The following is a 144,179-nucleotide window of genomic DNA, read 5'->3' on the forward strand; positions in this document are numbered from 1 at the left end:
GGCAACTGGACATGTGCAGGCCATTAGCGCATCAGTGGTGTTTAATGCACAACGCTGACTATACCTGGCTTAGGAGCTGGGAGGTCATCGGGAGGGCCGAATATATTGGATGCCATCCTGTGCTTTCTTACTGGTTGATCAGTCTGCTCGCCGAAGCCAAGGGAGAAGTTGGAAGCCCCTCCAGGTGGCCGCAAAACCCTAAGCAAAGAAAAACCCAGCCACATTTAGTACATTCGGATCGTTTACACGCCTAAACTGTACATACCAACAAAACGCTACAAGACAAACTCAAATGTCTTGTTACCCCAAGCGGTCATATACTGCTGAACGTCGAAGCGTGTATGATAGACATATTACACACACACACACACCTACACACAAACGTTCAGTGTCGAGTTACACGTCGAATTACATCTCAAGCTTTAATTCCTAAATAAATGTACATCGGGCGCAGTTAAAAGGGGTGTTCATACTATAACTTTAGACGCAAAGGTAGCCAGATTTGATACTTTTTTGGGAAAGGGGAGTTTATAGAGTCACGCGTGCTGACAGCTGTAAGAAGTCGCAGACCACTGTGCAGACGCCACCCTGCAATTCTAGATTGGTGCTGTCGAAGCAGTGTTATCTGGGCCTCGCCAAGAAACTAGCACAGCTATTATGTGAGAGGCCCTCTGCAGACCGTCAAGGGGGCGCTGCTCCTCCAGCAGCTGCACCGGATTTCACAACGAAGAGGCGGAAACCACACCCAGCACATGACGGGGACACTGCTCAGAACCCAGGGAGGATGTGATCATAACTATGCCCCAAAGGCCATGGTGATTAAGAAAAGGGGGGCGGAGGGTCATCTTTCTACTGCCATGCAGGCAGCGAGTGAGCTCACCGCCCGGATAAACCCGGAAATATGAGTGCATCAAGCCAACTGACGCAGCTAGAACGGGTACACTTCTGCTTCCTGGCGCACAGGAACTATAGACGTTTGTCACTGCCTGAAAAAGATTAAAGTCCTCGCTAGACTCGAAAAAAAAAATTCTAGGCACCGTTTATAAATCCTGGCAAATTCTTGTGTCACGCAGTCATCCGGGAATCATCAGAAACTGACCCCACTGCTAGTTCGGGCAATAACCCAATAACCATAAGTAAGCTTGCAACATCTTTAGCCTGAAAATAAAAGGATTTCACACGCGCATTGATGAAGTAAGCAGGCAAAGTCCAAAGACTGCCAAATCACCATGTAGAACCAGTGGCTTGACGCCTAAGGGCAATTGTTCGCGCTCAATCAAATTAATAAATAAACCGGGCAGAAGCTGAGAAAAACAATATACAACACAGCGACAATACACGGACCCCAAAGAGGCGCCGAGTGACAGAACATGTAGCGACCCTGCCAACCGGGACAAAGAACGTACAAGATCGCTCAAGCGACAGTAGTCTATTCATACGACTAGGGACGGTCAGCTAAAGCTATCCCATGGTACACATTGGTAAGGGGGTGCAATCATGATGGTAATCAGTTCACACTGACGGGGTAGACACGACGTAGATGGAACGATCACATATATAATTCTTTATTCGTATAAACCGTGTGCAATGCGACAAAGCTTGGTTGTAGCAAGGGCCACTTTAATACGATCAGTTTAAATACAACCCGTATAGAAGGGCATAGGTGGCGCAGTGACTATTGTATGGACGAGCATCGGCCAGGTTTTACGGCTAGTGACAGCACTAGGACCACTCTTTTTCGGCTGGGAAAGACGGCAAGTAGACCTCTAATGCCTCGTGGAATTGGAAAACATCAAACGAGAAACTGCCCAAAAAATTGCTAGACAGCAGGGAACAACGGGACACAAACAGCATTACACAAAGAACCACGCCCAAGAAACCCCATATGCCACCGGAGGCCAAGGAATCCATACCCCAAAAGGACCGTCAAAAGAGGGCGAACATTAAAAAACAAAAACTCAACCCGGGCTCCTGCTAGGCCATCCCATAGCAAGCACCCCCAACCACCCCCTGCCAAGCACCCTACATGCACAGTCACCTAGAACTGCTCCTGCCGCTGGGGTCCACGCCGGAGAAGGTGGTGGTGGTTGTCATGGCGTTGGTGCAGGCGAAAGTAGTAATCTGCAAATAATTACACGATACAAGCCGTAAAAGCCGATGCCGAGCAGAGGCACTATAATGCGTCCAACCTCAGAATAAACCGGCAGACAGCGGTTGCGGAACTGTATATCTGCCTTCGCCCACTCTTACATAGCTTATCCCGAGCGTCCCACCCCTCTGCTACACTCCCATTGGTCGTTTCAAACCGGCATCTGAGCTCATTCGGTAATGTCCTCGCGGCATCTTTCGATCTCCTCAGTCGTTGGCAGTTGACTTGTCAGTACAAAAAAAACTGCCAGGAATCCCGCCCCTCTGCCGCGCCTCGTGGCAACAGTCTGAAAATGATTGGATGGCTCCTCGTCTTCTGCACCAAGTGGTGGTTGCAGTTAGGTTCAACAGAGAAGATTGTCTCGCATGTACTCGCATTGATGATTGGAATGCCTAGCTGCCGCTCGCAGAGTTCCAGTATTTTGATTGGTAGCACTTGTTTCTTTTGTGTGGAAAGGAAAGGAAGGAAAGTATTGAAAGAAGCGGACGCCGTCTGATAAACGGTGGAACTTCGTGGAAGTTCTTTTCTCATTAGACAGCAATATGTTTTTAGTTCTGGCTTGCGTTACGTGGATTCTCATAGATTACTAATATAGGCAAGGGATGTAGCATTGATTATCTATCTGAAAAAAAATGTATGTGTGACATTTTCATAATTTCAATGTAATTAGGAGTGGCATTTCAACGACTATGAATTACACTTTCTCACGAGCAAAATCAAGCAATGAAGATAAGAGAAACAAATATCAAAAATTACACCCATTTGAGTTGATTACTGCCTGACTTCCGTCTCCTGCTTCAGAGTGAGGCGGGTAGGCAGCCTGGGACAGACAGCCCAGAATTAAGTACATCGATTTGTTTAGAGATACGATCGTATCTCTAAATAAATAGATCTATTTATTATTTGTACAGGAATGTGAACGAATACCAGGGATGCAGCCCTTAAGCCCTAATGGAGAATCTGCCCCTGGTGAAAAAGAACCTCTGTGTTTATATTATATATATATATATATATATATATATATATATATATATATATATATATATATATATATACAACACGAACAGATGGCGTGCTTCTGCCGCTTGCACGGCGGGCGCTCGACAGGATCGCCGATCCTTCAAATAAGTTTAGAAAACTGGTATGGTCCTATATGTAGAAACCAGAGTCGAGGCCCAAATTGAGTTTTAAGTGCTCAAGGTTTAATTGGCAAATTAAACCTTGAGCACTTAAAACTCAATTTGGGCCTCGACTCTGGTTTCTACATATAGGACCATACCAGTTTTCTAAACATATATATATATATATATATATATATATATATCGACAGAAAACAAAGTAGAGCCCACAGCTTCGGCATCCTTGCACACTGCCACTTTATTTGGTCTAGTCATGTGGCAGCTTTTTAACAACTCTTGTCTCCCTACGCGTTTCGGCGCCATGCGCCTTGATCACAGGTGAGTTAGTTTGGTGATTAAAAGTCCCAGTGGTCACATGGTCCTGGTTGCGGACCACCATACCCAGAATGCACCATATTTCATATTTGGCAGCATGGCTCGTGATTTGTAATGTTATTGCTAAAATAGCTATCCACATTCGCCAATGTCCATGTTCCACCTTGATGCAGAGTGGAAAAATCAATAGCAAGTGCACTTAGCTGCCACAGTCCCGAAAATCCGTGTGTGCAGGTAAAAACACGAAGTCTGCCAGAAGGAGGGAACCCCTCCTTCATCTCCCTTTCTCTGCGCTCACGCCAAATATTCATGGAAGTCCTGTGACTGGCGTGGTTCGAGCGCGTCATGCCCCCTCCATAAACATTCCTCGCATTGTTCCATTTTACCGGGGGCCACCAACGCTGCAGGGCGGGCTCACAAACAGGAATGGAAATCCTGGAAATAATTTCGACAGAAAACAAAGTAGAGCCCACAGCTTCGGCATCCTTGCACACTGACACTTTATTTGGTCTAGTCATAGCTATCCACATTCGCGATTTAGCAATAACATTACAAATCACGAGCCATGCTGCCAAATATGAAATATGGTGCATGTGGCCCAGATTGCAGTGAGCAGAGTCCAGGAAGTGGTAAGGAGACAGACTAGTGCTGTCTCTTCCCAAGACAAAAAGCTGTTTAAAAAACGATTTTCACTTTCTGTGCTTACTGTCTATGCCTGTGGTTGTTACAGTTTAAAATTTGTAGTTTTAGCCTGCCTGTAATTGCATATTTTATCACCTGTGTTGTGTTTTAAATGTGTGGTTTTCCCTGCCCATGATTGCCTTCATTTAGTGTGTTGAATTGTGGGATTTGCAGTCCAACCTCTGTAGTTTGCCCCTCTAATTCCTTGGTGACAAATCAGTTTTCCCTCCAAATTTCTCCTTTGCTCTGTGCTTAGGCCTGTGTGCTCAAACAGTGCACCCCCAGCCTCCATTTTGTGTTCACAAGCCAGTGAGGCCAGCCCCCCTGCCTCCCCCCTCCCCCCCTCCCAGCAACAGGGATTTTCTACATCAGAGGGTGCTTCTGTGAGCTGTTGAAACTGTATTTACTGGGGCCTGTGCACTTCGTTTTTTGGCCAGCAGGGGGAGTAAAGCTTTATTCAATCAGTATTGTTAGATTTCGAGTTAGTGAAGCCTTTACCTGCTGAAGTCCAAATTTGTGGATTGAGCCTGTCTGTCTCCTAGGAGATTCTGAACAGGAGCAAACAGCTTCCAACTCCCTGGCCAGCAAACCTTGTCTGAGGTTGCTGGGACCTTATATGGTGTGCTAGTGGTTGGCACATGTGTACACTGATTGGTGGTTGTACCAGGTATTTCTATTGGGTTAGGGTTAATGTCCTCATTGGTTGGGTATTTGAGGGTTCTGATTGGTTTCTCGGTCTGTGATTCTATCATTGCAGGGTTGGGACTAGGGCTAGGGTTAGAGCTTTAATTGGAAGTAGTGATTAGGGTTTCTGGTGTGATTGGTTGTTGGACCAGTTGTGGGACTAAGAGTAGGGTTAGGCTTTCTATTGGAAGTAGGGACTAGGGCTACGTGTACCAGTGGCTGTTTTGACTTGGGTTGGGACTACTGATGGGGCTAGGGCCTTTATTGGACGTAGAGATCAGGGTTTTTGAAATGAATGGATACTTGGACTAGGGTTAAGATTGGCTGCAAGGTCCTGGTCTCCTATTGGTTCTAGATGCTAGGGCTAGTGTTGTGATTGGATAGTGTTAGGGCTAGGGTTCCCATTGGCTGAAGGGGTCACCTGATTACTAGGGCTACAAAAAAGGCCAGGCTTAGGGCGTCTCAGCCCGGGCGTCGAGGCTAAGGGTGTAGAGGACAAGGGTAGTTGCCCGTTTGGGCCTGTTCGAGCCTGGTCGGGACTAGGGCCAGAAATGCTGCCCTTATTCTCATTTAACAATACCCAGCCCATACCATCCACAACGACAAATACAGCAATACACTCTCCCCTCTGACTCCTTCCCTCCAAAACTCCTTTTTACTCATCCAAAAGCCTCTTCCTACTACTAATATATATATAAAAAAAATCTTTTACTCTTTTATCCCTCCACTATCCTTTTTTCAATAAAAATTAACAGACTAACATGTTTCACTTCTCAAATTCCATATTCAACTATACTAATATACTGCCTAAATAACTGAATAACATATCTACTACTCAAATTACTTCATATTTATACTATACTAATTTTCAACACTAATCCTTTATGGGTTCCGGAGTGGCGTGCTACTCGCCAGAAAAGCGCTTCAACGCCCATCAGGGGTAACAAGTGCTATATGAATGCAAATCTTTCTTCCCCTTTTATCCATCCGCTATCCTTCTCACTCCAAGTAACAGACTAATATCCACCACTGAAATTACCTCATATTTCACCATATTAATTCACCACTAATCCTCTATAGGCTCCCTGAATAGCATGCGTCAACAAGCGAGCGATAGATAAATACGAACCTTTGTCCTACTCTATCCTTCTGCTATCATTCCAAATCCAAATAACTGATTAACTTATCCACCACTTAAAATGTACTTGCATGTTTCACTATACTAATTCAACACTAATCCTCTGTGGGTCCCGGAGTAGCGTGCTACCCGCCGAAAAAGCGCTTCGACGCCTCGTATGGGGTAGTAAGCGCTATATAAATGCAATTACAATACAATACAATACAATAAACATGAAGAAATTGTGATGGATCGGAAACATTCTAAATTCCTCAGAGACACGAACGACTATGCGGAGGGCCGTATCTTCTCTTTTGCAAGAAAATTGGATGGTTTGAAGGAACAAATGGCTTGGGCAAGTATGTCTAGCATGTCTAGCTCGGCATCCTCAACGGTATCTAATGAACAAGTATCAAGCAAGGAAATGGATGCAAACAAAAGGATTCCTTTTTTAGGGGATATGCGCCTCGTGTTGCAACAGCGATATTGGGAGCAGAATCGCCCAACCCCACAATTCCAACCACGAAGAGGAAGAGGAAGGGGAAGGCAATGGGCAGGAAAAAATACAACAGAAGAGGAAAAAGGAGCAAGTGGTGGAACAGAGAGAACAGGGGTGGAAACGAGGAATATGCGACAGAGACGGAAGTAACATCTGATGAGTTACAAGTAATAAATTTATCAAGCAGACAGCTAACAGCTACAGAAACATCTCTATTAAAAAGAGGTATAAACTTTTGTCCCAAAACTCATATGAATTTGGCCCAGGTCAGAATTGATCTATACCTGTATATCAGGAAAATCAAATTGGCAAAAGTTTTTAAGGAAAAGATACTAAAGGAGAAAATGCCTAATCAAGTGGAAACAAATGATGAATTGTTGCAAATAAATGACGCAGAAGGATTTTTGACCTTAATGAACATTGACCAAGGTCCAACGGAGGAATTTACTTTATCACAAGTGGTAAATCAACGTGGGGCAGGTTTGAGTGGAAAAAAACCAAAATCAAGATTTTACCCACAATTGAATCCAGGAAACAAAGTGGATTTATTCCAAGAAGCGGTGATTCAAGACCTCTATAAATTAAAATGGAATTTTGAACAGGATAATCTAACAAAGGAGGAACGGATGGCATTGAAAAATCTATCTGAGGATGACAAGATAGAAATAAAAGTCGCCGACAAGGGCGGAAACGTGATAATAATGGATCGAAGTGTATACATGATAGAAGCTCATCGTCAATTAAGAAACAACAATCATTATGAAAAACTGAAACATAATCCAGGAATGGAAATCAAAAACAAAATCGATGAAAAATTAAGTGTATGGACATCTGAAGGACTCATTGATGAAACAGAGAGGAAATTCCTCACAGTGACACATCCCACATTGGCAACCATATATTTTCTGCCAAAGATACACAAAGACCAAAAGAAACCTCCGGGAAGACCGATAATATCCGCCAAAGGCTCATTATTGGAACCAATGGCGGAATACATAGATCACTTCTTACGACCGTTTGTTGCAAAACTAAACTCATACATTCAGGACACGAGTGACCTATTGCGAACACTATTAGATACACCTTGGCAAGAGTCATATTACTTGATTTCAATGGATGTAATTGGGTTATACACCAATATTGACAATGACATGGGAACAAAGGCATGTAATTTTTTCCTCAAGGAGAGAAATCTAGAATTCAGTAGTCATAACAAAATGCTACTGGAAATGATCACAATTTGTCTGGAAGAGAATTTTTTCACGTTTGGAGGAGAAATCTTCAAACAACGGAACGGGACAGCAATGGGATTTTCTTTTAGTCCCTCCTACGCATGTCTCACTATGGGATGGTGGGAGCAAGAAATAGCTTGGGATGCAAAACATGAAACATCAGTTGATAAAATCGTGAGCTGGAAAAGGTTTATCGACGATTTGTTAATAATCTGGGATGGTACAGAAGCGGAATTCCAGGAATATTTTCAAATACTAAACAACAGTGTAACAAACTTGAAATTTACTTATAATATGAGTAAAGAAAGAATCATCTTCCTGGACACTGAAATCTACATTAAGGATCAGCAGGTTCACACAACTCTGCATAGGAAATCAACCTCTACCAATGCTACCCTTGAAGCTACGAGTTTCCACCAGAAAACATTACTAAATAGCATACCGTACGGAGAATTTCTGAGAGTCCGGCGGATATGCAGTGAACAAGATCAGTGGGAAACAAACAGCAAAAAGACCATGGAGAGATTCATAAAGAGAAAATACCCGCAAAAAATTGTACAAAAAAGTTTGAATAGAACAAGGATGAAGACAAGAGAGGAATGTCTAGAGAGAAAAAACTTGGAAGAGGACACTGAAAAAGGAAAAATTCGTTTGATCATGGATTACTCTCAAGAAAGTGAAAATATTGGGAAAATCCTAAGAAAGAATTGGAAACTGCTACAGTTGGATGACACAGTGAAGGAAATTGTGGGAAACCATCCAACGATAACATATAGACGTGCTAGAAATTTGAAAGATCATTTGATTCACAGTCATTTTCAGAAGAAACGACAAGATGATTGGCTCAAAACCAAAGGGTTCGTGAAATGCTACGGATGCAAAATGTGCCAAATAGCTAAACCTACAAAAGAGCTAACCTTAGCAAACAACAAGAAGTGGCAAATTAGACCGTGCATTACCTGTAAAACTCCATTTACTGTGTATGTAGTTGAATGTCCATGCCCAATGAAATATGTTGGCAGCACAACAGTGGAATTGAAAAATCGAATATTGCAACATATGCGGGCAACAATCCACAAGGACCGCTCGAATGCCATAGCCAAACACATGGAACAATGCCATCAGGCAGACTGGCAAAAATTGAGATTTTATGGCATACAAACAATTCCAAAAGGAGAACGTGGAGGTGATCGTGAGAGAAAACTGAGACAAGCAGAATCGAAATTTATCATTAACCTGAGGAGCTTGCACCCAAACGGATTAAATCAATCAGAGGAATTATATGTGCACTTATAAAAATGAAACAGAGCCAAAGAACTTTATAATGAACAATGTCAGAACTGTGCTGAAGTGGCCATAAAAAAAGTCAGCCTATTGGAAGGCATAAAAATATAATATGGACAGCCTATTGGAAGGCAGTATGCACAGGAGGATTAAAAACATAACAAAGACCATGAATGAAAAAAACTTTGGGTTAAAAAATACCACTAGGTGCACTATGTGGGCTTATTTTTTGTTTAAAACAATGTTAAAACTACAAGGACCAGAATCCTTGGGAAACATGTGACAGGAAATGAGAGTAACGAAAAAAATGTAATCTTTTAAAACACAAAGGGGTGGGGCAAACCCATTGATCGTGAGCAAGGTGGTGAGACACCGAAACGCGTAGATCATTGCGCTATTGCCCTGTGAAACTTTGAGCAATAAAAAGAGATTGCTGTAAAAATCAAAACTGGTTGTGCGACCCATCTTTCCCCTTCGGGGAAAAGTTATTGTTATAATTGAGCGGCGTGAGTTCAGCCGCAGGATAACGCACATGCGTGAGCGCTGCACAAATCCCGAGTGGTGAACCAACGTGGAGGTGATATATATATATATATATATATATACCACACAAATATATATATTTGGTGTACTGTTGTGCGGTGTACGACAGATATTGTACACAAACTTAAATGGACCATTGTGCATGGCACAGCTATTCAATCAACGAGATTACAGCCATTTTGCTGCTCGGATTGCCTGATATAATGTGACAAAGACTAATTCAACCTTCGGTTCAACCATAGACAAAAATGAGCAAAGGTAATGGAGGCCTCCATTTTCTTAAAAAAAACAGGAGATGCCTCCTAATCCTATCACTAGTTTCATTCCCATGCTGGTCTGCCAGTGACTACGCAAAATACTGCACTGCTTATGTGTATCGTATATCACTTCCATGGGAAAGAGAGACCGAGTTAAATGAAAACCACACTTGAAAGAGGTAACTTGCACCAAATTATCATTATTCATGTGATGTCTAGGAAGATTTTTACAGGTAAACTAAACTTGATATATAATGTTAGGGTGATCATTCTGGACCAGTGCTTCCATATGTCACTGGAATTGGTAATTTACTTGACTGTCCTTTTATTAACTTAAGTCCATCATCTCTAGGTTTTTATCAAACCAATCTGTTGACCTCGACTAGACTAAGGTTCGGTTTCTTTCCATTGTCTTGTTCAAATTGGCTGTAGTTTTGTAGATTATATAAAATCTACACGTTTCGTTGAGAACAGCAGTAAGAAGAAGGGCTAAAACACACCACTTCTAAGGGGAAACAAGCAGACTCAACAAGGCCTACCCCTGTGGAATGGAGAGAGGGTTAGTGATTATGATAATGCAGACTAATGGCTTATGAGGCAAACTCAAAATTTATTTATTTTACATTTTATTTCTTTTCCATTTGTTTATTGGCATTTTTAAGAACATTACAAACATGTCTGCTAGTGTAGTTCCCCACTGCCTGCAATACAGGGATTTCTTAACATATATTACAGAGTTTGACACTCATCCGGTAATAAAGCACTCCAGACTGGATGGCTGCACGTAACCAAGTCTCCTAAGAAGCACTCTCCATGGAAAACATACAATGCACATAATTAAATGAAAAGGAGACGTGGCGGCAAACATTATAAAACATTTTGGAGCAATTGTGGACCCCCCCCCCCTTCTATGGAATATGGGGAATTAACCATGCAGAACATATGCTTTATATTAAGACCAACATCAACTATGTATTCAGCCTATGGCAGTCTAGCATCATCTTTTGCCTCCTCCACTTTCACCGGTTAAAATCTCAAGTGAGTCCCTGCTCATCCCCCCTCCCTCGTCGGATATCGAAAAGCACCACCGCCTTGGCCTTTGCCCAGTGCAGCAAGTTGTGGAGCCAAGTGGAAACATCTGACGGAGCATGTGTCTTCTGTGGATACATTTGTCCCCTTTGGCTCCAGGGTGGATACCCAGTAAACAGGACTCTGGGAAGTATGAGGGCACAATATCAACCAAGGCAGAGGTGCTGCATGTTACCTCTACCCACATACAGTGCACTCCCATACAATCCCATACCACATAAAAAAATCCTGCATCTAGGATCCGCATCATGGGCAACTGGGTCAGCGCAGGAAACATTAGCGATAAGCAGTGAGATGTAAGATACGTGTGGTGCAAGAAATTAATTTGGGAGAAGCAGAAACGGGAACTCCATGAACCATTCCTAATCATGTTTAAGGCCTGGGTCCACTGTTTGTCAGGGGGAGGTGAAGATCCACTGTCCAGCAGTCTCTGGATTGGGCAAATGGCTTCTGCCCTGTACTATAAGACTCAAGATGGACAATGCCTGAAGAAAGCAGATGCACTGTCCATGTGTATGTAGTATCACTTTTCTTTTATTATCAATATTTTTTAACTGTGCGGTCCGCCTTAGTTTGCATTTTTCCAGCCTGGATAACAATTAGCTAAGTTGCAGTGTGGGGACTGCGAAATAGAAAGACTGTTGGACTTTTGATAAGTGAACTGTCATCTTCCTTCCATGACAGATGCAACGTGCTCATGAACATGATGAATGCTGTATTTGTCTATCAATTACGCTTCCTTAATTCCCTCACCTATCAATTCATGAAATCTCCAACACTCTTCCACATTGTGCAGTCTGAATTTTCACCAGTATCACAATCAAACAGGCAGACAAGGGCGCGGCCACAGTTATTATGTACACATTGGAGTACGACGTGGAATGTCGGAGGCAATTAAGCAACCGCAGATACTACACTCTCTTGAGAGAGGACCCCACTCCCCGACTTAGCGGGACGATTTCTTCCATGGTTTTCTCAGCTGAGACCGAGGGCTGGGTCACCAGAAAGGAGACGGAATTCCTCATCACAAAAGAGCCTAAGACTCCATACTTTTACACCTTGCCCAAAATCCATAAGGGGTTACCCATGTCCCTGTACGGCCCATTGTCTCGGGGATCGGGTCCATCTTGGAACCCCTTTCCAGGTTCTGCAACCATTTCCTTCAACCGTTGGTGAGAGCGACTCCATCCTTTATTAAGGACACCACTGATGTCCTACGGTTACTTGAGGGGGTCCAACATCCAGAAGAAGTAGACCTACTGATTACCCTGGATGTTGAGGCCCTCTATACAAACATCCCACAAAGGGCGACCCTGGAAGTTATAGAGGATGCTCTAAGGCATGGTTTCTGTACTTCTCCTACTCCAGTGGCCTTCAGATTAGAGTGTGCCACCATAGCCCTAACAGAAAACTTCTTTGAGTATAACACACAACTCTACCACCAGACGCAGGGCACCTCAATGGGCAGTACGTTTGCGCCAAGCCTGGCATGTATGTACATGTCGGCATTTCAAGAAAGGGAGATCCTCAGCTCCAAGAACCCATACAAGGCAAATGTGCTTATGTGGAAGAGGTTCATTGATGATATTCTGGTCCTATGAAAGGAGAACGCACGAAATGTGAAGAATTCTGTACCTGGATCAATACATTGAACTATTTTTTGAAATTTACAAATACTGTCGCAGAAACTGAGATCCCCTTTCTTGACCTACTGATAAAACTGAAGAATGGTGTAATCACTACCACACTCTATCGCAAACCAACAAATAGAAATAGTTTATTGCTATTTAGTAGTCACCATCCCAGGGCCCTGAAACAGAATCTCCCCTTTGAACAGTTCCTCCGTATTAGAAGGAACTGTAGTTCACTGAGAGACTACCAGAAAGAGTCTAACACTTTGGCAAAAGACCTTTGTCAGAGAGAGTACCCTAAACACACTGTCGCACTTGCATGCAAAAGAGCTAAGAATAATAACCAGGAGAGCCTATTAGAGAGCAAACCTAAAGAACCTGATAATGCCATCACTTGTGTGACTACCTATACCCCTGACTCCAATCATATGAGAAACAACATTAGGAAACATTGGAGCATTCTTAACACAGGAAGTTTGAACCTACCTATACCAAGGTTCACATTTAAACACACAAGCAATTAAAAGGACATGCTCATACACACAAGACCCAGAACTCACCAGAGCAAGGTGCAAAGAACATTTTGGGATTTACCCCTATAATGGGACATTATCCATGTGGGTCCTGCTCAGTGTGTCCTCTCACTAAAATCACAAAAGTGTTGACTTTTCCAAACGGTGTCAAATGGAAGATCAACAAACATACAAATTGCAATACCTCAATCTGTATATTGAGCTGTCTGTGTGGACTCCTATATAGGGAGAGGTGTGGCCCCACGGCCAGGGCAACTGACGCTGGAATCTGGGGATCACGGTTCGATCCCCGGCGCCGGTGGCAGATTAGCCCAGCACCATGTGACTCTGGGCAACAGCTTGCTTAATCTTCCCGATGGCCCCCAGCGCCAGGAGACCCCTACGGATGATTGTTCGCGCTTTACAAATGTGGATTATTATTATATATAGGAATGACTACGAGACCGGTGAAAGTCCGGATAACGGAACACAGAAGCAATTTCAGATGTCATAAGACCAATACCAAAATGACAGTATATTTTGATCAACAAAAACAGTCCCCTGACTCTTTCATTTGTGGCGTACTTGAAGCCCACCCAATGATGACTGAAAATTCCCTGTTCCGCATTGAACAATAGGTTTTGAGGTTAGCCACTGACAAAGAAGGATTGAATGAGGATGTACCTTGGCGCTTACTGACCTAATTGACTCCAAGAGGGCTTTCCTCAAGTAATACCTGCGCTGCAGCGACCATTATCATGACATTCGCAACCATGATTATAGGAGATGCCTTGTCAACATTTATACACCGTATTTAACCTTCACCCGTGCCATATTGGTTATATACATAGCAATACCCAGTGAAGAGTCATTAACATTACTACACCAGAGACACGCTTCATAAATAACATCCTTAATACAGCTCTCTGTAGCAGCTTAAAACAAGGTATTGAACTGACATTAGAGGTAATACCTCGACACTCCAGACACATGGAATGACTGAGCTCTGTCATCACCATACTGCATATGACTTGCACGGTTTTTTCAGCAATCCCGCCAGTAGTGAGAATTTAAATACAGCGCCCGTAGTCACAGCTGACTTACTCGGCTTGTTCTAGGAGATTGCCAGTGTCAAAATTCCAATATGGCGCCCGATACCATGGGTAGCGCTTCAGTCTCTTGTCCCAACGGACAGACCGGAAGTCCCGCCCCTCGCGTACTGCCGACCGGAGGTATAACAACCCAGGTCATAAGGTAATCGGCACCACCCGGGCCGGCAGAGTGAGGGGTAGGATGACTGTTGTTCCACAGGAGTTCACAATGTGAGTATTGACCGGGAATGCAGCATGTCTACGGGGATGGGACTTGTGCAGGACACCTACAGATGGATAGGAACATTGGTCATCCTGTACATGCAACACAAACCTATTGAGTGAGTGAGTGAGCGAGGGAAGACTTATACCGTGCAACTTAGCCCAAGGGCATCAAGGCGCCCAACAAAACAAAATCAAAATAACAAGTCTCAGATCACCGGATCCATGGCTACGAGTAGGCCTCTAGAAAGAGCCTGGTTTTCAGTTCTTTGCCGAAACGTGCCAAAGAGGGTTGTCCTACCAGATCAGAGGGGACAGAGTTCCAGAGCTTAGGTACTAAGGTGGAAAAGGCCTTACCTCCCCATCTTGCTTTTGCAAATCTAGGGACTAAGAGGAGATTTTTGGTGGAAGACCGGAGAGCTCTACTAGGAAGATAGGGAACCAGGAGAGACCTAATGCCCTCTGATCCAGAGCCATAAGTAGCCCCATGAGCAAGGCAAAGAAGCTTAAAGGAGATCCTGGTCTGGACGGGCAGCCAGTGAAGGTTTTTCCGAAGAAAGCCTAGGGAGATTGAGGACCAACCTGGCTGCGGTGTTCTGGACCATCTGTAGGCGATGAACAAGACTCTTGTTCATGCCCACATGCAGTGCGTTGCAATAGTCCAGTCTCGAGGAGACAAGAGCCATTGTGGCCTGCTTCCTAGCATCAGGGGAGAGATAAGATGCAATCTTTCCGAGGATCCTGATGATACCCCAACAGGTGGACACGGTCCTACTGACCTGCCGGTCAAAGGAAAGGGAGGTATCTATCAGGACCCCAAGGTTCCTAGCAGAATGGGAGGGGAGAGGGCAGTCCCCGAGGGAGTCCGGCCACCAATCTTTTGACCAAATGTCATGACCACCCCCGAAGATCAAGACCTCGGTCTTTTCTCCGTTAATTTTTAAGAAGTTCTGTGTCATCCAGCCAGATACTGCCTCCATGCAAGTTCTAAAATTGAGGGCAGAGTCATTCACAGACTGAGTAAGGGAGACCATGATTTGTGTGTCGTCGGCATACGACAACACCTCAAATCCATAAGATCTCACTACCCTGGCAAGTGGGGCCACGTAGATATTAAAAAGGGTGGGACTTAAAGAAGATCCCTGGTGGACCCCACACTGCACTGGTTTGGAAGGGGACAAAAAATCACCCAGCTTCACTCTCTGTTCCCTTTGATGGAGTAAGGAAGCTAGGAGACTAAGGGCTGGGCCTCCAACACCTATCTCCCTGAGCCTGGAAACCAGGACCGAGGGAAACAGGGTGTCGAAGGCTGCCGTAAGGTCGAGTAGGACCAGGAGAGTGGTATGGCCCTTGTCGACCTTCGAGCGGATGTTATTAATCACCACAGTAAGGGCAGATTCAGTGCTGTGGGCTCTTCGAAAGCCATGTTGCGAGATGTCCAGCAAATTCTAGTCCTTCAAAAAGGTGGTAAGATGGTGGTTGAGATGAGCCTCCAGTATTTTGGCGGGGGCCAGTAACAAAGAAATTGGTCGAAAATTTTTCAGGACCCCGGGGTTCAGTGAGGCTTTCTTCAGGAGAGGTTTAACGACCGCCACTTTCCAAGAAAGAGGAAAAACCCCCTCTGTAATTGTACGGTTCATCACCTCTAAAAGGGGGGGCAAAACCACCTCCCTACAGGTCTTCAGGATTTTCAACGGACAAGGGTCCAGAGGGGAGCCAGATTTGATGTAATCAAGGAGGCGGTTAGTCTCATCTAGAGTGAGCGGAGGAAAAGTGAGAAAGCTAAGTCCGGGTACAACGAAATGATACCGTGCTATGGCCGGGGAAGGAGGAGGAAAAGGATCTAGCTCCCGGTTGAGGAGTTCCAAAGAACTGTAAATATCGGCAATTTTAGAGTAGAAAAAATGTGACATTTTATTGCAGAGCTCCTGAGATTCCACTATGGGATCCACCATCTGGGGAGCAGAGAGGGAATCAATGATCTTAAAAAGATCCCTGAAGATTTCAAAGAAGCGGTCACGAGAACGAGAACATGAGCCCCCGAGCGTGTACACGTTTCCCCAGGAGGGACCCCGTTGGCTTAAGATATACGATGAAGTGATTGACGGTGGGTTTATGTTACTTGAGCAACCTGTGTTCGATTGACGGCACATCTACACGCGACGAATTAGAATTGTGAGCACCTTTTTGTTGTTTTGAGGGCATGCCTCTGGTTCCCTTTGCAGCGCTTGCTTGTGGCCAGCCAGACAACAACCATTGGTTGGCTTCTGGGGAGCCATCGGTTCGTGCTGCGGGGGTTGCCTGTGACTTGTCCCCCTTTCGGCAGATCAGTGAACACAAGGTCTCCCTTTCTAGGCGTGGGGGTCTCTGCGTGATGACCTACCCTGGAGGGTCAATCATTGTCATTGTTGTTGATTCAACCACTGACCATACAACTGCCTACAGGAAACTGTGCCCGTATGTACATATTTCAACTCTCCTGAATTCCTCCATCCACTAGGACACTGCACCTATAGTGTCTACACCTGCCGATAACGCTGACATGCATAGTTGACCCAAATATGGTGAGTTTCACATCTGTGCCTGACGCACAAGGTACTTTTCATCACTGCTGCTGTTTTTATAAGCTGTTTTACATCTGACGCATGATCACGGTTACCTGAGTGTGAAGCATGCGTGTGCTGCACCCTGGATTTGAGTGATGCACAATCATTAGTGTATAAAATACTGTTGTATTATGACAAACTAACTTGTATGAATCTCTCTTGTTGCAGGCTATTTTGGAGATCTACAGGTACCACTTTTTAGGGTGCTGTATGGGTGGTCACGACTTTCTTTCACGTAGTTCGGACCACCACCAAAAAGTGTAGGTAAATCTCACTTTGGTCTTGAGGAATTGCCATCAAATTGATAAAAACATGTTGACCCCAATCACAAGCGTATAATCCCACAACCTTAGAGCGTGTGTGCGCGCTTTTTCATTTTTACCATTAGTGGCCACATTTCATTAAAATTGTTTTGAGTGGACCATGTCTTCCTGTTTTAATCTCACACACTTTCACAATCATTACGTCTACACTGACGAAGGGCCCTCACATGCACTACACCATTCGGCATACAGGAATAAAGATCTCCACCAAGAAGGCCCCATCCCAGGTGCCAATCGGGTACTGCAGCGCCGACCCGATAAGGAGCAGACCCGATGATAGCAAGACACCTAGCAGACTGGGTGTGTGAGAGTCTTTTTCCAAAAAGAGGAAATCATTCTCCTGGTTTTTGATTGAACATCTCCACGTGTTCTCTCAAACATATACAACTACCTGCTACTCACAATAGGAACTGCATATAACTTTGGTTTATAATTCTCACCATCAACAGATCTCCCATTTGGTGAGGCATATGTGGTTAAAGCTATGACAACTGTTACAGAAAGAAGTTACCAAAAATAGCAAATAGGCCCAAGCCACCCCTCTTACCCATGGAAGAAAGGGACATCATAGTACAGAGAAGGAATTACAACAATGATTGTCCAAGTATAGATAGTGTGTAACTTTTTCCATAACCTAGGCCCCATGGATTCCACTAAAGTAACGTTTTTCTGAGTCCTGAGAGCTGTAAATAATTTAACACTATGGGCCCGATTCCGATCTCGTTCGGAAACGACTCGTGTCCGTAATGCTTTCCATGTGACCCGTGTAAGGGTAGTCTGACCGAACAAGTAGGATGCATATAAATGCATCCGGATACGATTCGGTCAGACTCCCATTGACTTCAATGGGAGCCTTTCTACCGAACACATACACAGGCTCCCATTGATAAAAGGGGTAGTTAAAGATCATCGTACACCCTGTGGCGGGCACCCTGTTAGACCTGGAATCCTTGGCGTGGTTTCCCCCTATCTTTTTGCCTCTACTTCCTGTATTTTTGATGCTGTGCTGGATTTCGTTTTTGCTGGTTTAGATGCTTTGGGCACTTTGCCACTGCTGATCAGTGTCAAAGTGCAAGTGCTCCCTGTGTAAATTGTTATTGTGATTGGTTATCCATGGTTGGCATATTTGTGTCACCCAGAAGTCCCTAGTAAAGTGCACTGAGTGTGCCAGGGCTGGTGATAACAAATGCTACTCGTGGGCCTGCAGCACTGATTGTGCCACCCATATGAGTAGCCCTAAAATTGTGTCTCAGCCCTGCCACCGCAGTGCCTGTGTGCAGTCTGTGAACTGCCATGTCCTCCTGGTCAGTGTCCACACTGACCAGGCCTAACCCTTCCCTTTCTGTACACATTGGTCACCCCAATGGGAGGCCCAAGGTACCCCCTTGGGCAGGGTGCAGTGTAGGTGAAAGGTATAGCATGTACTAGTGCAGGTGACATGCTCTGGTAGTGAATTACAGCTATTTTCGTTTTTCACTTTTGTAAGGCTATCTTGCCCCATAGGCTATCATGGGGAATGCTGGCTACAGTGGCTACCGGCATATCTTCTCATAGGAGCAAGATAGGACATAAAAGTCTGGTATCCCTGAACTCAGACTTTAACCACTTGGCTGCTAAGGCTTTTCCCCTCCTGCGTTGACATTTATTGAATCCCATTATACATGACGAGTTCACCTTGTCATGAGCACAGCTCCAGTGTGCCTCATGACGAGTTCACCTTGTCATTAGCACTGAACAGGTTAATAACACATCTTTTAGGAAAGGTTTTTTTTAAAATCCTGTGTTTGAGAACAGCACTTTTAGAAAGTTGCTGTTCTCTTGTCTGACCTTTCTGTGTGTCTTGGCCTGTTTGTGAATTGACTGTCTGGTTTGTGAGTGACAGGGGCTGGGTGGCTTCCCGAGGCTGAGTGGGCCATCCCTGGGCTGAATAGCTCCATCTGCATCTAGAGTGGTGGGAGGGGGTAGCACCTGGGCCTGAATAGGGCTGTGACTGCCTTCCACAATGCTGGCTCCACCTCCTGCTGGGCGGCTGACGCCCCTGCCCCTCTCTCTGAAAGGAAAGGAGAGGCCAGGAAAACAGAGTGCTCAAGGAACACCTAGAACTGGTTCAGACCGGGCTCAGAGCCCTCCTGCACAGAGAGAATAAAGACTTTTTGGGGTATAAGTACAGGACCCCAGACTACAGAAAATTAGATTATCCTGGAATCAAGAAGGAACCTCTGCCAAGGAGAAAGCTGAAACTGAAGAAGGAAGACTGTCCTGCTGTTGCTCTGCTGGACTGACCTGCTGTTGCTTTGCTGCCAAGGAGAGAGGAATGGCTTTGCTTTGTGCTGTGTCCCCTTGCTTGAAGGAATCTCCAAGGGCCTGAGAAGTGCTGGCTCCCTGTTAAGAAGTCCCAGGAACAAAAGGACTTCACCCCCAGCTTCCCTGAACTCTGCTGAGAGAGTTTTGTCCTTCCTAGAGTGCTTGGGCCAGTTGTGGTGCCTCTGGAAGTTGTACCTGTCCTGGGAAGCTGGAAACCTAGATTTTAAAGACTTTCTGCACGTTTTATAGCATCGCTCGCTTGCGGAGCGCATCCCCGTCAGTGCGAGGATATTCCCGCCGCTACGAAGGCCGAGCTCGTCGCATCGTTCGTTTGCGGGACGCACCAGCCCGGTGCGGGAAGATTACCATCGCTGCGAACATCGTCGCAGAGCCTGTTGTCACTGGGTGAGATCGCCGCACTGCTTGCTTGCGGACCGCATCACGTCACTGCGAGAATCGTCGCCGAGCCATCGCATCGAGGAGCTGCGAGAGGAAGATCGCCACTGGACCGCGCATCGTCGCCCCGGAGATCGTCGCAGCCCCCAAAGATCATCGCATCGTGCCTTTGCGAGCTTTTTTACTGCGGAACCTCCGCACCAGAATCCATACAAGGTATCGCCACCCTCCCCATACAGACCGGATTCATCGCAATATGCCCGCTACATCCAGCGGGGTTGTCGCATCGCCTCCCCAAGGTCTCAGGAGTGACGCATCGCTTGTTTTCCACCGCACCAGCTTCTGTTTCGGAACTTTGTCGCATTTAAAGGTACTGTTGGCTAAACGTGACGCAACTGTGAACTTTTCACGCAACTGTGGATTATTTTATCGCAAGTTTAAGAACTCTTTTGAAACCATATTCTTGAACTGTGTATGTTGGATTTTTTGTTGTTTTGGTCTTGTGTAGTTTAGATTAAATACCTTTATTTTTCTAAACTGTTGTGGAGTCAGTTTGTGGTGTTTTCACTGTGTTACTGTGAGTGTTGGTACAAATACTTTACACATTGCCTTTGATAAGTCTGACTGCCCCAGCCAACCTACCAAGGGGGTGAGCAGGGGTTATCCAAAGAGTGGTTCCTCATTACCCTGACTAGAAGCAAGGGACCCTATTTGGCCAGTGGTACCTACCTCTGCCAACTAGAGACCCCCAGTTCTAACACACCCCATGGTGCCTGCCACACTGTGCATGGTCTGAAAGGGGAGACCTCTCGGTACCCCTACGGGCACGATTCGAGGGTTCCAGGTGAAGGCGGGCCTGCTACAGGCCACCAAAGACCAATTCCGGCAGCCTTTTCGTTCCTGGAAAAATGAATTCTAAAGGCTGTCCACATCTTTCATTGTACTTGCTCGCTTGGAAAACCTACTCCATAGAGCTGTGCGATTCGGCTCCGGAGGGCTCTATCTCTCCGTATGCCTTCCGGAACCGATTCGGTCAGCGCTCAGGCATCGTACTTGGTTGTTCGTAATTGGGAACGATTCGGTCTGAAACAAAGGCTACGAATCGGTTCAGGTAAAACCAAATCCGATTCGGAGGCCTTCTGACCGAGATTGGAATTGGGCCCAATGTTGTTACAGTTTTAGGAAGATAGTCTCTGTTTTAGATTAAAAATTCACTATGTGTTTTCTTTTAATCAAGTTGCCTGTGATGCAAAATGAGAATCCTTTGGCTGGTTCACCAGCAACAGTGATGTCTTCCCAGTTAGTGGTTGGTCACCACCACCATAACGTGTCTTTAAGGTATTGGGCAGACTGTGGGAGGTAGCAGGCATCACCTTTCAGCTTAAGTAAGAGAAAAATGCTAAGAACAGGGAGGAGAGATTGCTTGGCTCAGTGTTGGCAGACACCATTATGGGTCAATAGTTACAGATGATCGGGCAAGGGAAGTAAATATACAACTATAACTGATAGGAGGGTGGGTGTTGCTAAGCCTAATCAAGCCATTAAGGGGTGGTTTCGAATGACCGTGGTCAGTTAAAAAAACACCGATTGCAGGAAGTTGGACTGGAGTGTAGGAGAGTGTGGTCTGCAATCCTATGGTCACCCCAGATTTTTGCTTTTTGCTTCACTGGTTTACGACTTTCCCTGGCTGTGGGCCTGCTAATCAGACCCACAGCCTAGCTGTTCTCTCTCTAAATTGACATCCATGTACTTTAGGTGCATTTACCAATTGGTACTGGGCCACCTTATCAGTCCCTGTACAGTGTACCTTAGGTACCCAGGGAATAGGTGTACCCAAGACCTACCAGGGGCTGAAGCATGTATTATGCTACCCCTGGCTGGCCATCTAAACAGACACAACTGGCTGGTAAGACAGCTGGGGCAAGGTGGTGTAATCACCCTTTGCTGCAGATATAGTTACATATATCTAACCCCAAAATGGACACATATATTCCTATCAGTCACTCCTATGGCAGGCCTTATCAATCCTGAAGGCAGAGTGCTTGGAATTATGTGAGATGGTGCTCTAGCATGAGCTGAGCCTGTCTGCAGCTTGCGGAAACAAGTCCTTATAGCTGTTCCATGATAACGCTATACCATATACTCTTAAGTGCATTATAATCCTCGCGGTTGAATGCTAACTCTGGTATAACATTATCAAAACATGTCGAGTAAGGTGTCATACGAATTGGAATACTACCCCCTCGCCAATTCTGGCGACGGGGGTAGCATTCCACCCTTCTAGAGGGACACTACATGTATGTAACTGTGAACCCCGGTTAAAGTTAACTCGAGCCTCAGCATCACAAAAGGGATGCTGCCACCACAGACACAAGTCTGACCTCCTGCTGCTGGGAGTCCTTCCAGCAAGGGAGGCCTGGACAAAGGGTTTCCTGCCTTGGGAGGTGCTATCACCACCCCAGACAGGATGTTGTGTATTGAGGTAGGGAGGCCTGAAAGGAATGAGACATGCCTGGGGCACACAAGGTGCCCTTTGCATACACCGGTTCAAACCAGTTGCTGGGGCACTCCAGCCCCAGTTCTGGCGCGAAACCGGACAAAGGATAGGGGGGTGTAACCACCCCCCTTCCTGGTCCCACCCAGGGGAGGGACCTAGTCACCAGTACAGCCCCCTTTAGGAGAATAAATGTAGGAGCTGGTCCCATTCCAAATTAGATTTATCTGACAAGTTTACAAGAAGAAACTCTGGACTTCGACGTTCTGCTCCACAGAAGACTGAAGAATCTCCCTTGTGGGCAAGGAGTGTCCACCCTGCAACTGCAGGCACCATCAAGCGTCCTAGCGGTCCACTTTGTCTTCCTTCCTGACGGATCCAGACTTCAGAGCCCGACGAGACCCGGACTCCCAGACCTCTCCGACCTCTACCTACATCTGCAGCACAGCTGAGACCCGTGGGTGCGAGGAGACACGTGGGACCGGCCATCTTGAAGAGACTGCACTTCGCTTCCAGCACGACTTCTGAGGCATCCTCGAGAAAGTGCTTTGGGGATTGAAAAGCCCCAGCCCCGAGCAGCTCCTGCATCAAAGATCAGCCCTCCAGCATCCACGAGATATGCGTGGGGCTCTTTTGCTTGATTGCTGCTCGACGCGTTGTCTGGTCACTTGCCGGCTGGCTAGTGACCTCCTAGACGACGATCCCAGAAATCTACACTGCTGGTCTGGTTGCTCCAGACTGGCCCTTGCTCCCTTCCAAAAAAGGAGCACCCTGGACCCTCCTGGTCCACTCCAGACGCCGTTTCCACTCGCTGCGTGGGTTGCCTTTGCCAAGGCCTGTTGACTCCAAATCTGGATCCGACACCGCCGACAGCGAGAGTCTGCGTGGGACAGCTCGTGCCTCCATCCTGGTCGTCGAAGACACCTCCTGGTCCACGTGGCTGCAGAGACAAGCGTCCACTCTTCACCTGATCGCGACGACAGCATCTGGTTCCCTCCTGGTTCCACACCGGTCACTGGCTAGTGACTTTGAACACTGTCCGCTCTGCTTTCAGGTCCTCTTCTTCCTCGATCCACCCGTGGATCGCACCGGACATCTTCCTCCTGGTCGCCTGCAGCATCTTTCTTCAAGGCTCCATAGACTTCGACGCGGAAACCCGACACACTTTGACACCTATGCACCCGCAGCCCGTGGTTGAGGTAACAAGAGCATTTCGGTGCTCAAGGGTAGATTAACTCTCATAGTGTCCAGATTTCCAGTCGTTTTAGTCCTAGATAGTAAAGACTGTCAGTACTCACCTTTTTCGTAAACTGTACTGTCCATTGACTTTGTTCCGCATCTCGCGTGTGAGTTCACACTCTGCACCCGCGTCCCGTGGGCCTCCTATTACTTACCTATGGTTAGGATAGTGTAGCCCCAGCGATCCTACAGCCTCTGGACAGCTCCATTCCTTCTATCGATTTCCTTATACCATTTACTTAGTATATGGTTTGCCGTGCCCCTAGGGCACCATTGTAATTTTGTGCAAGTTATCTTATTTTTCCTAAGAGATTGTCATGTGCTTAGCCCTCTGATCTCATAAAGAGTTCAGAGGTGTTTGTTATTAATAAATATACTGTTTATTTTTATAGCAACCTGTGTGGTGTCCTTTCATCTGGTATTCAAGGGGTTATATGTGGTAAAACAGCTGGCTTCACATGCCAAAAGAGTTTAGCCTAAGACTGCTTTGTCCATGCTACCATTAGGATAGCTGGTCTATAAGGTTGACTTACAACCAATCACCATAAGGGTTGTTTGGACTGATACAAGGTGAATACTAGAACTAGTGAGCATCATATATCAGGCCAACTTCTCACATTGGTGTGCAGCGGTTGGGATTTGAGCTTGCTGTTGTTTTTACCAAATATAATCTTGCAATATCATTTGAAAGATCACATAAGGTACCATAGGTACATATAACAAGCTTAGAAATACTCTGAGTTCTACTGAACCAGCTGTTGTAGTAGAAAGGGCCTAGCACACCCTGACTACAACTCTTAGCAAGGGATCAGTAGGAAAACCCATAGTGTAGGTAAGTGCACCACTTACACCTCACTAGAAAGCATGTCTACCACAGGAGAGATCTCAGTAGCTCCCCTTGTGGTTAGTGACCCTCCACAGGTCCTTTCCAGATATGCAGCCCTCAGCTTCCAGGAGATGAGACAATTGTGTACCTCCAGGAGACTGAAACAGGGTTCTAACCCTACCACTCCCTTTCTGTTAGGTCTCTTAGAGACATATGATGCCAGAAGGGCTGCCAACGCAGGCCCCTCTAATCCAGATGGGAGCATGCCCCCCTTAGAAGGTGATCCAGGTGATCCAGACTCTAACCTCCCTGAAACAGAATGGAGATGGTAGGGAAGAGGGAAATGTATCTGAGGATGAGGCAGAAAATGGCCAACCTTTAGTCAGTAGACTTACCAGGGCCAACTTAGACCTACATGGGGAAGGAACTGGGAGAGCCCCAGTGCCATCCACTAGCAGGCCTAACTTTGGGGTCAGGAGAGATAGATCTCCTTCTAGGGACTCCAACAGATCTGTTAACGCCCATGCCTCTCATGCATCTGCTCAGAGGAGGATGACTTCCCCTCAGAGGAGAGAGCATGAGGCAAAGATGAAGGAAATTAATCTTATGATTCAAGGGAAGAACTTGCCCTTGCCAAAGAGAAACTTGCCTTTGCTAGAGAGCAACAGTTGAGTGGGTTAGCACCCACTGGTGGCAGCAATATCCCTAGGGATAAAGACAGGAGTTTTGATAATAGACACCTGAGTAAAATAGTGCCCTCCTATAAGACAGGAGATGATATCCACAAGTGGATAACTGCTCTGGAGAGGGCCTGCAAAGTACAGCAGGTACCCCAGAGTCAGTGGGCAGCAGTATTGTGGCTTTCCTTTGAAGGTAAAGGTAGAGATAAGCTCTTCACTGTTAGAGATGAGGATGCTAATGATTACCAAGTCCTGAAAACTTCTCTGATTGATGGGTTTGGCTTAACAACTGAACAGTACAGGTTGATGTTCAGAGACACCCAGAAAACTAACTCAGGCTCAGGATTGGACTGACTTTTTTGATTGTGCCACTAAGGCTTTGGAAGGCTGGTTACTTGGAAGTAAAGTTACTGATTACACAGGATTGTATAATCTAATTATGAGAGAGCAAACCTTAAATAATTGTCAGAACCAGTTGTTGCATCAGCACCTGATTGACTCAGATCTGACCTCTCCCCAAGAATTGGCAAAGAAGGCAGACAGATGGGTCAGAACCAGGGTCAAACAGCAGAACCAGAACCAGGGTGGTGGCCAAAAGAAAGCAGACCAGAAGGGTAATAATGAGAATAAGCAAAATGACCAGAAGTCTTCAAAAGGGCCCCAACAATATAAGGAGGGTGGGTCCCCGAATGCCCAAAAGAAGAAGAATGATGGTCCAAAGAAACCATGGTGCCAATACTGTAAAAGTAAGACTCACTGGTTTAGTGAGTGCACCAAGAAAGGCCAAACTCCTATCACTACTGTCCCTAAGACACCTGCACCCCCTAGTAGAGTTAGTAGTGGTAGTGTAACCCCCAAGGCTATAGTAGGGTTAACCCTGGGAACTGAGGTGGGCTCTGACCTAGTCAGAATACCTACTCAGGCTGTTCTTGTTTGTACTGGGGACATTGATATGGCCCCTACTGTAAGTCCTAGTACTCTGGGCAAATACAGGCAAACGCCTTTAATCAATGGAAAAATGGCTCAGGCCTACAGGGACACATGTGCCAGTTTCACTATGGTGACACCAACATTTGTGGACCCTGATCAGATCATGCTAGGTTCAGACTACCTAGTGACCAATGCTAGCAACGTCACTACCAATCACAGAATGGCAGTTGTTAACTTCTCCTGGGGAGGGGTAACTGGCCTCAAAAGGGTTGTAGTTAGTTCCGACCTCCCAGTAGATTTTCTTTTGGGCAATGATTTAGAATCCTCACTGTGGTCAGATGTGGAGTACAGGACTCATGTAGAAATGTTAGGTCTTTCCTCACATGTCCTTGCTGTGACCAGGTCACAGGCCAAGAAATGCCCAGCTGACCAAGTGCTGGATCCTGGAAGAATGGACCAGACACTACCCAAGAGGAAGAGCAGTAAGGTTAAGGCAGAGCCTCCCCCCTTGCCTCAGGTTGAGGATCAGCCCTCTCAGGAGGCTGACCCAAAGACCCCAGAAGGAACTGTCCTAGAAGAGCTTGAACCTGAACAGGTTGAGTTTCTTGGGGCAGGGGGACCTTCCAGGGCAGACTTGAGGCAGGCAGAGTTAGACTGTTCCTCCCTTGAACCCCTCAGACAGCAGGCTGCTGCTGAGGCTGCAGGGAATGGTACAGGTGCCCACAAGGTATACTGGGATGAAGGACTCCTATACTCTGAGGCAAGAGACCCCAAGCCTGGTACTACCAGGAGGCTGGTCATCCCCTTGTCTCTTAGAGGTTTCCTTCACACCTTAGCCCATGAAATTCCCCTTGCAGGTCACTTAGGCCAGAACAGGACTTGGGACAGGCTTGCCCCTCACTTTCACTGGCCTCATATGTCTGAAGACACCAAAGAGTTTTGTCGCTCATGTGTCACCTGTCAAGCCAGTGGCAAATCAGGTGGCACACCAAAGGCCCCCCTTATACCACTACCTGTGGTGGGGGTGCCCTTTGAGAGAGTGGGGATACACATTGTTGGACCAATGGACCCCCCAACAGCATCTGGGCACAGATTTATACTGGTGGTAGTGGATCATGCCACCAGGTATCCAGAAGCTATTCCCCTTAGGGCCACTACAGCTCCTGTTGTGGCCAGGGCCCTGCTTGGAGTTTTCTCCAGAGTGGGGTTTCCTAAGGAGGTTGTCTCTGACAGAGGTGCCAACTTCATGTCAGGATACTTGACTGCAATGTGGAAGGAGTGTGGTGTAAATTACAAATTTACCACACCCTATCACCCACAGTGCAATGGGCTTGTGGAGAGATTCAACAAGACCCTAAAAGGGATGATAAAAGGGTTACCTGAAAAGCTTAGGCGAAGATGGGACATCCTTTTACCCTGCCTCCTGTTTGCTTACAGAGAGGTCCCACAGAAGGGGGTTGGCTACAGCCCTTTTGAGCTTCTGTTTGGGCATCCTGTAAGAGGACCCCTATGTCTTGTAAAGGAAGGATGGGAGTTACCTCTCAAAAAGCCTAAACTTGACATAGTGGACGATGTACTTGGTCTCCGCTCCAGGATGGCAGAGTACATGGAGAAGGCATCCAAAAACCTTGAGGCCAGCCAAGAACTTCAAAAAGCTTGGCATGACCAAAAGGCTGTCCTAACTGTTTATCATGCAGGACAGAAGGTGTGGGTGTTGGAGCCAGTGGCCCCAGCAGCTCTCCAAGACAGATGGTCTGGACCTCATACCATTATTGAGCAAAAGGGAGAGGTCACCGACCTGGTGGACCTTGGAACTCCCAGGAGCCCCCACAGGGTGCTTCATGTAAACAGGCTCAAGGCATTTGTCGACAGGGAGAACATGGGCTTGCTCATGGCAACAGATGAGGGACAGGAGGAAGAGAGTAACCCTCTCCCAGACCTGCTCACTCAGAACCCTGATGATGGGTCAGTTGATGGTGTAGTCTTTTCTGACAGCCTCTCTGAGCATCAACAAGAGGATTGCAAACAAGTTCTTCAATCCTTTAGACAAATGTTCTCACTGACACCCAGTCAGACAAACTGGTGCACCCATGAGGTGGACACTGGTGACAGTCTGCCTGTCAAGAGTAAAATCTACAGGCAACCTGACCACGTCAGGGACTGCATAAAGAAAGAAGTACAAAAGATGTTGGAATTGGGAGTCATTGAACCCTCAGAGAGCCATTGGGCTAGTCCTGTAGTTCTGGTGCCAAAACCTCACACCCAGGATGGTAAGAGATAGATGAGGTTTTGTGTAGACTACAGGGGTCTCAATGCTGTCACTAAGACAGATGCCCATCCAATAGCTAGGGCAGATGAACTCATAGACAAGTTGGCTTCTGCAACCTTCTTGAGTACATTAAACCTAACAGCTGGTTATTGGCAGATCAGGTTAGCTGAGGATGCCAAGGCCAAAACAGCATTTTCTACCCCAGGAGGTCATTACCAATTTGTGGTGATACCCTTTAGTTTGAAAAATGCACCTGCCACTTTTCAAATGTTGGTGAACCAAGTCCTCACTGGCTTGGATGACTTTTGTGCAGCATATCTAGATGATATTGCTGTCTTCAGCTCCACCTGGGAGGATCACCTGATCCACCTGAGGAAAGTTTTGGAGACCCTGCAAAAGGCAGGCCTCACTATCAAGGCCACCAAGTGCCGGATAGGGCAGAGTCAGGTTGTGTACCTGGGCCACCTTGTAGGTGGAGGCCAGGTTCAACCCTTGGAGAGCAAGATACAGGCCATAAAGGACTGGGCTCCTCCAACCACCCAGACACAGGTCAGAGCTTTCTTGGGCCTGTCTGGTTACTATAGGAAGTTTGTCAAAAATGATGGGTCCATTGTGACACCACTTAATGACTTGACAAGCAAGAAAATGCCAAAGAAAGGTCAGTGGACAGTTAGCTGTCAGAAGGCATTCAATGACCTGAAGCAGGCCATGTGTACTGCACCTATTCTCAAGAGTCCTGACTACTCCAAAACCTTCATTGTCCAAACAGATGCATCTGAGTTGGGTGTGGGAGCTGTTCTATCTCAACTGAAGATTGATGGTCATGACCAGCCCATTGCTTTTATAAGTAGAAGGCTGACCCCTAGAGAGAAACGTTGGTCAGATATTGAAAAGGAAGGCCTTTGCTGTGGTTTGGGCCCTGAAGAAGTTGAGGCCATACTTGTTTCGAACTCACTTCAAGATTCAGACCGACCCTAAACCCCTCTTGTGGCTAAATCAAATGAAGCGCGCAAACCCCAAACTTCTTAGGTGGTCCATTTCCCTACAGGGGATGGACTTTACAGTGGAGCACAGACCAGGGACTGACCATGGCAATGCAGATGGTCTCTCCAGGTATTTCCACTTAGAACAGGAAGACTCACCTGGTCAAGGTTAGTTTAATGTCCCTAAGTTGGGGGGGGGGGGTTATGTAGGAGAGTGGGGTCTGCAATCCTATGGTCACCCCAGATTTTTGGTTTTTGCTTCACTGGTTTACGACTTTCCCTGGCTGTGGGCCTGCTAATCAGACCCACAGCCTAGCTGTTCTCTCTCTATATTGACATCCATGTACTTTAGGTGCATTTACCAATTGGTACTGGGCCACCTTATCAATCCCTGTACAGTGCACCTTAGGTACCCAGGGCATAGGTGTACCCAGGGCCTACCAGGGGCTGAAGCATGTATTATGCCACCCCTGGCTGGCCATCTAAACAGACACAACTGGCTGGTAAGACAGCTGGGGCAAGGTGGTGTAATCACCCTTTGCTGTAGATATAGTTACATATATCTAACCCCAAAATGGACACATATATTCCTATCAGTCACTCCTATGGCAGGCCTTATCAATCCTGAAGGCAGAGTGCTTGGAATTATGTGAGATGGTGCTCTAGCATGAGCTGAGCCTGTCTGTGTAGAAAGTGGGTCCACTCAGAAGTAGGTTTTCTAACTGGTTTATTCGTAGATAGGAACAGCTTGACATCCACAAAGGGAACAGTGTATAAAGGCATCCACTCCTCACAGCAACCGCTAACACACTCCTAAGATTCTACCATGACACCCCAGGTTCTAAGAACCCTAAACAAGTCACGGGCATGGAATACCACACACCTCCCCCCTTTAACAAAAACAAAAAAAAAACAATACTAAAAACGAACAAAATCTCTAAATTTCTGAGGAAAAAAACTTCACTCGAGAACTCCTACGGGAGACATTTGGAAATTGAAAATAATCAGGAGAAATACGAGGAGAAACATTGTCATGAAAAGGAGAATTAGAAACATTGTCAATGGGAACATTTTCCTGAACAGTGCTATGCAATGAGCTAACATTGGTTGAATTATCATGACAGGAACCTTCATTTTGATGGGAAAGATGATCAAACACTTCATGAGTACCTGAAAAGCAAGAATTATTATTGACAACACACGGGTGTTCAGAAAGCTCTAAATTGTGTTGTCGAAATGTGGACAGAGGAAAATTATGTTTGCACAGGGAAATACATCGAAAATTCCAAATTTTCCCACCTTCAACTCTCACAGCTTTACTGAAAACCTCGGTGACAACAACGGGATTAGACCATCTTGAAACACCTTTGCGAACAAGACCACCAAATTTTACACGCACAAGGTCACCCACACGTAATTTAGAAGAGCTAGTTCTCTGGGGAAAATTTTCCGTAATTTTTGCTTGGTATTTGCAAACACGGTCTCTAACACCTTTAAGATCCAATTCTAAGTAATCTTTATCTTTGATCTTCAACCACCAAGGCATGAGCTTTGAGCCAGGTTTCCTGCAACGCAACATCTCAAAAGGAGATAATCCAGTAACAGAATTAGGGGACATGCGATAAGTAAAAAGAGTAGCTTGCAAAGCTTCTCTCCATTTCAAACCGCTACGTAAAGCTAACTGACAGGATTCCTTAATGACTCTGTTAAAATGTTCAACCTGACCGTTAGCCTGGGGAAAATAACTGGAAACTCTCTTGTGAGTAACTCCACAGCTGGAAAGAAAAGAAGTAAAGGTAGCACTAACAAACTGAGGACCATTATCAGATATAATTTCTTCAGGCAAACCCTCACGGCAAAAAACTTCATTCAAAAAGTCAATAATGACTTCAGAATTAACCTTCTCTACAATTTTCAATTCAGGCCACTTAGAAAAGTAGTCGTTTAAAACAACAGCAAACATGTCTTTGCCGGATTGATAATTAAAAGGCCCAATAATATCAACACCTAACTTGCGCCAACAATTCTGAACAAACTCTATGGGCGTGAAACCACCAGAAGAAACAGGCTTAACAGTTTTATCGCTTAAAGAACAAGGTGTACAATTCCTGACCCACCTGTCAATCATAGCATCCATACTGGGCCACCAGTAAAATTCCCTGATCCTTCTTTTCGTAGTAGACATCCCCATGTGTCCTTCATGAGCGATGTTGCAAATAGACTCTCTGATATCTCTGGGAGGAACAATCTTATCAGATCTAAAAACCATGCCAAAATTTTCCATTAACTTATCCCTAACTTTGTAGAAAGAGGCCAAATCACCACTCAACTTCCTCTCTTCAGGCCAACCATCCCTCAAAAAGGTTCTCACTTTCAACATCACATCATCCATTTGCATAGCTTGTGCCCATAGGGTTTCAGAAATTAAGTTGGAATGAGTATCACCCGAAATAATGTTAACATCAGACAAAGTAAAAGCGACATCACATTCATCAGACAGCACAGAAACAGAACCATCATTAACAGGAAAACGTGACATAAAATCTGCATGAACATTCATGCGTCCTGGAACATAAGTAACTTCACAACGATACTCCTGCAACTTGGTTGCAAGTCTCGCTAAGCGAGCTGTCAGAATCCTGCCCCCACCTGCAGACAACATACTAACAAGAGGTTTATGATCTGTCCTCAAAGAAAACTTAGTGCCCCAAAGAAATTGGCGGAAATGTTGGACTGCCCAAGTACAGGAAAGTAATTCCTTCTCTATGGTAGAGTAATTAAACTCAGCTCCACGCAAGGTCCTGGAAGCATAAGAAACTACATACTCCCCGAATTTATCTTTTTGCATCAGAACGGCACCAAGGCCAACATTACTGGCATCCACGCACACAATACACTCTTTGGCAACAGAAAAAGGTTTAAGAAAAGGGGCTTCCACAATTTTACTTTTGAGGGTATCAAAAGAAACTTGTTGGTCATTACTCCAAAGAAATGTAACTTGTTTTTTGAGTAAAGAACGTAAAGGATGAACAATCGTAGAATAATTCTGTACAAATTTCCCATAAAATTCAGTGAGGCCAAGAAAGGATAATAACTGCTCCTTGGAAGTTGGAACAGGAACTGAGGTAATACTTTTAACATGGTTGATTTTGGGCTTGATGCCATCACAAGAAATTTCATGGCCCAAATATTCAACATGGGATTGCCTAAATTTACATTTAGAAAATTTTAAAGTGAGACCTTTCTCTTGCACACTGCTTAAAACTGAATGCAGATTACAATCATGTTCTTGAGAATCCTTGCCAAAAATGAATATATCATCTTGAAAAGCTATCGCACCTTTACAATTCTTTAACAACTCCTTCATTAAACGTTGGAAAACAGAGGCGGCACTTGCCAGCCCGAAAGGCATCCTCAAGTATTGAAACATACCTTCCGGGGTAACAAATGCAGTCAATTTCTTAGAGTCTTCGTGCAATTCCACCTGGTGGTATGCGCTAGCCAAATCAATTGTAGAAAATACAGTGGCACCAGAAAGGGAAGAAATTAACTCGTGAATATTGGGTAGAGGATGTTTGTCAACCCAGATTTCTTGATTCAAGCTGCGGAGATCAACACATAGGCGAAGATCTCCTGAGCTCTCAAGTGATAAAACAATGGGCGAAACCCATGGGGAAGATTCAATAGGTTCAATAATTCTTTTTAAAATGAGATCATCCAAAATTTCTCTGAGTTTGCTTCTGTAGGCTAAAGGAACAATCCTGACTTTATGTCTGAGAGAAACAGCGTTATCATTGAGAATTATTTTGTGTTTAAAATTCGTAAATTTCCCAAGAGTATCTGTAAACACTTCAGGAAAATTAGACTTAAGGTTGTTTACATAAGAAGTATTCTCAGGTAAGTTACTAGAATCAATTTCACTCACAGAAAGTACACTCAAATCTGCGAAACATACTGGAGGGTTGGAATTAGGATCGAGTTTGATTCCTAAATCGTGTTGGTGTGGCCAACCTAGGATGGCCACTCCCTTAGTAGCTACATATACTTTCCCTTTGGTGACTCTATCTTTGACTTGGATAGTAGCCCAAAAGAAACCCTCTAGGCTAATTTTTGTCCCAGTGTAACCTCCGGGTTGAATATCAGATTTTAACAATTCCCTGTCTTTCCATAAGTCATTGAACAATTTCAGACTAATGATAGTATACCATGAACATGAATTCATCATTAAATCAATGGAAATGTTGTCAATTAAAATGGGCCAAGAAGGGAATTGTTTACGTTCAACCTCATCAACAGAAAGTATGCAATTAAAACTGTTGATAACCTCTTCTTCTTCCTGAGAGATATAATTAACTTTTTGGAGAGAACGACACACATTACCAAAATGACCTTTCCTCTTGCATTTTACGCAAATTCTATCCCAAGCAGGACATCCTCTATAATTACCAAGATGGTTAGGACTACCACATCTATAACATGTAATATTTCTTTTAGTAAACATCTTGTTATCAGAGAAGTTCCTATTGTCTACAAATTTTCTTTCATAGTCTTTTTTGATAACACCTTTAGAATTAGAAGATATTTGGCTTTTGACTAAAGAGACTTCAGGTTCAGTAGTCTGTGGTTTTTGAAGTAGTTGTGGAACCACAAATCTCAGATACAAATAGTTCGGACTGTTCAATTCCCTTTGCAATATTAATGTCACGAGGACGAGGTCCCTGTTCTGGATGGACGGGGCGTACCTACTAACTTGTGTCCGTTTCCGCCCCGTCCGCAGGATTCCTTTGACGTTGCCTGGAGTGATTCAGCGCTGCCTTCGCTGACTCCGCTGTTGGCCCTTCCTTCAGTGACGTCAGGGGGGAGTCCCCTGACGATACCGACGTTCCGCCAATCAGGAGAGTCCTCGTCATCTGCCACAGTCCTATCAGCGGGTCCGGAGGCGGTTAAGGAAGTGCCGGGTGATTCTACCAGCGCGGAACCTGCTGGGAAGACGCCGACCCACGAGGAGAACGCCAAGATCGAAGAAGACGGAAGGGAAGACGTGCTACCGCTGGGATTGCCGGAGGAGAGTCACGACAAGGCAGGAGGCCCACGGACCCACAAGCCGCCCTGCCACACTTCCAGGGGAGAAGTGTGGCTAAACAAGGTACGAGGGCGTATTCAAGGGTTATTCGTCACACGGGGTGGGACGGGGTAGTACGAGGGTGGTCACAGGAAGCCTCACGTTCCCCAGACACCCGTTCAGACCAATCCTAAGCTACAAGGTGGTGGAACCCTGGTGATCCCTCACTCCCCCTTCCCCCTCTCATGCCTTTACTCTCGGTCCACCACTAACGAGGCTGTTGTATGTTTCTTTCCTCCCTGACTGCAACCGGAGCCGAGAAGCCCCAGAGGGAGAAGACGGGGACCCTTGAGTATAAAGCCCAAGACCAGACGAACCAACGGCAGGAGGACTGTTTAGACCTGTACCACTCTCTGCCCACGGGCAAGCTCACTTACCTGAAATCGGTTATATGACAATCGCAGCCTGTAGAGTCCTTACTTCCCCGGCCCAGCTGTCACAATTAATTACTGCGCTAAGAGAAGATTCAGTGCCTAGCCAAAGTCTTTCTTGGATCTTTTTGCTTTTGGTCCGCATCATGATCTGGTCACGGAGAACCTGTTCATTAGAAATGGTTTCGAAAGCGCAAGAACAAGCCAATGAACGTAAAGCAGAAACATAGTCCTCAATGGATTCATCTTGTTTCTGTACGCGGGAGTAAAACTTGAATCTCTCCATAACAGTGTTTATTTTCCTACCAAAACGAGTTTTCATCTGTCTGGTAGCTTTCTCAAAAATATCTATGTCTCCTGCTCCTTCAATAGGAGGAAGATTGTCGAATTCTTTGATGCCAGCACCGCCCAAACAATGTCTTAAAAGGGCTAGTTTGCGTTTGGCTGAACATCCATCTTTTTCAAGGACATCAACATATGCCATGAAGATAGGAAACCATAAATCCATTCAATGTTGGGTTCACCAGCAGATTGTAGAAAATGAGGAGGAGCAGCAATATTTGACATTCTGAAAAGTAAAGCTGAAAGCTGCTGTAAAATGTATCAAGATATAAATGAAAACTTAGGAAATATAAATACCTCTTCTTGTTTTTGAAAGAACTGGAGTGCTGGAGTGCAATAGAAGTTGAAAGGATCCACACGCTGAAAAATTAGAAAAAAAACAAAGTTAAAACAAGATGGAGGCACGTTGATGACGTCACGGCGTCATGAGGGTTGAAAGGTGACTCCCACAGTGCTGCGCGAAAACTCAGACGCTCGCGTTGTCCCAGAATTCCAGGCGGAGCCTCACAGTGATCAGCGCGTTCGTGAGAACACGGAGAAACACAGGCGGGAGACGCGCGTGGACAGAACGCAGGGTGAGTTCAAACAGCGCGCTCACCAACGGCAGTACAAATGCGATATAAAGTTATTTAGAGAAAGTAAATTAGACGTTACCGAAACGCTGAATTGTTGTAGACTAGAATCACAGTCTGCGCATGCTCCGAAGATTATAAAATCCAGCTCTGTCCTTACTTTTTAAATCGTTCGATAAAGTGAACGCTGTTCCTTAAGCTTCCAAACCAGAAATCTTCAATGAAGAGATGCTCCCAATCGTCGCCAATATTTGTGTAGAAAGTGGGTCCACTCAGAAGTAGGTTCCGCTAACACACTCCTAAGATTCTACCATGACACCCCAGGTTCTAAGAACCCTAAACAAGTCACGGGCATGGAATATCACAGTCTGCAGCTTGCGGAAACAAGTCCTTATAGCTGTTCCATGATAACGCTATACCATATACTCTTAAGTGCATTATAATTAGGGCTCCCGGTTTTCCGTTTAAACGGATTTTTACATATAAATACAGACGGAAAAATATTTTTCCTTTGTCTGCATTTATATGTAAAAACGGGTAAATGCCAATAAATTGGTCTCGAAGACAAGTCTGTCCAAGCGCAGGCAGGGAGAAGGCGTCATGGATTTCAGCTGAATTAATAGAAAGCTCGATGTTAAGGGGCTATTAGGGACTCCTTTTGTTTAAGTTTCCTGACTTGGAGCTGTCCTGGCGGGAGCAGAGGTGCGGCGGGATGAACACTTAAAAGAAATGAAGGTAAAACAAATGCACAAAGCTAATCACTTCACAGATACTTGAGAGTATCTGTGAAGGGATTAGCTTTGTGCAGCTCGCACCCCCCCCCCCCCGCCATTCCCCGTGGGGCGGGGAAGGACGAGCTGCAGGGGCCCTCTCAGCACATGAGTCAGGCCGGGCATTTGCACGTCTCTGGTGCCAGAGTCTTGCTCAGTTTTTGGCACTTGTGATTTTAGGATTTCTGCAGATTAAAAGCAGAGAAAGGTGTTCTGCTACCAAGGTGAATGGTTTCTGTTTTCAGGGATTCTTATTCGGCTTCAGAATATGCCTGCCTGGCTTGCTGAGACCGTGGCTGGAATACAATATGATTTCACAGGGTGCTTCGGGTCAGGTTCTCCTTGCATCATATCTCTCCCACAGCTCACTCCAGTGTGTAGCGTGACTTTCACAGGGAGCTCTGCACAGCACTGTATTTACTGCAGAGTACCACAGCATTTTCAGTCTGGGGAGGCATTTATTTTAGCACTGCTAGGTCAGTGACAAGACAATATGCATGCATTCCAATGGCAAATAATGATTTTATCCAGTCTAAAACATAATTCTTTCACCTCTACTCAAATAATATTATTTTCCTGACTAATATGGGACCACCACAGAAAATCATGCTATTCACAATCCCTGATTTTTTTTAGTTATTTCCGGAGTAGCGTGCTACTGGATAAAAAAGCGCTGCAATGCCTCGTCAAGGGTAGTAAGCGCTATATAAATGCAATTACAATACAATAAATCTGTGTAAATAAATGCATAGGATGTGTTACATAAGACAGCGAGGCTTACAAGACCCTTCATAGCTCACTGTCTTATATTAGAAGGTTTGTAATTTATTAACAGCAAGTAACAAAAGGATCTCTTTGTTAAAAGCTGTAACCCATTTGCCCATCTGCATAAATCTATTTGAACCTAAAACTACCAAGCGTGCATTGCCTTTTTAAATAAATGTGAATAAATACTAGCTACAGTGTCTTTTTTTTGCTCCCGACAAAATAAATATGGATAAATACTGAAAAAATGACCAAAAAATAAATATGGATAAATACAGACGGAAATGTTAAAAAAATAAATACCATAAAACCGGGAGCCCTAATTATAATCCTCGCGGTTGAATGCTAACTCTGGTATAACATTATCAGAACATGTCGAGTAAGGTGTCATACGAATTGGAATACTACCCCCTCGCCAATTCTGGTGCCGGGGGTAGCATTCCACCCTTCTAGAGGGACACGTCATGTATGTAACTGTGAACCCCGGTTAAAGTTAACTCGAGCCTCAGCATCACAAAATGGATGCTGCCACCACAGACACATTAATTGAGCTAACCTGACAGGTCAGAATTTAGTGATTTTATTTGGGAAACTAATGGTATGTTATAATATTTCCAATGGCCCTGCTCTTACCTTACTCCCTCCAGAGGCCTGACCGAATCTAAACTGGTGCGTAGGCAGAAAAGAGCTAGCGACAAATAGGATATCTTTTCACATCACTTCTGCTTGGCAGCAACAATGATTTAAAGGAAGCTGGTGACCCTTGTAAAGACATGCACAGTGTGAGTTCCTCCTTAATGACCTACTACAAGATAAAGACCACAAACATGCATGGACCAGATGGTGTAGTTGATGGAGGGCACTAAGGAAAATGTGATGGCACATGTCCTGCAGAATGAGAAGCAGGTGCAAGGTCGGGAGAAGAAGACAACAAACCTGAAAGTTCAGGTTAGAATGCAAGAGAACAACTCTCTCTCTTTATTGAAATGAAATGAATGAAAAAGAAATTTATAAAGCGCATTCACCAGAGGGTGTCAATGCGCGCTCTCTCTCCCTCTCTTTAAGGACTCTGCTATGATCACTGAGCTATAACTGGAACAAGAGGTGGAATACCTGGATAATATTTTGAAAATCACTAAAATTAGAGTATTAGGGTCCCCACGCTTGAAGAAGATCTGGGGACTCTTATTTGGCAGTTCTTCAATAACATGGTTATGGCTGATTGCCCCTAGGCTCGGTTAGAGTTATGCAAAACATTCAAGATTTCAGATACAGGTTCATGTTCATGTACAATAAGCCTGGATACTGTGTTGGAATCATCAAGCTGGAAGGTTACTCCCAGGGAGACAGTGACCAGAGGTTTTGCCATGAAAAATAACATGTAGTTCAGAGACTGCAAGGTCTTCATATTCCTGGAGCTGAGCCACATGACTTAAAAGAGCTAGTGATTTCAAGGGATTGAAAGGGTGTTGTTGGCAAACGATTTCAAGGCAATCTGTTAGAGACTTCTTGACGCATATGCCTTACCTCAGAATTATCCACAGGCAGCAGACTTGACCCAGAATTTTTTTTGTGAGCAGTAGCTCTGCAAGCCTGTATGTGGCGTCAATCGGTTCTGCGTGGCATTGTTGGAGTTGCCTGCTCTGGCAGTGACGTGCAAAGGTGCCTCTATACGTGCCACCCAGTGCGCTAACCTCCGTTCTTTTCTTTCCGCGCCATTCAGCACAGATCCAGAGAAGAGCTACCCCCAGTCACTTTTAGCCTGATCTTTTTTCGACTCTTTTGTTGAAGATTCATTGAGACATTTTCTTCTGGCGTGGCAGGGATGTCCATGAGGAAGATTGGTGTTAAGCCCTGTGGTATCTTTCACTAGTAGATGTCGGTGACGGACCCACAGCTCATCAGCCTCTGGTGCCTTAAGTGTGACCATGATACCAAGACCTGCGTCTATTGCTGTGCCATGCACCCCAAGGCCTTGAGAGAGCACTCCCTCAAGCTCCTTGCTGCTTGACGTGCAATGTCACAATGGCATGATCCCGGTTAAAAGGAAGATACCGGGATCGATTGCGGAGCCACTCCAAACACTAGTCGTCGCACTTGAAGTCGTCCAGGCATTCGGGTAAGTTCCAAATAGGCAAAAAGAACAAGAAGTTGAAGAGGGCTTCGACTGGGCACTGCTCCGGTTGAGCCTGTGCCATCTCTACACCTCCTCGAGTTTCGAGGAGCCAGAGTGACCCCGTCCAACTCTGTGAATTTTATGAGGCTATACCCCTCATATTTGGATGGCCCATCCTGCTGGAGCACCTTCAGGCCCCACAGACTCCGGAGAGGCCACTACTGACCTTCCTCCCGCAGGTTCAGCCCCGGCACCAGTTGGACCCCTTGGATCCATGGACGGATCCTGACTGGCACCACCCCCACTGCAGGTGTCCCCGGCGGGGCAGGTGCTCACTGGTGCCACTGCCCCATACTCATCCTTGACTCCAACACAGAGCCAGATGGGCATCGTCTAATGCCGACACCGGCGCAGACCGGAGGCATTCCATCCAGGACAGAGCCTATACCCTATTCCTTTGGGCTAGGACTTACTAGGGTCACTGAACCTCTGACGAAAACCAGCCCCTAGATGTCACCAAGGACACCTGATGTGAGGTTTAGTGGATACCAGTGGACTGGACACCTCCCTAGAAACTGGCTTGGTCTCTCCTACCATGGTACAGTGGAGGGACCCTTATTTACTATGGTGATGAGGAGAGTGGGCGAGGTTCTGGACCTCCAACTGCTCTTCATGGCTATCAAGACAAACAGCTTCTCCTGTTTAATGAAGCCCTAACAGACATCCTACTTGGGGCCTGGTCCAAGCCCTGCAAGGGTTCCCATGAATAGGACAATTGCCCGCCACCATCACCCGCCCAAGGGGATCCCATCTTCCTCATTCAACAACCCACCCTGGAGAGCTTGGTGATACAAACCTCTATTACCAGAGTAAATCCTGGCACGTTATCCACCACTCCACCGGGCAGGGAATCCAAGAGGATTACCTTGTGGAAGATGTTTTCTTCCTAAATCCTGGCACTGTGGTCGGGGAACACCGCATGCCCTTTGGGCTGATACTCCCAATCGCTCTGGGACTTGGTTGCGCAGGTGCTGCCTATGATCTTGGAGGAGGCCAGTGCCATACTCTCCCAAGCTATTGCTTACAGGAGGGACACAACTAAGTTCGCTATACTCTGTGGGCTGGATATGACCGACTCACTTGGAAGAACAGTTTTATCGTCTGTTGTCCTTAGGCGCCATGCCTTGTTAAGTATCACACTTGCTTTTTGTGGGATGTACAGGCCTCATTTGTGGACATACCCTTAATGGGTCCGTCTCTTCGGACAAAAAGGTGAACTCAGAGATAGAGTGCTTCAAGGACAGCAGAGGTACAGCCAGATCCTTGGGCCTTTCCATGGCCCCTCAACAACCCCAGTCCACCTTTTACTCCTTTCGTAGCCGCAGACGGGGCTTCAAGCAACGTCTCTACCCACCCACCAAAGCATGCAAGCTTCCAAAGCCCTGCATGGCAGAGGGTGCCGAACCCACAGACTTCGTGGTTCAAGTTGCTAGTGGTCCTGTCAGTCCACCATCCCCCCCGGTAACCGTAGTCTCCAAGCCCCTTTATTTTGACCTCAAACCATCATGGGCACCCAGTGAGGAGCAGAATATGCCATCACCTGCACCACTGGAGGTCGATAACATCTGACCGCTGGGTTCTCCAGATTGCCCGAAGACGCTACACCCCTCCCATTCCTGATTAACATACCAACCATGCCACCCACTTGCGACAGGCTGACAGAGGTCCATATTTCCTTACTCCGCCAGGAAGTGGCATCTCTCTTGGCCAAGGAGCCATAGAGAAGGTGCAGGCATTAGAAGTAGGTCATTGTTGCTATTCCCACTACTTTCTGGTGTCTAAGAAGGCCCAAGCACTTCGCCCTATCCTAGACTTGAGCCCTTTCAATTTCTTCCTAAAAAAGGAGAAATTCAAAGTACTCACGCTCTCTCAAGTCCTGTCTGCCCTGGACAGGGGAGACTGGATGGTAGCATTGGTCTTGCAGAATGCATACTTCCTCATCTCCATCCTGCCTGCCCATTGCCCTTTCCTGCGGTTCATGGTAGGCCACGAGCACTTCCAGTTCACTGTGCTACCCTTTTGCCTTACCAGTGCCCCTCAGGTGTTTACCAAAGTTATGGAAGTGGCTGAAGCTCATCTGCGGAGGTCAGGGATGCCAGTGTTCCCCTTTCTCGACAACTGGCTGTTAAAGGGGAGCTCGCCCTAGGCGGTTGTCTCCCACTTCCAAACTACAACGAACCTCCTGCACTCGCTGGGGTTCACTATCAACATGCTAAAGTCATACCAGACCCCTTCTCAGACACTCTCTTTCATCAGAGCTGTTCTGGCCACAGCGCAGTTTCGGGCTTTTCCTTCTGAATGGCGAGCTTAGGACATTCAGGCTATGCTACCAATATTTCAGCCTCTATCCTGGATTTTACTATGACTGACTCTGAGGCTGCTAGGCCTCATGGCCTCCTGCATCCTGCTTGTGACAAATGCTCTCTGGCATATGCTGGCTCTGCAGCTCAACCTGAAGTTCCAGTGGGTGCGGCATCAGGGGAATCTCTTCCACATGGTCCAAATCTTGGATGGCACTGCAAAAGATCTGCTGTGGTGGTTAACAAATTGCGATTGGGTCCTTCCCCAACTAGATCTGACAGTAGTGACAGATGCATCACTCCTGGGCTGGGGCGGCCATCTGGGAGAGGTGGAGATCAGAGGCCTCTGGTCTTCGGCGGAATCCAGGCTCCATATCAATTTGTTGGAGCTTCGAGTGATCCGACTGGCATTGAAATACTTTCTACCCTCCATCAAGGGAAGGCTAGCGCAGGTGTTCATGGACAACACCACCACCATGTGGTACTGCAACAAACAGGGAGGGGTGGGATCATGGACCCTTTGTCAAGAGGCCCTGCTTCTCTGGACATTACTGGAGCATTAGGTCATTTCCCCAGTAGTTCAACTCCTGGCAGGATTTCTGATCGTCTGGGCAGACAAACTCAGCCTAAGATGCCTGGCAGATCACGAATGGCGTCTCAAAGCGGACTTGGTGCAAGTTCTCTTTCAGCAGTGGGGAGAGTCTTGGTTAGATGTGTTCAGTAACATAGAATACATGCAATATTAGCAGTTCTGCATGCTGGAGTTTCCAAGGTGGTTCTTGCTTAGAGATAGTTTTTGTCTCGAGTGGACATCTGGCCTCCAGTATGCCTTTCAGCCCATACCACTTCTTCTCAGAGTTCTCAAGAAGATCAAGAACAACTGGGCCCAAGTCCTCCTTGTGGCTTGGAGAGACTAGTATCCCAAGCAGTAGAGCATGGTCATCAGTCCTCCAATCAGATAGTCCCTTTGGGAGGATCTTCTGTTGCAGCAGCAGGGGAGGGTCCTCCACTTGACCCTGTCGACAATCCGCCTTCTTGCATGGAGATTGAGCAGTGAAAGTTGACAGCTATCGACCTACTGTTCGAAGTCTGTAATGTTATTTTGGCAGCTCAGCGTTCCTCCAACAAGACAGTACACGCCGGTTGTTGGAGCAAGTTTGTGGCAAGTTTCCCTAGTTATTTTGTTTATCCTTACCCTGGCCTAGCAGGGCTCTGCATTGGGCACGCCTAACGGTTATTTATCTGCCATCTCCTCCTTCCTAGGGCTGCAAGATCAGCCTTCTTCCTCCAAGTTCCCTATTGTAAATAGGTTCCTTAAAGGTTTGCAACACTTATTTCCTCCAGCTCCCTTCGTTGTGCCTCAATGGGACCTCAAGTTGGTTCTTACTTTTCTTATGTGTGTTCCCTTTGAACTGCTTCATACCTGCCCTCTTAGGCTTCTCTTCATCAAGACAGCCTTTCTAGTGGCAATTACATCTGCCCGGAAGGTCAGTTAATTGCTGGCGCTGTCATCCCAGCCTCCATATGTCTGTTTTTGCCAGACAAGCTGGTCATTTGCACCCATGCATCTTTCATGCCGAAGGTGGTTACCATGTTCCACGTAGGCCAGTCCATCACTTTGTCTATCTTTTACACTCCACCTCATCCCTCTAAGGAAGAGGTGATCCTTCACCATCCAGACCCAAAAAGAGCGCTGTCATTCTACCTTGACAGTACAAAACCGTTACGAGTGGATGATCAACTCTTCTTGGGATATGTCGGAGCCTAAAAAGGGAAGGCCGTGCAGAAACAAACCATCTCCCGGTGGCTTTTACTCTGTATTAATATCTGCTACGCATTGGTTAGGAAGACAACCCCAGAGGGTTGGTGTGCTCATTCCACCAGAGCAAAGACTGCAACCACTGCATTAGCACTCAGCGTTCTGATACTGGACATCTGCCAGGTAGCAACATGGGCCTCACTGCATACGTTCACCAAGCCCTAATGCCTGGACAGTTACGTTTGTCAGGGCAGGCTCTTTGCCCGGTCGGTCCTGCAGGACTTTCTAGTCTAAATCAAGTTCGCAGACCCACCTCCGGAGAGGTATTGCTTGGATATCTATTCTAAGATAAGGAATCGAATCTGCGGCTAGAGGTCTACATCAGATGAACAAGTTACTTAACTTCGGCAACACCTTTTCTGGTATCTAGCCACTGATTCCTTACTAACCCACCCATCCCTCCCAATCTGCAAACAGATTTATAGGTATAGGGCTGCTCCCTTTTCAGTGTCCTAGTTCCATACACTTTGTGTGATCTAGGATGCCTATATCCTGTAGTGGCCATATCACACTGCCAGTTTAGCGGGTAAATGGACATTCTTTTCTCCCTTTCTTTGTTACTATTTTCTTCCCTCTTCTTACCATTCTCTTCTCATCCTTTTTGGGCTTTGTCCTCGCATATAAAGAGTTTGGTGTTTCATTTCAGAGTCTATAGGATGGCTGTGATTGATACCAGGATTATGTTGTGTGTCTGTATTTGTGCTTTGCATTTATGAGGGTAACTGCAAACACAACAATGATGGACAGAATGTGGATCAATGTCACACATTCACCCCAGTCCAAAGATCTGGGCCCAAATCCATCGTTTTTCCACTCCACACCACCCTGGGTTAGACAATGGCGATATGCAAATCAGCGCTGACCCTGTGCCCCATGGGAACAGTCCAGTCCGAACTACAAAAGCCATGTCCTTCCCAGAACGGAAACAAGCATCCGAGGACCGGCCCGGTTTCGAGGTAACACCTCTCTTCAGCCCGGCTAGCTTGATTCCAGTGGTGTGGAGTGCCTGGGACTCACGTCTGAGCATCCCCAGTACACTTAGAGCGGTAACTGCAAACACAACAATGATGGACAGACTGTGGATCAATGTCACACATTCACCCCAGTCCAAAGATCTGGGCCCAAATCCATCGTTTTTCCACTCCACACCACCCTGGGTTAGACAATGGCGATATGCAAATCAGCGCTGACCCTGTGCCCCATGGGAACAGTCCAGTCCGAACTACAAAAGCCATGTCCTTCCCAGAACGGAAACAAGCATCCGAGGACCGGCCCGGTTTCGAGGTAACACCTCTCTTCAGCCCGGCTAGCTTGATTCCAGTGGTGTGGAGTGCCTGGGACTCACGTCTGAGCATCCCCAGTACACTTAGAGCGGTAACTGCAAACACAACAATGATGGACAGAATGTGGATCAATGTCACACATTCACCCCAGTCCAAAGATCTGGGCCCAAATCCATCGTTTTTCCACTCCACACCACCCTGGGTTAGACAATGGCGATATGCAAATCAGCGCTGACCCTGTGCCCCATGGGAACAGTCCAGTCCGAACTACAAAAGCCATGTCCTTCCCAGAACGGAAACAAGCATCCGAGGACCGGCCCGGTTTCGAGGTAACACCTCTCTTCAGCCCGGCTAGCTTGATTCCAGTGGTGTGGAGTGCCTGGGACTCACGTCTGAGCATCCCCAGTACACTTAGAGCGGTAACTGCAAACACAACAATGATGGACAGAATGTGGATCAATGTCACACATTCACCCCAGTCCAAAGATCTGGGCCCAAATCCATCGTTTTTCCACTCCACACCACCCTGGGTTAGACAATGGCGATATGCAAATCAGCGCTGACCCTGTGCCCCATGGGAACAGTCCAGTCCGAACTACAAAAGCCATGTCCTTCCCAGAACGGAAACAAGCATCCGAGGACCGGCCCGGTTTCGAGGTAACACCTCTCTTCAGCCCGGCTAGCTTGATTCCAGTGGTGTGGAGTGCCTGGGACTCACGTCTGAGCATCCCCAGTACACTTAGAGCGGTAACTGCAAACACAACAATGATGGACAGAATGTGGATCAATGTCACACATTCACCCCAGTCCAAAGATCTGGGCCCAAATCCATCGTTTTTCCACTCCACACCACCCTGGGTTAGACAATGGCGATATGCAAATCAGCGCTGACCCTGTGCCCCATGGGAACAGTCCAGTCCGAACTACAAAAGCCATGTCCTTCCCAGAACGGAAACAAGCATCCGAGGACCGGCCCGGTTTCGAGGTAACACCTCTCTTCAGCCCGGCTAGCTTGATTCCAGTGGTGTGGAGTGCCTGGGACTCACGTCTGAGCATCCCCAGTACACTTAGAGCGGTAACTGCAAACACAACAATGATGGACAGAATGTGGATCAATGTCACACATTCACCCCAGTCCAAAGATCTGGGCCCAAATCCATCGTTTTTCCACTCCACACCACCCTGGGTTAGCCAATGGCGATATGCAAATCAGCGCTGACCCTGTGCCCCATGGGAACAGTCCAGTCCGAACTACAAAAGCCATGTCCTTCCCAGAACGGAAACAAGCATCCGAGGACCGGCCCGGTTTCGAGGTAACACCTCTCTTCAGCCCGGCTAGCTTGATTCCAGTGGTGTGGAGTGCCTGGGACTCACGTCTGAGCATCCCCAGTACACTTAGAGCGGTAACTGCAAACACAACAATGATGGACAGAATGTGGATCAATGTCACACATTCACCCCAGTCCAAAGATCTGGGCCCAAATCCATCGTTTTTCCACTCCACACCACCCTGGGTTAGACAATGGCGATATGCAAATCAGCGCTGACCCTGTGCCCCATGGGAACAGTCCAGTCCGAACTACAAAAGCCATGTCCTTCCCAGAACGGAAACAAGCATCCGAGGACCGGCCCGGTTTCGAGGTAACACCTCTCTTCAGCCCGGCTAGCTTGATTCCAGTGGTGTGGAGTGCCTGGGACTCACGTCTGAGCATCCCCAGTACACTTAGAGCGGTAACTGCAAACACAACAATGATGGACAGAATGTGGATCAATGTCACACATTCACCCCAGTCCAAAGATCTGGGCCCAAATCCATCGTTTTTCCACTCCACACCACCCTGGGTTAGACAATGGCGATATGCAAATCAGCGCTGACCCTGTGCCCCATGGGAACAGTCCAGTCCGAACTACAAAAGCCATGTCCTTCCCAGAACGGAAACAAGCATCCGAGGACCGGCCCGGTTTCGAGGTAACACCTCTCTTCAGCCCGGCTAGCTTGATTCCAGTGGTTTGGAGTGCCTGGGACTCACGTCTGAGCATCCCCAGTACACTTAGAGCGGTAACTGCAAACACAACAATGATGGACAGAATGTGGATCAATGTCACACATTCACCCCAGTCCAAAGATCTGGGCCCAAATCCATCGTTTTTCCACTCCACACCACCCTGGGTTAGACAATGGCGATATGCAAATCAGCGCTGACCCTGTGCCCCATGGGAACAGTCCAGTCCGAACTACAAAAGCCATGCATTTATGAGGTGCTCAATAAAAATGTTTAGCAAGTAGGTCCTAATCAGAATATCATATTCTTATTAGCATTCTAATTTCTATTTTCTGTATCTAGGAAATTGTGCTTAATAGAAATCATGATTTGAATAATGTATAAATGGCAAAAGATGGACATAACTGGTGTTTCTTTCCTCAAAAACCTACCTGTATTAAACCTAATACAAGTTATCTTGCAGAGATGGTTTCAAAGGACCGCAGCACTTCCAAACTCCAGCAAGCATAGGCAGAGCAAGCAGGCCTTACCTATGCGAGATCTATTTTTCAATGTGTTTTTTAGTCGTGTTGCACAGCAGAACAGCTGCTGTGCAGCCTGGCTTAAAGTAAAACAAAATGCTATGACAGTCAACCATGGTTGCGTCATACATTTTTTTTCTTTCAACGACACTACACAGTATCTCCTCTGCTCTTCATCATATCTTAAAAAATAATGGCAATGCCAAATAAAAGAGGTATTTGGCTTTGTCAATTTTGTTTTTCCATGTTGTCCTGTTGTGCGGCTGCTGGGTTTCAGAAGTTAGATGTATCCGAAAAAACGTTTGTAACCTACGTCTTGATAGTGGAATAGCAGAGAGCGTCGAACTTTAGAAATGAGGTGCTTCGGAATTGCTCTCTGTGGACCTTAGTGCTGGACCAGCACAGAGTGCTGCACTTCAGAAACAGGGTGGATTGGTAAAGCTGTGCGTGGGACTTTATGTTTCCAATGCACCTCATTCCGGTGTGCACCACTCTGCTATTTCAATAGTGCATCTCGTGGGGCACGTCAGAATGAGATGCATTGGAAAAGCTGTTTGACGGTCTTCATGGGGAAATAGCTGAGAGTACAGCACATCAGAAACGAGGTACATCTAAAGAGCTCTATGTGAGTCCTAGTCTTTCAATAGCAGAAAGAGTTGCATATCAGAAATTATGTGCATGGCAGAACTATGTGTGAGTCCCAGGTCCAGAATAGCAGGGCTTTAGCATCGAGGTCCAGTGGTAGAGCTTTTTGTGGGCTTTAGTGCTAGATTGCCAGATGATGCTGTACTTTAGAGATGAAGTACATCGGGAGAGCTGTGGTGGGCTCAGTAATGGAACAGCAGGGGTGTTGCACATCAGAAATGTGGTGCATCAGCAAAGTTGTGAGATTCTCAGTGCTGAAACATGATGTGCTACAAATCACAACTGAAATGCATTGTCAGAGCTGTGCGAGAGTCAGTACTGAAACAGAAGGTGAGCGTCATCACACATGAGGGACATCGGTGGAGCTGTGTGAGAGCTCGAATAGAAAATCAGCAGCACATCACATATAAGGTGCACTGGCAGAGCTGTGCGAGAGTGTCTGCACTGGAACAATCAATCAATCAATCAATCAAGAAATTTGTATAGCGCGCTACTCACCCGGAGGGTCTCAAGGCGCTAGGGGGAGGGGGGTTCGCTACTGCTCGAACAGCCAGGCCTTGAGTTGCTTCCTGAAGGAGAGGTGGTCTTGGGTCAGACGGAGGTGGATGGGGAGGGAGTTCCAAGTCTTGGCCGCCAGGTAGGAGAAGGATCTTCCTCCCATTGTGGCTCTTCGAATGCGTGGAACGGCGGCGAGGGCATGGCTGGTCGATCGCAGCTGTCGGTTCGGAGTGTAGAAGGTCAGGTGGTTGTTGAGGTACCTGGGGCCCAGGTTGTGGAGGGCCTTGTGTGCGTGGGTGAGGAGTCGGAACGTGGTTCTCTTGTTGACGGGGAGCCAGTGCAGGTCTCTCAGGTGTCCGGAGATGTGGCTGTGTCGGGGGATGTCTAGGATGAGTCGTGCGGAGGCGTTCTGGATGCGTTGGAGTCTCTTCTGGAGTTTGGCTGTGGTTCCGGTGTAGAGGGTGTTCCCGTAGTCCAGTCGGCTGGTGACGAGTGCCTGTGTGACCGTCTTTCTGGTTTCGGTGGGGATCCATCGGAAGATCTTTCGGAGCAAGCGTAGGATGTTGAAACATGATGATGGGACGGCGTTGACTTGTCTGGTCATCGAGAGGGAGGAGTCCAGGATGAAGCCGAGGTTGCGTGCATGGTCCGTTGGTTTGGGTGCGCTGCCCAGGGCAAGGGGCCACCAAGAGTCGTCCCAGACCGAGGGTGATGATCCCAGGATGAGGACTTCCGCCTTGTCTGAGTTCAGTTTCAGGCGGCTGTTCATCATCCACTCGGCTACGTCTTTCATCCCTTCGTGTAGGTTGGTTCTGGCGGTGGCTGGGACGTTGGTGAGGGAGAGGATGAGCTGGGTGTCGTCGGCACAGGAGATGATGTTGAGGTTGTGTTGGCGTGCGATGGCTGCGAGGGGGCTCATGTAGACGTTGAAGAGGGTTGGGCTGAGTGATGATCCTTGTGGTACGCCGCAGATGACTTCGGTGGCCTTGGATCTGAACGGGGGAGGCGGACTCTCTGGGTTCTTCCTGTGAGGAACGAGATGATCCACTCTAGTGCCTTCTCTTGGATTCCGATGTTGCTGAGGCGCTGTACTAGGGTGCGGTGGCAGACAGTATCGAATGCTGCGGAGAGGTCCAGGAGGATGAGGGCCGCTGTTTCCCCGTTGTCGAGCAGGGCTCGGATGTCGTCAGTGGCTGCGATGAGGGCGGTCTCTGTGCTGTATAATGTATAATTAGGGCTCCCGGTTTTCCGTTTAAACGGATTTTTACATATAAATACAGACGGAAAAATATTTTTCCTTTGTCTGCATTTATATGTAAAAACGGGTAAATGCCAATAAATTGGTCTCGAAGACAAGTCTGTCCAAGCGCAGGCAGGGAGAAGGCGTCATGGATTTCAGCTGAATTAATAGAAAGCTCGATGTTAAGGGGCTATTAGGGACTCCTTTTGTTTAAGTTTCCTGACTTGGAGCTGTCCTGGCGGGAGCAGAGGTGCGGCGGGATGAACACTTAAAAGAAATGAAGGTAAAACAAATGCACAAAGCTAATCACTTCACAGATACTTGAGAGTATCTGTGAAGGGATCAGCTTTGTGCAGCTCGCACCCCCCCCCCCGCCATTCCCCGTGGGGCGGGGAAGGACGAGCTGCAGGGGCCCTCTCAGCACATGAGTCAGGCCGGGCATTTGCACGTCTCTGGTGCCAGAGTCTTGCTCAGTTTTTGGCACTTGTGATTTTAGGATTTCTGCAGATTAAAAGCAGAGAAAGGTGTTCTGCTACCAAGGTGAATGGTTTCTGTTTTCAGGGATTCTTATTCGGCTTCAGAATATGCCTGCCTGGCTTGCTGAGACCGTGGCTGGAATACAATATGATTTCACAGGGTGCTTCGGGTCAGGTTCTCCTTGCATCATATCTCTCCCACAGCTCACTCCAGTGTGTAGCGTGACTTTCACAGGGAGCTCTGCACAGCACTGTATTTACTGCAGAGTACCACAGCATTTTCAGTCTGGGGAGGCATTTATTTTAGCACTGCTAGGTCAGTGACAAGACAATATGCATGCATTCCAATGGCAAATAATAATTTTATCCAGTCTAAAACATAATTCTTTCACCTCTACTCAAATAATATTATTTTCCTGACTAATATGGGACCACCACAGAAAATCAAGCTATTCACAATCCCTGATTTTTTTTAGTTATTTCCGGAGTAGCGTGCTACTGGATAAAAAAGCGCTGCAATGCCTCGTCAAGGGTAGTAAGCGCTATATAAATGCAATTACAATACAATAAATCTGTGTAAATAAATGCATAGGATGTGTTACATAAGACAGCGAGGCTTACAAGACCCTTCATAGCTCACTGTCTTATATTAGAAGGTTTGTAATTTATTAACAGCAAGTAACAAAAGGATCTCTTTGTTAAAAGCTGTAACCCATTTGCCCATCTGCATAAATCTATTTGAACCTAAAACTACCAAGCGTGCATTGCCTTTTTAAATAAATGTGAATAAATACTAGCTACAGTGTCTTTTTTTTGCTCCCGACAAAATAAATATGGATAAATACTGAAAAAATGACCAAAAAATAAATATGGATAAATACAGACGGAAATGTTAAAAAAATAAATACCATAAAACCGGGAGCCCTAATTATAATCCTCGCGGTTGAATGCTAACTCTGGTATAACATTATCAAAACATGTCGAGTAAGGTGTCATACGAATTGGAATACTACCCCCTCGCCAATTCTGGTGCCGGGGGTAGCATTCCACCCTTCTAGAGGGACACAACATGTATGTAACTGTGAACCCCGGTTAAAGTTAACTCGAGCCTCAGCATCACAAAATGGAGGCTGCCACCACAGACACATTAATTGAGCTAACCTGACAGGTCAGAATTTAGTAATTTTATTTGGGAAACTAATGGTATGTTATAATATTTCCAATGGCCCTGCTCTTACCTTACTCCCTCCAGAGGCCTGACCGAATCTAAACTGGTGCGTAGGCAGAAAAGAGCTAGCGACAAATAGGATATCTTTTCACATCACTTCTGCTTGGCAGCAACAATGATTTAAAGGAAGCTGTTGACCCTTGTAAAGACATGCACAGTGTGAGTTCCTCCTTAATGACCTACTACAAGATAAAGACCACAAACATGCATGGACCAGATGGTGTAGTTGATGGAGGGCACTAAGGAAAATGTGATGGCACATGTCCTGCAGAATGAGAAGCAGGTGCAAGGTCGGGAGAAGAAGACAACAAACCTGAAAGTTCAGGTTAGAATGCAAGAGAACAACTCTCTCTCTTTATTGAAATGAAATGAATGAAAAAGAAATTTATAAAGCGCATTCACCAGAGGGTGTCAATGCGCGCTCTCTCTCCCTCTCTTTAAGGACTCTGCTATGATCACTGAGCTATAACTGGAACAAGAGGTGGAATACCTGGATAATATTTTGAAAATCACTAAAATTAGAGTATTAGGGTCCCCACGCTTGAAGAAGATCTGGGGACTCTTATTTGGCAGTTCTTCAATAACATGGTTATGGCTGATTGCCCCTAGGCTCGGTTAGAGTTATGCAAAACATTCAAGATTTCAGATACAGGTTCATGTTCATGTACAATAAGCCTGGATACTGTGTTGGAATCATCAAGCTGGAAGGTTACTCCCAGGGAGACAGTGACCAGAGGTTTTGCCATGAAAAATAACATGTAGTTCAGAGACTGCAAGGTCTTCATATTCCTGGAGCTGAGCCACATGACTTAAAAGAGCTAGTGATTTCAAGGGATTGAAAGGGTGTTGTTGGCAAACGATTTCAAGGCAATCTGTTAGAGACTTCTTGACACATATGCCTTACCTCAGAATTATCCACAGGCAGCAGACTTGACCCAGAATTTTTTTTGTGAGCAGTAGCTCTGCAAGCCTGTATGTGGCGTCAATCGGTTCTGCGTGGCATTGTTGGAGTTGCCTGCTCTGGCAGTGACGTGCAAAGGTGCCTCTATACGTGCCACCCCAGTGCGCTAACCTCCGTTCTTTTCTTTCCGCGCCATTCAGCACAGATCCAGAGAAGAGCTACCCCCAGTCACTTTTAGCCTGATCTTTTTTCGACTCTTTTGTTGAAGATTCATTGAGACATTTTCTTCTGGCGTGGCAGGGATGTCCATGAGGAAGATTGGTGTTAAGCCCTGTGGTATCTTTCACTAGTAGATGTCGGTGACGGACCCACAGCTCATCAGCCTCTGGTGCCTTAAGTGTGACCATGATACCAAGACCTGCGTCTATTGCTGTGCCATGCACCCCAAGGCCTTGAGAGAGCACTCCCTCAAGCTCCTTGCTGCTTGACGTGCAATGTCACAATGGCATGATCCCGGTTAAAAGGAAGATACTGGGATCGATTGCGGAGCCACTCCAAACACTAGTCGTCGCACTTGAAGTCGTCCAGGCATTCGGGTAAGTTCCAAATAGGCAAAAAGAACAAGAAGTTGAAGAGGGCTTCGACTGGGCACTGCTCCGGTTGAGCCTGTGCCATCTCTACACCTCCTCGAGTTTCGAGGAGCCAGAGTGACCCCGTCCAACTCTGTGAATTTTATGAGGCTATACCCCTCATATTTGGATGGCCCATCGTGCTGGAGCACCTCCAGGCCCCACAGACTCCGGAGAGGCCACTACTGACCTTCCTCCCGCAGGTTCAGCCCCGGCACCAGTTGGACCCCTTGGATCCATGGACGGATCCTGACTGGCACCACCCCCACTGCAGGTGTCCCCGGCGGGGCAGGTGCTCACTGGTGCCACTGCCCCATACTCATCCTTGACTCCAACACAGAGCCAGATGGGCATCGTCTAATGCCGACACCGGCGCAGACCGGAGGCATTCCATCCAGGACAGAGCCTATACCCTATTCCTTTGGGCTAGGACTTACTAGGGTCACTGAACCTCTGACGAAAACCAGCCCCTAGATGTCACCAAGGACACCTGATGTGAGGTTTAGTGGATACCAGTGGACTGGACACCTCCCTAGAAACTGGCTTGGTCTCTCCTACCATGGTACAGTGGAGGGACCCTTATTTACTATGGTGATGAGGAGAGTGGGCGAGGTTCTGGACCTTCAACTGCTCTTCATGGCTATCAAGACAAACAGCTTCTCCTGTTTAATGAAGCCCTAACAGACATCCTACTTGGGGCCTGGTCCAAGCCCTGCAAGGGTTCCCATGAATAGGACAATTGCCCGCCACCATCACCCGCCCAAGGGGATCCCATCTTCCTCATTCAACAACCCACCCTGGAGAGCTTGGTGATACAAACCTCTATTACCAGAGTAAATCCTGGCACGTTATCCACCACTCCACCGGGCAGGGAATCCAAGAGGATTACCTTGTGGAAGAAGATGTTTTCTTCCTAAATCCTGGCACTGTGGTCGGGGAACACCGCATGCCCTTTGGGCTGATACTCCCAATCGCTCTGGGACTTGGTTGCGCAGGTGCTGCCTATGATCTTGGAGGAGGCCAGTGCCATACTCTCCCAAGCTATTGCTTACAGGAGGGACACAGCTAAGTTCGCTATACTCTGTGGGCTGGATATGACCGACTCACTTGGAAGAACAGTTTTATCGTCTGTTGCCCTTAGGCGCCATGCCTTGTTAAGTATCACACTTGCTTTTTGTGGGATGTACAGGCCTCATTTGTGGACATACCCTTAATGGGTCCGTCTCTTCGGACAAAAAGGTGAACTCAGAGATAGAGTGCTTCAAGGACAGCAGAGGTACAGCCAGATCCTTGGGCCTTTCCATGGCCCCTCAACAACCCCAGTCCACCTTTTACTCCTTTCGTAGCCGCAGACGGGGCTTCAAGCAACGTCTATACCCACCCACCAAAGCATGCAAGCTTCCAAAGCCCTGCATGGCAGAGGGTGCCGAACCCACAGACTTCGTGGTTCAAGTTGCTAGTGGTCCTGTCAGTCCACCATCCCCCCCGGTAACCGTAGTCTCCAAGCCCCTTTATTTTGACCTCAAACCATCATGGGCACCCAGTGAGGAGCAGAATATGCCATCACCTGCACCACTGGAGGTCGATAACATCTGACCGCTGGGTTCTCCAGATTGCCCGAAGACGCTACACCCCTCCCATTCCTGATTAACATACCAACCATGCCACCCACTTGCGACAGGCTGACAGAGGTCCATATTTCCTTACTCCGCCAGGAAGTGGCATCTCTCTTGGCCAAGGAGCCATAGAGAAGGTGCAGGCATTAGAAGTAGGTCATTGTTGCTATTCCCACTACTTTCTGGTGTCTAAGAAGGCCCAAGCACTTCGCCCTATCCTAGACTTGAGCCCTTTCAATTTCTTCCTAAAAAAGGAGAAATTCAAAGTACTCACGCTCTCTCAAGTCCTGTCTGCCCTGGACAGGGGAGACTGGATGGTAGCATTGGTCTTGCAGAATGCATACTTCCTCATCTCCATCCTGCCTGCCCATTGCCCTTTCCTGCGGTTCATGGTAGGCCACGAGCACTTCCAGTTCACTGTGCTACCCTTTTGCCTTACCAGTGCCCCTCAGGTGTTTACCAAAGTTATGGAAGTGGCTGAAGCTCATCTGCGGAGGTCAGGGATGCCAGTGTTCCCCTTTCTCGACAACTGGCTGTTAAAGGGGAGCTCGCCCTAGGCGGTTGTCTCCCACTTCCAAACTACAACGAACCTCCTGCACTCGCTGGGGTTCACTATCAACATGCTAAAGTCATACCAGACCCCTTCTCAGACACTCTCTTTCATCAGAGCTGTTCTGGCCACAGCGCAGTTTCGGGCTTTTCCTTCTGAATGGCGAGCTTAGGACATTCAGGCTATGCTACCAATATTTCAGCCTCTATCCTGGATTTTACTATGACTGACTCTGAGGCTGCTAGGCCTCATGGCCTCCTGCATCCTGCTTGTGACAAATGCTCTCTGGCATATGCTGGCTCTGCAGCTCAACCTGAAGTTCCAGTGGGTGCGGCATCAGGGGAATCTCTTCCACATGGTCCAAATCTTGGATGGCACTGCAAAACATCTGCTGTGGTGGTTAACAAATTGCGATTGGGTCCTTCCCCAACTAGATCTGACAGTAGTGACAGATGCATCACTCCTGGGCTGGGGCGGCCATCTGGGAGAGGTGGAGATCAGAGGCCTCTGGTCTTCGGCGGAATCCAGGCTCCATATCAATTTGTTGGAGCTTCGAGTGATCCGACTGGCATTGAAATACTTTCTACCCTCCATCAAGGGAAGGCTAGCGCAGGTGTTCATGGACAACACCACCACCATGTGGTACTGCAACAAACAGGGAGGGGTGGGATCATGGACCCTTTGTCAAGAGGCCCTGCTTCTCTGGACATTACTGGAGCATTAGGTCATTTCCCCAGTAGTTCAACTCCTGGCAGGATTTCTGATCGTCTGGGCAGACAAACTCAGCCTAAGATGCCTGGCAGATCACGAATGGCGTCTCAAAGCGGACTTGGTGCAAGTTCTCTTTCAGCAGTGGGGAGAGTCTTGGTTAGATGTGTTCAGTAACATAGAATACATGCAATATTAGCAGTTCTGCATGCTGGAGTTTCCAAGGTGGTTCTTGCTTAGAGATAGTTTTTGTCTCGAGTGGACATCTGGCCTCCAGTATGCCTTTCAGCCCATACCACTTCTTCTCAGAGTTCTCAAGAAGATCAAGAACAACTGGGCCCAAGTCCTCCTTGTGGCTTGGAGAGACTAGTATCCCAAGCAGTAGAGCATGGTCATCAGTCATCCAATCAGATAGTCCCTTTGGGAGGATCTTCTGTTGCAGCAGCAGGGGAGGGTCCTCCACTTGACCCTGTCGACAATCCGCCTTCTTGCATGGAGATTGAGCAGTGAAAGTTGACAGCTATCGACCTACTGTTCGAAGTCTGTAATGTTATTTTGGCAGCTCAGCGTTCCTCCAACAAGACAGTACACGCCGGTTGTTGGAGCAAGTTTGTGGCAAGTTTCCCTAGTTATTTTGTTTATCCTTACCCTGGCCTAGCAGGGCTCTGCATTGGGCACGCCTAACGGTTATTTATCTGCCATCTCCTCCTTCCTAGGGCTGCAAGATCAGCCTTCTTCCTCCAAGTTCCCTATTGTAAATAGGTTCCTTAAAGGTTTGCAACACTTATTTCCTCCAGCTCCCTTCGTTGTGCCTCAATGGGACCTCAAGTTGGTTCTTACTTTTCTTATGTGTGTTCCCTTTGAACTGCTTCATACCTGCCCTCTTAGGCTTCTCTTCATCAAGACAGCCTTTCTAGTGGCAATTACATCTGCCCGGAAGGTCAGTTAATTGCTGGCGCTGTCATCCCAGCCTCCATATGTCTGTTTTTGCCAGACAAGCTGGTCATTTGCACCCATGCATCTTTCATGCCGAAGGTGGTTACCATGTACCACGTAGGCCAGTCCATCACTTTGTCTATCTTTTACACTCCACCTCATCCCTCTAAGGAAGAGGAGATCCTTCACCATCCAGACCCAAAAAGAGCGCTGTCATTCTACCTTGACAGTACAAAACCGTTACGGGTGGATGATCAACTCTTCTTGGGATATGTCGGAGCCTAAAAAGGGAAGGCCGTGCAGAAACAAACCATCTCCCGGTGGCTTTTACTCTGTATTAATATCTGCTACGCATTGGTTAGGAAGACAACCCCAGAGGGTTGGTGTGCTCATTCCACCAGAGCAAAGACTGCAACCACTGCATTAGCACTCAGCGTTCTGATACTGGACATCTGCCAGGTAGCAATATGGGCCTCACTGCATACGTTCACCAAGCCCTAATGCCTGGACAGTTACGTTTGTCAGGGCAGGCTCTTTGCCCGGTCGGTCCTGCAGGACTTTCTAGTCTAAATCAAGTTCGCAGACCCACCTCCGGAGAGGTATTGCTTGGATATCTATTCTAAGATAAGGAATCGAATCTGCGGCTAGAGGTCTACATCAGATGAACAAGTTACTTAACTTCGGCAACACCTTTTCTGGTATCTAGCCACTGATTCCTTACTAACCCACCCATCCCTCCCAATCTGCAAACAGATTTATAGGTATAGGGCTGCTCCCTTTTCAGTGTCCTAGTTCCATACACTTTGTGTGATCTAGGATGCCTATATCCTGTAGTGGCCATATCACACTGCCAGTTAAGCGGGTAAATGGACATTCTTTTCTCCCTTTCTTTGTTACTATTTTCTTCCCTCTTCTTACCATTCTCTTCTCATCCTTTTTGGGCTTTGTCCTCGCATATAAAGAGTTTGGTGTTTCATTTCAGAGTCTATAGGATGGCTGTGATTGATACCAGGATTATGTTGTGTGTCTGTATTTGTGCTTTGCATTTATGAGGTGCTCAATAAAAATGTTTAGCAAGTAGGTCCTAATCAGAATATCATATTCTTATTAGCATTCTAATTTCTATTTTCTGTATCTAGGAAATTGTGCTTAATAGAAATCATGATTTGAATAATGTATCAATGGCAAAAGATGGACATAACTGGTGTTTCTTTCCTCAAAAACCTACCTGTATTAAACCTAATACAAGTTATCTTGCAGAGATGGTTTCAAAGGACCGCAGCACTTCCAAACTCCAGCAAGCATAGGCAGAGCAAGCAGGCCCTACCTATGCGAGATCTATTTTTCAATGTGTTTTTTAGTCGTGTTGCACAGCAGAACAGCTGCTGTGCAGCCTGGCTTAAAGTAAAACAAAATGCTATGACAGTCAACCATGGTTGCGTCATACGTTTTTTTTTCTTTCAACGACACTACACAGTATCTCCTCTGCTCTTCATCATATCTTAAAAAATAATGGCAATGCCAAATAAAAGAGGTATTTGGCTTTGTCAATTTTGTTTTTCCATGTTGTCCTGTTGTGCGGCTGCTGGGTTTCAGAAGTTAGATGTATCCGAAAAAACGTTTGTAACCTACGTCTTGATAGTGGAATAGCAGAGAGCGTCGAACTTTAGAAATGAGGTGCTTCGGAATTGCTCTCTGTGGACCTTAGTGCTGGACCAGCACAGAGTGCTGCACTTCAGAAACAGGGTGGATTGGTAAAGCTGTGCGTGGGACTTTATGTTTCCAATGCACCTCATTCCGGTGTGCACCACTCTGCTATTTCAATAGTGCATCTCGTGGGGCACGTCAGAATGAGATGCATTGGAAAAGCTGTTTGACGGTCTTGATGGGGAAATAGCTGAGAGTACAGCACATCAGAAACGAGGTACATCTAAAGAGCTCTATATGAGTCCTAGTCTTTCAATAGCAGAAAGAGTTGCATATCAGAAATTATGTGCATGGCAGAACTATGTGTGAGTCCCAGGTCCAGAATAGCAGGGCTTTAGCATCGAGGTCCAGTGGTAGAGCTTTTTGTGGGCTTTAGTGCTAGATTGCCAGATGATGCTGTACTTTAGAGATGAAGTACATCGGGAGAGCTGTGGTGGGCTCAGTAATGGAACAGCAGGGGTGTTGCACATCAGAAATGTGGTGCATCAGCAAAGTTGTGAGATTCTCAGTGCTGAAACATGATGTGCTACAAATCACAACTGAAATGCATTGTCAGAGCTGTGCGAGAGTCAGTACTGAAACAGAAGGTGAGCGTCATCACACATGAGGGACATCGGTGGAGCTGTGTGAGAGCTCGAATAGAAAATCAGCAGCACATCACATATAAGGTGCACTGGCAGAGCTGTGCGAGAGTGTCTGCACTGGAACAATCAATCAATCAATCAATCAAGAAATTTGTATAGCGCGCTACTCACCCGGAGGGTCTCAAGGCGCTAGGGGGAGGGGGGTTCGCTACTGCTCGAACAGCCAGGCCTTGAGTTGCTTCCTGAAGGAGAGGTGGTCTTGGGTCAGACGGAGGTGGATGGGGAGGGAGTTCCAAGTCTTGGCCGCCAGGTAGGAGAAGGATCTTCCTCCCATTGTGGCTCTTCGAATGCGTGGAACGGCGGCGAGGGCATGGCTGGTCGATCGCAGCTGTCGGTTCGGAGTGTAGAAGGTCAGGCGGTTGTTGAGGTACCTGGGGCCCAGGTTGTGGAGGGCCTTGTGTGCGTGGGTGAGGAGTCGGAACGTGGTTCTCTTGTTGACGGGGAGCCAGTGCAGGTCTCTCAGGTGTCCGGAGATGTGGCTGTGTCGGGGGATGTCTAGGATGAGTCGTGCGGAGGCGTTCTGGATGCGTTGGAGTCTCTTCTGGAGTTTGGCTGTGGTTCCGGTGTAGAGGGTGTTCCCGTAGTCCAGTCGGCTGGTGACGAGTGCCTGTGTGACCGTCTTTCTGGTTTCGGTGGGGATCTATCGGAAGATCTTTCGGAGCAAGCGTAGGATGTTGAAACATGATGATGGGACGGCGTTGACTTGTCTGGTCATCGAGAGGGAGGAGTCCAGGATGAAGCCGAGGTTGCGTGCATGGTCCGTTGGTTTGGGTGCGCTGCCCAGGGCAAGGGGCCACCAAGAGTCGTCCCAGGCCGAGGGTGATGATCCCAGGATGAGGACTTCCGCCTTGTCTGAGTTCAGTTTCAGGCGGCTGTTCATCATCCACTCGGCTACGTCTTTCATCCCTTCGTGTAGATTGGTTCTGGCGGTGGCTGGGACGTTGGTGAGGGAGAGGATGAGCTGGGTGTCGTCGGCACAGGAGATGATGTTGAGGTTGTGTTGGCGTGCGATGGCTGCGAGGGGGCTCATGTAGACGTTGAAGAGGGTTGGGCTGAGTGATGATCCTTGTGGTACGCCGCAGATGACTTCGGTAGCCTTGGGTCTGAACGGGGGAGGCGGACTCTCTGGGTTCTTCCTGTGAGGAACGAGATGATCCACTCTAGTGCCTTCTCTTGGATTCCGATGTTGCTGAGGCGCTGTACTAGGGTGCGGTGGCAGACAGTATCGAATGCTGCGGAGAGGTCCAGGAGGATGAGGGCCGCTGTTTCCCCGTTGTCGAGCAGGGCTCGGATGTCGTCAGTGGCTGCGATGAGGGCGGTCTCTGTGCTGTGTTTGGCTCGGAAGCCGGACTGCGAGTGGTCGAGGGATCCGTTTGTCTCGAGGAAGGCGGCGAGCTGTCTGTTGACGGTCTTCTCGATGACTTTGGCAGGAAAAGGGAGGAGCGAGATGGGGCGGTAGTTCTTGAGGTCGGTGGGGTCTGCTGCTGGTTTCTTCAGGAGGGCGCTGAGTTCGGCATGCTTCCAGCTCTCCGGGAAGGTGGCGGTGCTGAAGGAGCGGTTGATGATGTCCCAGAGTTGGGGTGCGATGACGGAGTCGGCCTTGTTGAAGATGTGGTGGGGTCATGGGTCGGTTGGTGATCCGGAGTGGATGGTGTTTATCGTGCGGATGGTGTCTTCAGTGCTGACCGGGGTCCAGGCGCGGAGGGTGGTAGTGGGGGGCGTCGGTTCGGTGGTTGTGTGCGTGGTCTGTGCGTCGAAGCTGTTGTGTATGTCGGCGATATTGCTGTGGAAGAACGAGGCGAGTGAGTCGCAGTGGTCTTGTGAGGGTGTGATGTCAATGTTTCCGGCGCTGGGGTTGGAGAGCTCTTTGACGATGGTGAAGAGTTCCTTGCTGTTGTGTGCGTTGTTGTCGAGACGTTCCTTGAATGCTGTCTTCTTGGTGGTGTGGATCAGCTGGTGGTGTTTGCGGGTGGCGTGCTTGAGGGCGGTCATGTTGTCTGTAGTCGGGTTTTTTCGCCAGGCTTTCTCGAGGGTGCGGCAGTTCTTCTTGCAGTTCTTGAGGTTGTCGTTGAACCAGGAGGCTTTCTTGCTGCCGGGCCTGCTGGGATGGTTTTTCATAGGTGCGAGGTCGTCAGCGCAGTTGGCGATCCACTGTATGAGGTTGTTGGCTGCCCCAACAGAAGATCAGTGGTGCACATGAGGTGCATTGGCGGAGCTGTGTGAGAGTTTCAGAGCTGGAACAGAAGATCGGTGGTGCACGAGGTGCATTGGCGGAGCTGTGTGAGAGTTTCAGAGCTGGAACAGAAGATGTGCTACACAGCACACAAAAGATGCAGTGTTGGAGCTGTGTGAAAGTCTCAGTACTAGAGCAGGAGATGCACAGCACATCACAAATGAGGTGCACTGGCAGCGTGCTTGAGAATCTCAGTGCTGGAACAGAAGATGGGCAGCACATCACACACGAGGTACATCGGCAGAGCTGGATGAGAATCTCCGCACTGGAACTTTGGCTTGTTGCGCTCTGTTTTAAAGTTTGAATTATTGAATGATGGCTTGGTGCTGTCTATGGGTTGAAGTTTCCAACTGCAATTGGTAGAAAGAATGAAAGATTGCTCGGGTGCTGCTAGTAAACAATTATGCTCCTTGCCTGAAGATATTAGACTAGCTTCTGCCCTTAAGTGTGGGTGTGGTGATTACGCCAACCCTGCCCCCTTCCACTGCAGAGGATGGATGGAAAAAAACATTGACAATTACAATAGATCTTGCTGGAATAGTACCTTGGCACCTTAAATCAAAGTAGACTTCTTGCTTGGCTCTCCGTAAGAATGATGTGGCTTGCCACCTCCAGCCCCTTCTATTGTAATCTGAGTTCTTTGCATGTGCAAGATCGGCTGCAGCCCTGACGTTGGCTATATGAAGATGAGTGAAGAGAGGGGTTGTTAAAATAGTCTCTTGTGCTTATTTTAAGAGTCTGGAATAACCCTGGAACGTCAACAGGTGTGTCTCCAACTCACTCCTACTTCCTTGACAAAATGTTTAAGCTGATTCACCATCATCTAGGAAAGGCCTCTGATGGGGTGAAAGCAGTTCAAAGTGATGGGTACTAAAGGAAGCTTTTTCAACAAAGAGGTTAGAACTGCGTATTTTAGCTATGGGGGCACTATTGCAGATGACAGCAAACAATAAATCACTGACCTTTTTAGAGGTACCATTAACTTTGGTATATTCAGAGGTATCCAAGGATGATAAAGGATCTTCCACAAAGCCAGTGGGCTTTGAGAGGTTGTGCAATAATGTGTGACCTCAAGAGACATGGGCTCTGAACAAACTTTCAGAGTTCAGCTGGGAGAGAGTTCAATACGTTATTATATATCAGAGTTGATATTTCCTAATGAATCCCTGAGGTGGATTGATTGATTGGTTTAGTGATTCCAGTACTTAAAGATTCCTCTTTGGGAAAGATGAATATTTTTTTTACTTGTTAAAGTTATTAGAAATTCCATTTTGGGAAAAATTTACCTTTCTTACTTGTTGAAGTTTCCTTTCATTTAGCAACATAAGCTGTCACTGCTGGCATTAATATCTAGCATCGAGTGTCAAATGCGTGCAGTTCTCTTAGGCAGGGAAGTCGGTAAACTTCTGGGCTCGTTCAGATCTTTGTTTAGTCTCTTTTATCAGGCCCATCATCTTGTGCACATCTCGCAGTATGGAATTCAGTAAAGAAAGGTGGTAAAATAAGAAACCTCTTGTCTAGTGATAGATAAATGTTGTTTACAGTCATTTCAAGCTATTGTAAGCATAGTTTTGTTTCGGATCGGGAGATATCATTGCCAAACCAAAGCTGCAAATTTAGCAAAGAACCAAAGAAATTAGTCCTCCCAAGAGACATTTCCAGTTGCACATTGAAACTCAAATAATTGTATTTTATTGAGGTCTAATAGAGTAAATTGGTTACTTATTATACAGGTAGAAATCCCTTTTGCATTCAAGATGTGTATTTTCCCAAGGCTTTGAGGTTGGGACTGTTTACTGCCTTTTTCCTATCTTGCCTGTGTTAGAGCCAGCAACGACCACAGAGCGGTTCCTCCTAGTATTCGACTGGATTTTCACAGGTTGGACATAGAAGCCTCATCACGGCATGAAGACAGTCCACAGCTCTGTGGCACTGAGTAGCATCTTACTGCATTGCCCTGTCCTGATCCAGGTGTTTATTGCACTTTCGTATTTATTGCCAGCTTTCTTTTCTAAAGCTCTTTTTAAATAACACATTAAGATCTCAATGACTGGAGAGATTGAAAGTGCTTCACAAATGTTGACACTTTTCCTCTTTATCATTAAGACAATTCCCTAACCCCCTACTGGATCCTGTGCCCACCATGCAACACCACCAAACCCCCAGCCCCACCGCTCGACACGCCATACTTGTTGGACCACGCTTCAGAAAAGAGCTGAAAGCAAGGATTGTGCAGACAAGGGCAGGCTTGACCGGCTGTGGCACTATCCTGCCTGGCAGGGTGGACAGGAGAATCTAAAGATCTCTCTTAGGAGGAGTCCCGTCAGGAGTAGGGCCTCTTCCTGGAGACCAGAATGAAGGATCTATCAGTATACAGGGTCCGATCCACTCTACGGCATATTGTTTTTGCCACTTGTGTCTGAACTTGTAATCAGAAGGCATGAGGCACAGAAGATGGAAAGAAGTCACCAGAAGCTGGACCAGCTAGCCACCTGCACACGGGCATTCTCCATGTTTGTTTGCTGTAGGCATTCTAGGTAGTGTTTAGCCATGTTCGACCTCCACTAGTTCCCTGGATGGCCGTGCATTATTAGCTGTAGAGCTGTGAGTGGGTACTGCTAACTTCAGGGGCAGATCACTGCAGAGACAGGGCCGTATCAGCAGGGGAGCTTTTAAGGAATCTGCCATTATCTGTAGCAGAGCTCTGAGTTTGTCTATTTATTATCAGGAATAAAGCTGAGGGTGGGTTTGGAATTCATCCCACTTTGTCCACCTTTATGTCAGTCTGAAATCCCCAAACCGAGTCCTGAATACGCACATCAGGAAAGTCCTGGAGTACTTGAGAGACAAAAGGGAAGAGAGGAGACAAATGAGAAACTGCACAGCTGAAAGATCACTTAGGCTCACTCCTTGGTGGTAGGGAACGCCAATGCTGTCAACCTAAGGTCCATATCTCAGAGCCTCCTTCACAGATCTGACTTTCCAACTCTTACTATATACCTTCCTTTGAACACTTGGATTCCAAAATCTTCAGCAAGCAGATAAACCATTTGGAACCTCTGCTATGTAACCAGCAACAAGCCCCTCAACACATACTTGCCAGCCATTTTGATTTAGTAAGTAGTCGATTGCGTTTTCTTTCTGCATCACCACAGCCTGCAGACTCCTCAGTCATCCTACTGGTTTTGGTGAAGCTGCAGAGTGAACTTGTTAAGAGGTGATCTGCACCTCCCTGATCAGAAAGAGAATTGCCAGCAGGCCTCTGAAAGTCATGGAGGTTTCTGAACTGTAAGCTTCACAGCTGCTGGTGCACTTACTGAATGACATCACTGCACTGCACAGATATGTCTACTTAGGATGGAATAAATCAACGAGGTTAAAACTGCCCACAGTAAGCGGTGGAAAAGACAGCAAATTCACTGAGCCGGCCAAGTCAGAGCTGAGCCAGCGGTTTCAATTGGCACTAGGAGCCAAGTCACAAGATTTTGGCACGTAAATCAAGCAATATCATCATGTAAAATATGAGAAAGACCATTTCAAATGAAAGTTGTTTTTCAACCTTTTTGTTTCAATTTAATATATTAGCTTTTTTTTCATAAATGAGTCACAAATTAAACGTTGAAGCAGAAAAATAGTTAACAGTTTGTTATCTTTTTCTTCCAGAACTATTTTAGAGGAAAGCAGTACCTGCCTGGTATGCTTGGCTAGGCTCTGTTTTGGTTTGCCAGTCTCATTGTACCAACAGCGAGCCTGAGCAAGACCTTAAGCCAGAGCCAAGCTTGAGCCTTGCCTTGCTCACTCACCTCTGTACACAGTATATACATGGAGCATTTGTGTTACTGCATTTTGTTATCATGATGCCATTTAGGCCAGAGGCCATTGGGCCTTTTCTTTGATCTGGGGCCCACTGCACGTAGCGTAATTTCTGATTATGTCGTCATCGGGGGAAAGGTTGATGTTAATTCCAGCGATGTTATCAGTATGTCAATTAGAGAGCTTATAATGAAATACATCTTATCTTAGCCAGGGAAAGCACGTGAAAGCCTGCAACCCACCAGAACGCATATTTACGTTCTCCCAGCAACAGAACATTAAACAGCACCCAGAAGAACCATCTCCTACAGCAATCCTTGTTTTAATACACGACATCACAGTTTGTGTATTAAATTGTATACAGGGGGTAGTAGAGTCCGAAAAACGTTTAAACAGATGAAACCTGAAAAGCAAGTGCGAGCAAGCCGTAATGGTCAAAAGATAAACACCACTTGTTACTGATGCTGCCAACAGGCACTCCACGCCCCCGAACCGCGCCTGCAAAGCCGCATGCCCCCCTCTGGAATCCACGGAAATGCCTTTTCGGGCCTGGAACTGTTTGCGCACTTGCCGTGGGCAGCATTCCCTAAGACAGGTGATGCCTCGCACCCGCCAGACAGGGACAGCTGTGGCAGCCTCTCCCGATTCCGTCGTGGGCACATGACGAGAGGGTACGTTTATATAGTGCGCTTAGTGTAAAGTGAACCGCCGTAGGACAGCGGGATGGGCGTGTCCCTGCCCCAGACCTCTCTTGCTCTGCCAGGGTGCCTTTGAGCAGCTGCCGTGACCAGCTCATCCTGAGTATGCCACGCAGCCTACGAACGGGCCTGTGATTTACTGCGTCACCAAACGAGAACACTTCCATAGCTAATAAAAATAGTACACGGGAATGGGCGTGTACTCTGAGGGCTTGTTCTACGGCATCCTATTAAATTGCATTCTCCAACTATTCTCCTCATTTCAGAATAAAAAAAAAAAAATACACAGTATCCCACTCTTACCGTTTCCTCTCAAGAATTGAGGCTATGACATTTCGGAGAAAGCTGCACATTGGATTTTTGTGTCTGAGTAGGGTGATCAGATTTTGAAACGCAAAAACCGGGAAATGCTGGAAATAAAAGTAGGACTAAAGACTTTATTCTTACTTTAGGTGTGTGTGTGTGTGTGCGCGCGCGCGCGCGTTTGTGTGTGTGTGTGTGTGTGTGTGTGTATATATATATATATATATATATATATATATATATATATATATATATATATATATATATATATATGAAGTGAACGTCGCACGCCTGCCAAATGATCTCTTCATCATTTGGGATGGAGGTTTGGAGTTGGCTGAGTTCATCGATGTAAATTGTCAACCAATGATTTGAATCTTAGTTTCACTCATTGCATGAGTGAAACTTCTTGCGACTTTCTTGACATCAGAGTCACAGTAGATCAGAACAGACTGACCACTGCTTTATTGAGGAAGGAAACTGCAGGTAATACCCTATTGCATGCACACAGTCATCACCCCCATCTTTGATCAATAGCATTCCATATGGGGAGTTACTACGTGCACACAGAAACTGTAGTACAGATAAGGGTTACAAAGCAGAGTGCGCCAATATGGTCAAAAGATTCAAACAGCGGGGCTATACGGACAAGATATTAAAATAGGCTACGGAGAAATTGGCCAACATGAAAAACACTGAGGTTCTCTTTGGGAAATCTAATTGTTTACCCACCAGGGATGCAAGCACTAGCAGCCCACACATGATCACTACAATGCGAAATCTAATAACTTCAGATTTCTGTTGAAAAAGCATTGGGGCCTTATTAAGGCAGACCCCTTAATTGGCATGAAAGTAGGGTAGTCACCAACTGTAACTTACAGGCGACCAATGTCCCTTAAGGACAAGTTGGTTCGGTGTTATCAACAAACTTAACCCACCAGTACTTGGTTACAATTGAAGGAAGTTTCCATAAGTGCAGTTTTTGCAAAGCCTGTAAGTACACAACCAGCTGCAAAACTTTCAGAACCCAAGATGGAAGAGAAAGAACCATCAAAAAGAATCACGGGTACCACTGATCACGTTATATATCTACTGGAGTGTCCATGTGGTATGAAATATATAGGCAGCACAAAACATCAGCTTAAGAAATGCATTTTAGAACACCAGAGAGCGATATCCAATATGGATTTCAGGTACCTGGTAGCACAGCATTTCTATACTTCACATAACAGTAGCAACAAATTACTTACTTTCTGTGGTGTTGACAGAATATTCAAACACATACGTGGTGGGCACGGAGAGAAGCAACTGTGTGTGCTTGAATCAAGATACATCATTGATTTGAATACCAGGACGCCCTTTGGCATAAATAGGGAAGAAGAATTAAATAACCATATTGGTCTTTGACACACTGTCTTCCAATATTCCTTCCGCAGATCTACCTTATTCTGATATTGGACGGATGTCCTTTTATAATTCCCCAACTGTAACTGTTCCCCCTCCCGTTTTATCTTATTTCACTTTATTAATTTTGCGACGAATACATTTTTTAGATTCACATTATATTTACAGTAGTACCGACAGGTTCTCGGGCTGAACCCCATATAGGCAATTGTCTTTTAATCTTGTTTTGCCTTTTGGCAATATTCGTGGTCCTGTGCTATTGATTTACCAGTTGCGTGGTGTTTTAGAGTGGGACATTTGTCCCGCACTTGGTGGTTACCATTTGGATTCCCCGAGTTTGTCCTATTTAGGACTCTAACGTCCATGCCTAGTGTATTTCGGTTTGCATGTGATCACTTATATGCCATTGTGCACATTATTTAATAGGGGCTTCTGTATCAAATGAACACTTGAGTAATCCTGTCTTTATCCTAAGGATGTGGGCAAAAACAATTCCCAACAGGTATTACGTAGAGACAGTTTCAGTTATGTATGCCATAGGCATTACAGGAGGAACAGAAACAAGGAGTCAATTGATTTAGGAAAGGGTGGTATTATTCACCAAGGAACAGAAAGGATAAATTCTTTCATATGCAGTTACAGTTTAAACAGCACTGTAAAGATCAGATCTTGTGACAACCCAGTGGCACTTGGTGCAAGGTGCTATATACAGTTAGTGAGGTGAATGTGCAAGTGCTTTAAAAACAGCATTGGCGACGCATTAGACAAAATATATACATCAGTTTAAGGCTCCAAAAAACAAGTTACAATCACTTGGAAAAACAATTATTTCTATAGGAGCTTTAAGCGTGGTATGCGTCATATGATTCAGGCTGTATGGTCGACGGCGTTTCGATCCCCTTTGGTCGGGATCGTCATCAGGACAGAGTTGTCGATAGGTACAGTGATTGCAGCCAAGCAGGGATGCGTGGCTGGCGGTACTCCGAGGCAAAAATGACCGAGTGCTGATCGCGGCTTGAAGTAGGACGGCTCGCGGGGTTTGGCAGCGTCTGAGTAAATCAGGGATTCAGAAGGCAATCAGGGGCCGCCACGCCAGATGAGCCCCTGATTGCCTTCTGAATCCCTGATTTACTCAGACGCTGCCAAACCCCGCGAGCCGTCCTACTTCAAGCCGCGATCAGCACTCGGTCATTTTTGCCTCGGAGTACCGCCAGCCACGCATCCCTGCTTGGCTGCAATCACTGTACCTATCGACAACTCTGTCCTGATGACGATCCCGACCAAAGGGGATCGAAACGCCGTCGACCATACAGCCTGAATCATATGACGCATACCACGCTTAAAGCTCCTATAGAAATAATTGTTTTTCCAAGTGATTGTAACTTGTTTTTTGGAGCCTTAAACTGATGTATATATTTTGTCTAATGCGTCGCCAATGCTGTTTTTAAAGCACTTGCACATTCACCTCACTAACTGTATATAGCACCTTGCACCAAGTGCCACTGGGTTGTCACAAGATCTGATCTTTACAGTGCTGTTTAAACTGTAACTGCATATGAAAGAATTTATCCTTTCTGTTCCTTGGTGAATAATACCACCCTTTCCTAAATCAATTGACTCCTTGTTTCTGTTCCTCCTGTAATGCCTATGGCATACATAACTGAAACTGTCTCTACGTAATACCTGTTGGGAATTGTTTTTGCCTACACGATATACCCATCCCAACGAGGTCTATGGGTTTTCTCCTGTTATTCCTATAAATATTTATCCTAAGGATGTCATTACTCTAATCACGTGCAATTTTGCTATTTTTCTTTCCCAGAGTACACAGAGAAGGTTTGCTAAAGAATATATATTTAGACATGGTTTATGTTAATTTTGTTTACCTCTAAATCCAAGTATGAAATTGGATGGTTATACAACTAGTTTTATCAGTGTGTTTTATCGCTATCATTCCATTTGGAGTTTCACACTAATGAAGATGGTGTCATACGCGCTAAAGTTTGAATTTGCTCTAAGGTACACAACAATTCCAGCATCGCATCCTCTTGGAATAACATTTGATGTATTTTGCAATTTCGCATGTTATCACAAATAACCGATGTGGGAAGATGTGACACGCATTTGCAATCTGTGTAATTTTGCTTCGTTCTCCTTTTTTAATATCGTGCTGCACCCATCAAGTGGCGTTGTGTATTAATGTGATTTGCATTTCTTAAACCATGCTGCAATTTGTACCACACTAAGTGTATGAGCATACACATACACACATTTTTTTTAAATTTTGCATTTAATTTTGGAACTAATTTATTTTAGGTTGTTATTTATTTACAATCGCATCTGCGTTTTTGTAATTTAATTTGGAGGCTCTTGAATATGTAAAATTGCCCATGTTACAACCGGCACTATGGAGTATTTTTACCATGTCTACTGTGACGTCATGTTACACTCTGGTAACTTGACAAAGGCCTTCACGGCTGAAACGCGGTTTGCAAGCGAATAAACCACTCGCATCACCTGGATTGTGTGTCACCTCATTCCTTTCGGTTTGCACTGTTCATAATATATATAGAAGGGAATCCTGTATCCCGACTCGCGGCCCGCCTAGCTTCTGCAAGAGAGGCTGGAATGTCAGTGGGGACCGGATGAATCCAAGAGGACAGTATTCCAAGACAGTGCCTCCCATTTTAACAGTACTAACCTTTCCCTGAAGATTTGGACATTAAAGTCATTCCCCCCACGCACTGCCTCTCCCATCAAGGTGAACTCTGGAAACTGTAGGCAAAACCTTGAAACTACAGGAGGTGTGCATAATGACGACTGTGGGGTGGAGCTCTCCACTCAATGGGAGAGCGCCAGGAGACTTAAAGGTGGGGATGGAGTTGTGCTATGGTTTGTAAAGGCATCTGAGGAAGGCGAAATGTCGCCGAAATGCATCATGCCCGGTGTCCTCATTATAGGCTTCAGAAAGGTTTCCCCCGTGTGGCCTCTTGCTTCTCGGTAACTGAGGGGTGTTTGTTGGATGTTTAACACGCTGGCCAGTAGCGTGTTTAAAGAGGCCCCATTCCACTAAGAGGCCGAAGCAAATACTGATACAGCTGCTGCTGAATTCCCTTTTTTTTTTACCAAGTGATTGGTAGCCTCGGCCCGCCTCGGACTGCAGAGAAGGGAAAGGGCTGCTGCCAGGAGCAGCTCGTCATTGCACGAGGAGAAGGGAATCATGTATCCCGACTCGCGGCCCGCCTAGCTTCTGCAAGAGAGGCTGGAATGTCAGTGGGGACTCGATGAAGCCTCCCATTGTAACAGTACCCACCTTGCCCTGAGGATTTGGACATTAAAGTCATTCCCCCCACGCACTGCCTCTCCCATCAAGGTGAACTCTGGGAACTGTAGGTGAAACCTTGAAACTACAGGAGGTGTGCATAATGACAACCGTGGAATGGAGCTCTCCAACCAATGGGAGAGCGCCAGGAGACTTAAAGGTGGGGATGGAGTTGTGCTACGTTTTGTAAAGGCATCTGAGGAAGGCGAAATGTCGCCGAAATGCATCATGCCTGGTTTCCTCATTAAAGGCTTCAGAAAGGTTTTCCCCGTGTGGCCTCTTGCTTCTCAGTAACGGAGGGGTGTTTGTTGGATATATATATATATATATATATATATATATATATATGTATATATATTTATTTATTTATTTATTTAGGGATTTGTAGAGCGCCTGGTGACCCGAGGGCATCCCCGCGCTAAAACTGTGAAGGGAAAGCCAGGGAGGGGGAAAGGGGAGGAGCGAAAATTTACTTCGGGAAGAGCAGCGTTTTAAGTTGTTTGCGAAAGCGAAGGTAGCAGCAGTTCCAGTCGCAGGCTGCGGGGAAGTAGGTTCCAACGGGAGGCTGCCTTTACGGAGAAGCGGCGGCCTCCAGTGCGTGCCCTCCTATACTTGGGGACATTTGCGAGTCGTTCGTTGTCTGATCGTAGTGACCTCGAGGCTTTGTACGGGGTAACCATTTCTTTCAGGATGGAGGGGCCCTGACCATTTAGGAGCTTGTGGGAGATGCACATAGCCTTGAACTCGATCCTTTCGCGTATATATATATATATATATATATATATATATATATATATATATGTATATGTATATATATATCCCAAAAACTCGGCAAGGTCCCCACCAGAGTATCAACGGCACAGAGAGAGTCCACAGCAGTTTCCTTAAGGTACTTTTTATTCTTTTAACACCATCAGTGCAAAACAAGAAAGGACGGTTGACGTGTTTTGGCAGGTGCCTTCAACTGGACCATAGAGTCCCACCGTCTAAACTGTCTATTTAAAGTGACTAAATGCATGAATACCTTGTTTGTTTCCATTAGAAATAGACTAGACTATTAACCCCCATATAAGAATGGTTACTTTTGGCTTTTGTTAGCTGCCATTTTTACTCTTACATTTTTACATTATTTGACGTTTTTTTAAAAGGTTTTTCTGGACATTACCGGTAAAGTACTCAAATCAAAGCAAGAAACTCGTTTTAGTTTTAAAATTTAAGAGTGGCCTGTTTTCTACTCAACTATAGAAGGAAAGATGGTGGAGCAAGGAAAGGGCAAGATAAATATGGGGGAGGGAGGGGAAGGTTTTGCTTGTTTAAAAAAAAAAAGGGTGGGGGAAGGAGGTTTGATATATTTGTCTAGATAAACAAGATCATTTCATCTATGTAAAGTACCTTATATACATGATCTTAAAAATCCAGATTCTGTCCATGTTAAACGAAAGCACATTAAAAACAATATACAACTGAGAGTCAAGGTCCCAAAATTAAATAAGCAACCCCCAGGGATTCCTAAGTTTCAGTTCTTATCTGGAGAGTAAAGTGACTTATGCTTTGTGCAAAATATATTGTGCAAATTAGAGTTCCAAGAGTCTATCATGAGATATTTTTCACGGTCAGGAGAAAAGGTGACAAGTGCATTGTGCAAATATATTCATATTCCCACCACAGTATGATCCGGAGACCCGGGTCCTGATCAGGCTCCACCAGCTCTAATCATCCACCAACAATCCCCACAGTCAAGAGATTACCAGGGCACTCCTGGTAATCTCTTGACTGTGGGGATTATTGGTGGGGAGATATTTATATATATAGGGCTCGAGAAAGGGGTACACTCAGGTACACGGCGTCCCCTCACTCTTTTCACTGGGTGGACGGCGTCCCCCCTGCCAAGAAGTTGGGCCCCACAGAAATATGGTGAAATATGGTGAACTTGTCCCGGTGTCATTTTCAGACGCCGGGACACGTTCAGCAGCACCTGCAAGTTGCCTGCTTTCCATTCGGCAGGAACATGTAGGCAGCAAGGGAGCCTTTTTTCACCTCCAGCTGGGCCGAAGTTAAGTGGCCAATCGGCCTCCTTTTGTTTGTATATGCTGACTGGGGGCCGCCTGGAACCTTACATTTAAATGTAAATGCCACAGAGGGAAATAAAGGCACACACTTGCCTTCTCTTCACAGGTACTAAAGAGAGGCAAGCTTTTGCCTTTGTTCGGTCCCTGTATATAAATGCAGACACTGCAAGACTGTCAGATGGGTTAGTCTTTCCCAGTATTTACACAAATAATTTTAACAAGCACTATTTCATTCCTTTTATAGCGCTACGTCGTGACGTCTTGAGGTCATTTGCATATTGTCTTACTTGGTTATTCCTCCCCACTTCGTTTTATAGGACTTGTGCCCTGTATATTTAAATGTATAGATGCCACAGCTCTAAAATAAATCTCTCAGAGACGGCATTCCTGTGGTGTGGAAAATGTATTCAAAATTAAAGTAGCGCATGTAGACAAACAAACGTCTACTCGTTTTGGCTAAACTAACTTTAATCGTTGTCTGGGTTATTTCTGTTATCATTTTCTTTTTTTTTGCAGCCAGGTTGGGTGGGGCTGGGACTCCCGTCACATCCAGGAGGAGGAGTGGTTGCTGTACTCCAAAGTGCCGGAAACAGTTCTGCGTACTTTGCAAGTTCCCCACCAGGCTGCATTACATAGCCTGGTGGGGAACATGCCCACCCTCCCATTAACTGTCTTGGCACCGAGGCCACAACGCTCAGACTAATCACAACGCTGTATTGAGGCATTGTGATTGGCTTAGGGGAGGGAGCCTGGTATGTAACGTGCTATTGTCAAGTGGTATTGGGTAACCAGGGAGTCTCATATATCCATCATGATACTCGTTATGTGGCTAGCGTATAATTTTTTTGGCCTAGATTTATTCTGTAGCCACAGTAAATCCCATAGTGGTTATCCCTCTATCGCCAGGTCCATGTGGACCCAGTGTTTACTTGAATATTTGTGAAAACCATTCCCCTATAACCCACAAATGTTCAACTATGAGGCATTATAGTAGCTCTTACTTCTGTGTTAGCCGACTTAGTATTTATTTATTTATAAAGATTTTTGTCTTCTACACGCTTGCTGGTTTTCTATGCTACACAAAGGATAGGATGGCTTTCTGTATGTCTGCAAAAGCCTCAGGGGGGACCATGACGGGTAAAGCCTGAAAAGTAAACGCAGGATCACAGACATCTTCAAGGTATTAATCCTTCCCAGCCATGAAATGCGGGAGGAACTCCACCTGATTAAGTCCTTTTTTTACTTCTTCAATCAAGGCGAAAAGTTGGCCCCATACAGGGATTCTATTGTCTTGGTTTATACCTTGTACTTGATGGATTAGGAGTTTAGCTGGAACCGTACAGCCCCTCAGATCCGCTTCACTATTTTGTGGTGTAAAATTCTGCACTATTCTTACAAATTCCATGCCTCTTATGCCCTCATGCTCTCGTTTGTGTTGTGCCATCAGTTGTAAAGTCATTGCGAAGAATAGGAGAGATATCAGGCTGCTCAGTCGAGTTCTGTGTGTTATCATTACTTCCACCAATAAGATACCATTAAGTGCTATTGACTCCATAGGGTTTTTATAAGGCACAAGGGCCATTCTGATCCAGTTGTCTCACATCCCAAATGTTAGCATTACATTCCTTCAAAATTCCCAACTGACCCTGCCAAACGCCTTCTCAGCATCAAGTGTCTGCAGGGCCAGTGGTATCTGTTGTTTGTCTGACTTCGCTATAAGTTCAGGATCTTCTTATGTTATTGGATGTTTGGTGTTCTTGAATGAAACCAGTCTGATCGTCATGCATTATATCTGGGAGGATTGCTGCTAGTCTGTTGGCCAAAATAGTCATATATAGCTTATGGTTGACGTTCTGCAGGGCATTGGGGCTTTTTGAAGAGCAAAGGTTTCTGTCTTTCCTTTTTTTTGAATGACGATTATTTCCTCCTCATTTATGGTCTAAAACAACACCTTTTTTGCAATTTCTTGGAACATCTCCACCATGACTGGGGTTAGCTGCAAGGTGTACAGTTTATAAAAATTACTTGGTACACCCAGCTGGGCCAGGAGCCTTGTTTGAGTTCATCTTCTTAATGGCCTCCCTCACCACTGTGTCTGCTATCTGGGTGGTCAGGCTGTCTTGCTATTCTTCTGTGCTTTGAGGGAGGTGTATTTAACCCTTGAAGTGGTCCTGGTTTACTAGATCTCCCGGCATCTAGGTGTATAGAGCTTGTAGAATCTTCTGAACAGCTCTCCTCTTTCCCTATCATCAAATATTTTGTTACCTTGTTCATCCATCAGCTACAGAATTCATTCCCCATTTTGTATAGTGTTTAGAGCTCGTGCCAGGAGGGTGTGTGCTTTATAGCCATATTTAAAATGTACCTGGCGGCAGGGCCGGTCCTAGCATTTGCGTGGCCCTGGGCTAAAAGGCAACGTGCGAGGCCCCCTCTAATTTAGATAAGTGGCCCCCTGCAAGGACACCATTCAGAGACACTGTGGGGGGCCCATTGTCCAGCATTTTGGTGCCCCCACAGTTTTAGCTTTTACTCCACAAGCATTTCTCACACCTTCAGCCCGATAGGTGTGAGAATTGATTGTGGTCTAAAAGTTAAAACTGTGGGGGCGCCAAAATGCTGGGCAATGGGCCCCCCACAGTGTCTGTGAATGGGTCTCCTTTCAATTGAAGGAGCGTCTCCCTCCCCTATGCCTCCAGACAGACACCATCCCTGAGAGGCCCAGCGAGGGGGCCCCCTCCAATGGACCTTAATTGCAAGGTGACACCTTTTTTTTAAATAGATCGCCAGGGAAACAACAGCACACATCAGTAGTGCGTGGCCCCATGCTGGTGGGCTGAGTGCGAGGCCCTGTGCAGCCGCCCACGCTGCCCATGCCTAGCGCCGGCCCTGCCTGGCGGGAAACATCCTTTACCACACAGTTATTACCACAATCTGCCTTTACAGCATAGTCACTACCCCGATTGCAACGTTACTACACACGTTCTTTTACCAAGCAAGTCGTTACAGCGACGTGCTTTAGGGGGCACGTTATTGGACTGGTGTTGGATTTTAACTCCAACACCTTCCCTGCTGTTGCGTAGACTGGAGTTGGAATTGTAGGTTATACTATTCCAAAGTTCAGGGCCCCCCAAGGCAAGTAGTAAAGACTTGCGTGGTAAAGGAACATGTTGCAGTCAGGGCAGAGACTGCGTTATAAAGGCACGCGTGGTAAATGCATGCAGGGTTCCGTCTCTGACAGAGCACCAAAAAGGCCTTTTCTAATTTATTTACTAGTTGTGTATGTAGATGGTACCTTTTCTTAATCACTTGTCATATGTTTAGTCTGGAGCCTGTCTGTTTATGCTCATGGTACACTATCTTCCCCTTCATTTAGGTCTGAAACTAGTTTTTCTAACTAGTTTCCTATGTATTTTGTCTGCTTTGGCGATGGAAAGTAATTTCCTCTGAATTATTGCTTTTAAAGCCTCCCAGACAGTGCTTTTGGAGACTTCTCCCATTTGATTTATCTCCAAGTAATCCTTGATGGCTTGGGAGATTTCCTGCCTATTTTATCTCTCCCTTTGTGTGTGTCTTCACAGTCTCTATTTCCTATCTTTGAACTTGGTGTCAGTGCCAGTGCCACTTAATGTGCATGCCATTTCAGAAAAGAAGATGGTGTTGTACCCCTCGTATGTTTAAACTGTTCACACATGTATACTTGCATGTATGTCATTCTCATCTTTTGGGTGCACAGGTTGATGTAAGTAGGCACCCAGCTCACACTCTCTCATTGTGTGTATTGATTCCAAGTTATTGTTATTGTTTTGTTCTGGTTCCATGCTCTGTGCTGCGGCGTTCTGCTTTACTCAGTGGTGCGCACTGGAGGTAGGCTGGATGTGGGCTCCATTTGCGATTTGAAATAAAAACACTTTTACTCACTTGAAGACCCACCAGGACTCTTACTTCGGCACACACATTCTGCCCAATAGTACAAAATAAGACTACACTTCAGCTTTGCAACCTTTGGCTTCAGACCAGCTATGCCCTGGGGGAGTGGTGGGTGGGAGGGCAGCAGATCTCTCCAGGTGACATGGCTCCCACCAGTTAAACATGAGTCTGAGAGAAGGACCGCGCAACTTATGACAATTAAGATGGCAGTCATTCCCAAGGCTTATTAGAAGAAGAGGGCCTGGGCCATGAATTGCTACCAAAAAGAAAAGTGGGGGAGGGTCTGGAATAAATGGAACGAATACAGAGGCCTCTCGTGCTCCGCCCCATGGCCCAAATGAGACCATAGGGGGTGGAGGATGGAAATGAACAAAGCCGATCCACAAGGAGGGAAGATGACTACACAATGTATTAAAGGGAATATGGAAGAGTTGATGCAATGTGATGGTATGGTCTGATAAAATTATAGTAAAATGAGCGGTGTAATGCAACGTTTCAGCTAATTCGTAATAAAAAGACGTTTATGTGGGTGTTCCTGAGATCTAAAATAAGAAGAGGCTAGGTGCCGCTGTCTGGGGCCTAGACAAGCTGTCACGGGGAGCTCAGGAACCCCGGGGAGACAGAGACTGCCACTGTCATGGTGCGTGACCCCTGGCTAACCTAGCCACAAGGTGGGGGTCTGCTGGTGTAGGGACCATGGGGCCTCGGTGGCAATTTTGCAGTTGGTGTTGGAATGATAGCCGAAAAATGGACAGCGAACTGTAGAGACTTCATCGGGCAATGAATCACATCACAGACCGATGGGGTTAAAAGGTCGCTTTTATTTCAGCAACAACAAATTCAACACAATAATGCAATCAATGAACTTGCATGTAAACCCCACCTCCGCCACCTCTCTTTGATCCCCCAGAACAATCCCTCATGACATTTCCCCCATATTGATCCCCAATGAATTTCCCCCCACTTTGAACGTCAACCTCAACCCCTTAGTTTGTCCCCCTTCCTACCCTCTATTTCCCTCTGTATTAATCTATTCTGCCTGCCCCAACACTTCCTGCCTGCCTCAATCCCGTCCAAATCTGCCACCAGGAAAAAACCATGTCAAGGCGTTTTTCCTGTCCCACCTCCGCCCTGTCCCCCAATTTCTTGTGATTTTAGACTTCAAAATATAGACTTCATGCGTTATAGCAAAAATAAATAAAAACAGAACTCAGCTTGCAACAGAACCAACTTTTAATGAGAAAAATCCCCTAATAAATACTTAGAAGCTCAAAAAATTAAATCCCCCAGAAGTGAAAGCTGCTTATGCAATCCTTCAACCCCACGGATGTAAACCCATAATGTAAGATAATTTGTCTTTAATATTCACAATGTATAGCTCATTTGCAATAAAAGACAGGTGAACCCCATCCAGTCGAAACAATTGAAAATTGTCTTTTCCAATGTCATCATGTGATAGCCAGCTGATATCTTTAATGATGCAGAACTGATGGAGTTCCCTATTAAATTTGTGCCTGGCTCTGTCAATAGCTGAAAACTTTTCGGCACCCCTCCAAACCCACCTTGGAACCAGAGCAGTAAATATGATTTTTGTAGAAGGCCAGGTTGTAACGATTTTTGCCAAGTCAGCTTTAACCTCAAGTAGAAGGCGTAGGCCCGACAGCTGTACCAGATCATTCTCTCCCTGATGAAGAAGCAAAATCTTAGGGGATGGTTTAGAAGAAGCCAATTTGGATAAACTGGGCAACCGCTGACCCCAACGCATACCACTCCTACCAAACCAAGTAATTTCAGTGTCCTCAAAAGTAAAACCCAAATTTGACCCATAGTGGCTACTCTCAGCTTGCTTGGCCGCCCATCTCACTAATGAGTGTCCTACGATCCAGACGCTCGCCATGGATGCCGGAGAAAAGATTTGACGACCTGGAAAGAAACAAATGTTAGCAAGACCGAAATGATGTCTAAAATTCATTCAAATCTCTAACATATTTCAAACAGCAATTTGATGTCCAGCGGCCAAACTTTTGCAGCTGCTGTAAAGAAAAACCCCTTCTGACAGCTTCAGCAGCTGCTCCTATTCGAAAAGAATGGGTACCAAATTCTAAAGGGTTAAGACCTAATAAAAGCAAAGAATTTCTCAAGACCGCTAACAGCTGTGCAGCGGTTAAGGCAGATCCATCCTGATGCTGAAAAAAAAAATTATTATTTGGATAACTTTCAAAATCTTGAAATTGTAACCAAGCTGACCATGGGCATAGTGGACTACCAAGCTTCTGCAACACCACAGTAGCCCCTTTACCTCTTTGGTCCGTTTTGGAGGATTCTAAAAGAATAGTTAGAGACTTTGATGATGTTGACACATTGGAATATTTTAGCCCTTGAATAAAGGATTTTCCTAACAACTCAGATACCCTAAAGGCTCCAAAGAATAATCATAACTTGCAAAGTTTAAACAGTAGAGCTTCAAATTTGGAACAACAAAGTGTAGGCAGTATTGGTTTAATGCCCCCCAGTAAGGAAAAAGATATAGGTTTACGAAGTACAGTGCTCCGTCTCTTTATTTTAGACCAACCTAGCAAAATTCTTCTTCCCAATTCACCCAAAGAGGGGTCATAACCCCAAAAGCACTTACCATAGAAAGAAATGCCTGAAAACTTCCCTGCAATGGTGGTAGCGGATATATTCCTGTCGATGTTCAGAACAAAACGCAGAATGTCATCGTTACGTAGTAAAGAGCCTACTTGACCATTGTCACGACAAGCGCACTCGACTGGAGAAATTACGCCCAGCCCTTCTGTAAGCTAAACGTGTGCTGATATCAAGAGAGTGTTCCACCAACATCTTTATCTTCAGTCCACAAGAAACCATACCTCCTGAGGAATTCGAGTCTTTTCTGGGTCTGCTGTGGGGGCCAAACCACAGAATCTCTGCCACTGAGAACGAGATGACGCATCTGCTATATTATTGTCCAGACCAGGGGAATGCTCAACTCTAAACGTTATATTAAACACAAGCAACCCACTATAAATCTCTGCAACAATTTAAGCAGATGCCTTTCTTTTGCCTTCTGATCATTCACCAAATCAACAACAGTTTTATTGTCGACATGGAAAAGCACTGACTTGTTTGCCAAAAACTTGCCCCAAACTGACAAAGCTACTATCAGGGGAAAGAATTCAAAGAATGCAATACTGCGCTTCTCATTAACCAACTTATGAGGCCATGGGTCCGCGCACCATTTTCCGTCCCAGAAAAGCCCAAAATCGTAGCTCCTGACGCATCGAAAACAATTTATACAGACCATACAAAGTGTTCATCCAACGACCTGATAGGAACACCATTGAAGCTTTGTAGGAACATCATCCAAACCTCAAAATCAGATATCATGGAAAGAGACACTCTAACCCTGTGATGAGGTAATGAAACACCATGTATGCGAATAGACTTGCACACCTTAAGTGAATTTGTTAAGACAAGAAGTGTAAGATGTCAACCAAAAAGGTCTGTAGCCCTAACCCCTGTGTGAAACTTAAGAATTGCGAAGACTAGGAAATATCCGAGCTTGCGCAGCGCACAGCCAAGTCCTTGCAGTTTCAAATATTTATATCAGTTTCATACATTGTTAAAAAAATAGCGAAATTTACACGAATGCATTTAAGTCCTGTATTTCTTATGATGAAATAAAGTTGCAAGTGCAACACATAAACAATTGTCAGAACATGAAATTAAATCACTCTATACAGAGCCTCATTACTCAATAGAGCAGAGTTAAAGTACAAAAACGTAATTAGCATCATCAAGTCAAAAAGAATGCAACCCAATGCATTTCGGGTTTGAAAAAACCCTTCTTCAGGGGTAAAAGCATTCAAACTGTTGGTGACATGGCGTTTTAATATACAACTTCAGACAGTCTTCAATAGGATCTACAAAAACAAAATCAAAACCACTATCAGTTGTATGCAGAATTATAACTTGGTATATGTAGGCAATCAATCAATCAAAGACATTTATAGAGCGCACTACTCACCCGGAGGGTCTCAAGGCGCTGGGGGGGGGGGGGGGTGCTGCTACTGCTCGAACAGCCAGGTCTTGAGCTTCTTCCTGAAGGAGAGGTGGTCCTGGGTCAGGCGGAGGTGGGTCGGAAGGGAGTTCCAGGTCTTGGCGGCCAGGTAGGAGAAGGACCTTCCTCCTGTTGTCGCTCTTCGGATGCGGGGGACGGCGGCGAGGGCGTGGTTGGTCGATCGGAGGTGGCGTTTGGGAGCGTAGAAGTTGAGGCGGCTGTTGAGGTATCCTGGGCCTTGGTTGTGTAGGGCTTTGTGTGCGTGGGTGAGGAGCCGGAAGGTGATTCTTTTGTTGATCGGGAGCCAGTGCAGGTCTCTCAGGTGTCTGGAGATGTGGCTTCTTATGAGGACGTCGAGGATGAGTCTCGCCGAGGCGTTCTGGATACGCTGGAGTCTCTTCTGGAGCTTGGCGGTGGTTCCGGCGTAGAGGGCGTTGCCGTAGTCCAGACGGCTGGTGACGAGGGCCTGGGTGACCGTCTTCCTGGTCTCGGTGAGGATCCACCGGAAGATCTTACGTAGCATGCGCAGGATGTTGAAACAGGACGAGGAGACGGCGTTGACTTGTCTGGTCATGGAGAGGGAGGAGTCCAGGATGAAGCCCAGGTTGCGTGCGTGGTCTGTCGGTTTGGGTGCGGTGCCCAGGGCGGGGGGCCACCAGGAGTCGTCCCAGGCGGAGGGCGAGGAGCCCAGGATGAGGACTTCCGTCTTGTCTGAGTTCAGTTTCAGGCGGCTGGTTGTCATCCACTCGGCTACGTCTTTCATCCCTTCGTGAAGGTTGGCTCTGGCGGTGGCGGGGTCTTTGGTGAGGGAGAGAATCAGCTGGGTGTCGTCGGCGTAGGAGATGATGTTGAGGTTGTGTTGGCGTGCGATGGCCGCGAGGGGGCTCATGTAGACGTTGAAGAGGGTGGGGCTCAGCGAGGATCCTTGAGGGACGCCGCAGATGACTCCGGTGGCCTCTGACTTGTACGGTGGTAGACGGACTCTCTGTGTTCTTCCGTCGAGGAAGGAGATGATCCATTCCAGTGCCTTCTCATGGATTCCGACGTTGCTGAGGCGCTGCACTAGGGTGCGGTGGCAGACAGTGTCGAAAGCCGCGGAGAGGTCTAGGAGGATGAGGGCCGCTGTTTCTCCGTTGTCCATCAGGGCTCGGATGTCATCAGTGGCAGCGATGAGGGCAGCAATAGGATTTGCACAAGACATAGGGGCACTAAAAAGACACATATTAGACCATAAACAAACATGTGAGAAAAGTAATTGAACCTAACAGAACCACCCTGAGTGTATACCGATGTACACATTGACAGTGCCAAACACAAAAACCGTAAGACTGAACGATCGTAACCACCATTTCCATGTGCTCAGAAAGTGACTAAAGTGTTAAGAACTATAAACGCTGCTCTTACCACAGCTTCATAAAAAGCAACGATAATCACTCTGCGTGTGAAAGAAACATAGCCGTTATACCTCTATAACCGCACAGTGGCGTGCACGAGAAAAAACCCCACACTAAACAAGATTCCTACCTTCCTAAATTGTTTAAAGCCGCGTGGTCTGTGAACAAAATAAGTGAAAAGTAAACCAATGATTCGAAAACCTTTCACAGGATAAAAGCCACATTGAAACGACGGGACGCTCACCATGTATACTCCAACACTCCTTGCTGGAACCGGCAGAACCCCTTCGTGAAAACATGCGTAAAGTGTGATGACCCTATCCATTTAAATGTGCTCGACCATTCAAACGCAAAACTTTATTTGCGAAGCGCCCAAAGTGAACACTCTCAATATCATTCCATATCCAAATTAACGTGGGGCAATTTATGAATATATGGCGCACTATCTCCACACAGTGCAAAAAATGTATTAACAAAAAGTGTGTAAAAAAACGCTCTGAATAGACTACTGCCTCTTTCAACCTTAGAGGGTAAAATAAGATAATACATAAAGCTCACATTGCAATTGCATGAAGCAAAATATAGTAAGACATAGAAACCAGTGCCTGAACTAGTAGAAATTAGAAAATACAAAATACGATTACCATTCCCTACTTAGACATAAACACATCATAGATCCACAAGCGTGAAAGGTATCATAACTCATCCACAGAGATATGGTGAAGACACGAAACCACTAGTTTAAAAAAAGGGATAAAGTGTGAGTTAAAAGAAAAGGAAGATGTTGTAGTACGTGTGCAAATCCTGTACATAATGAGCAACATAATAGGCAGAATATCTTTAAAACAATCAGAATGCACAATTTACAAGAAACATTGCAGTTCATAATGGTCATTCAAACCTCGTGGAATCAAATTCCAGGAATCGTATATAATGTCTTGATAGCACACAGGGAGACATTTTGGATTAAATATTTAGGAATAGTCATTCCACGAGGTTTGAATGACCATTATGAACTGCAATGTTTCTTGTAAATTGTGCATTCTGATTGTTTCCAACAGAGCAGGTAATGAGCCTCCTGGACAGGGTAGGCGGATGTGGATTGATAATGAGGATAAGAGTAGCTCTGCAGCAACTGAAAATATTACGGGACCCCATGTCTGCAAGAATTGGCTGCTTGCAGGCAACGTTGTTTCAAGGCTGCAAAAGGGCATCAGGTGCAGCGAACCCCCTTTGATCAGTTTCAAGCATCCTGTTCACCTCGTCGCAACCACACGAAAAATCCTGAAGTGATTTTGCCAACGCCTTTACCCGACCAAAAACTTTCTCAGATCAAATAAGCGGTGAACTGGGGACAATTTGATGGTGGTGTGGGTGATGGTGCTCAACCATCCTGCAGTGGGGCTCGTCAGGGGGTTCATGCTAATGGTAACGATGAGTTATCTGATTTGGAAGAAGGCGAACTTGCTAGCATGGATGACTTGTCTAACAGCCTTTTTCTTTACAAACAGGGATGGATTATTAACAAGATTTCCCAAGCTAATATTTTTCAGATGAAAGAATCTGAAAGGAGTTGGAAGGAGCTAGAACGGCATTCCAAGGCATCTGACGGCGCCAGCATAAAGACGTGTTCAACACCTGAAAAGCCTTGTCAAACAGGTGAGCAGATGATTGATATTCATTCTAATTCAGTTTCTAGGAAACGTAACGCGGACGGGGTTGTCGTTCAGGCCGCAGAGGCTAAGGTTTGTTGCCGTTGTGAGTCTCCTTCAAAGTTACAGAATGTATTTTCTCCTAAAACCAATACATTTCAAGACAAATTGTTGGTATCTAACACAGATTCTCAAGGTGAGAAGGACGGTAAGGACAAAGCCATAGGTCTAAAACGGCTTCCCTATATGGGGCCGTCGATGCCCTTAGGTTCGCATCTTAGCAAACATATCACAGAAAAAATTTGGAATGGAGAATTTGAGGATGTTTTCAAGCTACTGCATAGGAAGATTCAACCCAAAGAAGGTTCTAGGGAAGAAACTTGGGCGCTAGCTTAAAGGCCCAGAGTACCCACTAATATTGATTCTTGGACCTCAGCCTTTCTGATTTTTGCAAGTGTTTACTGCGAAAGGTTCCTAGATCGTTCGGTTTCAATTTTCAAATACTTGGATACAATCAGAAAGGCTCAGTCAGAATTTGGAGGTTTTGCCTGGCTACATTATGGTGAAGAGTTCAGAGCCCGTCTAGTCCTAGTTCCAGAAAAACCATGGGGTGAGGTGGATAACGAATTATGGGTGCAATAGATGTATCCTCAGAGGCCTCCCCCTAAGATGCATACTGCTAGTGGGCTTGCAGTTGAGCACTTGGTCAACACATCCAGCTTTCGCTACTGGAGCCTGCTGGAATTTTAACAGGGTTTTCTGCCAGAAAAATCCATGCAATTATAGGCACGAATGTTCTAAATGTGGGGGCAAACACACTGTTTTGCAATGTTTTAGCGAACAAGCATCCGGCTTCCCTATCAGTCAAGGGAGAGAGAGAGGCGCCCCATTCCAGCCTTACTTCAAAAGCAGTTACACCAATTGATATCCCCAAGCTCTGTTATTGGCTTCAGTTTTATCCTTGCAGGGAGAAAGCTTTGAAGTTAGAGTGGGGGTTTAAGGAGGGTTTTAACCCCTTGCATGCTGCCGCGATTCTGCGCTTGTGCGGCACATTCCGATCGCGGGTGCGGTCATGACGGCCCCCAGCCGTCATGAGCACACGAGCACTGTAGTGCATGACGGCTGGGGACCGTCATCAGCATGCAAGGGGTTAAGCTAGTTTATCAGGGTCCTAGACGACGCAGGTTTGCTCAAAACTTGAAATCTGCAAAGCAATTCCACAGGTCATTACTCATAAATTACACTCTGAAATTACGGAGGGTAGGATAGACGGCCCCTTCCTTTCTTGGCCTCTCCCCAATCTTATCATTTCTCCTTTGGGAATGGTTCCTTTTTTTTTTCTTTTTTTATTGAGAATACATTAATGGTACAAAATAACAAAAACACCATTTCATACATTATTCCATCTGGTAGAGTTAAAAGGAGATACAATAAATGCAATAAATAGACATTATATATAAAGGTATAATTCCGTCTTCAATAAAACCATTGAGGTTCTAAAATACATTATACACATAAGAATACAAAAATATATTAGCTATATTTACAATCGTGAATCTCTCCAGGTTTTCAGGGGCGCCCACATTTTTAACCCAAATTCCCGTGTTTTCCTGCCCTTAAGTGCATATAGTGTGGACTCAACGTTGTGAATACCCAAGAGTCTGGTCAACCACATTTGAAATGATGGAGCGGTATCGTCCTTCCAAGCTGCTGATATAAGAATACGCGGTACAAAAGGGGGCGGTGATGGACGGAGCATCTGAACCAATCAAACACTCACACCCAGTCAAAAGATCTGGGTTTAATCCATCACCGTTCTTTAGCCCACTCTGCCACCCCAGTTCAGACATGGCCATATGCAAATCAGTCTGACCCTGTGCCTCATGGGAACAGTCCAGCCCGAACTGCCAAGCCATGCCTTCCCTGGACCGGAAACAAGCTTCCGAGGACCGGTTTCTGGCATTACAGCCGTCTTCAGCCCGGCTTGCTTGAATTCAGTGGCAAAGTGAGCAAGGGACTCGCGTCTGAGCATACCCTGCCACTCTTATGGCGGCCAAAGCGGTACAAAAGGGGGTGGTGATGGACGGAGCATCTGAACCAATCAAACACTCACACCCAGTCAAAAGATCTGGGTTTAATCCATCACCGTTCTTTAGCCCACTCTGCCACCCCAGTTCAGACATGGCCATATGCAAATCAGTCTGACCCTGTGCCTCATGGGAACAGTCCAGCCCGAACTGCCAAGCCATGCCTTCCCTGGACCGAAAACAAGATTCCGAGGACCGGTTTCTGGCATTACAGCCGTCTTCAGCCCGGTTTGCTTGAATCCAGTGGCAAAGTGAGTAAGGGACTCACGTCTGAGCATACCTTGCCACACTTAAGGAGGCCAAAGCGGTACAAAAGGGAGTGGTGATGGACGGATATAAGAATACGCAGCACTGCCGTTGATATAAAAATAAACACTTCGGTCTCTTTATTTACACCCAGTTTACTATCGCTTTCGAAGATCATTAAGGTCGGGGATAGGCAGATCTTGAAGCCTAGCAGCCCCTCCCAAAATGTCTCAATCTCCCCTTTTATGGTACTTAATTTCTCGCATTGATGGAACATGTGCAGCAGATCCGCTGGGCCTTTAGACATCTAGGGCATCTATTATCTTCTCTTTTACCCCAGTCGAACAGTTTAGAGGGTGTAAAATAAAGATTAAATAATGTTTTAAAATGTTGTGCTTTCAGATTAGAATAGCGTAAAATATCCTTATCTAATTGTAGCGCTCTATCTAGATCCACGTTTGGATCGGCCAATTTTGCGGCCCAGGAGGCTTCATTTTTTTCCATGTCATCCTGGGTCCCAGATATTAATGCTTTATAGATAATTTTGATTCTGCGCCCTCCTTTTAACAAGTACTCCAACGCACTGCATCGGTTGCCAGGGGAGATGCGGGGACCTATAGATTTTAGTATTTGCATGACCTGGAGATATTTAAAGCTTTGACTACTAGATATCCCATATTTCTGCTGGATCTCTCCGAAGCTCATCACACCATCCCCCTCCATTATATCCCCTACTGTCCGAATACCCATCTGTTCCCAATGTTTCCATGCACCATCCCTGCTTAACCCCTTCGGCGCGCATGACGAGCTGAGCTCGTCATGAGTTGTGCCGCTCGCACGCTGATGACGAGCTCAGCTCGTCATGTAACGCGGCTTTTTGAAAAAAGCCGCGTAGCGCAAAAATAGCCGCCGCACGCATGCGGTTAAGTTTGGGAACAACCCTGACTTCCAGAGAGGTGTATACAAATTAATCTTTGGAATCAATAACACCTTCTGTAATTTTTTCCACACCTCCCAGGCACTATCCGCTACCTTGTATCTCATTTTCTTAAAATACTTACGACCTGTTTTCCTTAACAATATCCCCACGGCCTCCCTCCCCATTAATAGCTCATATATAGAGGGGATATTTTGACAGCTGTGTGGACGGTTTTGGGCAGAAGATTTGCTTGTAGATGGATCAAATAAAATTGCCATTTGTGTTAATAGGCATGCCCAATGATAATACCTTACATTTGGAATGCCTAAACCACCTGATTCCTGTGAGAGAGACATGAATTTTAACGAGCGTTTAATCTTCCCGTATTGCCATAAGAACCTCATAAAGATAGCTTCCATTGATTTTAACACCGTCTCATCTATTAAAAAGGGGATAGAGCGGAACAAATACAGGACTTTAGGTAACATCGTCATTTTCAGGACATTGGATCTGCCTATGAGTGACAGATGCAGAGTATCCATTCTTTTAAGATCCCGTTCGATTGTTTTTAACAGCGGGACAAAGTTATCCTTTATCATTTATAATTAATTTTGTCGCTGCATTAATTGTCCCTCCCAAATATATTGCGGCATCCACATATCTATGATCTGATTTAGCTATGTTTCTTGTACAGATTACCTGGGTTTTCCCCTCATTCAAGCGATATATCCTGAATATCTACCAAACTCCTTGGTGATTTCGACTAATGCATGCATAGCCGAGACAGGTTCCACGTAGATTACTGCCAGGTCATCAGCATAAGCTAGAATCTTAGTCTCAAAGCTATTCATTATGACCGGCTTAATCTCCACATTGCGTAGGATCTGCCCTATTAATGGATCTATAAACATAGCGAACAGAATGGGTGAACAGGGACACCCTTGATGTGTACCTCTTATTATATTGATCTTCTCCAAACTTTCACCCATCAGCTGCACCTTAGCAACCGGGTCGGAGTACATAGCCTTAATGGCAGTCAAGATTCTTGGGCCAAACCCTCTGCCTACAAGTATCCCCCACAGATAATCCCAACTAACACGGTCAAAGGCTTTTTCGGCATCAAGGAGGATCATTGCCATCCCCCCTCCCCTCCCCCCGGCAGCATGGGCCTCAAACAAAGATATTGCTCATTTTATATGATCAGTTGTTCCCCGCCCTGGGATAAACCCATGCTACCAGGGGGAAACCAGACCGCCAATGACCGTCCCCAATCGCTTTGCCAAGATCTTAGCATACATTTTATTGTCCGCGTTTATAAGTGATATCGGCCTGTAGGACCCGGGGTTTTCCTTAGGCTTCCCTTTCTTATGGAATACCACTATGTTTGTGTCCTTCCAAGTCCCCGGTATGTTTCCAGTGCCCACAATTCTATTGAATAGATCCGGTAAGAATGGTGCCACCTCGCTAGAGATACATTTATAAACCTCCAATGGGATGCTATCCGGCCCCGCTGCCTTACCAGCAGCTAGCTCTTGTAATGCCTCTAGCACCTCATTGGCTGTTATATCCCTCTCCAGTATTTCCCTCTCTAACTCATCTAATTTGGGTCCTTCTTCCGGATACTCTCCCTGTGGGTTCTCCCCATCCATCTCTTCCTGGTACAATGTCTGGTAAAAAAAGTTAAACACCTCTAGAATCTCATGTGGTTCTACAAACTCCTGACCGTTCTCCTGAATATTTGTTATTATATTTTTGGTGATACCCTGTCTAATTCGGAGTGCCAGTGCTCTGCCTGCCTGTTCACCTGTTTCATACATTTTGCCTTTATAGGCTTGATATTCGGAGGCAGCTTTTACGGCCATTTATTTATTTATCTCTGCTTTAACAGAGCAAATTCTCAGCTGGCTTATTTTCCCATCTCTCCCTTGTAAGATATCTCGGCCATGTTGTTCTTCCGCATCTACCAGTTTAGCTAATAGCCTATCCCTATCTCCCAGCACTTTTTTTCCTGATCCGAGCAACGTAGCTAATTGTTTCCCCCCTTAATGCTGCTTTGAATGTATCCCATACACTATTTCGGGAAGCGCTGTAACGATTAGCATCAAAGAATTCCCTGGTCCATTTCTTCAAATACTCAACGTATATACTGTCTGCCAGCAATTTTCTGTCGAAGGTCCAGGCCCTTTGTTTTCTTGGTGACTTTAGAAAATCATAGCTCAGATACAGGGGGCTATGGTCTGATAGGACCTTCGGTAGCTTCCTGATGCTAACTTTGCTCATTTCCGTAGATGAGATCAGAAAATAATCTAGTTTCGTTTATTTTTGATAGGGACAGGAGAAATAAGTGTACCATGGGTTAACTGGCGCCTTATTTCCCCATATGTCCGAGAGACCATGGGACGGCATCATAGAGCACAAGGCCCGAAAAACCCTTGGCTTCCGGCCTACATACATATTTTTATTAATAAGGTCGGCAGATATATTTAGATCGCCACATAACACCAAAGGGGTGGGCCAGTTAGCCAACTCTCTCTCTAGTAACTCAAAGGCCTCGGGATCATCCTGGTTAGAGCCATATAACCCAGGCAGCGGAGCAATCTGGACAGGAATCCGGAAAGGATGTGTCGCCGAGCAAACTCCGCACGCCTCCTGTAGAGTCACTAAGAAAGAGGATGCAGGCTACAGCAAAGACTCGCCCAGTGACTGCATTAATCCCAGGGATGTTTTCACGGAGTAAAGGAGGGCCGATATCCAAGACTGGTGGCACGGAAGAGGTAGCTGCCCCCACGCCACGTCTACAGGAGGAGGTCGAGGTACGAGCAGCACAAGCGCCAGGTATGGATGCCCCTGGGTTAAAAGTCGCTATTATCCAAGATAGCCCTCAGGTTCTCACAGGGGAAAATGCATTAATAGAGCGAGCAGAGGTCTCCTCAGCTGGAGAAAGGGGAGGCACGAGAATTAATGACACTGGCAGCTTGGGCACAGTATCTAGTAACTCCAAGGAAGCAATAGTGGAGGGGGGTCGCGCAGTATTGGTACCGGCTCAAGCAGCTGCAGCTAGTACTCTGGGAGAAGAAGATACGGGAGGATTGGTCTTGACGGATGGCAAAGAGAAGGAGAAAGAGAACAGCGATTGCTTCTACTCGGTTTCAGAAGAGGTGGAGTGGTCTGATGATGACCGGAGTTCATCCCAGGGGGAAAGTAACTATGAAATTCGAAAGTGATCTCGAACAGGATCACCCCAACACAGCTAAAAGGTCTAACGCTCAATCAAATCAGCAGGAGCCGGCACAAGACTTAAGCTGGGATCACTCATCTTCTATGCCACTCCAGGGAAGTCCCATTTCGGAGGGCCTTGTAACCCATACACCGCTCTTGGAGGTCATCCATCAGGCAATTCTTGCCCATCGCGAGGAAACACGCCAGGATAGCCGCAAATCGCAAGCTGCAATGAGGAAGATGCAGGGCGTGGTCAGGAAGCAGTCCAAGGCATGTGCTACTGTGGGGGACAGGGTGTCCAACCTCGAAGAGAGAATTGTCGCAACAGAATCAGAGGCCGCCACTGCCATCACTAAAGTAGAGTCCCAAAGTGCCCAGGTAATCGACATCCAGTGGAAACTGGAGGACATGGAAAACAGGCTTAGGCGGAATAACCTGCGGATACTCGGGATACCTGAAGGGGTGGAGGGATCGGATGTCAGGGTATCTATACTACTATTATGAAGAGAGAACTGTGTCCTTTGAGCCAGGTAAACTCGAAAAGTACACCACCAATCCAAACACCCAAGACATCTTTGAAAACCTCAGGGCAAGCAGAAGGACATAGGCTATATAAAAATAAAAAATATACGTTCTTTAAAAAATTTAGGAATAAAAAAAGTAGTCCCTTGCAAGTAGCGCCGGCCGCGACGTGCGTGATGACATCGGGAGCGCGGGGAGGAGCGGCGTTCAGGAGCAACAGGAAGAGCGGTGGACATGAGCGCGGGGAGGAGCTGCTGACAGGCGGGGAGGAGCGGCGAGAAGCGGAGGAGCAGTGGAGCGGTAAACTCAGCAGCGCGGAGAGGAGAGGCGGCTGAGGTAAGTCAAGCAGCTGCGGGTGCGCACTTAGGGACGGGCAGGGGCCATGAGTGCTCGCAAGCCTTTTACTCAAAGTTGGGATGTCGGGGGAAACAGCGGACAAGAGCCGCGGGTGCGCAACAAGGGACGGGCGGGGGCCATAAGTACTCGTAAGCCTTTTACTCAAAGTCGGGACGTCGGGGGAAACAGCGGACAAAAGCCGCGGGTGCGCACCGAGGGACGGGCGGGCTTGGGCCATGAGTGGTCGCAAGCCTTTTACTCAAGGTCGGGTCGTCGGGGGAAACAGCAGACAAGAGCGTGGGCAGAAGCGGCCAGGACCAACAAAACCGGAGCAAGGGAACACTGTAAGTACGCTCTGCTGCTCCCGGCCGCTCTGCTGCGCCTCTCCTGCTGCGATGCTGCCCCCAGCCCCCTTCTGCCCCGGGCAACGCTGGGGCGGGCTGCTAGTATATGATAAATCTATTAAAACTGGCGTTTGCAGGGCTCTCCGACTGGAACTGGTCGGCAGAAATTCAGAGGGTGCATTGCACTCCGTTCAAACTCCGATCTGGTGCAGGGAGAGGGGACAAGCCAAGGGCAATTTTAATATTCTTGGGCAATTTCATTTTACGGCAGGCCATCGCTGAAAAAGCCAGACCAGAGGCACGAAGATCCAGCGAGGGAGTCACTTTCTTTGTTAGGCCAGACTATTGCCACGTAACGATGGAGAGGCGTTGGAGACTGAGACAATTGATCAAACCGTTTCAGGATAAACACATTCAAGTATATCTGATTAATCCAGCGCAATTTAAAATAATAAATGAAGGCCGGACTCAGTACTTTGCCTCAGAAGTGAAAGCACAAGAGTATCTGGACTCCCTTGGAAGCTAGGGAACTAAGTGAGAAAAATTAAGAAACTGGCTGCCCCGAGTCAATGTGATCTTTTTTTCTCTCTCCCGTTTCTTATTTTTCTTGTTCTTTCTGTTTTTTGTTGTTGTTTTTTTTGTATTTTGAATCGCGATTCATTATAAATGGTGTAGGGGTAGCAAGGGGGCACTAGGCGTTGAATAGTAACTGTGTGATTTGCCCAAACTGCTATTACTGCAAACATCACAAGCACAGACTAAGGTCTGAGCACTTCACGAGGGTGGGAGGAGTTGGGGGGAAGGGACGGGGCGGGCTTGGGAAGGATGGGGGGGTGACAGGGGGGTGTGCAAGTCGGGAAAAAGTCAAAAAAGAGAATTTATGGTACAAATGTGTTTTCACCTGTGGGAGCAGGGTATGGCTTTTATTTTGGATTATATGTTGTCTTTATTCATCAGCTGGTACAATTAGTGAAGGAGATGCATAATAGCAATAATGGTGAATCTTAGTATCTGCTCGATTAACATAGGGGGGGCTTAACGATTGGAAAAAGAGGCAGAAATTGGCCGCGTTTGTTAAATTAGAATATATAGACATTTTATGTCTACAAGAAACGCATATACCCTGGGCAAAAACACAGCTGCTTAATCTGGGAGGCTTCGATATTCTGTCATGTTCTTCTCAGACTTTGACAGTGAGAGGGGTAGTCATTCTAGGGAAAACTGGGCTTGGTGGGGTCAAGCGCTCTAAGTCGGATTCATTAGGGAGATTGGCATTGGCCGAAATGTGTATGGGTATAACAATCTGTGGGAATGGTTCCTAAAAAGACTCAGGGAAAATTTTGTATGATAGAACATTTATCATGGCCGCAGGGTTTGTCGGTGAATGATATATCGCCAAAGAAGACACTGTGGTGCAGTTTGCTTCAGCGGATGTAGCTCTTGATCTGGTGAAAAAGTCGGCTCAGGAGTGGAGTTAGCCAAATGTGATATTAAATCCACTTTCAGGTTACTTCCAGTACATCCACAAGACTTTGAATTACTTGGCATACATTTTCAAGGACATTTCTTTGTCGACAAAGTTTTGCCTATGGGTTGTGCAGTCTCTTGTCAGTTTTTTGAAGACTTTAGCTCTTTTTTGCAATTGATTTACTCATTCAGATCAGGTCATACACAAGTGTCTCATTATTGGGATGATTTTCTTTTTGTTGGCACAAAATGTTCTCACCAATGTACTAAGACACTCCAATTTTTTCAATCTTTGATGCAGGATTTAGGCGTAACTCTGGCTAGATAGAAGACAGAAGGGCCTGATCCATGTCTCATATTTCTAGGTATTGAGTTTGATACAGTGAAAATGCAGGGCCAGGTTGCCAGTTATTAAAGTGCAAGAAATTGTAAAAATGTGGAACATGCTAAGATGTCACCAAAGCTTACCCTATTCGAGTTACAGCGGTTATTGGGGCACCTAAACTTTGCTTACAGGGAAGTAAAGGCCGGGAGATCCTTCTGTAGGAGGTTGGGCTTTGCTATGGCTGGTGTTTCATTACTTAAGAATTGCAAAGACTAGGAAATATCCGAGCTTGCGCAGCGCACAGCCAAGTCCTTGCGGTTTCAAATATTTATATCAGTTTCATACATTGTTAAAAAAATAACGAAATTTACACGAGTTGGAAAAACCTTTGAGGAAACCTCAGTAGACCAAGCCGCACTATTCAATGATAAATTGCTAGTGTCAGAAGAAATTACAGGAGAAAGGGGCCTTTCACAAGAACCGGAAACCCCAGCCTTAGCCAAATAAAATTTAGTCCCAAAAATAGAAATGTGGGAGAAAAATCATCCTGGACATTACCAAAACGGTGTAAATGTAATTTGCCACTAGATGGCGCCAGCGCCTCACTGTCATCCAAAACAACTTTCTCAGAAATTCTAGATATCCTTTTAAGGGAGGCTGGTTTTCTGACATACTTGCCCCTTAGTGAGCATGTGCAAGCCCCCCCCCCCCCCCCCCACCCCACCCCACCCCCTCCACAACCGAGGAAGCTGGCAGCTGGACAGAAGTAAGAGGGGGAGCTCCCTTTGAATCTTTCTTCATGGCATTATTGACTTTTGCAGGCACAACTTCAGGGGAACTGTCAGACAAGGCACAAGCAATTACAGCAGCAGACACACCCTCAGAGGAAGACCTTTTCTTCAGAGACAGACCGTCCGGTCCAAGCCTGACCCAAAACACCAGGGGCAAACAAATCCTCCATCCCAGTCTGGCACAAAACCTTAAGAGCCTCCCTCATCTCATCAGAGGTTTCAGCCATTTTTATTTAATAAACTAGCCTCAGCCTCCCCAAAAGCACTATAAAATGACAGAAGTGGGACAGAAGTGGGACAGAAGCGGCACAAAAACGGCCGCGCTGCCTCCTACCTCGTCTCGGGACCCTCAACTGACACTAATGAGAACGTTCTGAAGCAGGCACCTTGCCTACACGCACTCGCTCTAGGGCAATACCGTGCCCGAATAAGTCCAGGCGTGGCCATTCTTTGAATGCCACCCCAAGCCTCCCATGTGTGGCCCCATAAGACTTGCGGTGGGTTCAAAACAGGTTTATGCAAACCTGCGATCTTGGTGGGACATTACCTCGCCGAAAACACGGATGCAGAAAAATCTAGTAGTGCAGAGGGACACAGGGGCCTTCTCTCATACTCGCGCTCATTGAAGGGGTGGGCTGTGAGAGTCACCCTCTGAAGAAAAACACGTTACCCCAGAGTCAGAGATGTCACGAAACAAGCTCTTCAGAGCTCACTGAAGGTTCTCTAAAAAAGACCTAAGAGAAGATCTTGGAAGAGAAAGTGAATGCAGCACCTCCAAATTATAAAAAGTGGCTTGATTTCAAAATTGATGATGTTTGTAAAGTTGTCGATGAGGTGGAGTCCACGATTTGTGAATGGATGTACCGGGGGAGTTCAATGCGAAGATGGTGCAAAAAGTGGAGGGCGTGGAGGGAGAACTACAGACAGTTAAGCTGAAAATAGAGGACATAGAAAATAGAGCTCACAGAGAAAACAGAGTCCGGCATCTACGGGCGGGGGTGGAAGTCAAGGCATGACGGAATTACTGACAGATCTTTTTACATCATTGCAGGATCCGGGACACATGAAGACTCAGTTGGACAGAGCACTCTGAGTGGATCCAGCTAACCTTTGATGAAACAGTCAGTAACTAGATGCAGTGGCAAAATGTCACTACTTCCGTGAGAAAGAAGAATCATTCCTAGCAGCTGAAAAACTCCACAGTCTCCTCGATTGCCATTCCTGTTCCTTCTTGTTGTGTTTTGTTTATTAAATGTATGTTTGTGCACGTGCTGTGCGTGTGATTTACTTATACATTCATATGCACTGATCACTTGAATATATTTCACGTGCATTATAATGTTATTGTTTGTAGTTTACTGTTAGTCCATGCATCTGCCGTGTTCTAGGTCCTACTGGAGTTAGGTAGATGCAAGGGATCGGTGCTGGCGAGGATGTGTCCCACCCTCACTCTGTATGCTGGTGTTTCGATCTTAATAAAAGATATATCAAATGAATGGTTGCGGTTGATCATTACACTTCTTTTATGATCTTTCACTTTCACAATCTATTCTACCGAGGAGGGCCGGCTTCAGACCCATCACAGAGAAACCAAGAGCAGAAAAGGTTAAATACAGATGGACATATCCATTTGACATGGTCTTTGATTATTCCAGATCCACATACCACATCACAGGATGGAGAGAGACAGCAAAAATAATGAAAATAGATGTAGAGGAGGCATTTAGATCAGGGACCCAGACAGACTCTGGAAACAGAAAGAGGGCCTCAGACTAGGAGAAGTACCAGATGAGACTGAACAGAATTGTGAAAGGTTGGGGGAAGAAACATAAGAGGTTATTATATAACCCAGGGAGGTTACGGTCATATCATGCTTTGGGAGTAGTTACCGTATTACAATCCGTGGATCTCCTACGTCTATCTTCTGTGCTAGACTACTCCGTCCCCTATGAGATGTGGCCGACTCCGAAGCTTACTTTTCCATACGCGGTTAATGAAGCTAAGGGGGGCTAAAGATATAAAATATTAGCAAGTGGTTGGAGGTGTGTTGGGGAACTGTGGAAAAGGGAATTGGCACCTCTTACTACTGTTTTTTAAGTGTTTTTTTTAATGTTGTCCTCATTCGCCATTAGATACTTTGGAGCTGTTAAGTTAACTCCCATGGCCTCCCTCTCGAATAGCACCAACTTGAGAGCTCCGTATCTGAATGGAAAAAAACTTTATACAGAGCCTCTCTACATACTTGTTCTGTATAATCCTGGGTGCCCTACAGAACCAGAGAGTTGAAGTAAAAGTGTAAAGGCTTAATCATCTGACTTGTTTTCCTATGAATCAAAAGTTTTCAACAATTCCTCGCATGGTCCCCAATAATCTATTCTATTTTCCCTATTGTTGTTGTATCTCTGTAATTTAACTCTATCCAACTTCATTGTATATTTAATGGAGATCACCCAATCTAAAAAAGTTGGGGGGAGTATCTTTTATCCACTTTTTACACATCTCTCTTCTTGCAAGCAAAATAAAATATAAACATAACTTATTTTCCCATCTGGAAAAAGGTTTATAATCAGAACATAAGCCAAAGAATACTAAAACTGCGCTTACCTGGATATTCAAACCAAAAATATTCTCCATACCTTTTTTTATCTCCTCCCAGAAGTGCCAAAGCTTAGGACAAGTTAAAAACCTATGATCATCTGCTTCAGCTAGAAGGCACTTAGAGCATTTAGGCGATGGACCCTTGGAGAAGTTAGAGAGCTTTAGAGGAGACCAATACACCATGTGAACACAAAAAAAATAATTCCTCCTTAAATTTGCGGGTTGTACCGTATAATAAAGAATATCATGAGATACTTGCCATATATCTTCAAGATGACATCCGGGCAAGCTCTCCCCCCACAGCTCTGTAGGTAGTTTAAATTCTCCTTCCTGCAGGTCCATCATTAACAAGTAGAAAGTCGATATCTCCTTTTTCTTTAAAAATTTTCTCCATAACGTATTCTCTAGTTCATTGTGCAAGCCCACCTCAGTCCCAATATTTTGAGGCCAACTTTTAATTTGCCAATACTTGAATTTAGAAAGCCTGTTATTTGTAATTAAATTCAGCTTGTCCCAAGATAAGAGAAACCCTTCCGATATTACCTGCTTCCAGCGGAGAATACCTGCAATCAGAGGAATTGACAAGGAGTCTCTAGTCCACCCTGGTGATCCTGGAGTATTCCAGATAGGAGCAAGCGCACTTAAATAATTAATCTTCAAAGTTTTCCTGACCTTGGCCCAATTTCCAGCACAACCCCTTAGTATTTTCAAGCAAACTTTTTTGAAAAATCTTGGGTCTCCATATTTGTATAAAAAGCCTTGGCTCCCATTCACAACATTTAAGAGCATCTCTTTGAACATTTCGCCCACATCTGAACCATCTGAAATATCTATAAGGAGTTTCCCTGTCCTCAGCACAAAAGGTCTTGCGTACAAAATTATGTCAGGTAAGCATAGCCCCTCCCCTTGTTTCTTTTCCTGCATAACTTCTTCCACGAAATTCGAGTCGCTTTCGAGGCCCAGACAAAGGTATTCAATTTCGACTGAAGAGCCCTCAAGCTTTTTACGTTGAATGCCAAGGGGATATTCTGCAATATGAAAATTAATTTTGGCAGCAGCATCATTTTGATTAAATTCACTCTACCAATCAGGGTCAGAGGAAGGTAAGCCCAACTTGTTAAATAATTATTTATTTATTTCATAATCTTTTGAAGATTCAACTCTGCAATCTTATTTACGTTTTCGGTAATCAGGATTCCTAAGTACCTAATCACTTTCTTTATTGGACAAGCACAGATACTGAGGTTTCATGCCGTACACTCAGTTTTTGTAGCATTTATTTCATACCCCGAAATACTTCCAAACTTCTTTGCCTCTTCGTATATCAATGGGATTGAGACACTCAGATCAGATGTATAAACCATTAAATCATCGGCGTATAATGCCACCTTCTTTTCCCAGTCTTTAAACTTAAAAGATTGTATCCCTGGATTTTGTCTGATCTTATCCGCCAAAGGCTCGATGTATAAATTAAAAAGCATCGGGGATAAGGGATATCCCTGTCTAGTACCTCTCTGAATTCTCACAGGGGCAGATAGATTACCATTTGCTAGAATTTTTGCTGTAGGAGCCTGATATATCAGAGAAACTGATCTTCGAAAGTTATTACCTAGGTTATATTCTTTCAATATAAATTTTAAATGGGCCCAGTTTACTCTATCAAATACTTTTGCGGCATCTATCGTTATTATCGCTAGCGGGGTTTTATATACAGTAGCTATATCAATGGCCTCTATCAGATTATATGTAAGGTCTCTTACTCCTCTTCCTTTAACAAAACCTTTCTGATCTTTATGGAGAAGGCAACCTTACTTCTAGTTGGAAAAAACGCAGTTACCAACTGTCTGCAAAGTTTCGACGATTTCCAGGCCAGATGCTTCAGTCATTAGTGGACTGATCAGGTGTAGTATAAGCAGAGAAGGAATAATAATTTTCTCTTTGTATAGTCAGTTTGTGACTATTATTATTAGCTGTCATCTCACTGTAAATTTCAGATAGTTGAGAGAAGGTTTTGGGAGGTTTGTTCGAATTGACAAGGCACATTTGCACTCACATAATGGAACACAGGCTGAGGCTGCAGTCTTGGCAGTGCATGCTACCCTGACAAACATGAGACCCACATGTGCATCAGCAAAGAACGAGAACACACGATATAGACCTAAATGATTGTGAAGGTACTTACAATAATGTAATGGGGCTCAACTTGCAAGTCAAATGTGTGGCGATCTGATGATCCATAAAACACCTACACCCAGATATTATATGCATTCAAGAAACGCATCTCACAAGGTAGGCATTGTAACTTCTCTACAGCTTATCACTCACCCATGACATGGAACCGAAACAGGGTATCAATTTTTATAAGGCGCTGCCTTCCCCTGGTAACCTAGGGCTCCAAACTAAATAAGGGGGTGGATACATCATCCTCCCGGGGAAACTGGGAGGCACTTACTATAGCCTTGGTGTAGGCACTCAATAGGGCACAGGTGCAATTTTTTTATTGCCTTCCTCTTAACACTTGAGGAAAAAGTTTGGGACCGATCATTCTCACTGGAGGCTTTGATCTATTCGGGACCCCCCACAAGACAGCTGGAAGGGTAAGAGTGCCCCCTACCCCCTTAAGTGCCTTCTCAAAGAAACTTAAAGTGGATTGACAGGAGGTATAATTGAGAGACGTGCGGCTGGAATTACACCCCTTAGATAAGGAGTACTCTTTCTTTTCTTATGTTTACTGTACATATTCCTGCATTGATTTCATTCTTATGAGCAATTCCCTAATAGGACGAACTAGAGAGGTGACAACAGGTGCAGACTCTCAGATCATTTGCATGTTATAACTGGCTCAAATTAGACCAAATTCAGACGCGGACTGTGATTTGGATGTTGCATCCTAGGCTACAAAGGGATCCCCTGATGTGGGCAGCTCTGGCGGAGAAGATAAAGGAATACTTTGACAGTAAGGAAATGGGAAATGTTAACCCAGTGGGAGTTTAGTAAGTAATGAAGGCAGTTGTGCATATATTTGATGGCTCATCTCCATAAAATTCAGAGACAGAAGACCAATAAATCAGATGAAAAGCTATATGAAGACATTCCCTTCATATTGCTCTTTCGGCAGCTAACCAACTTACGGGTCATCTTAAAGTAATACATACTGATAAGGCAGAACTATCCATGCTATATCTTAAATGGGCCTGCTACATAGCTGAAAATAAAGTGGGATTCCATTTAGCCAAACAGTTAAGAGCAAAAATACAATGAACATTTATTAAGTAGAGGAGGATAAACTGAAGGCATCCTGCCAATGTTACCCTAAAATAAATTTGAGAAATCAACTTGAGATAGGTAAACAGTTGGAATTCTTGTCCTGCTTGACAGTCACCGAATGAGAAGCCCTAGACTCATGGCTCTGTTAGGATATACAATTATCAATCAAAAAAGTCTAAAGTGAAATGAGGCCCCAAGCCCGTAGGGGATTACAAACCCTTTTTATAATACCTTTCAAGACCTCTTAGTTCCAAAACTGGAGAAATAATTTAACTAGACTAGGCACAGACATGGGAGAGATAACAATTTGTATTTTGTACAAACAACAAACCCACCGCTATCCTCTTCTTACAGGCCAATATTGCTGGAAAATACTGATCTTAAACTACACTCTAAAATATTAGGGAATAGGACGGAGCGCTTTCTCCCATGTCTTATCCATGCAGACCAGTCCAGGTTTGTGCCCACGAGGCAGACACACAACCATATTTGAAGGATGATGTACCTGGTCAAGAAGGTTCAGAAAAAATGTATACCAGCAGTGCTGGTGTCTCTTGAAGCCAAAAAGGCCTTTGACCATGTGCAATGGCCATTCCTGAGGCAGGCCATGAAAATGATGGGATACGGCAGATGGTTCTTAACCATGTGCCATATAGTTATCCAGTGGTGAGGATCAACTTGAATGTTGCACTCTTAGGGTTGGTGCTTTTAGAGAGAGGCACTGGATGGGGTGCCTGATGTTTCTCCTTATTTTTGCTTTAAGCACAGAGCTTCTGCGTGCACAAATACAGAGAGCCAAAAATGTAATTGGTATCGAATTTGGGGTTGGACGAATATAAACTGTCACAATATGTTGATGATACTCTCCGAACATTGGGCAATCCTGAATATTCCCTGCTTGCCACGGTTGAACAGCTAGAATGGTACCCAAGGATAGCATGGCTAAAAATAAATATAGACAAATCGGAGGTGTTGAACATTACCCTTCCACCTTTGGGGTTACAGGCTCTGAGGGAGGAGCTTCCATTTAGATGTGCCTGAAAACAGACATGATATCTGGGAATACACATTAGATCTAAAGTGGACCTGCTGTATGGAGCAAACTATCCTGGCTTGATCCATGAGGATAAAAGTGATCTTAACAAATGGCAGAATGCAAAGCACTCATGGATGGCCAGATCGGCTCGATTAAAATGAATATCCTTCCAAGGGTACTGTAGGTATTTTAGGCTCTGCCAATAAAAGTAGAAATGCATTTATTGAAAAATTCCTTAGATCAGTCAATTAGTTTGTCTGGAACGGGGCTAAGCTAAGCGTGCTGCTGTGACTTCTGCAGTGATCCAGAGAGGATGGGGGCATGGCTCTCCGAGTTTTCAAAGCATATTCAAGGTATATATCACAACTTAGAGTCATCACAGAATGGTCCAAATGGGGAGTTATGGATCATACCATCATATCCCAGAAAAGTTTGCTCCTTTGCATCATGGTATATGCAGTTCACAATTTGAGCTCCCCACAGTGTTGACTGTAGTGTCATCACTACAGTTAACTTAAGGGTGCTCCAATTCAAATTTTCCTTCCAGTCTGCTCTCAAATCTTGGAGGATGAGTTTGAACTCGTGTAAGTGTGTTACATCATCTTTTTTTACTTGCCTCTTCATCTTTTGTTTGCTCATTACTGTACCATAGCTAAGTAGTCTCCCTGCTTTCTGTAGAGCCATGTTTTTATTGTGGGAGCCATTCACAGTAGTTGACCCCTTCTAAGCCTGATCACACTACATTTCACTTCCCAACAAGATTTATGCCTCACTTTTTCTGTCTCTGCCTGTGTTAGGCCTGGTCAGTTAATATTGCTGTGGTATGACCTGCTATCTCAAATGCATCTTGGTCAGCCTGGTGAATCCAACGCATGGCACCTAAGCTCTTCCTTAATTTACAATCCACTGTGCCATTCGACCTATAGGTGCATGCTTCTTCTCCCCTCCAGTTCCCCCAGGCCTCCTCCAGTTTCAAGGGCCCACCTCATGGAGAGATTCTACAGGCATCAGGCTTGTCTCACATTTTGAAGCATGGGGGGAAATATGTGGGAGGGAGCAGCAACCCCAGAGATACAAAACTTCAAATCAATTACTGGAACAGAGGCTCAAACAAAGACAGGGAGGTCTCTGATGCCTGTGTTTTTAGGTTTCGCCTGCAGCGGAGAGTATTTGTTTACTATAAAGGGCCTGAAGCCTGCCCATTGCATATCATTCATTTACATCATGGTCACTCTTTTGTGCTGTCTCCTTTTTTTTCAAGTCAATACAAAGTTTATTGTGTAGATTACTTAAAACCATGACAATAGAAAACATTTAAAAAAAGAAACATAATTATACAGAAGCAAAATAGAGTGCTACTTCCTGACAAGACCATATAATATAAATGGCTTGTTATGCCCAAAGAAAGGAAACACTTGGTGTACAGGCTTTCTCTCTACCATCTACCATCTCTACCATCTACGTGATGCATCTGTGGTAGTACTTAATAAAAGGCCCCATACTGACCATTTGATGCCCTCCAGGCAAAATTCAAGTCTCACCAAGGATCCCCTGGTATAACAGGGCAATTTGAACACTCTTTATACATTTTTAGATGTAATTTTTCGATGGTGTTGGTGAGTTGATCTGGAAAGGCCTAACTGCCATAAGTAATTGCGGATGGTAATACTGCCTTGAGTACCTTTCTAATTGGCGCTGAGGATGGACTTTCAAGGGCTGTATGTAGTTGACACAGTCTTGTGGTTATTAACGCTGCCTTGTTCTTTAAGTGACACTTATGTGTTGTTGATGCGCCGTTTGCAGAAAACCATGTGCCCAAATAGTTATAGGATTTGGCTCCAGAGAGAGGAACCCAGGGACCATTTATTATTTGTTTTTTGTAGCGTCCTTCCAAATGATAGAACTTTTGTTTTTGCTTGGTTTACTTTCAGTTTATTTACACTATTGTATAATTGGAGAGAATTTAATGCTCTCTGGAGTCCTATTTTTGAGTTGTCAAGGACGACGATGTCGTCCGCTTATTGCAATATTGTGATCTTTGTGTTGCCAACTTTTGGGGAGATTAGATTAGCGTAGGTAAGTGCCTGCGACATGTCCACTGTGTATAAATTAAACAACATTGGAGCAAGGACGCACCTTTGCTTTAATCCTTGGGTGGTGTTGATCTTCTTGGTTAGCGCAGTGTCTGGCAGCTTGACCGATGGCATTGAGGAGGTCGCTAGGAATGCCCCACGCCTGCAGTTGTCTCCAAAGAATACCTCTGTTCACCAGATCGAATGCAGATGAATAGTCCACGAAACATGCGTGGAGTGCTGGTGTCTTCTGTTTTTTTGCCTGGTGGGCAAGGTTGGATAGGGTGAATATGTTGTCCAGTGTGGAGGAATTGGGTCTAAAGCCAGTTTGGCAGAAAGGATTTATTGCGTTTGTATTTGCCCAACCCTCTAAATATTTTAGGAGTACAGCTGCATTGATCTTAGCCTCAATATCTAACAAGGCTATCAGCCGATAATTACAGGTATTCTGTCTGTCGCCCTTTTTAAAAATTGGATGCAATATTGAACCTCTCCAGCTGTCGGGCACTTGATAGAGTTTAGTGCAGGTTTTGAACAGTGAGAAAAGTATTGCAGACCATAATGACGGGTCTTCTTTGAACAGTTGGGCCGGGAGGCTATTCGGACCAGGTGCACCTGAAGATCTTATTTTGCTTAGTACTTTTTGAATACTGTTAGTTGTAAATATGGAGGCACGGTCCTCTGAGTCATCCAAAGGATCTGAGTATTCAAGCTCAGAGGCTCCTAAATGATCAACTACATAGAGGTTATTTACGTGCGAAGACCACATTGCTTCAGTGATGGAGTTGCTCCTTACAAGTTCTTGGCTTGGTTTGTTTTTGATGTATCGCCAAAGGTCTGCCTGATTATGGTTGCTCATGATTGAGTGAACATATTGCCAATCCTTTTCCCTCTGCTGTTTTTTTTTCCTGCCATATCAATTGCCTATGCTTTTTTCTTGCGCCTTTGAGTTCCAATGGCAGGTTGACTTTGACTTGTTCATTGCAAGTTTTCTTATGTGCCATTGTCAGCTTACGAATGTGCAGTGAGCTTGCCAAAATCGTTTGATTATTGTTCATTAGTTTTAACTGATGCCGCCTGGGGCCTATTTGAGGATTAAGTAATTCATGGAGGCCCCTAATAATGGGAGTCCAGTGAGATAGTAGATATTCGCCGCTTTGGGCTTGCAGGGACTGTCCTGTGGCAGCTTTCCAAAATGCTAAATTCCGTAAATTGACATGGCCCCATTTTATCCTCCGAATTAGATGAAATCTTTCGTCGTTTCATGAAGTACCCAAAACCTTATGACCTTTGTCTGTCTCCTAATTTGTCAGTGGATGCCAGGCATCGTTTCCTTTCTGTAGATCATGGACCAAGCACAGATTGATTCATCTTGATTAGTGTCCATCTGTTGCTCATGCCGTAATTGAGGTACTATTTCTTCTTCCCCTCGCACCCCCTTGTCCATGGTGCCTATTCTCCCTCTCACCCATGCCTTCTCTGTGTTGCTTCTTCCGCTGAACCACATCCCAGCGTCCGAGAGTTGTCATAGAGCTCCCCAATTTCCACTTTTGGAATATCTTTGTTTTAAACTTTCGACATTCTGTTCTGTTTGCCTCGTCTCACAACAAGGTGATTGTTACAATCATTCTCTGTCATGGTTGAGTACTGAACACATCCGTTAATTCTGTTAAAAATATATATTTTAACATTTGTCGCTCCACAATTACTGCAGCCACCTGGCTCCATCTCCTTTCTTCCTAACCGATACAATATATGCTGTTGTTGTAATACTTTATTCGATATATTTCATATCATAAAAGTACGAACATAGATATACATAAAACCAATTTACAAGTATTACAATCGTCATCACTTAAAAACTTTAAAAAACTATTTACAATTAAAAAAAAAAAGGTTACAAAGAGGGTGCATTCCTATAAATTTCAATCAAACAATATATGCTCCATCGACCACTGGCCCTCACAGTCTAAAACACATGTATTTATAAACATATCAGTTCTCACAGGAGTGTTGTACTTACTAACAAGCTCCTGCCTTAGATCAAAGGCATCAGATGTTTACATTTCATAGGTCGAGATTATTGGAAACATATTGTATTATAATTGCATTTATTTAGCACAAAGCTTTGAAGTGATTCAGTGGCAAATCTGGCAAGTTTCCATACCAGACAATGCCGCTTCACTCCACACCATGCCACACAATGCCACTGAACTCCACGCCACACAATGCCACTACACTCCACGCCACACAATAGCACTCCACTCAATGCTACTTCAGTCTACGCTACACAGTACCTTTCCACTCCACACCATACAATACCGCTTCACTCCAATCCATCACAAAATGCCACTACACTCTTTTCCGCTTAATGTTACTCCAGTCCAACCAATGCCACTCCACACACTGCCACACCACTCCATTCAAAGCCACACAATGCCACTCCACTCTACACAGTGCCACTCCACGCCATTCAATGTCACTCCACTCCACATGTTACAAGCACAGATTGATATAGATTAATTAGTGTCCATCTGCTGCTTGCGCTGTGATTGAGGTACTGTTTCTTCTTCCCCTCTCGCCCCCTTGCCCATGGTGCTTCTTCACCCTCTCACTCATGCCTTCTCAGTTTAGCTTCTTCCCATCTAACCCTCATCCCCACCAATGTATGAGAGTCATCATAGAGCTCCCCAAATTTAAACTCTGGAATATCTTTGGTTTTAAAACTCCGACAGTCAGTTCTGTTTGCCTCTTCTCACAACAAGATTATTGATACTCACTATCATTCTCTATCATGACTGAGCTGAGTACTGCACACATCTGTTACTCCTGTTTGGAAAATGCTTGGTACCACCGCAACACTGCCACTATCTGGCTCCATCTCCTTTTAACCCCAACCGGTACAATATATGTTGCTCCATTCTAAGAGGTTCTTAGAGGTAAGAGGTTCTACACTCCTGAGGCGGAAGCCGGGAGCACGCCCGTATTTTAACATTTGTGTTTGATTAAAAAAACTGTTTTTACCTGCTTTTCACTCCCTTCAGGGCATACCCCCGCCCTAATTCACTTCTATATTCGCCGCACAGCCGATCTAAACGCTGCCACGGCACTAAGATTTCCGCCGCCATTCTCCTCCATCAGCCCAAGGCCACGCCCACGGCCCTGAGGCCACGCCCCCTGCCAAAACCTGCTACATAAGGCGCGCTATCGCATTTGCTCGCAGTAAGAGGTTCTACACTCCTGAGGCGGAAGCCGGGAGCACGCCCGTATTTTAACATTTGTGTTTGATTAAAAAAACTGTTTTTACCTGCTTTTCACTCCCTTCAGGGCATACCCCCGCCCTAATTCACTTCTATATTCGCCGCGCAGCCGATCTAAACGCTGCCACGGCACTAAGATTTCCGCCGCCATTCTCCTCCATCAGCCCAAGGCCACGCCCACGGCCCTGAGGCCACGCCCCCTGCCGAAACCTGCTACATAAGGCGCGCTATCGCATTTGCTCGCAGTAAGAGGTTCTACACTCCTGAGGCGGAAGCCGGGAGCACGCCCGTATTTTAACATTTGTGTTTGATTAAAAAAACTGTTTTTACCTGCTTTTCACTCCCTTCAGGGCATACCCCCGCCCTAATTCACTTCTATATTCGCCGCGCAGCCGATCTAAACGCTGCCACGGCACTAAGATTTCCGCCGCCATTCTCCTCCATCAGTCCAAGGCCACGCCCACGGCCCTGAGGCCACGCCCCCTGCCGAAACCTGCTACATAAGGCGCGCTATCGCATTTGCTCGCAGTAAGAGGTTCTAGACTCCTGAGGCGGAAGCCGGGAGCACGCCCGTATTTTAACATTTGTGTTTGATTAAAGGGCATACCCCCGCCCTAATTCACTTCTATATTCGCCGCGCAGCCGATCTAAACGCTGCCACGGCACTAAGATTTCCGCCGCCATTCTCCTCCATCAGTCCAAGGCCACGCCCATGGCCCTGAGGCCACACCCTCTCCCCTCTTATAATAATAATGTGCCTTCCCCGGACGCGCGCAACGGGCACGCCGTTTGCGCGCCAAAGGCAAGCCCGTCTGCGCCAGGCCGTGCCAGGCCGGGGCCAGGGGCTAGCCACGCCGGCCATTCTATTTCATATTCGGCTGACTCCCTCAGGGACCTACAACCCCCCAACCTTACGCCTTCTCCTTCCACCATCAGACGCATCACCACTACCGGCATCATTTCGTCCGATCGGCGCCCCACCAGTCGGAGCACGCCCCCTGCCAAACCGGCTGAGAGCGATACTACCATCCGGGTGTTATATCTGAACACCCGCTCCCTGGCAAAACACCACGCCGACATCTTTATCCTTTTATCCACCGAGAAACCGGACGTGCTCCTGCTCACCGAAACCTGGTTGACTGCGGATTCTCTCCCTGACATTCTGGCGGCCCTCCCCCAGACTACTACATCCTCCGTGCCGACCGGCCAGGTAATCGCTCTGGAGGCGGGGTAGGCACCATCATATCTAAACATCTCAATTTCATCTCCACTTCCTCCCTCTCCCTCCCGGGAGTAGATAACCTTATCGTCAGTCTAAAAACGGATTTAGGAGCCTTAACACTCCTTCTCCTTTACCGACCCCCCCAACCTATGCCCTCCTTCGCGGCCACTCTGACCGACCAGTTGATCAACCTACTCACCTCCAACCCCAGATTCGCCCTTTTCGGCGACCTCAACTACTGGTTCAACGATGCTAACGCCGGGCCCCATGCCTCTGAGGTCTTCGAGGCCCTCACCAGCCTCAACCTAATTCAACAAATCACCTCGCCTACTCACATTAGGGGCCACATCTTGGACCAGATATGGACTCAAAATCTAACTCCCTCTCCTCCATCCGTCTCCCCCTGCACCTGGTCAGACCACCACTTAATCGATATCATTCTCACTGTCAGCGGTAGAATCCCCATCCCACTGATGAAATGAAATTTAAAAAATTACACTTGTATAGCGCGTAACTACCCGGAGGCCTCGCAGCGCTTCTCTCGCAAATGGAGTTCCTATGACTCCCAAGGCTTTCTTGCGACCCTTTCCGACACCCGGCCTGCTCTCAATCCGCTAACCAACATCGACAAGCTGGACAGTGACATCGGCACCTGGCTGAAGTCAGCCAGTGACCAATTTGCCCCCCTAATCAAATTCCCCCCGACCAAACATCACAACTCCCACAGATGGTTCACGGACGACCTCAAAATACTCAAACTGAAAGTACGCCAGTTGGAAAGGTCATGGAGACGTAACTACTCGGAATCAGATAGATTGCAATACACCTTAGCCCGTAGCGACTACAAAATCGCAATCTCCTCATTTAAATCAGCTCACTTCTCTAACCGAATCTCATCTTCGGACAACAAATCTAAAGAAGTGTTTAGAATCATGAACGAACTTACCTCTGATGACATAACTCTCCCAGGTCAAACCCCTACCCAAGGTACTTGTGACGCTCTCAATCTCTTTTTTGTTGAGAAAATCAATAAGATCAAGGCCTCGATCCCCACCTCTCCCCAGACTCCCACTCCCGATACTCCCCTCAATAATTCATCTGTCTTTACCGATTTCCCTTCCCTCAACCCTGCTTCCCTGGCCCAGCTCACGTCCCGGATAAAATCGGGCTCCCCGAATGATGGTTGTCCTCCCTTGATCCTACGGAGCGTCTGTCACTCTCTACCCGAATGCATCTTACCTCTGCTGAACGGCTCGCTCAGCACAGGCACTGTCCCCAGCACTTTCAAAGAGGCCATCCTAGTCCCGCTACTGAAGAAACCTGGCGCGGACCCAGCAGAACTGTCCAACTACCGCCCCATATCGCTCCTGCCCTACTTCTCCAAATTAATCGGGGCGCATGCTACTCGATGCCTCTCCAACTTCATCGAGACCTCATGCTACCTGGAGCCTAATCAGGCGGGCTTTAGACCTACCTTTTCAACCGAGGCTGTCATCCTGGCTGTCCTTGACACGCTGAGGAGGAACGCCGACGCAGGGACCCCCGAGGCCCTCGTATTCCTGGATTTATCGGCCGCGTTCGACACGGTTGACCACAACATCCTGCTTCACCGTGTCGAACAGGCTGGTATCCAGGGCCATGCTCTCAGCTGGATACAGTCCTTCCTGACTGGTAGAACACAAGCCGTCCGTCTAGGCCCCTACACAGCGCCCAAAACCTCCACGACATGCGGAGTCCCCCAGGGGTCCTCCCTGTCACCTTTATTGTTCAACCTCTACCTCCGGCCCCTACTCCACTCACTCCGAAACTGGGACATTACAGTATATAACTATGCTGATGATCTGCAGATCATCTTTCCACTTAACTCCCAGAATGCGGTAGCCAATTTCCATTCCGTCATGCTCCACATCCAGGAGTGGATGAACTCCAACCAATTGAAATTGAACCCTGGGAAAACCGAGCTCCTTCTTCCGGGCTCCAGCCCTACTTTCTGGGGGACCCAGTTCTGGCCCACTGAACTGGGCGCTTCACCGACCCCCGCGAATTCTGTAAAGAGCCTCGGCGTGACCATCGATGCCGAACTCTCCCTCCGATCTCAAGTCGGCTCCGTGATATCATCCTGCTCTTTCCAACTCCGTAAGATTCGCAAAGTCAGCCACTTACTCCCCCCAGCTGCTCTGATCCAAGTAATCATCTCCCTTGTGCTCTCCCGCTTGGACTTTTCCAACTCCCTCTATCACGGACTTCCCAAATCACTTCTCTACCGCCTACAGGTAGTCCAGAACCAAGCAGCCTGCCTCATTTACAAATCCCCCAAGTGGCAATCGGCCAAACCCTTGCTGCACAGACTGCACTGGCTGCCTATAGAGCAAAGAGTGGCCTTCAAGTTGGGCTGCCTCACGTTCAAAACTCTTCACGACACCAGCCCCGCCTTCCTAACCTCACTCATCCATTCAAAGGTTTGCCCTCTTGGCCCCGAAGTTTTGGAATCCTCTTCCCCTGACTATTAAATCCAGCAGCTCCCTCCTTCATTTTAGGAAGCAGCTTAAAACCTTCCTCTTCCCTCCACCCTGCTAAATCCTGGAACTTCCAGCCTGCGTCTTCACCTCTGTTCTATAGCGCCAGGAAACCCACGGTGTCAGTGCGCTCTATAAATTTCATTTAATAATAATAACAATAATTCTCCCAAGCCCACGCTGGTCTAAAAGACATTTATTTGTAAATGAACCAGCTCTCCCAGAAGCACTGACAATACGTACAAGCTCCTGTATCTGATCAAAGGCATCGGATCTTTACAGAGATAGTAGATCGAGATAAATCGTAACATATTGTATTATGATTGCATTTATAAAGCACAAGGCTTTGAAGCACTAAAGGGCCATTCACATTTAATTTGGGCAACCATCCATTCCACACAATGCCTCTCCATGCCACATAATGCCACTTTACTCCAATCCAGTCCACAAAATGCCACTCCACACCACACCACACCACACAATGCCACTCTCTGCCACACAGTGCAAGTCCACGTCATTTAATGCTACTCCACTCAACTCCACTCCGCTCAATGCCACTTCACTCCACACCACACTTTAATGTTCAAAGGGTGGATCAAAGTAAGCAAGAGGAAAAACAAGAGGCAGATGAGAAGCAAACAAGTCAAAGGGATTAGTGGTGGTGAAAATTAAAGGTGAGAGCAAAGTGAGGCTGAAGAAAATGGCACACAATATGAGACTAAAAAACTGTTTAGTTTGATATTTCGATAACTGCTCCCTGCTGTCTTTTTCTTTAAACCTCCTGGGTATAGTGAAAGTAGAGCTTATCTCTATTATCCATTGCATTATTGTCGTTATGGTCTTACCCACACTTTGTTAGAGAGGTTGTATCTAGGGGCAAGTCGCTAACATGTGCAGGTCATCTGTTCCCTTACTTCTGCATTTATGGTACCTAGCGTCAGTTTGTTACGTGAATTTCACCAGCTTCGAGGGAGTCAATATACCCAGGGTCACTGGAATGATGTCAAATTATGCGGCAGGGTTGACTAAATTATGCAGCAGGAGAAGGCAAATTATGCAGTACAGTGCAGCACATTTTGGGGTGATCTTACTTCCTCATTTTGTCATTTTTACACAGGTTAACACTGTCTGGGCAAAGTCACGTCATTAGTAACAGCTTAACACCCAAACACAGATATAAGCAACAGTAAGGGGACCAGTCAACCTTTGCAAAGGGCCATCCACTGCTCAACAACATGTGTCATACATTTTTTTAGTAACTTTTGATCCATTTGAGTTAAAAACAATGTATTTTTGCTAAAATTGACAGATTGTGCACCAGATGATGGATTGTGTCGCAAATGCAGCAAATCCAAAATTATGCCGAAATGCAGCAGCCGAAAAAATGTATAATTCCAGAGGCCCGGAGTATACGTTATGTAGACTGAACAAATGGTTCTTCCTCAGAGCAGCAGGCTTAATTGTAGTATAAAGAGTATACAAATATATTTCTATATTCCTCATAAGTATGCCTTCTTCCTACAGACAGGATAGTGACTTCTTGTCTCTATCTGCTGCTTCAAGTAGCTTCCAATACCATAGTGCAATTTCTTTCTTCCTTGGTTTTGTACTATGTAGATCTTATTAAATTTGTCCCATCTACTTCCGTATACAGTCTTTTGCTTGAATCAACATGGTCAACTGATAGTATTTATATTTCTATATGGTGTTAGTCGTTTGTCCTTTCAATCAAACCCAGTTGAACAGATTACCTTCTTTGACCAATTGCCCCATTTATGGATTCCTTTGTTCCTCAATGGAAGGCTCATCTTATTCTCTCATGGAATCCGGAGGGATAAAACCCAAATTTCCTCAGTGACCAGGAAAGAAACCAATAAAGTTCAGTTTAGGGTGCTTACCGTAACTGGGATATTTTTCTCCTGGTCTGTAATCTGATGGTAAGAAGCCCACTGAATAGATATATAAACATTAGTGGCTCCGCCGTCCACAAGAACAGGGACTAAAGAAGTTGAGACTGAATCTGAAGTTCCTCTTGCAGAAGGATTAAACCAGAGTAATTGGTAGGAGGAAGCAGGAGAATTTGATTAATACTCGCCTTCCCTACTCTAGGGATGCACTTCGAACTCCTTAGAATGACAAGAAGGATGTACAGACAAGAGTTCAGACGATGACCTTTCTGACCAGAGTACAAACAAAGCCCTCGTTTCTGTTGTCAAGTTTTTAGGTTTTGCCTGGCGAAAAGATGCGCTCTGCGCATCTTTTTCGCGCAGGCGAAAACCTGATGAGAACTGTAGTGTGGCTTTGGGTCGGCCCTCGTCATTCATTGGCTGGCTCCATAAATGGAGCCTAGCCATTGGACGAGGGGCCTGTCCGTCAATGCCGGACCAGATTCGGGGGCGTTCCCGAGATTCTTTGGCTTTTGCCGACGTCACGCGACGTCAGCCGGGAACGCCCCCGAATCTGTGCTGGCATTGACGGCACCCGCCCTCATTGCACTCCCTGCCAAAGGCACGATGCCGATTTCAGCCGTACAACCTGGCCGTCTCCAATCTTGTCACCAATTGTCTGGCCTCAGTGGCCGGAAGTCTCGGCTGCCGGGTGAGGGGAGGTTGCAGCATTTCTGTCAACCCCGTCATCTCTACCTGTGGGGGTGTGGAGCAGTGCAGCGCCCCGGACCAGTTGTCAGCCTCCGTGAAGCTTGTGTGCACACGAGGATTGCGCTGCAGCTTGTGTGCACACGAGGAGTGAGCTGCGGCTTGTGTGTGCACACGAGTGTGCACTTCCTGTGCACACCTCGACTCCGCGGGGCCTCCTCCCTCGGAAGGCTGTCAGATGGCTGTAGAGTTGCTCTCCCTGCCGTCAATGCCCCTTGGTTCGGCCCCCCACTCCCCAGGGGGAGGGGGACAGTGGCTGGACCGGGGGTCTCAGTGGAGGCCGCCCCCGGGAGGCAGAGCCCGGGCACCAATGATTGGCGGGAGATAAGGGGTGCAAAGGCAGGGAAAGAGAAAGAGCAGGCCCACCAAGCATTAGGGCTGGGTCAGCTCAGCCATAAATTTAAGGTAGGAATGTGGTAGGGATGATAAGGGCTATTTAAGGATGGACACCGGGCACAAAGCCCTCTTTCTCCGGGGAATTTGGCAGGAGAAGAGGTGCGGCGTCGACAAAGTGCGAGGTGAGGTGGGGGAGGGGTGGGCTGGGGGGGTGATGCAGCATGGTGGGCATAGGTGAGAATGGGTGGTTGAAGGGCACGGGGCAGCAGGGGCGGTGAGTGGCTGGGAGTGCGGAGGAGAGGGGAAAGATGGTGCAATGCAAGGAAAGGCTAAGAGTGGGTGGGATAGCGAGTATTTATGGCGGAAGGTAGGGCACAGCGGTTAGACGGCCCGCACATTAGCTGACCATTGACGGCGCATGGGGGCGGCAGAGGATGGGGGGGAACACCAGCAGGGGTTATGGGTTTGCTGACTTTACTGGCTCGGGTCGGAGGGGGCAGGCTTGGGCTATTATGGGGATTGGTTTCTGGGCGGCTAAAGACAAAGTTCCTGGCGGCTGGAATACGGTGCTGTCTGAGGGGCTCTGGCCGCGCGCGGGCAAGGGCATCGCAGAGTTTCCAAGTAATGGTGACAAAGGCATCGCGCATAGAGAAGATCGAATAGGCGTCTTGCGGGACAGTGGCGTGCGTCGGAAGGGGGCAGGGTTGCCATGGTGCGCAGGCAACAAAAAGGACAGCAGAAGGGGTGAGGCCGAGCACATGTGGGTAGGTGTGAAGTCGGGGATAGGCGAGTCCTCGGGACTTGTGCCAGGGAGGAGCGCTTGGGAAAGGGTGCCTGCATGTAAAGTGTAGGGGCGCAGGGCGTGGTGCGTGCGTGGTGGGGGTCGGGAGCAGGAGGTGGCTTGGCCGGACAGTGGGCAAGGGTGTTCGGTGGGGGGTGAGGGGCGGGCGAATGCATAAATAAATTAGATAAATAAATAAGGGGAAGGAAATAATTAACGGCACGAAGGGTTGGTGGTCAGGGGGGGGTCAGGATTAGGGGTGTGCTCTGCCACGGGGCGGGTGCTTACGGTTGCGGCGGGGGCTCAAGGGCAAGAAGGGGGTGTATGGAGATGCAGGCCAGGTGGGGGAAATGTAAATGCCGGTGGGGTATGCGAGACACGGAGGGTGTCAGGTTTGCAGGAGGTGTGATGAGAAGTACGCAGTCGGGGGGGGGGGCAGTTCTCGAAGCAGTGGGGGCTCCGTTTCGAAGGGAGGTCTGGGGGGGGGAGACAAAAGGTGGATGGGCGCAGGGCGGGCGGCGGGACTGCGGGGGTCAAATGAAAGATATGCTGGAGGGCTGATTGGAAGGACGGAGCGGTGGGCGAAAGTCAGGGGTAGGGGGGAAGGCTCTACGGCTAGACGGCGAGTGCAGTCTCAAGGGATGGGTGTGCAAGCGCTGCTGAAGGGATGGGTATGCAAGCACTGCTGGCAGAGGGCTTAGTTGCGGCTACGCGGAGAGGTAGCGTCATTCGAATAAGAGGGCGACGTCGCCTCTCAAACATAATAATAGGAAGGTAGAGAAGGAAGGTGCGGAGTGAGTATGGGATGAGCAGTCAAGGATAGCGGAAAAAGCGCCAACGAGATAGCGATGGAGGAGGCATAAGGGGGTCGGATTACAGGGTAAAGGAGGGAGGCATGGGGTGGATGGGAGGGGGCTGACCAGGAGAAGGAACGCGGGGAATAGGGTTATGGGCGAGGGTTAGGGAGGCACAGTTTAGTGCCATTCGGAGAATAGTCCTCCGATGCAAAGGGAACAGAAATAAGAAGGGATTTGTACATGCGTAACATGAGCATATAGTTTGGATGGCACTCGTGGTGAATAAGCACTAAAGGGATGCTGCAAGAAGTAGGCATAGAGTGTGTCGGATGGAACTTGCGGCCATTAGGCGGCTCCTGGCAGAGGAACAAGAACAAGTTTCAATTCTGCCAGGAAGGGGGGGCAATAAATTGCACGATGGATGCTTAGAATGTCAGGCGCTGTCCGGTGAAATTCACGGGGGTTTGGGGTGGGGGGAAGGGGGGGGGGGGGGGGTGGCAGGGCGTAAATAATGGAACAGGGGGGATGGGAGACGGTAAGGGCGCCAAAGGTAGGGGGCGTAGTGGGGCTGCCACTGGGGCACCAACGCAGGCAGCCAGGGAAGTAGGGGGTAGTGACAGGAGGGAGGGAATGGAGAAAGGAATTTGTAAGATGAGGAGGGGGGGGGCGCCGATGGTACTAAGGGCTGGCGGATTGGGGAGGCAGGGGCGGAGCCTGCCCCACCAGGCATGGCAGGGAGTGGCAGATAAGGGAGGCGGGGGGCGAAAGGTGGAAATTGCCCATCCCCCTCCCCCGGTAGTAAAATAAGAAGGCATGGGTCAGCGCAACAGGGAGATACGTATGGCTACAGAACAAGTGGGGAGTAGGAGGTTCAGGTGTGATTGGTTAGGGACAGACCTCGGCCTCTCAGTAGAGACACGATCGCACTCCTGGCATCTGCGGGGCGAGCGCAATAGACGAAAGTTGAACTCGGAAACATTGTTGCCATGAAGAGGGACAATGGCACGAGCAATATGCCCAGGGGGCGGGAAAGAGGGGGTAGAGAGAGGATAGGCAAGCATGGCACACCGCTGGCGGCCTCAACGCTTCATTGCTCCGTTAGGGTCCTGTGCCGCACACAAGTGAGGAATGGGCTGGAGCAGGCGGCTGTCAACACGTGGGGTACAGGCCGGGGCTCCGGGCGTCCACGGAATAAAGAAGGGATAAGGTGCGAAAGACGGAGGACGGGGGGAATGGGGGCCTCGGAAAGGGGATGGGTCCAGGCAGAGTTCCGGAGTGTCTAGCTTATTTGGCAGTAATATACTTCTATTGGTACTTTGTTTTCTCTTGTAACGTGCACACTTGTCACTTTTTCATCATGGCACCTTTGCTATCTCGTGTATTTGTTTTGTCGCTTTTGCCTCGGGTAGCTTAGCGCCTGCTTTTGTAGTTGTTCGCGGTAGTGTTCTCCTCATGTAACAGTTCTGTTCCTTGTGTGGGGCGCTCCGGCGCCTTCAGGGGGAGTCCGCGCTATATAGCAGCGATAAATAAATAAATGGATATAGGATGAGGCCCAAGGAGGGCTCAGGAAAGGACGTCGGGCAAGACGTATAAGGGCTGCTAGGGTGTCTAGAGCAACACAAAGAGGGGCAGTAGGGGTGAGGGTGGATCCGAGAGTGGAGCTGCCGACGGGGTGCCGAGGCTACGGTGCCCAGGAGCAGTGGTTGGGAGGGGGGGGATGGGCGTCGGCACGGGCCCTTCATCCTTCCTGTGCAGATTGTGTTGGTGGTTCAGTGCTGCGGGCGCTGGAGGGGGGGGGGGGGGTTAAGCGGGGTCAGGCGCTGTCGCAATGCCTTCTTTGGGCCACTGTCAGGGTGAATTGATGCATATTTATTTAAGTGTCTGTGAGGTTTCAACAGCGGCAGAGGGGAGGAGGGTGATCAGAGGATGGGTAGGGGCGAAGTCGTGGATAGGGCGTACACGTGACGGCTTGGACGCGCCAACAAGAGCTTGAGAAGGGGGGGGCCGGATTCGAGTTGTGGGTGAACAGGTCGAGGGTTTGCGGATGCGGGGAGGGCGAGGCGCGGGAGCACAGGGGTGGCCGGTAATGATGGGGGGGTCCTCTGGGTGAGCCAGGCTGGGGGGCTGGAAGAGATGGGCGACTGCTGCGTAGCATGTCTAGCACTAGGGCGGCCTGGCCGATGAGAGGGTCGACTAGGGGGATTCCACGGGGGTCAGCAGGGGGGATTCCACGGAAGCCCAGCGCATGGCGAGGGTTGGTCGGTTAGAGGTTGCACGTTACTCGACGAGATGTGCGGCAATTAATTTATTGTTTGTGCGTGATGGTGTGGCGCGGGCTTTGCCCGGGGGCGGCGGCGGTGCCAAGAATAAATAAAAGAGGAGAGTATTGCAGGGTGCAAATGATGGGGGTACAGCGCGGGGTTGCGCGGGGGCGACAATTGTGGGCGGATGCGGGAGGGGGCAAGGGGTACAGTACTGGCGGGACAGGTTGCAAGAGGCAAGAGTGAAGGGGATTGTCTTCTGGGGGGGGCAAAGGGTAGCACAGGAATTCTGGGGGGGAGGGGGTGAAATGGCGCGGTGAGGGAGGGCCACGGTGGGGCGCGTCCTCATGGTGGGGCGAGCCACACAGTAGAGCCACTACAATTGCTTCCAAAGATACACCGAAATAATGAAGGACTTTCCCAGCAGCTGTGTCTGTCATCGCGATTACTCGGTAATTCTCGGCAGGTTAATATCAGCCGAGCAAGGGCTGTAATTTTAAGTAAGAGGCAGAGTGGAGCCTCGGGCCTCTTAGAAGGGTTGAAAGAACAGAGTATACACGAAGGCTCTGACCACATTTGAACTTTAGTGGCCGTCAGTGCATTAGAAGCGAGAAGCCTTTGTATGCTCTTAAAGGAGCCGCCGACCATTCCCCGGAGCCCGGGGCAGAAAGTGGAACTTGAACCCTCGGCGGTGAGAGAAATGCGCTTGTTTTAATTACTACCGAGCGCGGGGACACCATGCTCGGTTTGGCAGCCTCCCGATGTATATATAGCAGGCCTGTTCCGCAAGATGCCCGCGAACAGCAGGGATGGCTCTCAGGAGGTCGGTACAACAGCGGCACAGTGAGTACAGGCGAGGGGGGAGGACCTCGGTAGGGTGAGGGTGAAGTGTGTCTGGGAGAGGGCTCCGGGAGGCAGCAGGGAGCACCGGGCAGTGTGGAGGTGGCGCTCTGAGAGGACAGGCCAGCGGCGAGGGAGGAGCAGTGACGGTTACTTGAAAAGCCGTCCCTTTCCGTAAACTGCCCGAAGTGCAATGGTGCGAAAATTAAATAGAAGAGGGAGGAAAAATAAACTGTGCCCATTGTCGTTTTGGGATTCCGCGCAGTTACGTGACTTTCTTTGCAAGAGGCGCGCTCTGGAGTAAGAGCAATAAACGAGTCCAGTACTTTACTCTAATTGGTTGTGTGGGCTACACAAACAGTCCCAGGGCCTATCTCAGCTGATCGTTTCGGAAGAGGGCGGGTTAAACGCAGAGGGTCATTGAGGATAGCTCATTCCTGCTGCTGCTCTCTGTCCAGCTGCTGTTACCACTAATCAGCTTAAACTCCTCTCCCTTTCCAACAGGTAAGAAACTTCACTCTATGCCGATGGACGATGCGCCACATTACCCTGTATTGGGATAAAGCCAGGAACCACATTTTCCTCTGACTCCCAGATGAGTTACTCACGGCGAACTGCAGCTGCTTCAGTGGAAGGGAGAGGAAAGCGTGTTTCGTGTCAGACAAAAGTGCCCTTTAAGCTTAACTAAAGAGAGTGATGTTTGGGTTGGGGCCACTAAAGGTTCCTCAAAATCGCTACTAGTCTGGCCCAACTGAAAGCGAAAAAAGGCTACTCGAATTAAAAGCAAAAAAAACAAACAGTCAAGCAAGCACTTGCTCAATAGACAATCTTCTTCACAACAGACGAAGGGCGAGGGACGGGTGGGAAGAGTGTAGTGTAAGAGGAGGAGACCGTGTGGGAAGAGTACTAGGGGAGGGAATTGAAGGACGAGAGTGTGCATGAAGAGCAGTGCTTGAAGAGTGCCAGGGCATTCCCCGGTAAAGCCAACAATGAACACTGAAGCAGACCCTATGGGGCACTCTACTTCCGTCATTTGCCAGCTGAAAAACACGACCTTCTCGTATGTCACAGGCTAGTGATGCAACTCGATGTCACCACAAGTCACCACACATTCATTTCATTATTGGTACTTCTGTGAAGCGCTCTGACACCTTCGGGTAAAGTCCGCGCTATATAAAGTTGCATAAATAAATAGATAAAAACACAGGGACTGAGACAGGCGGCTACGTGTGTTTACCATTGGTGTTCCAGGGCCTAAAGCATTATTTCATGGCAACTGAATAACTAATGTACTGAAACTTTTAAATGCCTCATGGTGTTATTGCTTCTGGTCCTGCGTAAAGGTGCTATGTTTGTGGTAAATCCATGAATATTTGGGACTTGCATTTTTTAGGTTTTGCCTGGAGGGGGCTCGCAGTGTGTGGGGGGGCTCTGTGTGGGTGTGTGGGGGGCTCTGTGTGGGTGTGTGGAGGGCTCTGTGTGAGGGGCTCTGTGTGGGTGTGTGGAGGGCTCTGTGTGGGTGTGTGGAGGGCTCTGTGTGGGTGTGTGGGGGGGCTCGCAGTGTGTGTGGGGGCTCTGTGTGGCTGTGTGTAAATGTAAATGTAGTTGAGCTTATATAGCGCACAGCTACCCGCAGTGGGTTTCCCGGCGCTTGCTTAGGGAACACTTCCTGATATTCCCCTGTGAGATAGCAGGGTATCCACAAGGTGAAAGTCAGGCATCCCGCCGCAAGGGGCCGTTGTGGAGATTAAGCAAGCTATTGCCCAGAGTCGCAGAGTGTGAACCCGTGAGTCGAGGAGGCACCGGGGCGAGAATTATCGAGTCCGTGGAATTTTTGGCCCAAGACCCGCCGAGGCGGGGAATTGAACCCTGGTCCAGGACCGATCTCAGCTTCCGGGTCTGCTGCCTCTAACCCCTGAGCCACACTTCTCCACTGTGGGGGGGGGCTGTGTGTGGGGGGAGCTGTGTGTGGGGGGCTCTGTGTGGGGGGGCCCTGTGTCTGTGGGGGGAGCTCTGTGTGGAGGGGCTCTGTGTGGGTGTATGTGGGTGGCATTTGCGAGAGATTAAGCTATTGGCATTGTAAATGACAATGCCATTTATTTAGCTGTTGTGCTGTAGCTATCATGGGACAGCGAACGTGATCATTTGTAACTCGTCCATGTATTTTAGGTAGTGTGAAGTCCTTGCTCCTGTGTTCTACTGGGTGCCACCAACTCGAAGAGTGCCACTTTGTTTTCAAGGTGAAACATTATAATAGAGGCGAAAGTAGAGCTTTACGGCGACAAGTGAAATGCATGTAAAGAATGCCAACATCTATTGCTGACATTTCTGCTTACCGGCATCAGGATATCAATTAGAACTGAAGTTCCATGGGTCTCTTAAACACAAGTGCATTCACATTTTAGCCTCTTGCACTCTTACATGTAGGCACATTTTCAGAACAAAGAAAGGGGCGTGGCAGTTATTTTGATGAGGAGAAAAGATAATGGGCCAGAAGGTGTGTGGGGGGGCTCTGTGTGGGTGTGTGTGGAGGGCTCTGTGTGGGTGTGTGTGGGGGGCTTTGTGTGGCTGTGTGTGTGGGGGGCTTTGTGTGGCTGTGTGTGGGGGGGGCTCTGTGTGGGTGTGTGTGTGGGGGGGCTCTGTGTGTGTTTGGGGGGGCTCTCTGTGGGTGTTTGTGTGTGTCATTTGCGAGAGATAAAGCTAGTGGCATTGTAAATGACAATGCCATTTATTTATGTTAAAAAAACCATAAATAAAAATAATGTCAAGAGCAATGCCAATAGCTCTAACTTTAACAAAGGCAAAACCATTGCATTGTAAATGCTTGTTTCTTCCTGAGTTAAATGACCTTCAGTAAACCCACTTGCATGGGGTCGTCTTCAAGGTAGCAGTCTTAAAAGGTGTCTTAAATACTGGCCTTTGAGGAGGATTTGACTCATATGTCTTTCCACGTTCCATTTGTCTTTCTTTAGATTGATTATCAATCTGAATGGTTAGCTGAATGAAATCTTGAAAGTACACCGCTCTAATGACTCTAGCAAGTTTGTTATTTAACTAATCTTTTAGGCCTTCATGGAATAATGTGCATAAGGCTGAGACAGGCCAATCAATCTCTCTAGCCAATCCTTTGAATTTGGAAAAACACATGCAAGTCCCACAAACCTTGGTTTATTTTGAAATCTCTTTTTTTAAACTTTATTTTCCCAATTTTACATACCGGAATACAGAAAGGGTCATACATTGCATCATAGAATGTCAGTCATGGCGAAAAGCAGCATACACATCATAAATTAAATTCGAAAAGCGAGTAAAGATGTACATGGAAAAGAATGTGCAGACAATATTACAGGATGAAGCCAACATATACAGAATGCAGATTAGCAATCAAGAAATGCCATATTTCACTAAGCCACTGGATTCAAGCAAGCCGGGCTGAAGACGGCTGGAATGCCAGAAACCGGTCCTCGGAAGCTTGTTTCTGGTCCATGTAAGGCATGGCTTGGCAGTTCGGGCTGGACTGTTCCCATGAGGCACAGGGTCAGACTGATTTGCATATAGCCATGTCTGAACTGGGGTGGCAGAGTGGGCTAAAGAACGGTGATAGATCAAACCCAGATCTTTTGACTGGGTGTGAGTGTTTGATTGGTTCTGACGCTCCATCCATCACCACCCCCTTTTGTACCGCTTTTGGCCGCCATAAGTGTGGCAGGGTATGGTCAGACGTGAGTCCCTTGCTCACTTTGCCACTGGATTCAAGCAAGCCGGGCTGAAGACGGCTGGAATGCCAGAAACCGGTCCTCGGAAGCTTGTTTCCGGTCCAGGGAAGGCATGGCTTGGCTGTTCGGGCTGGACTGTTCCCATGAGGCACAGGGTCAGACTGATTTGCATATAGCCATGTCTGAACTGGGGTGGCAGAGTGGGCTAAAGAACGGTGATGGATCAAACCCAGATCTTTTGACTGGGTGTGAGTGTTTGATTGGTTCAGATGCTCCGTCCATCAACACCCCCTTTTGTACCGCTTTTGGCCTACATAAGTGTGGCAGGGTATGCTCATACGTGAGTCCCTTGCTCACTTTGCCACTGGATTCAAGCAAGTCGGGCTGAAGACGGCTGGAATGCCAGAAACCGGTCCTCGGAAGCTTGTTTCCGGTCCAGGGAAGGCATGGCTTGGCAATTCGGGCTGGACTGTTCCCATGAGGCACAGGGTCAGACTGATTTGCATATAGCCATGTCTGAACTGGGGTGGCAGAGTGGGCTAAAGAACTGTGATGGATTAAACCCAGATCTTTTGACTGGGTGTGAGTGTTTGATTGGTTCTGATGCTCCGTCCATCACCACCTCCTTTTGTACCGCTTTTGGCCGCCATAAGTGTGGCAGGGTATGCTCAGACGTGAGTCCCTTGCTCACTTTGCCACTGGATTCAAGCAAGCCGGGCTGAAGACGGCTGGAATGCCAGAAACCGGTCCTCGGAAGCTTGTTTCCGGTCCAGGGAAGGCATGGCTTGGCAGTTCGGGCTGGACTGTTCCCATGAGGCACAGGGTCAGACTGATTTGCATATAGCCATGTCTGAACTGGGGTGGCAGAGTGGGCTAAAGAACGGTGATGGATCAAACCCAGATCTTTTGACTGGGTGTGAGTGTTTGATTGGTTCTAATGCTCCGTCCATCACCACCCCCTTTTGTACCGCTTTTGGCCGCCATAAGTGTGGCAGGGTATGCTCAGACGTGAGTCCCTTGCTCACTTTGCCACTGGATTCAAGCAAGCCGGGCTGAAGACGGCTGGAATGCCAGAAACCGGTCCTCGGAAGCTTGTTTCCGGTCCAGGGAAGGCATGGCTTGGCAGTTCGGGCTGGACTGTTCCCATGAGGCACAGGGTCAGACTGATTTGCATATAGCCATGTCTGAACAGGGGTGGCAGAGTGGGCTAAAGAACGGTGATGGATCAAACCCAGATCTTTTGACTGGGTGTGAGTGTTTGATTGGTTCTGATGCTCCGTTCATCACCACCCCCTTTTGTACCGCTTTTGGCCGCCATAAGTGTGGCAGGGTATGCTCAGACATGAGTCCCTTGCTCACTTTGCCACTGGATTCAAGCAAGCCGGGCTGAAGACGGCTGGAATGCCAGAAACCGGTCCTCGGAAGCTTGTTTCCGGTCCAAGGAAGGCATGGCTTGGCAGTTCGGGCTGGACTGTTCCCATGAGGCACAGGGTCAGACTGATTTGCATATAGCCATGTCTGAACTGGGGTGGCAGAGTGGGCTAAAGAACGGTGATGGATCAAACCCAGATCTTTTGACTGGGTGTGAGTGTTTGATTGGATCTGATGCTCTGTCCATCACCATCCCCTTTTGTACCGCTTTTGGCCGCCATAAGTGTGGCAGAGTATGCTCAGACGTGAGTCCCTTGCTCACTTTGCCACTGGATTCAAGCAAGCCGGGCTGAAGACGGCTGGAATGCCAGAAACCGGTCCTCGGAAGCTTGTTTCCGATCCAGGGAAGGCATGGCTTGGCAGTTCGGGCTGGACTGTTCCCATGAGGCACAGGGTCAGACTGATTTGCATATAGCCATGTCTGAACTGGGGTGGCAGAGTGGGCTAAAGAACGGTGATGGATCAAACCCAGATCTTTTGACTGGGTGTGAGTGTTTGATTGGTTCTGATGCTCCGTCCATCACCACCCCCTTTTGTACCGCTTTTGGCCTACATAAGTGTGGCAGGGTATGCTCATACGTGAGTCCCTTGCTCACTTTGCCACTGGATTCAAGCAAGCCGGGCTGAAGACGGCTGGAATGCCAGAAACCGGTCCTCGGAATCTTGTTTCCGGTCCAGGGAAGGCATGGCTTGGCAGTTCGGGCTGGACTGTTCCCATGAGGCACAGGGTCAGACTGATTTGCATATAGCCATGTCTGAACTGGGGTGGCAGAGTGGGCTAAAGAACGGTGATGGATCAAACCCAGATCTTTTGACTGGGTGTGAGTGTTTGATTGGTTCTGATGCTCCGTCCATCACCACCCCCTTTTGTACCGCTTTTGGCCGCCATAAGTGTGGCAGGGTATGCTCAGACATGAGTCCCTTGCTCACTTTGCCACTGGATTTAAGCAAGCCGGGCTGAAGACGGCTGGAATGCCAGAAACCGGTCCTCGGAAGCTTGTTTCCGGTCCAGGGAAGGCATGGCTTGGCAGTTCGGGCTGGACTGTTCCCATGAGGCACAGGGTCAGACTGATTTGCATATAGCCATGTCTGAACTGGGGTGGCAGAGTGGGCTAAAGAACGGTGATGGATCAAACCCAGATCTTTTGACTGGGTGTGAGTGTTTGATTGGATCTGATGCTCTGTCCATCACCATCCCCTTTTGTACCGCTTTTGGCCGCCATAAGTGTGGCAGAGTATGCTCAGACGTGAGTCCCTTGCTCACTTTGCCACTGGATTCAAGCAAGCCGGGCTGAAGACGGCTGGAATGCCAGAAACCGGTCCTCGGAAGCTTGTTTCCGATCCAGGGAAGGCATGGCTTGGCAGTTCGGGCTGGACTGTTCCCATGAGGCACAGGGTCAGACTGATTTGCATATAGCCATGTCTGAACTGGGGTGGCAGAGTGGGCTAAAGAACTGTGATGGATCAAACCCAGATCTTTTGACTGGGTGTGAGTGTTTGATTGGTTCTGATGCTCCGTCCATCACCACCCCCTTTTGTACCGCTTTTGGCCGCCATAAGTGTGGCAGGGTATGCTCAGACGTGAGTCCCTTGCTCACTTTGCCACTGGATTCAAGCAAGCCGGGCTGAAGACGGCTGGAATGCCAGAAACCGGTCCTCGGAAGCTTGTTTCCGGTCCAGGGAAGGCATGGCTTGGCAGTTCGGGCTGGACTGTTCCCATGAGGCACAGGGTCAGACTGATTTGCATATAGCCATGTCTGAACTGGGGTGGCAGAGTGGGCTAAAGAACGGTGATGGATCAAACCCAGATCTTTTGACTGAGTGTGAGTGTTTGATTGGTTCTGATGCTCCGTCCATCACCACCCCCTTTTGTACCGCTTTTGGCCGACATAAGTGTGGCAGGGTATGCTCAGACCTGAGTCCCTTGCTCACTTTGCCACTGGATTCAAGCAAGCCGGGCTGAAGACGGCTGGAATGCCAGAAACCGGTCCTCGGAAGCTTGTTTCCGGTCCAGGGAAGGCATGGCTTGGCAGTTCGGGCTTGACTGTTCCCATGAGGCACAGGGTCAGACTGATTTGCATATAGCCATGTCTGAACTGGGGTGGCAGAGTGGGCTAAAGAACGGTGATGGATCAAACCCAGATCTTTTGACTGGGTGTGAGTGTTTGATTGGTTCTGATGCTCCGTCCATCACCACCCCCTTTTGTACCGCTTTTAGCCGCCATAAGTGTGGCAGGGTATGCTCAGACGTGAGTCCCTTGCTCACTTTGCCACTGGATTCAAGCAAGCCGGGCTGAAGACGGCTGGAATGCCAGAAACCGGTCCTCGGAAGCTTGTTTCCGGTCCAGGGAAGGCATGGCTTGGCAGTTCGGGCTGGACTGTTCCCATGAGGCACAGAGTCAGACTGATTTGCATATAGCCATGTCTGAACTGGGGTGGCAGAGTGGGCTAAAGAACGGTGAAGGGTCAAACCCAGATCTTTTGACTGGGTGTGAGTGTTTGATTGGTTCTGATGCTCCGTCCATCACCACCCCCTTTTTTTACCGCTTTTAGCCGCCATAAGTGTGGCAGGGTATGCTCAGACGTGAGTCCCTTGCTCACTTTGCCACTGGATTCAAGCAAGCTGGGCTGAAGACGGCTGGAATGCCAGAAACCGGTCCTCGGAAGCTTGTTTCCGGTCCAGGGAAGGCATGGCTTGGCAGTTCGGGCTGGACTGTTCCCATGAGGCACAGGGTCAGACTGATTTGCATATAGCCATGTCTGAACTGGGGTGGCAGAGTGGGCTAAAGAACGGTGATGGATCAAACCCAGATCTTTTGACTGGGTGTGAGTGTTTGATTGGTTCTGATGCTCCGTCCATCACCACCCCCTTTTTCACCACCCCCTTTTGTACCGCATATTTCACTAAGAAGCCAATACTTCACATAAGTCACAGCCAAATCACTGGTGATCGTACAAAGATGAGTCACAAAAGACAATGAACGAAATTTGGAGTAACACAGAGGCTGTCTGCCTAGCCCACCCCCACTGGGACGAACCCCTGAGATGTTTGCGAAGGCAGAACGGGTCTGGTCCTGGCAATATAGCTCCTATAGGGGTCCCAAATAGCCACCGGATGTGACTGGCCAGGTAAGAGAGTGGAGTATTCCTCGCAGTTTACATTGCAGCATGCCAAACTACGAAGCCAAGCCGCTCTTGTTGGGGACCTCCTACTGCCCCGCAGTATGGCAACCTCCCTTTTGGCCAGAAAAAAAACCAGCGCAGCAAGCTTCCTGACCGCACGAGGAAAATTAACCACATACCCAAGCAATGCGAAATCAGGGATGGACTCCAGTTGCATTGAAAGCATGTCGCCCAACGAGGCGTGAACGGAAGACCGATAATGGTGTATCTTAGGACAAGCCCAAAAGAGGTGGGAAAAATCAGCAAAAGGACCCCACATTTCTGGCAGTGATGGGGTCTATTAGGGTCGATTCTATGTGAACGTGCAGGAGTGTGATAGATTCTACGAAGAAACTTGAAATGTAATAGCTTGTGTCTACTATTTAAAGAGACCTCTTTAATCACCCTACAACAATATTCCCATTGGTTGTCCATAATGGGTTTACCCAAGTCCTCCTCCCATGCCGTCCGAACCCTGACATCTGAAAAGGGAATGGAATCATTGCATTGCTTATATTATTTGGAGACCAAATGGGTACCGTTTGCGTTTTGAATAAGCAGTGTCAGTGGTGGCGTAGGGTCAGGGGCATTCGGATAGGAAGGAAAAGCAGCCCGTAGCATGGAGTGCAGTCGAGTCAAGATGAACATATCCATGAAGGAGCGTTCAGAAAAACAGGTGTCCTCCGATACCGAAAAAACGTGGCCATCGGGAAATAGGTCGCCAACAGTGCAAATGTGAAATTTTGTCAGAGTACGCTGGATCAAAGTCTCGGCTGTTATGGGGAACAACGAAGGATTGTGTAGGGTTAATGCCAGAGAGTACAGTCGCTCAAGGTCCAACAGTCTACTTAATCTGTACCATGCCCAACATGTGGTCGATACTGTTTGAATGTCTCGGGGGTCCCGAGGGAATCCACTAGGTAACAGTTCAGAAAGAAGGCGAGGGATCACAAGTCTGCCTCAGGTCTCAAATAAGGAATGCGTGCGGCCGGATGAAACCAGGCATAAGCATAACAGCATTGTGCAATCAGATAATATAGATAGAAGTCTGGGACCGCAAAGCCCCCTCTAGCATATGGCAGGGTCAGAGTTCGCCAGCCAACCCTAGGCGCCTTGTCCCGCCAAACTAGACGCAACAACAATGAGCGCAACTGTGAAAAGAAAGTTTGGTGAGTGGGATGGGGAGGTTGTTAAACAAATATAAACATCGCGGAAGGACCACCATTTTAATAATGGCGACTCTTCCGGCCATGGATAATAGCAGACGCAGCCATTTTACAATTTGCGATTCCAGAGAACTCATTGCTCTGCCGTAGTTTAGTTGGATCATAGTATCGGTTTCAAGATGGATCTGGACACCAAGATATCGAACCGAGTCCAGGCACCACTCAAGGGGGAACTCACAGCTCCAGGCAGTGGTACTGGCGGTAAGCAGAAAAATTACAGATTTATGCCAATTAATGTGTAGCCCAGAAAATTTACCAAACCTTATTGTGAGAAGTTGGCCTGGTGTATGATGCTCACTAGTTCTAGTGATCACCTTGTACCATGCCAAGCAACCCTTACGATGATTGGTTGTAAGTCAACCTTATAGACCAGCTATCCTAGTAGCATGGACAAAGCAGTCTTAGGCTAAACTCTGTAAAGGCAAGTGAAGCAAGCTGTTTTACCATACACAATCCCCTTGAATACCAAATGAAAGGACACCACACAGATACATATTGAAAATATATATATATTTATTTACTACAAATATCCCCTATACTCTTTATGAGCACAGAAGCAAATGCGTTAAAACAAAACACAGTTTAAATATACAAAAGTTGCACAATATGGATGAGCCCTAGGGGCCACTTAAACCATATACTAAAATAGTGGTATAAGAACCACCAATTGGAAAAGAAATAGGGCTAGGGCCTGGGGAATCGCTGGAGCTGTTCGGGACTAACAGTGAAGAAGTCGGGAAATGCCCGCGGGACTCGGGTGCAGCGCTTAAAGCACACACATGCACCAATGCAATGTCAATGGTGCGTAAAAGGTGTAAAGTTACTGTTTAAGGAACCTTCCGACTGACCTAGAAGGATGAAACTTTAGACCTAGACACTAGAGGTGTGTACCAGTGTAGGAACAGCGGCGTTGCTGAATTACCTCACCCACAGGAAGCGGGTGCACAGGTGCAAAGTAGTGTCAGGTTTCGTCACGCAGGTCGATGGTGCCTGGAGATGAAGATGCTGCAGGCGGGTCGTCGAGGAGAGTTCCGGTGGATCCAAGGATGGATCTGAAGATGTGAAGACCTGAAAGCAGAGGGGACAATGTTCAAAGTCACTAGCCAGTGACTACCGTGGAACCAGGATAGAACCAGGCGATGTCGGGTGCAAACAGGTGAAGAGGTGTAGCTTGTCTCCGCAGCCACGTGGACACGAAGAGGTCGAGTATGTCCAGGAGTCGGTCACGAGCTGTCCCACGAAGGCTCTAGCGGATGGCGGTGTCGGCAACTTGATTGGAGCAAACAGGCCTTAGCTAATACAAGCCACGCAGGAAGTGAAGAAAGCTTGTTACTCGGACTAGCAAGGTCAGAGCGAGTGCTCCTTTTCAGGGGAGCGAGGGCCAGTCTGGAGCAATCAGACCAGCGGTGTTGTTTGTAGGTTTCGTCGCCAAGATGGCCATTAGCCACGTGGCAAGTGGCCGGGATGGTGCGTCGAGTGGCAAAGTGCAAAAGGGCCCCACGCAGATCGCGGAGATGCTGGGGGGCTGATCTTCGGTGCAGATGCTGATCGGTGGTGGGGCTTCTCAAACCCCAAAGCACAGCATTGAGGGAGCCTCGGGTGCTGCGCAGTCAGCTTCTCTGGGGTCTTTCAAAATGGCTGGTCCCACGTCTCTCGATGCCTCCACGGGTCTCTTCTTTTCAGGGACTGTGGATCAGGCTGTGAGATGTCTGGGAATCCAGGTCTTGTCGAGCTCTGGGCTCGGGCTCCGGCGGGAGGCGGCGGCAAAGCAGACATCGAGTTGCTGGTTGGTGCCTGTATTCACAGGGTGGTCACTCCTTGGCCACAAGGGAGATTCTCTTCAGTCTTCTGTGCAGCAGAATGTCGAAGTCCAGTTTTCTTCTTAGTTTCAAGTCGAGTTCAGGATGATCTGAAGTCTTGGGACACAGCTCCTACTCTTATTCCAAATCTAGGGGCCGGATTACCTGCTAGGTCCCTCCTCTGGGTGGGACCAGGAAGGGGGTGGATACACCCCCTTTCCTTTGTCCATCTCCGCACCAGGACTGGGGCTGGGAAGCCCCAGCACCGGTTTGGACTGGCTTATGCACACGGACACCTTGTGTGCCCCAGGCATGTCTCATTCTATTCAGCCCTGTCCTACCCAATACACAAAATCCTGTCTGGGGTGGTGCTAGCACCTCCCAAGGCAGGAAACCCTTTGTCCAAGCCTCCCTCGCTGGAAGGACTCCCAGCAGCAGGAGGTCAGACTTGTGTCTGTGGTGGCAGCATCCATTTTGTGATGCTGAGGCTCATGTTTAACTTTACCCGGGTTTCAGGTTATGTACATGTCGTGTCCCTCTAGAAGGGTGGAATGCTACCCCATTGCCAGAACTGGCGAGGGGGTAGTATTCCAATTCGTATGACACCTTACTCGACATGTTTTGATGAAGCCAAACCAAAGATAGCATTTAACCGCGAGGTTCATAATGCACTTAAGAGTATATGGTATGGCAGTATCATGGAACAGCTAAAGGACATGGTTCCGAAAGCTGCAGACAGGCTCAGCTCATGCTAGAGCACCATCTCACATATTTCCAAGCACTCTGCCTCCAGGATTGACGAGGCCTTCCATAGGAGTGGCTGATAGGAACATATGTGTCCATTTTAAGTTAGATATAGATATACTATACCTAAGTAAGAGGTGATTACACCGACTTACCCCAGCTGAGTGATCAGCCAGTTGTGTCAAATATGGAGACCAGGCCAGGGGTGGCATAATACATGCTGCAGCCCCTGGTGGGCCTTGGAAACACCTATGCCCTGGGTACCTGGGGTACACTGTTACAGGGGCCAATAAGGTGAACCAGTTCCAATTCGTAATGCACCTAGTGTGCATTGGCATTAATTTAGGGAGAGAACAGCAGGCTGTGGGTCTGATTACCAGGCCCACAGCCACATTAAGTCATAAACCAGTGAAGCAAAAAGCAAAAATTTGGGGTGACCATAGGATAGCAGACCCTACTCTCCTACACAACCCCCCCAAACGCAGGGACATTAGACTAACCTTGACCAGTTGTGTCTTCATGTTCTAAGTGGAAGTACCTGGAGAGACCATCTGCATTACCATGGTCAGTCCCTGGGCGGTGCTCCACTGTAAAGTCCATCCCCTGTAGGGAAATGGACCACCTGAGCAGTTTGGGGTTTTCACCCTTCATCTGATTACGCCATAAGAGGGGCTTATGGTCGGTCTGAATCTTGAAGTGAGTGCCAAACAAGTATGGTCTCAACTTCTTTAGGCCCACACCACAGCAAAGGCCTCCCTCTCAATAGCTGACCAACGTTTCTCTCTGGGGGTCAGCCTTCTGCTAATAAAAGCAATGGGCTGGTCTTGACCATCTACATTAAGTTGTGAAAGCACAGCTCCCACTCCCAACTCAGAAGCATCTATTTGGACAATGAACTCTCTTGAGTAGTCAGAACTCTTCAGGATAGGTGCAGAGAGCACATGGCCTTCTTCAGGTCATCAAATACCTTTTGACAGTTTACTGTCCACTGAACCTTTTTGGGCATCTTCTTGGATGTCAGATCATTGAGAGGAGTCACAATGGACCCATAGTTTTTAACAAACTTCCTGTAGTACCCAGTCAGGCCCAAGAAAGCTCTGACCTGAGTCTGGGTGGTTGGAGGGGACCAGTCCTTTATGGTCTGGATCTTACTCTCCAGTGGTTGAACTTGGCCTCCACCTACAAGGTGGCCCAAGTATACAACTTTACTCTGCCCTATCTGGCACTTTGTAGCCTTGATAGTGAGGCCTGCCTTTTGCAGAGCCTCTAGCACTTCCTTCAGGTGGACCAGGTGATCCTCCCAGGTGGAGCTGAAGACAGCAATATCATCCAGATATGCTGCGCAAAAGTCATCCAACCCAGTAAGCACTTGATTCACCAACCTTTGGAAGGTGGCAGGTGCATTTTCCAAACTAAAGGGCCTCACCACAAATTGGTAATGACCTCCTGGGGTAGAAAATGCTGTTTTGGCTTTGATTCCTCAGCTAACCTGATTTGCCAATAGCCAGCTGTCAAATCAAATGTGCTCAAATATCTGGCAGAAGCCAACTTGTCTATGAGCTCATCTGCCCTTGGAATAGGGTGTGCATCTGTCCTGGTGACAGCATTGAGTCCTCTGTAATCCACACAGAACCTCATCTCTCTCTTGCCATCTTTGGTGTGAGGTTTGGAGACCAGAACCACTGGGCTAGCCCAGGGGCTCTCTGAAGGCTCAATAACACCTAATTCCAGCATCTTTTGCACCTCAGTCTTTATACAGTCCCTGACATGGTCAGGTTGCCTGTAAATCCTGTTTTTCACAGGAAGCCTGTCACCAGTGTCCACCACATGGGTACACCAGTTAGTCTGACTGGGTGTCAATGAGAACATATATCTATATGACTGCAAACCTTGTCTACAGTCATTTTGCTGATGTTCAGTGAGGCTGCCATCTAAGGCCACACCATCAACTGAGCCATCTTCAGGGTTCTGAGTCAGCAGGTCTGGGAGAGGGTCACTCTCTTCCTCTTGCCCCTCAACTGTATCCATGAGCAAGCCCATGTCTGCCCTGTCAACATATGCATTCAATCTGTAAACATGGAGCACCCTGTGGGGGCTCCTGGGAGTTCCTAGGTCCACCAAGTAGGTAACCTCTCCCTTCTTTTCAATGATAGTATGGGGCCCAGACCATTTGTCTTGGAGTGCTGCTGGGGCCACTGGCTCCAACACCCATACTTTCTGTCCAGGCTGGTACTCAGTCAAGACAGTCTTTTGCTCATGCCAAGCTTTCTGTAATTCTTGGCTGGCCTCAAGGTTTTTGGATGCCTTCTCCATATACTCAGCCATCCTGGAGCGGAGACCAAGTACATAGTCCACTATGTCTTGCTTGGGTTTTCTGAGAGGTAACTCCCATCCTTCCCTCACTAAACACAGGGGTCCTCTTACAGGGTGCCCAAACAACAATTCAAAGGGGCTGAAGCCAACCCCCTTTTGTGGGACCTCTCTGTAAGCAAACAGAAGGCAGGGTAGAAGGATGTCCCATCTGCGCCTGAGCTTTTCTGGTAATCCTTTGATCATACCCTTTAGGGTCTTGTTGAACCTTTCAACAAGCCCATTGCATTGTGGATGATAAGGAGTGGTGAACTTGTAGTTGACACCACATTCCTTCCACATAGCTGTTAAGTATCCTGACATGAAGTTGGCACCTCTATCAGATACTACCTCCTTAGGAAACCCCACTCTGGAGAAAACTCCAAGTAAGGCCCTGGCCACAACAGGAGCTGTTGTGGTCCTAAGGGGAATTGCCTCTGGGTACCTGGTGGCATGGTCCACCACCACTCTCACTCTCTTCCTCTTGCCCCTCATCTGTATCCATGAGCAAGCCCATGTCTGCCCTGTCAACATATGCATTCAATCTGTTAACATGGAGCACCCTGTGGGGGCTCCTGGGAGTTCCTAGGTCCACCAAGTAGGTAACCTCTCCCTTCTTTTAAATGATAGTATGGGGCCCAGACCATTTGTCTTGGAGTGCTGCTGGGGCCACTGGCTCCAACACCCATACTTTCTGTCCAGGCTGGTACTCAGTCAAGACAGCCTTTTGGTCATGCCAAGCTTTCTGTAATTCTTGGCTGGCCTCAAGGTTTTTGGATGCCTTCTCCATATACTCAGCCATCCTGGAGCGGAGACCAAGTACATAGTCCACTATGTCTTGCTTGGGTTTTCTGAGAGGTAACTCCCATCCTTCCCTCACTAAACACAGGGGTCCTCTTACAGGGTGCCCAAATAACAATTCAAAGGGGCTGAAGCCAACCCCCTTTTGTGGGACCTCTCTGTAAGCAAACAGAAGGCTGGGTAGAAGGATGTCCCATCTGCGCCTGAGCTTTTCTGGTAATCCTTTGATCATACCCTTTAGGGTCTTGTTGAACCTTTCAACAAGTCCATTGCATTGTGGATGATAAGGAGTGGTGAACTTGTAGTTGACACCACATTCCTTCCACATAGCTGTTAAGTATCCTGACATGAAGTTGGCACCTCTATCAGATACTACCTCCTTAGGAAACCCCACTCTGGAGAAAACTCCAAGTAAGGCCCTGGCCACAACAGGAGCTGTTGTGGTCCTAAGGGGAATTGCCTCTGGGTACCTGGTGGCATGGTCCACCACCACCAGTATGAATCTGTGCCCAGATGCTGTAGGGGGATCCATTGGACCTACAATATCAATCCCCACTCTTTCAAAGGGGACCCCCACCACAGGTAGTGGTATCAGGGGGGCCTTTGTTGTTCCACCTGCTTTGCCACTGGCTTGGCAGGTTACACAGGAGCGACAAAACTCCTTTGTATCTTCAGACATGTGAGGCCAGTGAAAGTGAGGGACAAGCCTGTCCCAAGTCTTGTTCTGACCTAGGTGTCCTGCTAAGGGAATATCATGGGCCAAGGTTAGAAGGAAGCCCCTAAATTGCAGAGGTATAACCAACCTCCTGGTTGTACCAGGCTTGGGGTCTCTACCCTCTGAATAAAGGAGCCCATCATCCCAATACACTTTATGGGTACCTTGAGCATTCCCAGCAGCCTCAGCAGCAGCCTGCTGTCTGAGGGGTTCAAGAGAAGGACAGGTTAACTGAGCCTGCCCCAAGTCTGCCCTAGAAGGTCCCCCTGTCCCAATAAACTCAACCTGATCAGGTTTAAGCTCTTCAGGGAAAAGTTCCTTCAGGGGTCTCAAGATCATCTTCCTGTGAAGGCTGATCCTCACTTGTAGGCAGTTGGGAAGGCACAGCCTTTACCCTCCTGTTCTTCTTCTTGGAAGGTGCTTGTTCCATTGTTCCAGGATCCAAGACCTGAGGTTCAGAGAGGCACTTTTGGGCCTGTGACCTGGTCACAGCAAGGACATGTGATGATATCCCTAACATCTCTGCATGAGTCCTGTACTCAACTTCTGACCATAGAGAGCTCTCCAGGTCATTGCCCAACAAACATTCAACTGGGAGATCAGCACTAACCACAACTCTTTTTAGGCCAGTTACCCCTCCCCAGGAGAAATTAACAATTGCCACACTATGGGTAGTAGTGACATTGGTCACCAGGTAATTGTCACCTGGTATGTATTGTCCAGGGTCCACAAAGCTAGGTGTCACCATAGTGACACTGGCACATGTGTCCCTGTATGCTTGAGCCACTTTTTCATTAATCAAAGGCGTCTGCCTGGACTTGCCCAGATTACAGGGGCTGACAGTAGTGGACACATCTATGTCCACATCACAAATCAGAACAGCCTTTGTAGGGGTTCTGACTAGGCCAGACTCTCCCTCAGTTCCCAAGGTGATACCTACTACCCCCTTAGTTTGTGGACCAACACTGCTGACTGTACTATTGGGTGCAGTTGCCTTATGGGCTGCAGTGTTGGGGGCTCCACCTTTTTTACACTCACTGGTCCAGTGAGAGGTGTTTTTACAATTACTACACCAGGGTTTCCTTGGACCTTCTTTCTTCTTCTTCTTGGAAGTTTGGGGCCCACCCTCAGTATTAGTTTGGGGCCCTGTTGAAGACTTCTGGTCTTTAGCTTTCTGCTCCCCACCCTTCTGGTCTGTTTTAATTTGGTCACCACCCTGGTTCTGGTTCTGGTTCTTTTGCTTAACTCTGGTTCTAACCCATTTGTCTGCCCTCTTTCCCAATTCTTGGGGAGAGGTCAGATCTGAGTCAACCAAATGTTGATGCAACTGCTGGTTCTGACAATTATTTAAAATGTGTTCTCTCATAAGCAAATTATACAATTCTTCATAGTCTGTAACCTTACTTCCCAGCAACCAGCCCTCCAGAGCCTTAGTGGCACATTCAACAAATTCAGACCAGTCCTGAGTCTGTGTCTTCTGGGTCTCTCTGAACATTAACCTGTACTGTTCAGTGGTTAAGCCTAACCCATCTATTAGAGCACTCTTCAGGACCAGGTAGTTTCTAGAATCCCCATCACTAACTGTGAGGAGTCTGTCTCGGCCTCTACCTTCAAAGGAGAGCCACAAGATTGCTGCCCACTGCTCCTGATGGATCTGCTGTACTCTGCAGGCTCTCTCAAGTGCAGTTATCCATTTGTGGATGTCATCCCCAGCTTTGTAGGGGGGCACAATCTTACTCAGGTTTCTATTGTCATAGGACCTGTCTTTATCCTTAGGGATAGTGCTGCCACCAGTGGATCCTAATCCACTCTCTCTAGGCTGTCTTGCTTTAGCAAGCTTCTCTTGGATCAGGGCTACTTCCAGCTCTCTCTTCTGGATCCTAAGCTCAGCCTCTCTCATGTTGGCCTCGTGTTCCCTCCTCTGAGGGGATGTCATTCTCCTTCTGGAGTGACCATGAGAACCTCTAGAAGCATGGGAAGTGTCAGATTCACCTGAGTGATTCCTTCTCCTCCTAGACTCCTGGTTAAGTCCACTTGGGGGTCTGAGTGGGTTTGACCCTGACTCAGTCCCAAATTGGCTTAAGTTAGCCTGGCTAAGTCTCCTGACTGGCACCTGACTAAGTCTCTCAACATCAGAATCACTTTCTTCTTCCTCCTCCTCATCCTCAGGCTGAGTATCTCCAGTGTTCTGGTTTTCCTCATCTATCTGGACGACAGGGACAGCGGCATCAGTGTTATCATCTTCAGAGGGAGAGCCTCCTTCTCCAGACCCTTTGGGGTCAGGATTGGAGGTCTTTAGAGCTTCAGACTGGTCCTAAAGCTCTCTGAGGTGTGCTGTAGTGGGGGTTGGACCCTTCTTGAGACCTCTTAAGGTACACAGCTGCCTCATTTCTTTAAAGTTTAACATAGCAAATTTGGATGGTGACTTTGGAGGGTCACTCTCAACAGGGACAGGTCCAGTGGACCCCTCTGCTCCAGACATTGCTCTAGTGTGTGTGGATATGTTGCAATCTACCTACACTGGTGTTTACCTGCTAAACCTATCTAGTAGTTGTAGTCAGGGTGTGCTACTCCCTATCCTCTACAACAACTAAGTTCAGTAGAACTTAAGTATACTAGTCTTGTTTTATATGTACCTAACAGGTACCTGTATGATCTTTCAAATGATACTCTCAAAGATTGTAATGGTAAAACAACAGCAAGCTCAAATCCCAACCACTGCTCACCAATGTGAGAAGTTGGCCTGGTATATGATGCTCACTAGTTCTAGTGATCACCTTGTACCATGCCAAGCAACCCTTATGATGATTGGTTGTAAGTCAACCTTATAGACCAGCTATCCTAGTAGCGTGGACAAAGCAGTCTTAGGCTAAACTCTGTAAAGGCATGTGAAGCAAGCTGTTTTACCATACACAATCCCCTTGAATACCAAATGAAAGGACACCACACAGATATATATTGAAAATATATATACATTTATTTACTACAAATATCCCCTATACTCTTTATGAGCACAGAAGCAAATGCCTTAAAACAAAACAGTTTAAATATACAAAATTTGCACAATATGGATGAGCCCTAGGGGCCACTTAAACCATATACTAAAATAGTGGTATAAGAACCACCAATTGGAAAGGAAATAGGCCTAGGGCCTGGGGAATCGCTGGAGCTGTTCGGGAATAACAGTGAAGAAGTCGGGAAAGGTCCGCGGGACTCGGGTGCAGCGCTTACAGCACACGCATGCACCAATGCAATGTCAATGGTGCGTAAAAGTTATAAAGTTATTGTTTAAGGAACCTTCCGACTGACCTAGAAGGATGAAACTTTAGACCTAGACACTAGAGGTGTGTACCAGTGTAGGAACACCGGCGTTGCTGAGTTACCTCACCCACAGGAAGCGGGTGCACAGGTGCAAAGTAGTGTCGGGTTTCGTCACGCAGGTCGATGGTGCCTGGAGATGAAGATGCTGAAGGGCGGGTCGTCGAGGAGAGTTCCGGTGGATCCAAGGATGGATCTGAAGATGTGAAGACCTGAAAGCAGAGGGGACAATGTTCAAAGTCACTAGCCAGTGACTACCGTGGAACCAGGATGGAACCAGGCGATGTCGGGTGCAAACAGGTGAAGAGGTGTAGCTTGTCTCCGCAGCCACGTGGACACGAAGAGGTTGGGGATGTCCATGAGTCGGTCACGAGCTGTCCCACAAAGGCTCTAGCTGATGGCGGTGTCGGCAACTTGATTGGAGCAAACAGGCCTTGGCTAATACAAGCCATGCAGGAAGTGAAGAAAGCTTGTTACTCGGACCAGCAAGGTCAGAGCGAGTGCTCCTTTTCAGGGGAGCGAGGGCCATTCTGGAGCAACCAGACCAGCGGTGTTGTTTGTAGGGTTCGTCACCAAGGTGGCCGCTAAACACGTGGCAAGTGGCCGGGATGGCGCGTCGAGTGGCAAGGTGCGAAAGGGCCCCACGCAGATCGTGGAGATGCTGGGGGGCTGATCTTCTGTGCAGATGCTGCTCGTGGTGGGGCTTCTCAAACCCCAAAGCACAGCATTGAGGGAGCCTCGGGTGCTGCGCAGTCAGCTTCTCGGGGGTCTTTCAAGATGGCCGGTCCCACGTCTCTCGATACCTCCACGGGTCTCTTCTTTTCAGGGACTGTGGATCGGGCTGTGAGATGTCTGGGAATCCAGGTCTTGTTGGGCTCTGGGCTCGGGCTCTGGCGGGAGGCAGCGGCAAAGCAGACATCGAGTTGCTGGTTGGTGCCTGTATTCACAGGGTGGTCACTCCTTGGCCACAAGGGAGATTCTCTTCAGTCTTCTGTGCAGCAGAATGTCGAAGTCCAGTTTTCTTCTTAGTTTCAAGTCGAGTTCAGGATGATCTGAAGTCTTGGGACACAGCTCCTACTCTTATTCTAAATCTAGGGGCCGGATTACCTGCTAGGTCCCTCCCCTTTCCTTTGTCCATCTCCGCGCCAGGACTGGGGCTGGGAAGCCCCAGTACCGGTTTGGACTGGCTTATGCACAGGGACACCTTGTGTGCCCCAGGCATGTCTCATTCTATTCAGCCCTGTCCCACCCAATACACAAAATCCTGTCTGGGGTGGTGCTAGCACCACCCAAGGCAGGAAACCCTTTGTCCAAGCCTCCCTCGCTGGAAGGACTCCCAGCAGCAGGAGGTCAGACTTGTGTCTGTGGTGGCAGCATCCATTTTGTGATGCTGAGGCTCATGTTTAACTTTACCCGGGTTTCAGGTTATGTACATGTCGTGTCCCTCAAGAAGGGTGGAATGCTACCCCCGTCGCCAGAACTGGCGAGGGGGTAGTATTCCAATCCGTATGACACCTTACTCGACAGGTTTTGATAAAGCCAAACCAAAGATAGCATTTAACCGCGAGGTTCATAATGCACTTAAGAGTATAGGTATGGCAGTATCATGGAACAGCTAAAGGACGTGGTTCCGAAAGCTGCAGACAGGCTCAGCTCATGCTAGAGCACCATCTCACATATTTCCAAGCACTCTGCCTCCAGGATTGATGAGGCCTTCCATAGGAGTGGCTGATAGGAACATATGTGTCCATTTTAAGTTAGATATAGATATACTATACCTAAGTAAGAGGTGATTACACCGACTTACCCCAGCTGAGTGATCAGCCAGTTGTCAAATATGGAGGCCAGGCCAGGGGTGGCATAATACATGCTGCAGCCCCTGGTGGGCCTTGGAAACACCTATGCCCTGGGTACCTGGGGTACACTGTTACAGGGGCCAATAAGGTGAACCAGTTCCAATTCGTAATGCACCTAGTGTGCATTGGCATTAATTTAGGGAGAGAACAGCAGGGTGTGGGTCTGATTAGCAGGCCCACAGCCACATTAAGTCATAAACCAGTGAAGCAAAAAGCAAAAATTTGGGGTGACCATAGGATAGCAGACCCTACTCTCCTACACTTATTATCTCCAATATTAGAGGTTCTAGGTTAAGCCAACTTATAAATTAGTGTTGTGAGCGTAGAGCGAAATCAACAAAGGGCCAGTGCGAAATTGGATGCCACGATGTAAATGATGTAAATACTTTTCTTGGAAATGGCGCACCAGTCGGTCCATTGCCAAAATAAAAAGCAATGGGGACAATGGGCAACCTTGGTGGGTGCCCCGAGTCAATGAAAAAGGGTCAGAGATCGTACCATTCAGCCGTAGTCTGGCAATTGGCTGGGTGCAGAGCAATGCAACTGTGGAAACGAAACATTCGGGCATCCCCATACGCCTCATGATGGACAAGAAAAAGAGCCACTAGAGGGAGTCAAATGCCTTCCCCGTGTCAAGGAGGACAGCGGCGGCAGGTGTGGCAGGGTCAATCCTATGCAGCACAGTGAAGAGGGTTCTCAAGTTGAGGGAAGTGGATCGATGCGGAACAAAACCCGACTGCGCCAGGGAAATTATGGATTCCATCAATAAGGACAGGCGTATCGCAATGACCTTGGCAAGTATTTTATAATCAAGGTTCAGTAAGGACAGCGGCCTGTAGGAACTACACAATTTCGGATCCTTACCGGGCTTCGGCAAGAGAATGATGACCGCTTCCCTGAATGTTGGAGGAAGACAGCCCACCTCCAGTGCCTCAGCGTAAACCTCAACCAGATGGGGAACCAAGATGTCTTTATAAGCCTTATAAGAATCTGCTGAAAAGCCATCAAGGCCAGGAGCAGACGAGCTCCGCAGTGCCTTTATGGCCTCGAAAATACTGTCTTGGGTGATGGGGACCGCCCAATAATCCTGCATAGATCTCTCTAAATATACCATTGCTATCTCTGCGAGGTAGGCATCCTGCTCACGCATGTCTCCCGAGATTCTGGATGTATATAGCGCTTTGTAATACGCTAGAAAGGAATCACGTATGTCCGGGGTCGAATGCAGCAGAGTATCATTTGTGCTGATGATTTCCGTGATGGAAGTATAGTCCCTAGGTGGACGAAGGGTCTGAGCCAACAGCTTACCAGGCCTCTCGCCTTCCCCATACCGCCGCGATGTGATCTGCTTCTGCAGAAACAATAACTGATGTTCAGATGCATCTCTAAATTCAATCATCAATTCGAGCCGTTTGGCCTCGACCTTATCGGACGTGGCGATCTATAGTTCCCGGTTCAATGCAGCGATGTCTTTTTCAATCCTATTTAATGTTGAAAGTAAGTCCCTAAGCGCCCCGGCATGCTTAGCTATGCATATGCCTCTTATGTAGACCGTGAACTCCTCCCACAGAACCGCCCAGGAATCCACAGAGCCAGTGTTGAGCTCAAAGTAGTCCTTGATGACTTCTCGGACCCCCTCAAGGAAAATCGGGTCAGCTAGCGCCTTTCCGGGAAAGCGCCACTGTCGCTCGAAGCCGCCTGGTCTGGGAATTAGTAACTTGAGAACAGGAGAGTGGTCTGAAAGAGTACGGGGAGGGGTGAGAAGACCATCCACCCAGCCCGAGAGCCCCGGGGAGACTAACCAATAGTCTATCCTAGTCCAGGTATCGTGGAATCCAGAATAGTGAGTGAACACAACAACGAAGCCCTGCGTAAACGTGCCTCTACCGAACAGTTCTATGAGAAGTCGTTCTACGAAGCAGTCCATGCGTCCAGTGGAGGCCGTCTCCGAAACACCAATGATCCTGATGTTGTTTCTGCGGCTACGGTCCTCCAGGTCCTCAATCTTGATGGCCACATCCTTGAGGATCTTTTCCAGTCTGTCCAGGTGCATTAGCGAGGAAGAAGAGCCATCCTCAATATCCGATACCTTTGATTCCACCACGTCCAGCCTCCGGTCGTGTACTTGAATCCTCGCCCCCATATTCGCTAATTTCTTATCCAGATCATCAAATCCGTTATCTAAGGATTTAAAGCCAGCCCTCATTTCGTTGAGCATGGCCATGGTCAATGAAGCGGAGTTCTCCGTATTGTTAGAGCACATGGCACCAGTAGCTGGGTCCGGGGGGGCATCTGATGCGGGGCCCGGGGCCTTGTCGAACTGCAACTTGCGCTGATTGGGATCCTTCTTCCCCATTTCGTAGTCAGAGAAGGGGGCCAAGTGAGTAGTCAGCCCGGTTGCAGCGGCAGGGCGTCACAAAGGTCGAGAGGCACTAAGTGCGGGCTGGAGGGTGGTGCCGGCGGAGCCAATGGACGCAGAAGGGGCACACAGCTGGCCCCAAGTAGTGACAATTGCGCAGACACTGTGCCACAAGTGTGGAGAGGTCACCAGACCTGGACCCAGAGAAAAGAGCAGCGGACAGGAGAGGAGCCTGGGTGGCACTGCAGCAAGGTGCGTAGGATCCACATCAGGTCACAGGGGCCAGAGAGCGTTGACCGGGGCCACTGAAGCGGCACAGAAACATCAGCCAGGCATGGAGGCGCTTGTTAGGTGGGCCAGTGCGTTCAGGAATCCACGCAGCGAGCGATAGCCAGTACTAGGAGGCACGAACTCCAGAAGCAAGAGGCTCCATGGGAGTAATGAGGCAGGGCGAAGGTGAAAAGTCCCAGCATAGAGGCCTCCACGCTGCTCCCCAAACAGCCACCACTCAGTATGGGCAATAGCTGGTCCAAAGGTGGGGAGGCAGAGGCGGGAGCAGCAAGCCCGGACAGGCCCAGCCCGCCACTGCCTCGCGAGAGCGCGTAGGGGCCTCCACACTAGCTCGCCACTCCTCCCGCCGCAGCCCACAATGCAGGCCCCGGCGCCGAGATGCGCAGCAGGCCCAAGGTAGACCCGGAGGCGCCAAGCGGGACCCAGAATGCAAGCCGCAGCAACAGGGACGGGGGGGAAGAGCCCCAAACACCACCGGAGATGAGCGCAGGGCAGCGCCAGACCCGAACCCAGGCCGCACTCACCTCACCCTCCGGCTGCCGTATCCGCGTCTGGAGAGGGCCTCAGAGCCGCGCCCGCCTCCAGCTCCAGGCCGTCACCCCGACAATCAGCACAGCGGCGCCACCTCAATTCGGCATCGGGGCACTCTGCAGGGCATCAGGGGCAGATGGTGGGCACTCGCTGGTGCAGAGAGTCCCTAAATAAGGTGGTTGCCCAGCCCGACCGGCGGAGCTTCAGACAAAGGCGGCCATCTTGGTCACCTCCGTGGCCACACCCCCCCTCTAAATCTCCTCTTGAGCAGAAAGCCTCAACACTTGACAAGCAAACATTTTACTAAGAAAGGCTGGAAAGTTATCCAGAAGAGGACTAGCTTCAGAAACCAATGGCATAGCCGACACCAGGGCATTTCCCATGGTATTAGTTACAGTAATATTACTGGCTTAAATATGGGACTTAAATGTGAAGTGGATGTGACAAGTGTCCAGAAATGCCTTTATATTCCTAGGGTTTCCATCATATTTTAATTCTGTCAAACCAGCCAGAGGAGGATCCAGAGAGCTTTGTTGTAAAATGGCAAAGACTGACGTAAAGAGGCTTTTTCCGTGGTCAAGTTCTGGACTTCAAGAGTTGGTTACTGGTGTTAGAAGTTCCTTGACTTGGTTCATCTTTAGATTTATTTGGTGTAGCAACCTGTCAAGAGCAGGTCTTCTTGGAGACGGGTGGAGAATCTACTTGGTGTGTGGGAACAGCCTACTATCTCCTGAAACAAACCCAGACATCAGAATTAAACTGTCTGTCTAGAATTGCTCTGTAAAATAATTACCACCAGGAAGGAAAAAACTGGAGACCAGAAAACCTTCCAACTGTCCGGACCAAGCAGTAAGGTGAAAGGTAAAAAGGAGTCAAGGAAGAAATTGGAGAGTCCACAAATCCAGTTAGCGAGCAATCAAATGAAAGTATTTATTATTATTTTATAGAGTTTTATATAGTGTGAACTTGACCCGAATCGGGTATCAGAGCGCTTTACATAGCACCAGTTGCATTACATGAGGACACATTCATTTTTGTTAGGCACGGGGAGATTAAGTGATTTGCCCAGAATCAGAGGATGTTGAGCTTACTTGCAGAGACTCAAACGCAGTTCCACAGATTCGAGGTCGACTGCCCTAGCCGTTAGGCCAACTCCTCTCCCCAAATAAGCACAATTGTGATGCAATTGGACCGAACTGGAGACCAGTTAAATAGTGATAAACAGAAAGTAACATAATCAGGAAGTAGTTCTGCCATCTTGGATTGGGAAGTGAAATAATGGTTGCAATAATAATTTGACAACAGAACAGATTATCCTAATTCGGGCATACAATTCTGATATTGAAAAAATTAAATTTGGCATTTGAAAAGGCGACATAGTCTTATCTGCTCCACTGCATGCGGCGTTACCAGCATGCAGGGTGGGTTCACCCCAGAATGCCTTGCTCAGGCTAAACCAAGCCAACAAGCAAGAGAAACAAGATAGCCATCAAAGACGCTGCAGCATCCATGAACTCAGTGTGCTGAGTAAAAGCTGGAGCACACAGAAAGGCAAACCCACAATGGGGCCTGCACCCTGCGGTACAGATAATGTAAGGGGGAAGCCCTTACAGGCACTTTCTTCCTTTAGGGGCCCTCGCTCGATCTCAGGCGGGGTGTCAAACCCACTGGTATTTTCTATTTATCAAAGTAAAAGATATCTTCAATATGCTGAATGGGGAGCAGGCCATCCCCATCAACGTTCTCATCATAACCTCTTGGGGTGACCCTTGCTCTGGTATAGGATCAGCGAC

General features: G+C 47.2%; 1 protein-coding gene across 1 annotated transcript in view; it reads right to left on the reverse strand.

Annotated features, from left to right (window-relative positions):
• JPT1 (Jupiter microtubule associated homolog 1) overlaps window positions 1–2,234 on the reverse strand; it is a 6,368-nt gene extending 4,134 nt beyond the window's left edge. Inside the window, exons 1-2 of the mRNA XM_078654504.1 lie at window positions 2,039–2,234; window positions 65–198 (exon numbers count right to left, since the gene is read on the reverse strand). Coding sequence (XP_078510630.1) covers window positions 65–198; window positions 2,039–2,094 — 190 coding nt within the window. The 5' untranslated portion in view covers window positions 2,095–2,234. The remainder of the gene's footprint in view (window positions 1–64; window positions 199–2,038) is intronic.
• Between the last annotated feature and the right edge of the window lie 141,945 nt (window positions 2,235–144,179).

Source organism: Lissotriton helveticus, chromosome 7 (genome assembly GCF_964261635.1).
Source record: "Lissotriton helveticus chromosome 7, aLisHel1.1, whole genome shotgun sequence".
Classification (NCBI taxonomy): Eukaryota; Metazoa; Chordata; class Amphibia; order Caudata; family Salamandridae; genus Lissotriton; species Lissotriton helveticus.